Source organism: Hyperolius riggenbachi, chromosome 1, assembly GCF_040937935.1.
Source record: "Hyperolius riggenbachi isolate aHypRig1 chromosome 1, aHypRig1.pri, whole genome shotgun sequence".
Lineage (NCBI taxonomy): Eukaryota > Metazoa > Chordata > Amphibia > Anura > Hyperoliidae > Hyperolius > Hyperolius riggenbachi.
The window spans coordinates 585,693,241-585,837,419 of record NC_090646.1 but is presented as its reverse complement, the minus strand read 5'-3'; positions in this window follow the sequence as shown (position 1 = coordinate 585,837,419).

Here is a 144,179-nt window from a genome sequence, read left to right as displayed (position 1 = left end):
TGATCTGATTTCCAAAATTTTTCTGATCAATTTGTAGATCACTTCTATACAAAATCAATCAGAAAAGTATCAAAAATCATATTGGACCTGTCAGAAATTATCGATTCGACCATCAGTCTGACAAAAATTGCATCGTGTGTACCAGGTATTACATTGCAGGCTCTTTATTTTACACCAATGATTGTCTTTAAGATGTATTTTTTCGATTGTAATGACCTTTAATTTTTGTATATTCACAAAAGGTCACTACACTTTATGTGAGCAGACAGCGTATTTTACTGTTATGCAAACTTCATAATGTTTTTTAAGTAGTTTACGTAATTCACATTGGTGTAGATAACTCAAGTTATGCAAACTATGTAGCATGGGTTACATAGTTTGAGGAACGCGTTGTTTGTGCACATGTTTACCAACATTTGTTGAGTATTAGGGATTGTCAATGAGATGCAGATAGTTGAAAATTTGCATGTAGAATTTGCATATTCTGGCATCAACTTGAAACTATTTGCATCTCATTTACCGATCCTAGTGCGTATAGCCTATACAGGGAGTGCAGAATTATTAGGCAAGTTGTATTTTTGAGGAATAATTTTATTATTGAACAACAACCATGTTCTCAATGAACCCAAAACACTCATTAATATCAAAGCTGAATATTTTTGAAAGTAGTTTTTAGTTTGTTTTTAGTTTTAGCTATTTTAGGGGGATATCTGTGTGTGCAGGTGACTATTACTGTGCATAATTATTAGGCAACTTAACAAAAAACAAATATATACCCATTTCAATTATTTATTTTTACCAGTGAAACCAATATAGCATCTCAACATTCACAAATATACATTTCTGACAATCAAAAACAAAACAAAAACAAATCAGTGACCAATATAGCCACCTTTCTTTGCAAGGACACTCAAAACCCTGCCATCCATGGATTCTGTCAGTGTTTTGATCTGTTCACCATCAACATTGCGTGCAGCAGCAACCACAGCCTCCCAGACACTGTTCAGAGAGGTGTACTGTTTTCCCTCCTTGTAAATCTCACATTTTATGATGGACCACAGGTTCTCAATGGGGTTCAGATCAGGTGAACAAGGAGGCCATGTCATTAGTTTTTCTTCTTTTATACCCTTTCTTGCCAGCCACGCTGTGGAGTACTTGGACGCGTGTGATGGAGCATTGTCCTGCGTGAAAATCATGTTTTTCTTGAAGGATGCAGACTTCTTCCTGTACCATTGCTTGAAGAAGGTGTCTTCCAGAAACTGACAGTAGGACTGGGAGTTGAGCTTGACTCCATCCTCAACCCGAAAAAGCCCCACAAGCTCATCTTTGATGATACCAGCCCAAACCAGTACTCCACCTCCACCTTGCTGGCGTCTGAGTCGGACTGGAGCTCTCTGCCCTTTACCAATCCAGCCACGGGCCCATCCATCTGGCCCATCAAGACTCACTCTCATTTCATCAGTCCATAAAACCTTAGAAAAATCAGTCTTGAGATATTTCTTGGCCCAGTCTTGACGTTTCAGCTTGTGTGTCTTGTTCAGTGGTGGTCGTCTTTCAGCCTTTCTTACCTTGGCCATGTCTCTGAGTATTGCACACCTTGTGCTTTTGGGCACTCCAGTGATGTTGCAGCTCTGAAATATGGCCAAACTGGTGGCAAGTGGCATCTTGGCAGCTGCACGCTTGACTTTTCTCGGTTCATGGGCAGTTATTTTGCGCCTTGGTTTTTCCACACGCTTCTTGCGACCCTGTTGACTATTTTAAATGAAACACTTGATTGTTCGATGATCACGCTTCAGAAGCTTTGCAATTTTAAGAGTGCTGCATCCCTCTGCAAGATATCTCACTATTTTTGAGTTTTCTGAGCCTGTCAAATCCTTCTTTTGACCCATTTTGCCAAAGGAAAGGAAGTTGCCTAATAATTATGCACACCTGATATAGGGTGTTGATGTCATTAGACCACACCCCTTCTCATTACAGAGATGCACATCACCTAATATGCTTAATTGGTAGTAGGCTTTCGAGCCTATACAGCTTGGAGTAAGACAACATGCATAAAGAGGATGATGTGGTCAAAATACTAATGTGCCTAATAATTCTGCACTCCCTGTATGTGTAAAAGGGTGTTTCTGCAGGGGGAGTGGTTAGGGTTAGGCACCACCGGGGGGGGGGTTAAGTGGTTAGGCACCACACAGGGGACGGTTAGGCAACACCGGGGGTGGCGGTCAGGGTTAGGCACCACCGGGGGGTTAGGGTTAGGCATCACACAGGGGGTGGTGGTTAGGGTTAGGCACCACCGGGTGGGGGGGGTTTAGGGTTAGGCACCACCAGGCGGGTGGTTAGATCCACACTAGTCTTATGACCCTGGTGAGATGGGCTCCAAGGCTGTGAAGGGCACCAAGGAGAGGCAAGGGAAGGGGTGTGGACACTGGGGGGACCCATCAAAGTTTTGCTGGGGGGCCCCATGAATTGTAGTTACCCCACTGGCCTGTGTCACATCGTCTTTGTATCGATGTAACAGGTAAATCATGCATGGCTATCTCCATTTGAGTAGTGAACCATGGCTGAAGAGCGCTCGTATAATTCTCAAGTGCAGCCTGCTCTCCAGTAGCCCTTTTGATGTTGTCTGGATGCTCTCAGCATAAGTGTTGTGACAGTTTTGACCTAAATAGGTCAGGTGTTGCTAGAAATGATATCATGTCTGTTACGTTTCATCCACATCAGCATAACTGTAAGTACTGTGTCATTGTGGTCATGTAAAGTGTTTAAAGGATGTGCAACTAAATCTGACTTGGCATGTTCAAAGTAAAAACATCAGCTCTGTTGTCTCATAAACTCTATGACACAACAGAGGCACTTTGAGGAGCAAAGTGAACTGAGAAGAAACAGAACAAATTGTGGAGATCAAGATCAGATCAGTTACATGACACACACTCTCACACTGATGGTCACACAGGCTTACGTACAGGAGTTCCTTTCATGTCCAGGTAGAGATATTAGCCTTTTGTCTAATGGCACGTACTCACGGGCTGCAGAAGTGGCCTGTCGCCAGCACACGTGAGCGTGCTAGCGACAGGCCGGCGACAGCTTCTCTCCAGGTCCCTCCGCGTACACACGCGGAAGAGGGACCAGCGGCGAGATGGAAGCTGTCGCCGACGTTCCTCCTCCCCCCGCCGGAAGCTTCATTCACCTCTATGGAGGTTGCTGTCGCTAGTCCGCGTACTCACGCGGACTAGCGACAGTTGCGGCGGAGGTGCGGCGGCGACTGTTGCCATGCGATTGAAACTTTCAATCGCATGGCGACAAGAGCGGCGGGCGACAGTTCGGGGTGCGCGCGCGTGCGACGGCCCATACTCACGGGCGACCTGTCGCCGCAACACGCGCGCGCCGCGTGTTGAGGCGACAAAAGTCCCTCGTGAGTATGGGCCATTAGGGCTGGTTTCTATGTGAAGCCGTGGCCGTTTCAGATTTGGCCGTGGCTCCCGTTCTGATGCATAGCCACAGCCCCGAATTGCTAAGCCGTGCCATGCATGGCTAATTGGCTATATGACCAGGCTGTGTGCTGCGGAAATCTGCAGCATGTCCTCCAGAATCGCACTGCGGTGAGATCTGGACGGCAAGCCATTGAAAAGACAGGCAGTGTTTCCCAGCCCCTTTTGTATGTGTGAAAACAATGCAGATTTGGCCCGGGTTTTGGGCTCAGTGGAAATTGGCCCTCATACTTTTAATGGTGGCCATACACGGTACAATAAAAACGTTCGATTTTCCCGTTTATTCGATCTAAATGATCGAATTGAATGAAAGTTGAAAATATTTTTTTTTTCGATCAAGAAATTCGAACGATTATCCCGTTTTTTCTGGAAAAATGATCGGACATGCTGGAAAAATCTTTATGTTCGATCTAATGGAATATTTGAACAAAATTATGTGGCCATACATGGTACAATTTTTCAATTAGATAATTTTGTTCGATTATTCCATTAGATCGAACATAAAGATTTTTCCAGCATGTCCGATCATTTTTCCAGAAAAAACGGGATAATCGTTCGAATTTCTTGATCGAAAAAAAAAATATTTTCAACTTTCATTCAATTCGATCATTTAGATCGAATAAACGGGAAAATCGAACGTTTTTATTGTACCGTGTATGGCCAACATTAGGGAGACATAACTTGCCAATATTTCCAGTTGTGATGGTCACTTGTGTGACAGCATGGTGTATGAGTTTGTGGTGCTTCATTGTTGTTATGTCCTATTTTTGTTGAAAGCAATAGTGTGAACGGATGAAGTCCATTTCTCTACACTCTCCTGTCTGTCTGTCAATGTAATATATGCGGCGCCTGGAAAGATTGTGGAGACGAGTCTTTGTGTTCCATTGCTGCACTAAAGACAACCGACAAAGGATACTTCGACAATAAACATCTGTTTTTAGGTTTGGTGTGAACCTAGCCTTAGAAAAAGGTAAGCGCCATCGAGGTGTGAGGGCATCTGACTTATTTTCACTCTTTATCATGAGTATGTAATGCTGGGAATACACGATGCGTTTTTGCGTTCGTTTTTGCCGTCGTTTTCGCTTTCGTTCGATTCTACTCTCGATTCACTGCTCGATTCTCCTCTCGATTCCTTATCTTTTCTTATCAATTACATTCACTTGAATGAGGAGAATCGAAACGAAAGTAGAATCGACCAGATCCAACAGGTTGGAATTTATCTATCGAACCCATCTATCTAAAGTAAAAACTTAACGTGTATTCCCAGCATTAGTTGCAGACCTTATTCTTCCCACACCTTCCTCTGAGACCAGTGAATTTATAAAAGATCTGTTCAAGATTTCAGCACTGAACTGGCATGCCACCAGATGGTTATAAGGACTGGCATAAGCAGGGCAGCTTTTTCATTGGGCTGTCAGCACTTGGAATACCAACCTCTATAGCTCCCAACTGTCCCTCTTTTGGGACCTAATCTCCCCATCCCTCTTTCTACATCATTTTTCCCTCTATCAGGACTGATGTACAGAGCTATGTATTTTTCTACTGAAAAATGTGTTTAATTGACTGTAAGCTTTATTCCCATTCTCATTCACAAGTGAAATTTCAGTTGTCATTGTCTGAACTGTACCAAGCTGAGTTAAGGTGCCCATACACTTACACAATTCCCCGCCGATAGACAGCAGATTCGATCACTGTGATCGAATCTGCTGTGAAATCGTTGCGCAAACGCTGACCGATCGACCGATTTCCGTCCGATTGTCGGCGGGTCGGGAGTGCGTCGATAGCGGCGTTCAAATGTCCGACGACCGACGCTAGCGGCAATACATTACCTGTTCCGCAGGGGCGTGTCTCCGCTGTCCCCGCTGTCCCTTCTCCACACTGGGCTCCGGGTGGCTTCACTTACTTCCTGTTGGAGGAAGTGTAAACAGTAGAGCGCCCTCTACTGTTTAAACTTCCACTGACAGGAAGTAAAGTGTAGCTGAAGCCGGGGAACTCGTGCCGCTGGATCAGGTAATGTATGCAGGCGGCAGCAGCGGCAGCTCTACAGATTGTGAATCGGTTTCATAGTGAAATCGATTCAAAATCTGTTTGCAGTGTAGGCAGCCAATAGATCCCTCTTTAATCAGATTCAATAATGAGGGATATATCTGCTGTTCAATCTGGTGGCAATCGACCAGTGTATGGTTGCCTTTATGTGCTAAAATGTAAGCACAGGAGGTTAACTCCTTCTGTGCTCCCATAAAACCAGGAAGTCGACACTGCAGGATTATTGTAAGAGTTCTGTAAGCTGTAACAAAGACGTGGTTTTCCTTAAATGTTATAATGCTGTTACTTGTTTTTTAGAGAGGAAGTTCTGGTTTTAGGTCCACTTAAATAGGAACTCCAGCGAAAAGAATGTAATAAAAAAAGTGCTTCATTTTTACAATAATTATGTATAAATGATTTAGTCAGTGTTTGCCATTGTAAAATCTTTTAAATCCCTGATTTACATTCTGACATTTATTACATGGTGACATTTTTACTGTTGGCAGGTGATGTAGCTGCTGCATGCTTTTTTGGCAGTTGGAAACAGCTGTAAACAGCTATTTCCCACAATGCAGCAAGGTTCACAGACAGGAAACTGCCAGGAGTATGTACTATGTACTCAGAGTTTCTTGTGGGAGGGGTTTCACCACAATATCAGTCATACAGCGCCCCCTGATGGTCTGTTTGTGAAAAGGAATAGATTTCTCATGTAAAAGGGGGTATCAGCTACTGATTGGGATAAAGTTCAATTCTTGGTCGGAGTTTCTCTTTAAGTTCTCTACTTGTATTAGCCCAATTCACTGCATAAAACGTCAGCCTTTTTATCCCTAGAACCCATTCTGTGGTGTCCTCCCTGAATTTCATTTACTCTAGCAGTTACTCCAGCAGACACAATACTTGTCCCCACATGATTCATATCACGCTACTCAACTCTGCATACTATGGACTTCTGTGAGGAGTTATCCTCCTATACCTGTATGCTCAGCAATCTCTCCAGCATGCACTTCAGTGTTCATTACAATACTCACTAGGCCATACATGGGGGCAAATTCACGAAAAGATAGTAAAATTGGCATGCGCATGCTGCACACATGGCAATTATACTTGTGCTCGTGCCACTGACTAAGCATACGTTATGCAATTAGTGCGACCTGCATTACCTAGGAAACACAACCATTAGTGATATAATAATACGGTAGGCTATTTTTTGCTTGGCGATTATAGAAAGCAAATTTGACACATTTCTGTGACCGAAATTACAATTTAATCTGCTTTTTAATTTAAGACTGCTTTACGTAGACACAGGAACTTTACAAAATAATTCAGCCACTATTATCTGACTGTTGGACATGATCTCTGACAAACATAGGAAACCTATTTTCATTTTTAGCTTCAAGCTGAGCAGTAATGTTACACCTTCATGTGAAATTCTCAACTGTCAGGTAATAAATATGCAATAGTCAAGCATACAACTGACATCCGTGAACAGATTAAGGGAACCATAGATGTCTATCTTATATAGGCGTGTTGACATATAAGAAGACTGTCTAAAATGTGGGGCTGAATTTCTGGAAAGGTCACAAAGGCTGCTGGACACTGAAGAGGAGACTTCAAAGGTTGCTGCTTATGGAAGAGGAGGCCTCAAAGGTTGCTGCTTATGGAAGAGGAGGCTGCAAAGGTTGCTGCTTATGGAAGAGGAGGCTGCAAAGGTTGCTGCTTATGGAAGAGGAGGCTGCAAAGGTTGCTGCATATGGAAGAGGAGGCTGCAAATGGAAAAGGGAGGCTGCAAATGGTGGTCAACACATACTGTAGAAAAGGGCAGCTACTGCCCAAGGGAGTACTATATACTATATAGAGAGGGGCTACTATATATGGATGTTACTTATGGAAGAGGGGCGGGGCCATATATGGAATGGGAGGGAGCTGCCGCATGGAAGGAAGCCACAAGAAAGTTGGCCTAGGGGAAGAAAAAGTACAAATTCTGCTTGCCAATATCTCTTTTCCTCCTCACCTTCTAGATGAGGCATTAGTTGGTTCTTTATTCACTATCTTTCACTGGTTGTTATGGTTGATGACCGGTGATATATCACTTTTTCAATGTTTCTCTTCCACTGATTGATGCAGGTGTTCCCCCTCCTTGGTTATTACCGTATATTATTTTACTGTATGTTTATTTTAATCCTAGATCTATATTGTAATATTACATAACCCGAAACAAGCATTATTGGCAAGCAATTATACAAATCTTTCACTATTTTTAATCTCTTGTGGGCCTGATTCGCCTACTGTCATTGGATGGATGTATTTATCACTATTTAAGACTTCCATTGTCAGCTTTTTACATTTTTTTTTTTTGCATAATTGGTAGAGTGGAACACCACTAAGGATACATTGCTAACCTCCCCCGAAATGTTGTTTATACTGCTAATATATGTCAGTGGATGAACACTGGACAACAGTTTTAAAGACCTTTTATGCCATTAATGTTCTCATCTGAGATAAGCTGGACCAACAGTGTCTGCTGCCATCTCCCCGCTCATGGCCCCTCCCGGTCTATAGACATAGACAGAAACACTAGGCTGAGTTAGGTGTTTATGGTTATATGTCAGTTACCCAACTGTTGACTTTGAGCGTGACTGTAGGTTTGAATGTCTTCTTGTTTGAATGTCTTCTTGTGCCTACTGGGTCCTTTCTAAATAAGTCACACAGAGACCTATTCATATACTTGGATTGTCGCCACACATTAGGTAATTTAAAGAGACACTGAAGCGAAAAAAAAAATGGTGATATGATTTGTATGTGTAGTACAGCTAAGAAATAAAACATTAGGAGCAGAGACATAAGTGTATTATTGTTTTCAGTACAGGAAGAGTTAAGTTTTTATCTATGCAAAGGAGCCATTGAGCTCCACAACTTTCAAAGTCACAGAGAGTCTTCTGAAGCTTATTATCTAAAGTGTCAGTCACTGTATTTTTTGGGGGTTTTATTTTCTGCTGAGGACAGTTCAAAAGTTCACTAGCCTGCTCTGTAAAATCATTTAGAATGCTGAGTAGTGTGTAAACTGCAAATACTAGAGAATGATTCAATGTTATAAAAAAACACTATATAATTGAAAATAAAAAAATGAGAATATTTTCTTTGCTACTAATGTTCTAGTAATTATCCGTACTACACAACCAATTCATTATATCATAATTTCTTTTCGCTTCTGTGTCTCATTAAAGATATTTAGATATGAGAGTCATTCAGTAAGACACCATGGACAATTGACTGTAAAGGTGCCCATACATCAGAAGAGACAGATCTCTCTCTGATCGAAGAATTAGCAGTCGTCTGCCCATACACCACAGATCAATTCCCAATCAGTTTTATGCTGAAATCGATCCCCCAATAGTGGTCCCCCAAAGGTCAATGTACTCCCTCGGGGGTCAATGTACCCACGCGGAGTGCGTGTATGGACGAAGAATGGATCCCGGAGCCAGCGGTGGACAAGCGGCTGACGTTGACAGGTAATGCATAGTGCACTGGACACCGGGCGTGGTATACATTGACCATTATTGGGGTTACAGCATCAGGGGTTTTGTCGCGTTCATCACTCGTCCCTATATCGCTCGCCATTACCGCCACGCAACCGACCAACCACGATGGCCGACATCTTGCAGCATGTCCAACTAATTAATGCGACCAATTTCAGCCTGAAATTGGTTGCATTGTCGATCAGGCAAGCATTTGGTGGTACCGATTTTCATCCGATTTGATTAGTCTACTGATTATAATAATCAAAACGGATGGTTGATCGGCCTTAAAGGATACCCGAAGTGACATGTGACATGTTGAGATAGACATGTGTATGTACAGTGCCTAGCACACAAATAACTATACTGTGTTCCTTTCTTTCTTTCTCTGCCTGGAAGAGTTAAATATCAGGTATGTAAGTGGCTGACTCACTCCTGACTCAGACAGAAAGCGAGTACAGTGTGACCCTCACTGATAAGACATTCCATCTATAAAACACTTACCTAGCAGAAAAAGGCTTCTGAGAGCAGGAAAGAGATAAAAAGGTCAACAGTTCATAGATTTTAGCTCTGGCATACTTCAATGAATGTGTCATTGAGCAAAAACAATAAAACAGTTAAAACTTAAAAAGTATATTTAAACATAAAATAAAACCGCGGAATATCTTAAAAAGTCATTTTTAGGAGAAGGAAGATAGATACAATCGTTTATTTCATTAGTTTATTTTAGCTTCGGGTGTCCTTTAAATTCTGAGTATTGTCTCAGGCAAAATAACTACTAGATACAGTTTTCCTTTCAACCAGCAGACAGCTTTGGCCCAAGCCTGTAAGATTGGAAGGATGGATTTCCCCCAGGATACAGAAGCACGGAATCTGGTTTTGTGTTTGTCTTTCTCCCACTCTACCTTATGTGGTGTTTCCTCTGTGCATCCCACACAACATATGTTTACATCATCACTGTGTGGAAATAATTTGTTATCAGCCATTGACACATTTGGCATTTAGTGCCTCTGAAAAGACTGCGCACAGGACATTCCCAGCGCACAGGAACACTATGTAAAGCATGTCATATAATCAGTAAGCACCTTTTTACAGGCTGCATCTACAGATCTGAATATAGCAGGAGAGTCTTCAGCTTAATTTACCTTACAGTATAACTTGGACACAGCAGGTATAGTAGGACTTTTCCTCTGACTAAAAATTAAAGTGAACCTGTAGTGAGATAACAGGATACTGCTCATCTATCCTGCCCTGTACCCAATTAAACTATACATGTATAGAATATACCTAATTCTGAAATTAAAGCACACATGCACAATAAACAATGATAATTAAATTGCTTCCAACATTTTATATTTACATAAGTGGAATCACGTAAAATAATGACTGAGGGTTATTGGAGGCAAGTACTGTATTTTTGGACTATAAGACGCTCCTGATCATAAGACGCACCTAAGTTTAGTGGACAAATACCAGGGGCAAAAAATACACTAAACCTGTTCTGTCCATGGTGCAGGGGTGTCTTGTGGATGTTCTTCCCCAATTTTTATGTTTCTTCATGTCCTCCTCTGTCCCCCTTGTCTATTCATGTGTCCCCCATGTGTCTACCTCTGTTCTCCTTGTGTCCTCCATGTGTCCACCTCTATCCCTTTTGTGTCCTTCTCTTCCCCCCCTTGTGTCCTCTTTGTGTCCCTGTGTCCTCTATTGTCTTCTGTGTCCCCCTGTATCCCCCTTTGTGTTCACCTTTGTCCCTCTTTGTGTCCCCATGTCCTACTTCATCCCCATTTTGTGTCCTCCATTGTCCTTTGTGTGTCCTCGCTTATCCTCCTTTGTGTCTCCCTGTCTCTTCCTTATGCGAGGTTTATGTGTATAAATGCAACATTTTTACATTGCGGTTTTTCGGGGAGTACAAATGAAGTTCATTTACATGAAAATCCATCTAATTATCTTCAATTTCGCATGTGATTGTTAGAGTGAAACTCAAATTGACTTACATTTGCAAATGCGAATTTTCAAAAAATCAGAAATACAGTGTAATGCTATTGAGATCAGGGCCGGATTTACTATAAGGCACTGTAGGCACATGTCAACAGGCGCCTAATGATGGAAAGGCAGCTTATTCCCCTCCCCTAGTGCCTTCCTCCCTCCTTTCCTATGCAGAGTCCTGAGCAGAGCATAAATGAGAGGTTTCTCACCCTCAACTCTCAGCATTCAACTGATGAGATCTCCTTTCAGTCAAGGGCAACACTAGTTACTTAACCTCCCTGGCGGTAAGCCCGAGCTGAGCTCGGGCTATGCCGCGCAGGGGGAGATCTCAGCCCCTGGTGGGGCGATTTTCATTCTGTAAATTGCTGTGCGCGCAGCCAGCACTTTGCTAGCCGCGCGCACAGCTTGATCGCCGCCGCTCTGCGGCGATCGGCCGCACGCAGCGGCTGAAGAGGGCCCCCCCGCCAGAGCCCTGCGCTGCCCGGATCAATGAGTTCCGGGCAGCGCTATGGGCTGGATCGGGTGTGCCTGACGTCAGGACGTCGGCTGACGTCCATGACGTCATCCCGATCGTCGCCATGGCGACAGGAGAAGCCAAACAGGGGAACGCGTTATATACGCGTTCCCTTGTTTGCTATAGATGCCGGCGACGATCGGACTAGAGGGCCACATGCGTCCTCTAGTGGTGTTTCATGTAGCTACCACTCTGGTAGCTTTACATGAAACAAAAAAAAAATTTAAATAAAAAAGGATTTTTTCAATTAGGAAAAAAAAAATTTACCGCCAGGGAGGTTAATACTGAGGGTATCTTTGGCTACGTAATGCTAAGGGGCAGCTATAGCTACCTACCATGGGTAAGGGAGAAGTGACAGCTGATCCAGCCAGCACACTTGTGGCGAGGTTTGTCGGGGGTGTGTCGGTTCATGGAGGGCCAAGTCTAGGGTGCCAGGACATCTGTGCCTATAGGCTCCTATGATGTAAATACAGGCCTGATTGAGATATACTGTATATAGTATTACATCTATGACAGTAGTACTGTTGTAGCAGTACTAAATACCAGTAAACCTAAAAAGAACTTTCCCAGGCTGTCCTTAAATATCTGTTGGTGTCTGGAATACCGATAGCACAATGTAATTAGCAGAATTTCCAAAAAGAAAAGATATCAGCCTACATTTCTGCATGCTACAAAAGATAATAAAGAATCCACTGAAGCTAGCACTGATATCACGGACAACTTGCAGTGTACTCGGTGTAGACAGGAAAAAAAGAGACTTGATACAAGCCTGCTCCATTTATTGATGACCTTTGGAAAATGCTCCGAGAATGAGGATTTGTGGCTGAAAGATTATTGCATGACATAAAAAGATCTGTTCCGTAGACGGAACACAGGCCCCAATGTGCACTCATCCTACCTCCATTTGCAGGAAGACTAAGTGCCATAAGCTCTATCTAGGTTGAAAGAAAATCTATCTTTTCATAAAAAAGCCTCTCCATGGATTGATTTTCCAGATGTAAGGGTCTAAAGTCTAAAAATTGCCTTAATCAGGAGAGGGGTTACTTGGAAGTTGGAACAAGAGGAAAAAGTGATGAATCTGGCAGAGAGAATGAAATCTTGACTGGAGATAAAGGAAAAGAGGAAATTGAATAAGCATGTGAAAATGATTAAACACACAAAAGAGATAGTGGCGTGCGCATCTGTGCTCATACGACTATCGTGTTACAGCCAGCCTGCAGATTGCTGCACTGCCTCTGGCTCTGCTGGGTCCAGGGAACCTCACGATCCCCTCAGACACTCTGCAGACATTAATAAATGAGGTCCTCAGTCATGTAATCCAGGCCTGATGAAGGGTTGTGTCGTGGGCTGGCGTTCTGGATTATGTACAAAGCCAGGCACCTGTCAGATGCGCAGCCAATCGCTCTCAGATGTGGTGGAGATGTGCAGTTATTGTGCCTGGAGAGCAATACGTTCTCAGCGCTCGTAAACTCGCAGGATGATTATTATGGAATTAGACCAGACGATAGAACGAGCAGACCACTGTGTGAACCAATTAACTGAGTCCAAACTCCATGAGCTCATCCGTCTTCAAAGAACAGGAAGAAGAAAGTCAGCTCAGGTGTTACTCAGCTCTCCACACTTTGTTTTTTAGTTGACTTCATCACAAGCCTGGACTTCAATGGTCTGTCTATATCAAAGGGCACCTTGTGTGTTTAATTATTCAAAGTATTAACTGCAGCTATGACAGTCGCTAGTTCTAAGAGCAGGAAAATTAAAGGGGAGTTTTACCTGTGAAGCATTTTTAAGGGTAACTTTAGTGGATGGAATATGAAAGGCACCATTGCTGTCTTCTGTAAAATGTCATTGGATTGGTCATACAAGGGCATGTTTTTTGTAATATATAGGTTTTTTCTTTTTAAATGTCCTTTCAAAGCTGCCAGCAACAAAAGTTTCACATCTCTTATTATCTGTCTCAGAACTTCCTCTCTGCTCTAAAAGATAAACAACAGCATAACAACCTATCAAAATTCATCAGGGTCTGGAGAACTTCTCATTGTAAACAAAGCCAATGGTCTTATTATTTTATCAGTATGCATTATACTATCAACAAACGGAGGCGACCCCTGATGTGTATGAAGGGCGAAAAGCCACAACCAGGGGAACTTGTGCCTCATTCTGAATTATTTACATTTTAGGTCCCAAACAAAATTTGCAACAAAAACGGGACTTCCAAGTTCTCAATCTGCATATCAAAATTTATTGTCAAATAAAGTGTATGCAGGCATGGTCGAACTAACCGCCGGAACGGGAGCGTGGAGTCTGGTGATACTCACCGTGCATTTGGAGTTTGGCGTCTGGCCGACCAGGGAAGAAACACCTCGTGAGAGTCCCCATGTGTTGCAGTACCAGGGCGGTGTGAGCAGCGGGACGCCGCAGCCACAAGCCCGAGCAGTTGAAGACAGTACAAGGTTATAGAAGAGTAGAGATGGGCTGAACGGTTCGCCGGCGAACGGTTCCAGGCGAACTTTGGTAGTTCGCGTTCGCCTGGACCAGGCGAACTTTTACGGAACTTCGATTCGCCCCATAATGCACTATGAGGGTCAACTTTGACCCTCTGCATCACAGTCAACAGGCACATTGTAGCCATTCAGGCTACACTAAGCCCTGGAGGCCCCCCCCCCCCCCCCTTATATAAGGCAGGCTTGCCGGCCATTAGCCTAACTCGTGTGCCTACTAGGGACAGCTGCTGCAAACTTGTTCTCCTAGGGAAAGATTAGTTAGGCTCTTGGCTTGCTCCTGGCTGATTGTTATTGCTAAAATAGCCCCCCTGACATTATACAGCCCTATCTGTTGCAGCTGGACCTTGGTAATTGTTATTACTGTGCCAGCCAGGCCCTGCCTAACTATCTATACTGGGACACCTACCTATGCCTACCTAACTACTAAGGCACCTACTTACCTATACGGGGACACCTACCTACCTACCTATACTATGGGACCTACCTATGCCTACCTACCTATACTGGGTCTCCTACCTATGCCTAGCTAAACTACTGGGTCTCCTACCTATGTCTAGCTAACTACTGAGGCACCTACCTATGCCTACCTACCTATACTGGGTCTCCTACCTATGCCTAGCTAACTACTGGGACACCTACCTATGCCTACCTACCTATACTGGGTCTCCTACCTATGCCTAGCTAACTACTGGGACACCTACCGATGCCTACCTACCTATACTGGGACTCCTACCTATGCCTAGCTAACTACTGAGGCACCTACCTATGCCTACCTACCTATACTGGGACTCCTACCTATGCCTAGCTAACTACTGGGACACCTACCTATGCCTACCTACCTATACTGGGATTCTTACCTATGCCTAGCTAACTACTTCAACACCTACCTATGCCTACCTACCTATACTGGGACTCCTACCTATGCCTAGCTAACTACTGAGGCACCTACCTATGCCTACCTACCTATACTGGGACACCTACCTATGCCTACCTACCTATACTGGGTCTCATACCTATGCCTAGCTAACTACTGGGACACCTACCTATGCCTACCTACCTATACTGGGACACCTACCTATGCCTACCTACCTATACTGGGTCTCCTACCTATGCCTAGCTAACTACTGGGACACCTACCTATGCCTACCTACCTATACTGGGACTCCTACCAATGCCTAGCTAACTACTGAGGCACCTACCTATTCCTACCTACCTATACTGGGACTCCTACCTACCTATACTGGGACTCCTACCTATGCTTACCTACATACAAGAAGATAATAAGGCCGTTGCTTCATTGTGGTCAGACCAAATTTGATCAGCTGGACAGTCACTGTCAGAGCCGTCTCACCCACCAGGCAGCTATAAATTCCTGCCTAGAGTGGCAGGAGGAGCCAGGAGCGCTGCTGAGAGTTGAGAGAATAAATGCCTCTCAGCCCACTTAGGTTTCAGTTTACACAGCAGCAGCTAACAGCAGCGCCTGACTGGACTCATAACTGGATTCACTGACTGATTAATTCAGTTCCTTCAGCTCAATGATTCAAAGAACCACAGTACTGAGTCAGTGAGAGAAGGCTCGGAGTATAGCATCAGCTTCTGAGTCCTGACTCTTCACTCTGATTCATTCAGTTCCTCTCTCTCTGCTGCTGGTAACTGAGTGGATGTAGAGACTGAGCATAGCAGGATTAGCAGACAGGCATGGACTGCCCCCCAGGCTGCCTTTTATTCAGTGATTTAGGGATGGTCTGGTGTATTCAGGTTTGTTGTTGTACAGCAATGTGAAACACTAGGCTAGCTGATAAAAAAGCAACTAGAGGACAGGCAAGCTGGTAAATATACACAGCATGATGCAGAACTTACCTGGAGGGTCCCTGGGAAAACATCTGTCTTGTCTCTCCCCATTGTTATAATGACTGCATGTGCAGATAAGGTGTTAAACAGGTTGAAAAGTTTTGACAGTCCCTAGACTCCAGGAGGACTCCTTTCTGACTTGTGTGGGAGACTGGCAGGGACAGCAGTCCTATTACCGACAACTAGTCTCTGTGTAATTTGGGACTGCAATACAGATTAGCTCTCTGCTCCATCTCCTGCTATTCTCCTTTAGACTGTAAGCTCGCAAGTGCAGGGCTCTCTCCCCCTTTTGTGTCTTGGAAATCATTATACATTTTATTCATCATGCTATTTTTATCACTGTCATTACCACTTCTGTATTTTGTATTCTGTATGCTGTTATCATTTTTTTTTTTTTTTGTCACTAATTATGTATCTTGTATATTAGTGTACACCATTGTCTCTATTATGTACCCCATGTTTGTTTCTCACTTTGTACAGCGCCACGGAATATGTTGGCGCTTTATAAATCAATAATAATAATAATTCTCAGTCTCACTCCACTCCTCCTCTCTCTGGGCTAGTGCACGACAAAATCGCAATAGCAATCGCTAGCAATTTGCAAATGCGACTTGATAATTTGGGCTGAGGCTGCCATGATAATGGCCCTCAAGTCTGTTTCCCCACAGGCCAAAAGGTCCCAGTCCTCCCCTGGTAGCAGCATAGTGTGTGTGTATATAGTGTGTGTGTATGTGTGTGGTGTGTGGGAGTGCATACCGCAATAAGTATATTTTATGGTGAAACGCTCTGCTGCATTACAACTATTTTGTGGTGAACCCATGCCGCAATAAGTGTAATTTCTGGTGAAACGCAGCTGTATTATGATTTTCGGGGGTCTTGGGGGGTGGGGTTCACCACAGGGGTGGGGGACAATCACTGGCCACAGGATTTCTCGCCTGGAGTGACAAAATGGCTAGAGACGCCCCTGGTCACTGTTGTTCTATCATTGAGTTACCACAGCCCGGCGACCACATGGGCTGGAAAACTGCCACGGCCTGCACTCTGGCCATGTTGCGCATCAGTCCAGCATGGCCGTCACTACGCAAACAGCTGTTTGCGGCGCGTTACACAGTGAGTTTGGTGTGTCAGTGTGAAGCAGTACTCTAATTACACTCCCTGATTGATGTATACACATGCAAGATGTTTTAAAGCACTTTAGGCCTGCAATTTAGCATTCAATGTGATTTCTGCCCTTAAAACGCTGCTTTGCGTCACATCCAGATTTTTCCCTGGGACTTTGGGCATGTATCCCACTCCGCCATGCCCCCTCCAGGTGTTAGACCCCTTGAAACATCTTTTCCATCACTTTTGTGGCCAGCATAATTTTTTCTATCTTTTAGGCTACTTACACACCAAGACGTTGCGTTTTAGGGGACGTTATGGTCGCATAACGTGCCTTTAACGAAACGCATGGTGGTGCGGGAGAGGACGGTAGAGTGAGCCGCGTTAGGCGGCTCTATCCGCATAAGGTCTCCCAGGGTGGCGCTGATTGGCCGGCGGGACCACGTGATGCGGAGCGAGACACTCCGCATCACGTGGTCCCGCCGGCCAATCAGCGGCCGCCAGTGCGGTGCATATTAAGTAGCCATGTGCGCGGCAACTGTAGCGGCATCTCCCCGCCTCCTCTCCGCCCCCCACTGAGCATGTGCAAACAGTCTAACGCGTCTAAAGCCGCTAGAACGCACAGCATGCTGCACTTTCACTACAACGTGCAGTGTTACATGTAACGCAACGTGGGCAGTGTGAACGGTAACAGTAAAAAAGGGCGCAGGAGGCTAGTGGACAAATCGGGCGCCGCCATTCACTCCTATAATAATTATCGTTTACTGGGCGCCGAACAGGAAAAAAGAGCGCCCGAGAATAATAACGTTTTCCAACGGCGCCCGAAGATTTTTCATGTTTTATAACTGCTTGTGATGATTTACGTTTCTTATTTCAATAAAACATTATTTTAAATGTTATCCCTTACTTTTTGTAAAACATTATTATTCACGAAACAAAGCGATCAGTACGTAATGTAAATTGTAATATATTTTATCCCTTACTGTTTTTAAAACATTATTCTACACACAATACAGTGAGCACTAAGGAGGGTCTTAGGTTAAGGCACCAACAGGGGGGTCTTAGGTTTTGGCACCAACAGGGGGGTCTTAGGTTTAGGCACCAACAGGGGGGTCTTAGGTTTAGGCACCAACAGGGGGGTCTTAGGTTTAGGCACCAACAGGGGGGTCTTAGGTTTAGGCACCAACAGGGGGGTCTTAGGTTTAGGCACCAACAGGGGGTCTTAGGCTTAGGCACCAACAGGGGGGTCTTAGGTTTAGGCACTAACAGGGGGGTCTAGGGGTTAGGGGTAGGTACAGGGAGGGTTACTTAGTAATTTTTTTTTAAACGTTATTATACGTTTCACTATTTAAACGAAAGATTAACGTTTTTACTATTGCCGATTTAATGCACATTATTTAATGATTTATAACTTTATAAAACATTAATTTTAAACGAAATACAGTACAATACATTTTTAAACGTTATCCATGCTTATCGTTTAAAACCCCGCGCCCTTTTTTCCCAGCGCCCCTTTTTAACGTACGCAGTGTGAACAGCCCACTTGTGTTACATTGCTGTGCGTTGGGGGAGCGTTACAGGCTGCACTAATGTGCGCCTGTAACGTCCCTGTGTGGAAGCAGCCTCAAAGTTCGCATCCCTATTGAAGTCTATTGCGGTTCGCAAACTTTTCCGCAAACCGAACCTTCCGCGAAGGTTCGCGAACCGAAAATCGGAGGTTCGCGACATCTCTATAGAAGAGGTGGTGAGTGCTGCTATGCAGCGTGGCTTACTTTAAAGGAACATTCCAATATTTATGTTCATAAGCATAAGAAGGAGATGAGAATCAATCAGTTGATGTGAAGTAACCAATAGACTGGACTGTGGAGTTATGATCGGTGGAAGACTATTACTGCAGTACTTCCAGTATATGGTGCATATGAACTGATATTAAGATTGAAGATCCCTATTGCATAACTTTGAAGATATACAAAACTGTTCTTTTTGCCACAGTAGCTATAAGCACTTTACCTGGCCAGATACCATGCTTCATGTATGTTTGGTGTGTATATGTGAGGTGCGCTCCTAGGTCCAGGCAGGGTTTTTTTTAGGGGGGAAGGGAAGGGGGGGTTTTAATGGGATTATGTGTGGAATTTGACAATCAATTTTGATATACAGATTGAGAACTTGGAAGTCCCGTTTTTGTTGCAAGTAGTTACTATTCAAAGTTCTCCTCATGTGAGTTGCTGTCATAAGTTTGAAGACTAGTTCACTAGGATCATTAATTTAACCCAAACAAAATTTATCACCTACATAGTTCAATAGATTGAACAAATCTTTATTCAATGCGATTCCTCCAGCTAACAATAGTAGAATCCTCATTAGGCATGAAATTATAATGTGAACAAAAAATTACATTCCTGGTGAACTAGTTTAAGAAAGTGGCACCAACTCCATGCGGAGGAGAACTTTGAATAATTAACGATTACTTGCAACAAAAGGACCATTCAAGTTCTCAATCTGCATAACAACAATTTATTGGTATCAAAAAATACACGCATACCCATTGACTCCCCACTACCCCGATTTGGGGGAGTGGGGAGTCAATGGGTATGCGTGTATTTTTTGATACCAATAAATTGTTGTTATGCAGATTGAGAACTTGAATGATCCTTTTGTTGCATGAAATTATAATGTATCATTACCAGATTTATGTCATCCCTCATTTTTTATGCTATTTTCCTCTATTATTTTGTCTTGTTTTGACTTCTGCCTTGAACATTATTGCAAACATATTAGCATTGTATGTTATGTTGGAAATTCTAATAAAAATTATTTGAACAAAAAAAAAAATTAACACTGGTGATGAGTCACAGATGTGGGGAAATTAGACAGGCTAAGCTCTCTAAATACATACAGGGTGCATTTTCCTTCTGTCCTGTGCAAGAGTTCAGGTCCATTTTAAACACTCCCTCTAGTCATTCTATAGTGCTGTGACAGCGCTCCTCTTCTTTTCTACAATTTAAACATAGAAAAAACAATCGCACATAGTGCATTACTGTGAATCACAAAGTACAGTTCCCCACACGTGCATAAGTGCTCAATTGTGCATCACTCGTGGTCTCTACAGCCCCTCCACACTAGCAGCTCACCAGATTGACACCACCTCACAGTCCAGGTGGGTCTAGCGCTTAGCCTATAGAGCGGCCAACTCCAATGACACTTCCACGATAGTTTAGTTCACAATTGGATGATCCATATTTAATGACAAGTTCCACATGAAAAACATATAAGAACACACATAGCATAAAACCGTTGGGCTAAAAGTTATGGCCTGCGCAATATCAGCGCACTCACTTGTGTAGGAAGATAACAGGCATTTCAGGCATTGCAGCCTAGCAATAAAGCTTCTCTGCTGGCGGTGTCGGCGTCCCGAACTTCCCCGCTCCTCGTGGCAGCCTGTCTCCTGACCTTCCAGATCCCAGTGACGTCAACGCTCCTGGTCACGCCCGACGCGTTTCGTCCAATGGACTCATCAGGGGCTGACGTCACTAGGGCGCTGACGTCTTTTATACTGAGGGCTAGCTCTATTGTGTAGTCTATGGGTGCCTAGGCAAAAAAAAAAATTAACACTGGTGATGAGTCACAGATGTGGGGAAATTAGACAGGCTAAGCTCTCTAAATACATACAGGGTGCATTTTCCTTCTGTCCTGTGCAAGAGTTCAGGTCCATTTTAAACACTCCCTCTAGTCAGCTGCCCAGTTCACCTATGTTACTTGTTAATGAGTTTGGACAGGAGACGCAAACTAATTGCACAACAGCTTGTAAAAGTACAAAAATGCAGGGTTGCTAACTGCCTGTACAGTATATTTATGTAAAAATCTTTTAAAATTGGGCCATTAAGCCTGTCCATAAAATATTGGCAAGTTTAAATTCCACAGCTGGTACCCTCCTCCCCAATGCAGTGGAAGTGGCATAGCTCAAAGGGTGAGTACTGGGCATGTACAGGTCATTCATTCTGGGTCAAAGGTCCTGACTAACAACTAGTCAGGACCAAAGAATGAGCCATATAGCAGCAGAACGTCGGTAGATGGAGGGGAACTGGGGGACACATAGTGATGCAGCAGGTCATTATAGCAGAGGCGTATCTAGAGGGGTGCAGGAATGGCTTATGCCATGGGCGCCACAGCACCATGGGCGCCAAGCTGCTCCTGTGCTGCACCCCCATGCCTCCACATCACTCACATCTCAAATCAGATTCATTATTATTATCTGGGGAACATGGCTACTTAATTTATATATGTAGGGTGCACTTGGCTTAGTGTTAGAAAACAGGACAAAGGGAATAAGAAGTAACTCGGGAAAAGCAACTTCAGCAATATCTGGAGCCAAAAAACACAGGCAATCATAATGCATGTACGCTAGAAAGGATGCTGTTTGTAGAGGGGAAGGGGACTCTGATGGGGGGAAGGTGGGGGTGTATTTTTTAGTGTTTGCCATAGGCTCTATACTACCCAGGTACGCCACTGCATTATAGACATCCATATGTACCTAATTTGCCATAGTTTGTTTTGGTCTTGGATGTACTTTCACCAATGCCCTGTAAACCTCCGTACACATGCCAGATAAAACGTGGCAGAGGTGGCGATAACGACCATCTCTGCCAATCCAACATGTGTACAGCAGCCATGACCCCTCTCAATCGCTCAGCCAGCGATCCATTCCCACGGATCAGAAACACTGCAGGCTGCACCATCTGCAGGTAGGCATGTCTCCTACTTCATAAGATTTCTACACCGACCCATCCCCTCTCTGATGTGAATCTGGTCAGAGAGGGATTGAATCCCCTATTCACTGCACACAGATTTTCAGTAGATTTCACTATGAAATCTATTGAAAAACTATCGAACTGCAGCGTTGCACTGTTCGATACAGTACAAAGGCTATGGGGCATCAATCTACAGTCGCTTCCGACTGATTGAAATTTATCATCTGTGATCAAATCTGCTGGTAAAAATGGATGCATGTATGGACAGTTTTTGCATGAGGATACCGCAGAACAGCTGCAGCAAGGCTGTACGAAGGCTACAATTGTGTCTGCAGCAAGGCTGTACCAAGGCTACAATTGTGTCTGCAGCAGGGCTGTACCAAAGCTGCAATTGTGTCTACAGCAAGGCTGTATGAAGGCTGCAATTGTGTCTGCAGCAGGGCTGTACCAAGGCTGCAATTATGTCTGCAGCAAGGCTGTACCAAGGCTACAATTGTGTCTGCAGCAAGGCTGTACCAAGGCTGCAATTGTGTCTGCAGCAGGGCTGTACCAAGGCTACAATTGTGTCTGCAGCAGGGCTGTACCAAGGCTACAATTGTGTCTGCAGCAAGGCTGTACCAAGGCTACAATTGTGTCTGCAGCAAGGCTGTACCAAGGCTACAATTGTGTCTGCAGCAAGGCTGTACCAAGGCTACAATTGTGTCTGCAGCAAGGCTGTACCAAGGCTACAATTGTGTCTGCAGCAAGGCTGTACCAAGGCTGCAATTGTGTCTGCAGCAAGGCTGTACCAAGGCTGCAATTGTGTCTGCAGCAAGGCTGTACCAAGGCTTTAATTGTGTCTGCAGCAGGGCTGTACCAAGGCTGCAATTGTGTCTGCAGCAAGGCTGTACGAAGGCTACAATTATGTCTGCAGCAAGGCTGTACCAAGGTTGCAATTGTGTCTGCAGCAAGGCTGTACCAAGGCTACAATTGTGCAGCAAGGCTGCAATTGTGTCTGCAGCAAGGCTGTACCAAGGCTACAATTGTGTCTGCAGCAAGGCTGTACCAGGGCTGCAATTGTGTCTGCAGCAAGGCTGTACCAAAGCAATTGTGTCTGCAGCAAGGCTGTACCAAGGCTACAATTGTGTCTGCAGCAAGGCTGTACCAAGGCTACAATTGTGTCTGCAGCAAGGCTGTACCAAGGCTACAATTGTGTCTGCAGCAAGGCTGTACCAAGGCTGCAATTGTGTCTGCAGCAAGGCTGTACCAAGGCTGCAATTGTGTCTGAAGCAAGGCTGTACCAAGGCTGCAATTGTGTCTGAAGCAAGGCTGTACCAAGGCTGCAATTGTGTCTGCAGCAAGGCTGTACCAAGGCTACAATTGTGTCTGCAGCAAGGCTGTACCAAGGCTACAATTGTGTCTGCAGCAGGGCTGTACCAAGGCTACAATTGTGTCTGCAGCAGGGCTGTACCAAGGCTACAATTGTGTCTGCAGCAAGGCTGTACCAAGGCTACAATTGTGTCTGCAGCAAGGCTGTACCACGGCTACAATTGTGTCTGCAGCAAGGCTGTACCAAGGCTGCAATTGTGTCTGCAGCAAGGCTGTACCAAGGCTGCAATTGTGTCTGCAGCAAGGCTGTACCAAGGCTGCAATTGTGTCTGCAGCAAGGCTGTACCAAGGCTGCAATTGTGTCTGCAGCAAGGCTGTACCAAGGCTACAATTGTGTCTGCAGCAAGGCTGTACCAAGGCTGCAATTGTGTCTGCAGCAAGGCTGTACCAAGGCTGCAATTGTGTCTGCAGCAAGGCGGTACCAAGGCTGCAATTGTGTCTGCAGCAAGGCTGTACCAAGGCTACAATTGTATCTGCAGCAAGGCTGTACCAAGGCTACAATTGTGTCTGCAGCAAGGCTGTACCAAGGCTACAATTGTGTCTGCAGCAAGGCTGTACCAAGGCTGCAATTGTGTCTGCAGCAAGGCTGTACCAAGGCTACAATTGTGTCTGCAGCAAGGCTGTACCAAGGCTGCAATTGTGTCTGCAGCAAGGCTGTACCAAGGCTACAATTGTGTCTGCAGCAAGGCTGTACCAAGGCTGCAATTGTGTCTGCAGCAAGGCTGTACCAAGGCTGCAATTGTGTCTGCAGCAAGGCTGTACCAAGGCTGCAATTGTGTCTGCAGCAAGGCTGTACCAAGGCTGCAATTGTGTCTGCAGCAAGGCTGTACTAAGGCTGCAATTGTGTCTGCAGCAGGGCTGTACCAAGGCTGCAATGGTGTCTGCAGCAAGGCTGTACCAAGGCTGCAATTGTGTCTGCAGCAAGGCTGTACCAAGGCTGCAATTGTGTCTGCAGCAAGGCTGTACCAAGCCGCAATTGTGTCTGCAGCAAGGCTGTACCAAGGCTACAATTGTGTCTGCAGCAAGGCTGTACCAAGGCTGCAATTGTGTCTGCAACAAGGCTGTACCAAGGCTACAATTGTGTCTGCAGCTTGGCTGCAGACTGGTATAGACCTCTGTGCTGGAAGAACTAGAATTCTGGGATATTTGCAATTAAGTTGACCATATCTCCCAACTTTTTGAGATAAGAAAGAGGGACACTTAAGCCACGCCCCTGCCACACCCCTAGGCATGCATACCATTAACTTTCATAAGTTATGGTATTTTAGAATTCAAACCACACTGGCCCTTTCTATCCTGGTTCATTTTACTTCATATTAACATTTGAGAAGAAGAAATTCATCATCTTAAAGGACAGGAATAAGTTTACAGTCAATTAAATACATTAAATACATTTTTCAGTAGAACACATAAATTGTATTGTGGTCTGTGATGTACAGATCTATTACATGGATCTGTACATCAGTCCTGAAAGAAGGACAAGTGAGGAAGAAAGGGGGACAGAGGGATTCTAAATCTAAATCAGACCTAAAGAGGGTATGTCCCTTCAAAAGAGGGACAGATGTGAGCTATGAAGTTACCCAGTCCTATTTTTTTTTCTTGGGGGGCGGGGGGGGGGGGGGGGGGGGGTGGTGGACCATTTGGTAAGTGTCCACATTTTGCTTGTGACTGGTGGTTCCTTCTGTACTTTCAGTGACATCAGGTAAAAGGTCTGTTACTTTGTACTTCTGTCTGAATTGGTGTCACTTCAATGCCTGGACAATAGCAATCCTTCATCACATGAGGAGGTTTATCCAAATGTTGGAAAGAAAACTCAACTGAGAGAGACAGGGAGGCAAAATAAACAAATGGCAGTCTGCTCAACCCAGATTACAGCACTGAGGGACAGATAGATAGTGAGTGATGGGAATTCTGTTCTCTGTAATGCATTGTAAAAAATGCGTCAGCTCTATATGAATGTGTAATAAACAAATAGCTTGAATGTGGAGGCTGCCATTGTGAGTTAATCTTCTGGCTTAAGTAGTTTGTGTGAGGTGTAGATTGAAACAGCAGTGAATCACCTGGAAACACTGTATGGGGTACCTTAGAACTGAAAATAACAACTTCTGCAGACTATGTGGGGTTAAGGACACGCTCAATCAATGTCGCCCAATGGGGATTAGGACTCGATCACTTGGGCAACATTGCAGGGCCAAGGCTGTGCAGATGCGTTGCTGGCTTCACAGCTAGCTGTTTTGTTCTATATGGGGGAAGGGGGGGTTGGAGCATCATGAAAGTGGGCGGGGTGAGTGGGGAAAACAATGTTCTCAGCCGTCCTGCAGCCGAATTGTATGTACTAATGGTGTGTGTGGATGTAAATGCGTGCGTATATATATGTGCATGTATGCATGTGTGTTTATGTATAGGCCTGTATAAATGTGCAGAATGTCTGTGTATTCCCATGTACATTTGTATGAATGGGAGTGTAACTGTGCATGCATGTAAGTGTATGTGTATGTGCCCCTAGACCAATTTTCTTGTTGCTCCCCTTCTATGTGCAGCAGCCCAACCATTCCATGTGTAGCCCATTCTTCCACACCTGAAACATCTTGTACCGTAGCTTCTCTGTCATATGCAGCTTCCTTGGGCAGCAGCTCACTATTTCTCCATTAAGGCTCCACTAAGGAACCTAAACTGAGAAGGATATGGATTTTTCCTTTTCAAATGATGCCAACTCCCTGGCTCTCCTGCTATCCTGTGTCTCTTAGGGCCCTTTTCCACTAGCAGTCGCTAGCGTTCACGCTGAACGCTAGCGATTGCTGAATCGCAAAAGGTAAAAAATGACCGGCGATTTCCCGACGTTTGCGATCGCGATTTTGCTATGCACTGCATAGCAAAATCGCGGCAATAATCGCTCCGCCGCGCGATCGCGATCGGGTAAAAAACGAATCGCGGTAGTGGAAATGACCTACCGCGATTCCTATGTTAAAAGCAAACTGTAGCGATTTGAAAAATCACTAGCGGTTTGCGGTTTTGCGATTCAGCCATCGCAAACGCCGTAGTGGAAAAGGGCCCTTAGTACTTTTAGCAACAGCCCCCCAACAAGCATGCAGATCAGGTGCTCTGACTAAAGTCAGACTGGATTAGCTGATTGCTTGTTTCAGGTGTGTGATTCAGCCACTACTGCAACCAAAGAGATCAGCAGGACTGCCAGGCAACTGGTATTGTTTAAAAGCAAACATCCACATCCCTCTCAGTTTAGGATTCCTTCAGTTTCTCTCAGTTATAACTGTGCACTATGCACTGCTATGAAAAAACATGTACCATACTAACACACACCAACGCATTAAGTTTAGAAGAGCCCTAAGTCAGCTACTTCTTCCATATGCAGTAACACTTATTCCATTTCCAGTCGCCCCTTTCATTTCATCCACCCAAGGCCTGGGCCCTTGGTGCCTTTCAAGTAATCCGGCCCTGTTTAACCCTCTGGGCGATACAATTATATCGCCCAGGAGGCGGCGCAGCACTATTTTTTTTAATTTTTAATTTTTTAAATCATGTAGCGAGCCCAGGGCTCGCTACATGATAGCCGCAGCGCAGCGGCATCCCCCCACGCACTCCGATCGCCTTCGTCGATCAGAGTAAGCAGGAAATCCCGTTCAGAACGGGATTTCCTGCTGGGCTTCCCCGGTCGCCATGGCGACGGTGCGGGATGACGTCACCGACGTCATGGACGTCGGAGGGAGTTCCGATCCACCCCTCAGCGCTGCCTGGCACTGATTGGCCAGGCTGCGCAAGGGGTCGGGGAGGGGGGGGCTGCGCGGCACGGCGGGTAGCGGCGGATCGGCGGCGAGCTAGGCGATCGGAAGTTACACGCAGCTAGCAAAGTGCTAGCTGCGTGTAACAAAAAAAAATTATGCAAATCGGCCCACCAGGGTCTGAGAACTCCTCCTGCGCGACATACCCCGAGCTCAGCTCGGGATTATCGCTCAGGAGGTTAATGTGCTTCTATGCATGATCTGAAACTCATTTGAAAAAAGAATCATTAAAAGTACAAACTGTAAAAAAAAGTAAGTAAGGTGTTAAAACCTTTGCTTGTAAAGCAAATTATTAAGTATAAGTAAATTATTGCTAATATTTGATTATTAGGTGATTATTAGAAAAAAATGAGAACGTAATCAGCATACTATATTTATTTTTTGGTTGCAGTTTAGTTTCATTATCCTCCACCACTTTGGCATAGCACCTCCTCAAACCCCCCCAAAACTAAGCCTCCATTACAATGGGGGTCTACACTCTCCCAGTTTTTATGTAAATGAGTAAATCTGTGCTGTGAAATGATAAGTCTGCTGAGCACAAAAGCCAGCACAATAGTGTTAACTGGATGTGTTAGACAGTTTGCACCCTTCTGCTTCATCATAAAGGCCTCTCGGTTTGGGGTGGTTGTCAGTCTGCGACCGGCTAGTCCTCATCCGTTCTCTGCTAGTGGAATATCTGTCCCAACATGCAAAGCTGTTGTAGCTAAAAAAAGATCAATTAGAAGACCCAAGTCATAACCAGGGAACAGATGTCTGCCTGTTGATCAGCTTTCTAACACTATGCAAAGCAAGCCATAATAACCCGAAGTAGCCTATTCAAATGAAACTGTGTAATCCTCAAGCTGGCGATCACCCGCTTGGCTGCCGAGTGACTGACACTTGGAAAGCTCTCTTGATCTGCCTCCCCCTCTGTGGCATCCTCTCCTTTGTTAAGTGCTGCGTGAGCATAGAAGTTGGCCCTCTTTCAAAAAACTTGACCGAGGAGTAAATATCAAAGACTATTCCCCTTACAGGATTTCTTACAGGATGTTACAGTTAGATTGACTGCAAGCTGTGCACCTGTGGAGCCCTAATGTTTAATTCTCTGTGTATGTCATGTCTGTGCCGAGCTGGTATTCCTCCACTGCACCATCTCTGTAGAAACTGGAAGTTTAGTTTATAAAAATAATCCCTCCTCTTATATAAAGTTGGTCAATGAAATGATCATTTTTTTCTTGGGTTGCATGCAAAGTGTTATTTTTTTCAGTAACATTTCCCTCTTCAAAGAGCATCAGCGTGGAGGCGGGAGGGTGATGGAGGTAGGTTACCACTGTTGGGCCCAGTCCCAGATATAAGGGGAAAAAAGGCAAAAAAGCAGAGGCATCTAGGGGGCGGGCCCCCAGTAACTACAGGTCCCATAGCAATGCTATAGCTGCTATGGTGGTTCCTACGCCACTGATTGGGAGGGATTGGCAGAGAGGGGTGGCATCAGAGGAGGAAAAGGAGAGGTGGATGAGGTGAGCAGTAGCTCAGTAGAGAGACTCCAGTCTGTTTTTTTTTTTTAAATAGGCGGCAGAGTAAGGTGTTACAGTAGTCAAGACAGGAAATGATTAGAGCATGTGGAGGCATTTTAGTTGCCTCGGGTGTAAAGGTCCATACCCACATCGCGATTGGACTTGCAATGTGTTTTGAGCGACGAGCTGTCAAATCTGCAATCTCGCAACTTGGGTACAGGTGCACGAACACGTGATGATAGCGACCGTCACGGCAGATCGGAACTTTAAGATCCCCGACGATTCCCGCGCAAAGTATCGCGACTGCTTGAACTCACATTCGCACCCGCCGTATGATGTTGAGCATACCTGCCGGCCAGAAGAGTACAAAAGATGGATCCGGGGAGCGATCGTCGTCGGGAGGGGGGTGTTGGGGCGGGCGTCTTCCTGCATTGCGAGGTGAGTATGTAGCTTAAAGGGAATCTGAAGTGAAAATAAACTTATGATATAATGATTTGTATGTGCAGTACAGCTAAGAAATGGAACATTAGTAGCACAGATATCTCATATTGCTTCCAGTACAGGAAGTGTTAAGAAACTTCAATTGTTACCTATGCAAAATAGCTTCTCTGAGCTCAGACAGCTCTGTCTTCTGAAGCACTTATCGCAACTGTCTTTCACTGTTTAAAGTTTTACTGCAGGGGAAAGTTCAAAGGGTCATTAGTTCTGCTCTGTTTCATCATTTAAAATGCAGAATGTAGTGTGTAAACTGCAAATATTAGAGAATGATGCAATGTTATAAAAACAACTATATAACTAAAAATAAAAATATGAGACTATTTTCTTTGCTACTAATGTTCTATTATTATTAATACTACACATACAACTCATTATATCATACTTTTTTTGTTTTGCTTCTATGTCACTGTAAGCAAGGGACGAATTCTGGAGATATTTTTTGAGATGGAAGTAGCAGGAGGTTGTTGTGTTAATATGTGGTTAAATGAGCCTCCATATTTCTCTCACTTCAGGTGCCCTTTAATGCTAAATAGTGAAGGTTAACTTGTAGCCGACCGCGTCACGCCGATGGGCGTGGCCACGAGCGCAGTCCCAGAAACGCCTAACGCTGATCAGCGTAAAGTCCTGGGGCTCTGTTTTGCAGGAGATCGCGTGCAGGCTGTGCGCATCTCCTGCTCGGGGGGGGGGGGGGGGGGGGGCGGAGCTCCGCCTTGCCTTCAGTCTCCGAGCGGCAATCGGGAAACTGTTAGACGGCGAAGTCGCCGTCTAAGTACTGATACAGCGCTGTGATCTGAGGCACAGGGGTAATCGGCTATCATAGTCTGAAGCCTATGACAGCTGATCACTGGGATTGGCTGGCGGAGGGAGGGAGGGGGGAGTGCAAGAAAGTAAAAAAACATTTTTTTATTAAAAAAAAAACATCAAATTAACATAAATAAAAAAATAAACAAACATCTGGGGGGCGATCAGACCCCACCAACAGAGAGCTCTGTTGGTGGGGAGAAAAGTGGGGGGAATCACTTGTGTGCTGCTTCGTGTGGCCCTGCAGCTTGGCATTCAGGGCTGGAACCCACTGAAATCCGCAAACGCAAAACGCAACCGCTAGCGTTTTGTCTGAGCGGTTTGCAAGCGGATTCATGCACGTTTTCGGTCGCGTTTTGCAACAGTGTATTTTTTTGTTCAGCGGTTGTGTAGCATTTTGCGTTTCGCGTTTTTATCCTGATTGGTCCTGTGAATTATTTTTAATTTTGTTACAGTGTGCTGAACCGCAAAACGCTAGCAAAACCGCTCAGTTTAGGTTTTGCTGAGCGTTTCTGCTAGCGTTTCAATACTTTACATTGAAGCGCTAATGCTCCCAAAATGCTGCAGGTCCTGCGTTTGCGTTTCTGGGAAACGCAAACGCTCCTGTAGAAGTTGCCCCATCCATTAACATAAGCTGAGCGTTTTGGCAAAACGCTAGCGTATCGCAGCGCTGCCAAAATGCTCAAAAAAACGCTCTTGTGGGTTCCAGCCCTGAAGAGTGAAAATAATGTAATAAAAAAAGTGCTTCATTTTTACAATAATTATGTATAAATTTATTTAGTCATTGTTTGCCCATTGTAAAATCTTTTAAATCCCTGATTTACATTCTGAAATTTATCACATGGTGACATTTTTACTGTTGGCAGGTGATGTAGCTGCTGCATGTTTTTTGGCAGTTGGAAACAGCTGTAAACAGCTATTTCCCAAAATGCAACGAGGTTCACAGACAGGAAACTGCCAAGAGTACATACTCAGAATTTCTTTGTGGGAGGGGTTTCACCACAATATCAGCCATACAGCGCCCCCTGATGGTCTGTTTGTGAAAAGGAATAGATTTCTCATGTAAAAGGGGGTATCAGCTACTGATTGGGATAAAGTTCAATTCTTGGTCGGAGTTTCTCTTTAAAGCTGCAGTGGCCAATTTAATTATCTTTAGGGAGGTTTAACACTGCGGTCCAGAAGTGGTTAAAAGTTAGATACTTACCTATGTAGAGATTATCTACCGTATTCTAATCTAAAACATGAAAATTGAAAAAATTGGTAAACTTAAAGTTATGGGATTATTTTCATGCAGTGCTTCAAGCGAAAAAGACGACAATCATTTTCTTTAAATGCAGGTTTTTATCTAATGCAACCTCGATGTTTGTTTGAAGCATCTTTCCAATTTTATTGTATAGTTCAATACTAAATTATTTTGCTAGTCATGTCATTATCAGAGTCTATGCTTATTTTAGACAACAGTGAAAGCGAACATATAATTGAAGGCCGTGAATGCCAGAAGCAATAATAGCATGGACTACAGGCCATAAATATTAAGGAAAACAGCATAATAGTATCTGTAAGTAATCCACTAAAAGTAGACATTGCAAATCCAAGTGTCACCCTTTTCATGTGGTCCTCACCACAGTCTCCCTGGAAAACTGACGGGAGCCATTTCTGGTCACATGATATCCACATTGTAACGTTACTAAACTTAGCTGTAAATCGCTACATGGGTTATACTAATTATAGGTTCCTTCAAAAGTCAGGATGATTAAGTCTGGCTAGTGGAATGAAATTGCTGATATCATGATTCTGGTGGTTACAATGGCTTTGTATGAGAGACAGTTTTATTGTCATACTGAAATAGCCAAATGATTAAGTTATAAATCAGTATACACTGGAGTAGATTCATAAATATCATCAGAATCAGTCTCTATGTGTATATATAAATATATATATGTCTGTCACGAAAATCTTAAAATTCAAAATATATGTAAGCATGTACAATTAAGAGGTACGTTTCTTCCAGAGTAAAATGAGCCATAAATTACTTTTCTCCTATGTTGCTGTCACTTACAGTAGCAGGGGCAAACCCAGGATTTTCAAGGGGGAGATCCCTGAAAGGTCTCCCTCAGCCACGCACAATACAGTATAATAATATGGTAGGACATCATGCTGGGTATTCATAATGCAATTTCCTGTCCAACTGACAGGATCTGCTGATTATTTCCAACATGTCCGGTCTGCTCCCAATCGACAATGGGATCGATCAGGAACAGTTTGGATACAGATAATAATGAGGACAGCCAACATTGCTAATGAAGGAGAAAGTGAAGCATTCACACAGCAGGGCACAGGGTTGTGATCATATACCTGACTCTGTTAAACTCCCCAGAGCTGCTCCATGCTCTGTACACACGCTGCTGCTCCATGCTCTGTACACATGCTGCTGCTCCATGCTCTGTACACACACGCTGCTCCATGCTCTGTACACACGCTGCTGCTCCATGCTCTGTACACACGCTGCTGCTACATCCAAAGTCAACTGTAGCTGGGAAAGAAAGGGAGCAGTGCTATGAGCTGCAGGATACCTGCAGATATTCTGGTGTCTCAACTTGTGCCTGTCCCCAGACACTGCACCGGCCCTGGTCTGCCACGTTTTGGACCAGCCCATCTCCTCATGGGGAGTTCACATGGATTTCTTTATTTTCAAAATGCACTTAGTGAATGGCAGTTGCTCTGTCCAACTGCCAAAAAAGTGTACGGTGAGCAGGGAGGTTGGCCAGCATCTTTGTATAAATCTTTTTCATAGAGTGTCTTTATACAGTGGTGTGAAAAACTATTTGCCCCCTTCCTGATTTCTTATTCTTTTGCATGTTTGTCACACTTAAATGTTTCTGCTCATCAAAAACCGTTAACTATTAGTCAAAGATAACATAATTGAACACAAAATGCAGTTTTAAATGATGGTTTTTATTATTTAGTGAGAAAAAAAAACTCCAAATCTACATGGCCCTGTGTGAAAAAGTGATTGCCCCCCCTTGTTAACCACTTGCCGACCGCACGCTTATACCGTGCGTCGGCAAAGTGGCAGCTGCAGGACCAGCGACGCAGTACTGCGTCGCCAGCTGCAGGCTGATTAATCAGGAAGCAGCCGCTCGCGCGAGCGGCTGCTTCCTGTCAATTCACGGCGGGGGGCTCCGTGAATAGCCTGCGGGCCGCCGATGTCGGCTCGCAGGCTAAATGTAAACACAAGCGAAAATAATCCGCTTTGTTTACATTGTACGGCGCTGCTGCGCAGCAGCGCCGTAAGGCAGATCGGCGATCCCCGGCCAATCAGCGGCCGGGGATCGCCGCCATGTGACAGGGGACGTCCTGTCACTGGCTGCACAGGACGGATAGCGTCCTGTGCAGCCCCGATCTCCGGGGGGGGAGCAGGTAGGAGGGGGAATTTCGCCGCGGAGGGGGGCTTTGAGGTGCCCCCCCCCGCCAGCCACACGCAGGCAGAAGAGATCGTACCCCCCCAGCACATCATCCCCCTAGTGGGGAAAAAAGGGGGGCAATCTGATCTCTCTACCTGTTACCTGATCTGTGCTGGGGGTTGCAGAGCCCACCCAGCACAGATCACTAAACACAGCGTTGGTCCTTAAGGGGGGGTAAAGAGTGGGTCATCAAGTGGTTAAAAAATAACTTAAGTGTGGTTTATCACACCTGAGTTCAATTTCTGTAGTCACCCCCAGGCCTGATTACTGCCACACCTGTTTCAATCAAGAAATCACTTAAATATGAGCTATCTGACACAGAGAAGTAGACCAAAAGCACCTCAAAAGCTAGACATCATGCCAAGATCCAAAGAAATTCAGGAACAAATGAGAACAAAGTACTGTAATTGAGATCTATCAGTCTGGTAAAGGTTATAAAGCCATTTCTAAAGCTTTGGGACTCCAGCGAACCACAGTGAGAGCCATTATCCACAAATGGCAAAAACATGGAACAGTGATGAACCTTCCCAGGAGTGGCTGGCCGACCAAAATTACCCCAAGAGCGCAGAGAAAACTCATCCGAGAGGCCACAAAAGACCGCAGGACAACATCTAAAGAACTGCAGGCCTCACTTGCCTCATTTAAGGTCATTGTTCACGACTCCAACATAAGAAAGAGACTGGGCAAAAACGGTCTGCATGGCAGATATCCAATAGAGATGGGCCGAACGGTTCGCCGGCGAACGGTTCCACGCGAACTTCGGTGGTTCGCGTTCGCGTCCCGCTGGCGAACCTTTGCGGAAGTTCGGTTCGCCCCATAATGCACCTTGAGGGTCAACTTTGACCCTCTACATCACAGTCAGCAGGCCCAGTGTAGCCAATTAGGCTACACTAGCCCCTGGAGCCCCACCCCCCTTATATAAGGCAGGCAGCGGCGGCCATTACGGTCACTCGTGTGCTGCCTGCGTTAGTGAGAGTAGGGCGAGCTGCTGCAGACTGTCTCTCAGGGAAAGATTAGTTAGGCTTAACTTGTTCCTGGCTGGCTGCATACCTGTTCTGTGAACCCACCACTGCATACCTGTACTGTGAACCCACCACTGCATACCTGTTCAGTGAACCTGCCACTGCATACCTGTTCTGTGAACCCATCACTGCATACCTGTTCAGTGAACCTGCCACTGCATACCTGTGCTGTGAACCCATCACTGCATACCTGTTCAGTGAACCTGCCACTGCATAACTGTGCTGTGAACCCACCACTGCATACCTGTTCTGTGAACCCACCACTGCATACCTGTGCTGTGAACCCACCACTGCATACCTGTTCTGTGAACCCACCACTGCATACCTGTTCTGTGAACCCACCACTGCATACCTGTTCAGTGAACCCACCACTGCATACCTGTTGTGTTCAGTGAACCCGCCACTGCATACCTGTTCTGTTCAGTGGACCCGCCACTGTATACCTGTTTAGTGAACCCGCCACTGTATACCTGTTCTGTTCAGTGAACCCGCCACTGTATACCTGTTCAGTGAACCCGCCACTGCATACCTGTTGTGTTCAGTGAACCCGCCACTGTATACCTGTACTGTTCAGTGAACCCGCCACTGCATACCTGTTGTGTTCAGTGAACCCGCCACTGTATACCTGTTCTGTTCAGTGAACCCGCCACTGTATACCTGTTCAGTGAACCCGCCACTGCATACCTGTTGTGTTCAGTGAACCTGCCACTGCATACCTGTTCTGTGAACCCGCCACTGTATACCTGTTCTGTTCAGTGAACCCGCCACTGTATACCTGTTCAGTGAACCCGCCACTGCATACCTGTTGTGTTCAGTGAACCTGCCACTGCATACCTGTTCTGTGAACCCGCCACTGTATACCTGTTCTGTTCAGTGAACCCCCCACTGTATACCTGTTCAGTGAATCAGCTACATCAGCCAGGCGACCATATGGGCTGTAAAGCCACCAAAACCTGCACTCTCGCCATGGTGCGCACCAGTCCAGCACGGCCATCACTACACAAACAGCTGTTTGCGGTGCGTTACACGGTGAGTTTGGTGTGTCAGTGTGAAGCAGTACCTTAATTACACTACCTGATTGATGTATACACATGCAAGATGTTTTAAAGCACTTTAGGCCTGTCATTTAGCATTCAATGTGATTTCTGCCCTTAAAACGCTGCTTTGCGTCAAATCCAGATTTTTCCCCGGGACTTTTGGCATGTATCCCACTCCGCCATGCCCCCCTCCAGGTGTTAGACCCCTTGAAACATCTTTTCCATCAGTTTTGTGGCCAGCATAATTATTTTTTTTTTCAAAGTTCGCATCCCCATTGAAGTCTATTGCGGTTCGCGAACTTTAACGCGAACCGAACTTTACGCAAAAGTTCGCGAACCCGGTTCGCGAACCTAAAATCGGAGGTTCGGCCCATCTCTAATATCCAAGGCGCAAACCACTTTTAAGCAAAAAGAACATTAAGGCTCGTCTCAATTTTGCTAAAAAAACATCTCAATGATTGGCAAGACTTTTGGGAAAATACCTTGTGGACCGACGAGACAAAAGTTGAACTTTTTGGAAGGTGCGTGTCCCGTTACATCTGGCGTAGAAGTAACACAGCATTTCAGCAAAAGAACATCATACCAACAGTAAAATATGGTGGTGGTAGTGTGATGGTCTGGGGTTGTTTTGCTGCTTCAGGACCTGGAAGGCTTGCTGTGATAGATGGAACCATGAATTCTACTGTCTACCAAAAAATCCTGAAGGAGAATGTCCGGCCATCTGTTCGTCAACTCAAGCTGAAGCGATCTTGGGTGCTGCAGCAGGACAATGACCCAAAACACACCAGCAAATCCACCTCTGAATGGCTGAAGAAAAACAAAATGAAGACTGGAGTGGCCTAGTCAAAGTCCTGACCTGAATCCTATTGAGAGGTTGTGGCATGACCTTAAAAAGGCGGTTCATGCTAGAAAACCCTCAGATAAAGCTGAATTACAACAATTCTGCAAAGATGAGTGGGCCAAAATTCCTCCAGAGCGCTGTAAAAGACTCGTTGCAAGTTATCGCAAATGCTTGATTGCAGTTATTGCTGCTAAGGGTGGCCCAGCCAGTTATTAGGTTCAGGGGGCAATTTCTTTTTCACACAGGGCCATGTAGGTTTTGAGTTATTTTTCTCACTAAATAATAAAAACCATCATTTAAAACTGCATTTTGTGTTCAATTATGTTATCTTTGACTAATAGTTAACGGTTTTTGATGAGCAGAAACATTAAAGTGTGGCAAACATGCAAAAGAATAAGAAATCAGGAAGGGGGCAAATAGTTTTTCACACCACTGTAAAGAATAAAGGCCATGCTGAGAAGCCCCTATGGAGAGATGGACTAACCCAAACCTGTCGGTAATGTCAGATTTCTACTTCTTACTGTAAGTGACAGCAACATAGGAGAGAAGTAATTTATGGCTCATTTTACTCAGGAAGAAACGTACTTCTTGTATGTGTATGTGTTTTAAATTTTAAGATTTTCGTGACAGTTCCTCTTTAAAGTGCCAAATGTGCTGGGCAAATGCAGAGACACAGGCAATAACAAGGTGTGTAACAACACCGTTGTGGCATATAGAGATGCAGGGTCCCCTGCATTTACCCTGCACTTTTGGCACTTTTAATAGTGGCACTTTGAATATATAGTTAAACTTTACCAGCACTAAAGCTGCACTTTAACAATACAGTTTGAGCAGATTTCTATACAATAGCACATGGCGGTACCTGCTAGGCTGCTCTGGTGATGATTATTTTCACGGCTCTGCTTTATTTTTTGTTGCTGTATTTTTTGTTACACTTGTACTGCACAAGGGCGTAACAATAGGGGAAGCAGCCCCTTGCTTGGGGGGGGGGGGGGGGGGGGGCAGGAGGGGTTGCAGCATAAGGGGAGAGCATTGCACATCGGCGGGGAGGGGGGACACCTCGGGCTCTCCTCTCAGTGCTCCCCTCCTGCATCTATCACTGGCAGCGGGGGCAGGCAGGACACATACCTCCATCCACCGCCGGAGGTTCTGATCTCTAAGTGTTTCACGCTACTTCCTGTTTAAACAGGAAGTAGTGTGAAGCCCTTAGAGAACGGAACCTCCGGCGGTGAATGGAGGTATGTGTCCTGCCTGCCCCCGCTGCCAGTGATAGATGCAGGAGGGTAGCGCTTAGGGGAGAGCTCGAGGTGAGGGGGAGGGGGGGGGAATGTCTCCCCAGTGACTAGTTATGGCCTTGCTACTGCATACCTGTTTTATTGTTTCTATTAATTAAAAATGAGCTAATTCACTATAGGGCCCATTTAGCTTTACTGTCCAGTACTTTCCAGGACAGTAAGGCTAAGTAAATTAGGTTTATAGCTAGAGGGGTGGCTAGCATTGTTATACACCATGAGTTTTTATTGGCAGATTTACTGGCCAATCGATTTTCCGATCTTTTTTCCCTTCGATTTTCCGGTCATTTTTCCAATTGCTTTCCATTCACTTCTATGGGAAATTCAAAACTGTCAGAAATTATCTATTGAGCCATCTATCTGCCATAAAAATTCAGGGTGTATTCCCAGCATCAAGGGACACCTGACTGCCCTCAAAGGGACTCCGAGCAGTGCAGTAACTATGGAAAAATGCATACCATTTTGAAGCTCTCTTTCTCCTCTTTCCAACAATATATAAACAGAAATTTTTGCTATTTCTCTATAAATAACGAAAACTAAAAGGCATAGGGCGGCGGTTTATGCATCTTTCCATAGTTACTTGTATTACACAGGACGACACTTTCCCCAGTGTCGGCAGCTCCATTCAGCACAATGCAATGAAATACAAGGAACCCAGGGGGATATAATTACAAACATCATGCTGGTAGGTGTGAGGATATAATTAATTAGTTGTGGGTATGCTTAAAGGCATACCCACAGGCACTGCTCGGAGTCCCTGAAGTGATCAAGCTACTGAATTAGGCCCAGTGCACACCAAAACCGCTAGCAGATCCACAAAACGCTAGCGATTTTTGTAGCGGATTTCAGAGCGATTCTAGGCATGTTTGGAGTCGTTTTCTAAACATGCCTAGCAGTTTTGGGAGCGTTTTTGGGTAGCAGATTACTTATACTGTTACAGTAAAAGCTGTTACTGAATAGCTTCTGTAACAAAAACGCCTGGCAAACCGCTCTGATGTAGCGTTTTTCAGAGCGGTTTGCATTTTCCCTATTCCTTACATTGAGTCAGAAACGCTTCTGCAAACCGCAAACATGCAGCAGGAGGCATGTTTGCGGTTTGCTACAAACCTCAAACCGCCGGTGTGCACCATCCCATTGAAATACATTAGCCAAGCGGTTTTACAGGCGGATGCGGCCAGCGGATTGCATCCAAAACCGCTCGGTGTGCACTGGGCCTTAAAGCTGCTCTGGTCCAACTAGCTTCCGTTCGTGAAGTACTCACTGCTAGCACATTACTGGTGTCATATTCACTAAGCATATAGTGTCTCTGGGCTGTGCAGGGGGTAATAGCAATTATCTCTTTTTTTTTTTACCTCATCCTAATTATTATTACAGATTACTGCCCAGTTTGTGTGGATGTCATAATATACTGTATGTAATCTATCCCTGTGTATTCTACTGTGTCTTTGTTTACCTACACCAATCAACAAACAAATTAGGTTTCACCCCCTATGGACTAAAGGTTGCTATGACAACATTTCCAGTATAATGCAACATAGGCAGAAAGGGTCGCCAAAAAACTAAGTCAACTTAAAAGAACTAATCACCTACCAATAAAATATAACGTTCCCGTCTAATGTTTGGTCTCCTGTACGCTTGACCTGAGCTGAAAGGCAATTTACCACCTCTGAGAGAATAGGTGGATTGGTTGAGTGGAACTTGTAAGTAATATGAGGGTGCAAGCTGTAAGTACCTCAGGTACAATTCTGATCCATTCAAATACTTTGTCAACAAAAGGTGTTTCCTAAATCTACATGTAAAGCTCACCTGACAAAAGCTGAGGTAGGCTCTCCATTGTTCCCCCCTGTTTAATGTAATCAAAGTGCCCTGCAATTCATCCTGCTCTCTTGACAACAGTTTAGCTATGTCAGGGGAAGCAGGCCATAGCTCTGTGTGGGGCTTACAATGGTGCGGAACACTGCAGAGCATTCTGGTAATCAGGGGATAATTGTTGCTGTAAAGTCAAGAGCAGCTGAGTAAAATCCATCCGTCCATTCGGGTCGACGCTGACAGAACATAAGTACCTCTGTTGCCAGGATAACAAATAGGATACTTGCTAAGCATGTGTTATCTCAGGACAGCTGAGGTGTGTTTGGCTTGTGCACAATGCACATTTGTTTATTTATATTATAATTATTCATCTCTGAAAAAATCCCAGAACACCAAGAACTCTTTACTTCAGAGTGAGGTCATGGTAGCCTAAACAGTTGTGGCACTGCACTCCTTCTTCAGCTATTCACCAATGTGCAATTGTCCAATTATAGTGATATATGGGCAGATTTGACCAAGAAAAAAATCTCTCTCTAATGCTGGGCATAGACGGTACATTTATGCGCCGGAATCGAGCCAGCGGCTCGATGCCGGTGCGTCACCGCTCGTCCGCGGGGATTGATTCCCGCTCAACCCGGGAATCGATCCACGCGGTGATCGGACACGTCGGAAATGATCAATCGAGCCATCAGCGGCTCGATTGATAAGAAAATACACCGCCGTGTATGCCCAGCATAATCGAATCTGAGAGGGATCTGTTGGCTACCCATGCACCACTGGCCGATTCCCAATTGATTGAATTTGATTGGGAATGCTGAAATTGATCAGGTATTGGCCTTGTGACACCATGTCTTCCACCTTGCCGGCCCAAAGCTGTCCCCCCTAATGTCAAACGTCCCCCCGTGCACTATACTTTTTACATGTTCATGTCCGCTTCAGGCTCCGTCCATACATGCGCCCCACGTGGTTGCCGGAGTAATGTGGGTGCGTGTGTGACGTCACACATGTGCCCACATGCACACCGGCAACAACGCGGGGCGGGTGTATGGACGGAGGGTGGAGCCAGTGGCAGACATGAACAGGTAAAGTGCACTGAGGGGTCACCCGACATCTTGCAGCTGGTCTGATCGATACATGTTACCAAAATTGGTTGCATCATCGATCGTGCATGTTCTTGGTGGCACTAATTTTTATCAGATTTGATAATAATTATTGAATCTGATGGTCAATCGGCTGCCAAGTCAATAGATGTATGGCCCCCTTAAGGGAGGCCTTGATAAATCAAACCTAAAGATAAAATGTAAATTATGGGCTGAAAGGAACCTGTGCCAATAGTTGAAATATAATGAAAGGACCACTATCGAAAAATTGTAAAATTTAAAATACATGTAAACATACAAATAAGAAGTATGTTTTTTTCCAGAGTAAAATGAGCCATCTCATCATGGGGGATTCTCAGCAAGGCTTTTATTACTTATAAAGACATTCCCTGAAAAGGATCTGTACAATGATGCTGGCCAGCCTCCCTGCTCGCTGCACACTTTTTTTGGCAGTTTGACAGAGCAACTGTCATTCACTAAGTGCTTTTAAAAAAATCCTTAAATCCCCCGATGAAGAGATGGACTGGTCCAAAGCCTGTCGGTTCTGTCAGATTTCTACTACCTACTGTAAGTAACAGCAGCATAGGAGACAAGCAATGTATGGCTCATTTTACTCTGGAAGAAATGTACTTCTTATTTGCATGTGTTTACATGTATTTTACATTTTCCGATTTCCGCGATAGTGGTCCTTTAAAGCAAACATGTGATGTGGAGCTGGCCTAAAAGTCAGATACTTACCCCAGAAGGTGGAAGCCTGTGTATGGTCCAGAGGCTTCCATGCTCCCTGTGAAGCCCACTGTTCTGGCACAGTACACTAATCTCTTTCTGTTCGCACTACTGGCCATGGAGGAGCACATCCTGACTGGGCAATGCACACATAAGGCATGGCTCTTTTTTTCCTCTGCGCATGAGCACTTTGTTCCACTGAGCATGCATGGACTTGACTTGCACATGTTTGGCAGCAACATGGTCACTGTGTATCTTTTAGAGCAGATAGGAGTTCTGAATTCAGATCCACTTTAAAGGAGTTCTCCGGTGTCTTTTAAAAATCTAAAACTGACGCTTACCTGGGGCTTCTATCGGCCCCCTACAGCTGTAATGTCCCACGCTGTCCTCCTCCGACCACTCGTTCCCCGCCGCCGTCACCGGTGTAATTATTCATCTAACTAGACGAATACAACTGCGGCTGTGCGCGTGCTCGCTCCGGCGCGCATCATCTGAAGCTTACTGCGCAGGCACACTACTGTAAAGACACCGGAGAACCCTTTTAAGTCCATACCACACAAGCCACAACTTTACTCTGCATGACCTATTTTAACCACTTCGCTGCCCGGGTACAGTATATCTATGCTCCTTTGGACTTCAGTTCCCCGCCCGGAGCGTAGATATACGCACCTCCCGCCGCTGCCCGCGCTCCCGCTCCCACGTGCGTGCGTTCCCGCACTCGTGCACGACGCCGCCCACTCGTCCGGAGATCAATGAACGGGAAAAACCATTCCCGTTCTTTATCTCTGCCCCCCAGCAATGATCGGCTGCTTCTATGAGAAGCAGCGCGATCATTGTGAAAAAAAAAGCTGTTTCCCAGCCTCCCTGAACTTCCTGCAAGCGTACGTCCTACGCTTGCAGGACGTATTTACAAAAAATTACTGTGGCCATCTTCTGGCCAAAAAGTAAAACTACACCCAAAACATTTTTCATATACAAATAGATTATAAATTAACTCATTAACTGCCACACTCCCCAATTGTTACCATTTTTTTATTTTTGTAATAAAAAAAATTACAATAAAAAAAAAACAAAAAACCATAAATAGTTACCTTAGGGACTGAACTCTTCAAATATTTATATCAAGAGGGTATAACACTGTTACTTTATAAATTATGGACTTGTAATTAGGAAAACTGAAAAAAAATGCACCTTTATTTGCAAATAAAATATTGGCGCCAAACATTGTGATAGGGACATAATTGAAACGGTTTTATAACCGGGACAAATGGGCAAATAAGTTACATGGATTTGAATTACAGGTGCATGCATTATTTAAAAACTATAATGGCAGAAAACTGAAAAATAATGATTTTTTTTCCAAATGTTTTCCAATTTTCCCATTAAAACAGAATTAGAATAAAATAATTCTTGGCATAATGTCCCACCTAAAGAAAGCCTAATTGGTGGCAAAAAAAAAAACAAGATATAGTTCATTTCATTGCGATAAGTAATGATAAAGTTATATGCTAATGAATGTAAGGAGCGCTGAAAGGTGAAAATTGCTCGGATGCTGAAGGCGTAAAACCCCTCAGTTGTGAAGCGGTTAATGATGCCTGCCCTAATATTCTGCATGAATTTGACAATGATTTATCTCCTGCCGGCCCTGACATTTTACCTTATTCTTGACTACGTCTTTCTGCCATCTTCCCTGACCTCTTGCTAGTTTCCAACTCATGCTGACCAAGAACTACCCAGACTTGGACCTACAAGGTACCCGCCAACTACTTCACCAAAAACAAATGCACAGTCCGAGTTAGCTCATTCTTACCTTTATCTGATCAGCGGACAGCCTGTCAGCCAATCAGGTGCAATGGTATACACCCTTTGTCTGCTGTATCAAATCTAGCAGGAATTATATATATTGCAATTCCTGCTAGATTTGATATGGCAGACAAAGGGTGTACTGTATACCATTGCACCTGATTGGCTAAAAGGCTGCCCGCTGATCAGATACACGTAGGAATGTGCTAACTGGGAGTGTGCATTTGTTTTTCGTGTTTTGCAGTCAGCATTCAGTTTAGAGGCAGTGTGGGTGATTCCCCTGGTGGTGAGTGTTCCAGGGCTCACCTGTATCTCCCTCTAGGTATCACATGGTGGTTTAGGGGTCTGTCGTGTGAACCGGTGTTTGTGAACTTTTACTTCAGTCTGACACTTTGTGATTCATCCTGTTCTGCCTGTCTCCTGTGTGGCAGTCCAACAGGAAGCTCTGGTGGGGATCAGTGCTGCCTGTATCCTGTGTGGCAGTCCTACAGGAAGCTCTGGTGGGGATCAGTGCTGCCTGTCTCCTGTGTGGTAGTCCTACAGGAAGCTCTGGTGGGGATCAGTGCTGCCTGTCTCCTGTGTGGCAGTCCTACAGGAAGCTCTGGTGCGGATCAGTGCTGCCTGTCTCCTGTGTGGCAATCCTACAGGAAGCTCTGGTGGGGAATAGTGCTGCCTGTCTCCTGTGTGGCAGTTCTACAGGAAGCTCTGGTGGGGATCAGTGCTGCCTGTCTCCTGTGTGGCAATCCTACAGGAAGCTCTGGTAAGGATCAGTGCTGCCTGTCTCCTGTGTGGCAGTCCTAGAGGAAGCTCTGGTGGGGATCAGTGCTGCCTGTCTCCTGTGTGGCAGTCCTACAAGAAGCTCTGGTGGGGATTAGTGCTGCCTGTCTCCTGTGTGGCAGTCCTACAGGAAGCTCTGGTGCGGATCAGTGCTGCCTGTCTCCTGTGTGGCAGTTCTACAGGAAGCTCTGGTGGGGATTAGTGCTGCCTGTCTCCTGTGTGGCAGTCCTACAGGAAGCTCTGGTGGGGATCAGTGGCCTCCTGGACTCCAACTCCCAAGAACTGGGGCCAGGGTCAGCAGGGAGCTCAATCACAACTGGTTGGGAAGGGATGCTAGGACTTGAAAGATGAACAGTATTTTTTGTCTGGAAAGGAGCTATGCCACAACTAATTTGCTCATTATACGACCTGTAACAGTGCCACATCAGATGCTGGCGCTATATAGGTAAATTAATAATAATAATTAGGGACCATCAGAAGCAGAAGTGATGTCTCAGTCCTGGCCCTATACAGAAAATCTCTGCTGTGTAGAAGGGGTATGAATTGAATGCTTTTGTAGGCCATTGCTGTTTTTTTTCAAATGTAGGGAGGTGTTATAGCATGGAAAAGGAATAACAGTTACGTGTATTTTTGTTTTCATGATGACAGCACCCTTATACTTCTGTTGTAGTTTATCCAAGAATGGAATGTTGTGGATCGCGTCAGGTATCAGTAACTTACAGCAATAACAGCTTTTTTTATTCAGATCTGAATTGCAGTTCAGTTTCAGTTTGTAAGCAGTTATATAAACTACACATATCTCTCCGTATCTCTACATACAATACACAACTCTTTCTCAGTCAAGTATGCTGTGCACTGGCCAAACCCTCAGACAGTGGCGTAGCTAAGAAGCTATGGGCCCAACTGCAAGTTTAGCATTGGGGCCCGCCAAGCATGCTATAGATAACAATTGATACGACACACCGAAACCAATCAAGGGCAACCACAAGGTCAGAAATGCAAGAAAGGGATGGGCTACAGTGCGTTAATGATCGCTACTATTCAAATCATTTATAGAAGTGATTATTACCAGCACAGGACCAATAAAGAGCTAATACTGTGATTGATGATGGGCCCCTGGGGCCCCTCTAGTCCAAGGGCCCCGATATGGTCGATACCTCTGCACCCCCTATTGCTACACCACTGCCCTCTGACAATACTGTTTGTGAACGCAAGGAAACTGTTGCTGATACAGTTAGTACCTCACAGGATTCTCTAACAATGATTCAAACTTTTCTGAACTATATATAGTTTACAACTGAGAAATGTCACCTTTCAAGAATAACTGATCTGAGAGTTTCTTGCACCTCAGCAATGTCACATTTGTATCACTCACTGGAAGAATTTGAAGTATTTAAACTCAATTTATTTCCTTTTTCGATATGTAAATGTATAACATTTATTTTACGCAAGGATGCTTTGTTTTTAAAGCACAGTGGCCCATATGCGATTTGGAGTTTTCTCCTAGGAGATCATTTTTTTAATCCTCTCTTTTAAGTAACTTTTCATCTCTTTGCAATTTAAAATTACTGAAAAGTAGGTGAAAAAAGGTCTACCAAAATTATTCTGAGTATTTTTTTGTTTGCTCATTCTGAAGGCATGTTATTGATAAGGTGTGAAAATATAATTGCAAAACTCATTGCATATGGGCCAGTGTTTTGTGTACTAACTAGACCACTATGGTTTTATGAAAAACTAACTATAACAAGTAACTTGTCTATATATCCTATCTAAAGTTTAGATAGTTTACACAACAAATCTAGCTGCAAACAGCTTTAATAGAATATGATTCTTTCCTCCTGTGATACAATGACAGCAGCCATGTTGTTTGTAAACATTACACAGAGGCAGGCTTATCTGCATCTTGAGCAAAAAAACCTAATCCCCCCTTGTTTAGTTTATAGGGAATTAGAGTATTAAAACAAAAACAAAAGTATTTGGCTTGAGGAATGCCCTATAAACAATAGGAAAGGAGCCCAATTATGCAATGTGTAAAAGTTCATCTCGGATCCACTTTAACCATACATGTTAAGGCTCATACAAATATCCAACAAAAGCGCATGACCAACCTGACGACATGGCCGACTGCATGACAACCTTTTGACACAACCTGTATATCCACATGGCCAAACCAAGTAAAAGACCACATCATTAACATACGATACTCGCAAGTGGAACATCGGGCTGCACGATATGGCTGCATTTAAAACAAGTACAAGTCATTCAAATTACTTGAACACTTGTGGCCAACTACACACTATCAATCCAATAGTCATTTGAGTTGATCCTCCGGATGAATTGGACAAACCACCTGTTATCAGTTGCTCGTCTAGTCACTTGTCATGCATACACACGCCCAACTCTAGTCCAACAGACCAAGTTTGGCTGATAGTTGGGCGGAAAAGTTTTAAGACACAGGCCCATATGCAATTCACTTTTTCACCTGATTTTTCTCCTAGGAGATAATTTTTCATCTTCGATTTAAATTAACTTTCCAGCCCTTTTCAATTTAAAAAGTACCAAAAAGTAGGTCAAAAAGTGCTATCAAATTTATTTTCAGTATGTCCTTGCTTTCTGGTGGCTTAAAAGGCATTTTATTGCCAAGTTTAAGATTATCACCTAGTAGAAAACTCAGGTGAAAAAGTGAATTGCATATGGGTCACAGGTTTAAATGTCAAGTGGAACAGAAGATCCCATGAGATGATGTAGGAAGGCCACAGCCTGTTTCCAGAGTACAACTGGGGGGGGGGGGGGGGGCACTGCCAAATAAGATGAATAAAGGTAGGGGTGGAAAGACCACACTTGGGACACAGATTTGGGGATGAGGGAGGAAATGTAAAAATGCAAGCAGGGGTTACGTAATATTGATGGGTGATATATAACTGAATAAGCCGTTCCCTGACAGAGGGTGATATTTGGGAGATCGACAGGCAATCTTTCCATTCTTCCTCATCAATCAGGACCCCTAATCATAGAGTTAGCTACTATTGGCACAAACAGTGTAGCCAAAAGCATAACCTTTTTGTGCACTTGCAGCCAAACTATCCCAAATGCTACAGTGTAGCTCAGAGGTATCCACACTTTTTCAGCTTGTGAGCTACTTTGAAAAATTAGCAAGTCAAAATGATCTACCTCTGTACAATTTTAGGAGCACACTTGTATATACAGAATGGAAATTTTAGTGGGGTTAGGATCTACCATGAAGTCCTTTGCGATCTACCAGTAGATCACAATCTACCTAATGGGCACCCCTGGACTGTAGCTGAACTCATTAGTGCTCTAAGTGGTCTTGCCCAAACTAATCCCCTGGTCCTCCGTAGCCACAAACTTGCATTGAGGCCTATTGAGGCACCGAGAGTTACTACTGACTCTGTTTTGCCCAAATCACCTGCTTTGTTCAAATGGAATTGGCAGTGGCTCCATCCATCTTCCTATTACTTCTTTGTAATTTGGCCAGTGCACTAGGAATTATACACGATCTGCAGAAATTAAGGCGGCTGCAGCTCAAGGGGCATCTGGACATAAAACAGGAGTTGTTAAATATGATAGAGGAGGCTGCAAATTGAGCGCAACACCTAAAAATGGAAACTGATACCTAAGGGAGCTGTACTTGAGGGAGAGGGTCTGCAGTACATAGATATTTTATATGAAAGAGGGGGCTGCACATGGAATGGGAGGGGCGCTGCTGCACATGGAAGGGGCGCCACAACATACTTGGCCTAGGGATGGAAAAAGTATAACTCCAGCCTTGGCAGCAATGGCTTACTTGTTGTGTGTTGACAATGTTGCCAGGGGATTTATTTAATAACAAGCTTTATTGCCTGTCAATATAGCGAAAATTCCATCTCAATGAATTCATGTCCCCTTTCCGCTGGTCACTCCTTGCAAGTAGTAAACAGGACAAACTCTTTCAAGCGCTGTTGTGTCTTTGTTGGAAGGGCCCTGCCTGTCACTTCTTGACCTCAAGCAACATGATGTGCAGCATCCTCCTTACTTTGTGGCTGAACATCAGACTAGGCTGCGCACCACACAAAAGAAAACACAGATAGCAATCTCCGCATGAAGGCAAAACAGGAAGGAGCGATGGTGGGGGATGTTCCTAGGAAGCAAACAATCTAATTGCAAATTAGATTAGGAAAGCTGGGCTGTTTTTTGTGAAGAAAGGAAAATGAAAGAAAAATAAAATAGGTCTGACTTTTATGTGTAAAAAAAGTTATAATTTTAAATAATAGCCTGGGAGCTTTCTTTCAGGGAATGCTGGCGCTGTAATGTTCTAGGTACAACGGAGTTGTTTACAAGTAAAAAAAAAAACAAGTGCAGAAAGCAAGATTTATTGGCTTGTCTATAATCTGAAGCTTCTGAAAATTGCTTTCTGATAAATGTCTCCACTCGCTCCGTGAGGCTGTTTTTCTTCATTTCTGCTGCTATATTGTTAATACATCTTTAAAGGAAACTTTAACTGAAAAACAAATTGGCCAGTTACTTACCTGGGGCTCCTTCCAGCCCCCTGAAGTCTTCCTGGTCCATCGCCGTCAACCTGCGCTGCTCTGTTCCCCCGCCATCGTCACCCTCTGTACGCAGGATGTACGGCCCTCCTCCAAAAACTACTGTGCATGTGCAGAATACTCCCAGATACGGAAGCGCGTTTGAGGAGATACGCGTACCGCACTGCGCATGTGCTTTAGTTCCGTCAGGTGATCCCTGTGGAATGTTTGGTTACTGAGAGTTCTGAAGCCATTACAAAATATACCGGGTTTGCCAGAATGTTTAGAGGGGAGAGCATTCCATATAACAAATCAGCATAGGCTGGAGGGGGGGGGGGGGGAATTACAGCTGCCCAGAATCCCCCCTTAGACCAGGGCTGGTACAGTGTCTGGGGACAGGGACAAGTTGAGACACCAGAATATCTGCAGGTATCCTGCAACTCACAGCACTGCCCCCTTTCTTTCCCAGCTACAGTTGACTTTGAATGGAGCAGCAGCATGTGTACAGAGCATGGAGCGTCAGCATGTGTACAGAGCATGGAGCAGCAGTGTGTGTACAGAGCATGGAGCAGCAGCATGTGTACAGAGCATGGAGCAGCAGTGTGTGTACAGAGCATGGAGCAGCAGCCTGTGTACAGAGCATGGAGCAGCAGCATGTGTACAGAGCATGGAGCAGCAGTGTGTGATACAGAGCATGGAGCAGCAACATGTGTACAGAGCATGGAGCAGCAGTGTGTGTACAGAGCATGGAGCAGCAGCGTGTGTACAGAGCATGGAAAGGCAGCATATGTACAGAGCATGGAGCGGCAGTGTGTGTACAGAGCATGGAGCAGCAGCTTGGGTACAGAGCATGGAGCAGCAGCATGGGTACAGAGCATGGAGCAGCAGGGTGTGTACAGAGCATGGAGCGGCAGTGTGTGTACAGAGCATGGAGCGGCAGTGTGTGTACAGAGCATGGAGCGGCAGCGTGTGTACAGAGCATGGAGCAGCAGCGTGTGTACAGAGCATGGAGCAGCAGCGTGGGTACAGAGCATGGAGCAGCAGCATGTGTACAGAGCATGGAGCAGCAGCGTGTGTACAGAGCATGGAGCAGCAGCATGTGTACAGAGCATGGAGCAGCAGTGTGTGTACAGAGCATGGAGCATCAGGGTGTGTCTAGAGCATGGGGCAGCAGTGTGTGCACAGAGCATGGAGCAGCAGTGTGTGCACAGAGCATGGAGCAGCAGTGTGTATACAGAGCATGGAGCAGCAGCGTGTATACAGAACATGGAGCAGCAGTGTGTATACAGTGCATGTAGCATCAGTGTGTGCACAGAGCATGGAGCAGCAGTGTGTGTACAGAGCATGGAGCAGCAGCGTGTGTACAGAGCATGGAGCAGCAGTGTGTGTACAGTGCATGGAGCAGCAGCGTGTGTACAGAGCATGGAGCAGCGGCGTGTGTACAGAGCATGGAGCAGCAGCGTGTGTACAGAGCATGGAGCAGCAGCGTGTGTACAGAGCATGGAGCAGCAGTGTGTGTACAGTGCATGGAGCGGCAGCATGTGTACAGAGCATGGAGCAGCAGCGTGTGTACAGAGCATGGAGCAGCAACGTGTGTACAGAGCATGGAGCAGCAGTGTGTGTACAGAGCATGAAGCAGCAGCGTGTGCACAGAGCATGGAGCAGCAGCGTGTGCACAGAGCATGGAGCGGCAGCATGTGTACAGAGCATGGAGCAGCAGTGTGTGTACAGAGCATGGAGCAGCAGAATGGGTACAGAGCATGGAGCAGCAGCATGGGTACAGAACATGGAGCAGCAGGGTATGTACAGAGCATGGAGCGGCAGTGTGTGTACAGAGCATGGAGCAGCAGCATGTGTACAGAGCATGGAGCAGCAGCGTGTACAGAGCATGGAGCAGCAGCATGTGTACAGAGTATGGAGCAGCAGCGTGTGTACAGAGCATGGAGCATCAGGTTGTGTACAGAGCATGGGGCAGCAGTGTGTACAGAGCATGGAGCAGCAGTGTGTGCACAGAGCATGGAGCAGCAGTGTGTGTACAGAGCATGGAGCAGCAGCGTGTGTACAGAGCATGGAGAGCAGTGTGTGTACAGTGCATGTAGCAGCAGTGTGTGTACAAAGCATGGAGCAGCGGTGTGTGTACAGAGCATGGAGCAGCAGCGTGTGTACAGAGCATGGAGCAGCAGCTTGTGTACAGAGCATGGAGCATCAGGGTGTGTACAGAGCATGGGGCAGCAGAGTGTGCACAGAGCATGGAGCAGCGGTGTGTGTACAGAGCATGGAGCAGCAGCGTGTGTACAGAGCATGGAGCAGCAGCGTGTGTACAGAGCATGGAGCAGCAGTGTGTGCACAGGGCATGCAGCAGCGTGTGTACAGAGCTTGGAGCAGCAGTGTGTGCACAGGGCATGCAGCAGCGTGTGTACAGAGCATGGAGCATCAGGATGTGTACAGAGCATGGGGCAGCAGTGTGTGTACAGAGCATGGAGCATCAGGGTGTGTACAGAGCATGGGGCAGCAGTGTGTGTACAGAGCATGGAGCAGCAGCGTGTGTACAGAGCATGGAGCAGCAGCGTGTGTACAGAGCATGGAGCAGCAGTGTGTGCACAGGGCATGCAGCAGCATGTGTACAGAGCATGAAGCAGCAGTGTGTGTACAGAGCATGGAGCAGCAGCGTGTGTACAGAGCATGGAGCATCAGGGTGTGTACAGAGCATGGGGCAGCAGTGTGTGTACAGAGCATGGAGCATCAGGGTGTGTACAGAGCATGGGGCAGCAGTGTGTGTACAGAGCATGGGCCAGTTCTGGGGAACTTAACAGAGTCATGTATGAGCACAGCCCTGTGCCCTGCTGTGTGAAAGCTTCACTTTTCCCTTCATTACCAATGTCAGTTGGCCTCATTATTATCTGTATCCAAACTGCTCCTGATCGATCCCGTTGTTGGTCGGACAGGAAATTGCATTATGTGTGCCCAGCATGATGTCCTACCATATTATTATACTGTATTGTGCGTGGCTGAGGGAGACCTTTCAGGGATCCCCCCCTTTGCCCCTAGGAAGTGTTTCTAAAGCTGAAAACAGAAAAATTACCGGAAAAGCAGGTATCCTGATTAAATCACTGCATTTTGCTATATCTCACTACAGGGCCTCTGAACTCTTGCATAGGATAGAAGGAGAACATAGAGAAATGCACCCTTTATGTATTTAGAGAATTAAGCCTGTCTAATTCCCTCTCACATGTGACTAATCACTACAGTAATTTGATCTCTCAGCTGTGTCAGCTCAGAAATCTTGACAGAGCAGCTAATTTGCAAACACAGGATGTTACCCATATGTCTCCATGAAAGCAGCAAATAGACACACTGCAGATTTTTTTTCTACAGGATTTATATTAGCTGCAACAAAGAAATGTTTTTCTTTAAAGGGATACTTAAGTCTAAAAAAAAATGATTTTTACTCACCTGGGGCATCCCTCAGCCCCCTGAAGTTGTATGGTGCCCTCGCAGCCTCGCTCCGATCCTCCTGTCCCTGCCGGTGGCTACTCCCGGGTTCGGCGACAGGCTGGGAACGCAAGTGATTGTCCGTGTTCCCAGCCGCTATATCACCCTCTATGCTGCTTTAGCGTATATGTATACGCTATAGCAGCATAGAGGGTGATATAGCGGCTGGGAACGCGGAGAATCACTCGCGTTCCCAGCCTGTCGGCGGCTGTCGCCGAACACGGAAGTAGCCGGCGGCGGGGACAGGACGATCGGAGCGGCGCTGCAAGGGCACCATCCAGCTTCAGGGGGCTGAGGGATGCCCCAGGTGAGTAAAAATCATTTTTTTTAGACTTAAGTATCCCTTTAAGGGCCCGTTTCCACTTGTGCGGTGGGAGTCGCAGCGGAAAAAATTTGCATGCGGATGCGAATTTCGCATGCGGTTGTATGCGAATTCGCATATGATTTCACATGGATGACTATGTATGCGAATTTAACCATGGCATTGCCTGTGTGCTTTTCCATTGTTTCTATGCGAAATTGTATGCGAATTCGCATGTAAATTCGCACACCAAAACCGCATGCGAATTTCCTATTAAATACATTGTATGCGAATCGCATAGCGGTATGCGAATTCTGATGGCTCTGCCATGCAGATTTTTTCTGCACAGAAAAATGCTCAGAAATCCTGACAGGTGGAAACAGTCCCATCCACTTGTATTGTCTAAGCGAATCTGCATGCAGGAAACGCATGCAGATTCGCTGTAGTGGAAACGGGCCCTAAAGGTTATTATGCTGTTGCTTATCTTTTAGAGCAGCGTTTCTATCTTTTCTGGTGCGTACATACGCACTACCAAATGCAACGACGGGTCCGCCGGACCCTCCCGCTGGGCGGTCTTTAGCCGGCAGTATGCGCATGTGTATGTGCTGTCGGCGCACTGATAAGGCTGTTTCTGAACGATCCGCTGAGCGTTCGGTGGACCCGTCGTTGCATTTAGTAGTGCGTGTGTATGCACCTTTAGAGAGCTCAGGACCTCTTTGGATAGAAATGATGTAATCTTGGATAGTTGCAGAGACACTTGCTGTACTGATACCAGTGACTGACAGTTTGTCTGTTATCACTCTAATGCTGGTGTAATTAGATACCTACAGCTTAGTTACATGGTGATTGGAAGTTCTGTCATTTCCTTTTAGACTATCCAGAAGACACATCTGTCTTCTTGTGATCAGTATCTTCATAAGACCTTTCAAGGCCAGAGCTGTAGATGAAGATGTAAATGCACATCTAGTTGGAGCATCAGTCATTTATACAACTGATGTCTTAAGGCCCATACTCACGGGGGACGGCCGTCGCCGCAACCGCGTGGCACGCGCATGTTGCGGCGACAGTTCCCCCGTGTGTATGATGCGCGCGCCCCGAACCGCCGCCCGTCGGAGCTGTCGCCAGGCGATTGACATGTTCAATCGCCGGCTACAGTCGTCGCCGCAACCTCGCCGGAACTGTCGCTAGCCCCGCATGTGTATGCGGGCTAGCGACAGCTACCCACACACACCACACGGAGCTTCTGGCGGGGGGGGAGGAAACTCGGCGACAGCTTCCGCCGCATCGCTAATCCCTCTGCTGCCGTGTGGATGCAGAGGGATTTGGCGACGAGCTGTCGCCGAACTGCCGCCGAACTGTCGCGCACACGCTCCCGTGTGCGGCGACAGCTACAATTGTACCCCCGTGTGTACTTAGCTTTATAGAGATGAGCAAAGCTGGCCTCTGTAATCTACTTTGTAGTGCGATTATCATAATACTTTGCATCACTTGCTTCTATACTTTTATACAGTTAGATTTTAAGACTTATGATTAGGGATGCTCATTCGGATTTCGCGGAATTGAAATTTCCAAATTTCCGTTCGGAACTTGGAAATCAGAAAACGGAACCCGGAAATCGGATTTCTGCTGAAAAATGGCATAACTGCAATTCGGTAATTTTAGCCCAATCACAGAACTCGAAATCAATGGACCAATCAGAGAATGCAGAAACAACTCGGAAGTATTTGGCCAATCAGAGAATGAGAAAAAAAAAAAAAAAAAAAAACACTACTCGGAAATCGTATTTCTGTAGAAATACTGCATTACCACAACTCGGTAATTTTAGCTCAATCACAGGACTCAGAAGCATTGGACCAATAGGCTGTGACTATCCAGACAAGTGAACCAAAGTGCCAAAGCAGGCGGATCACCCACAAGGCAAACCTTGGTAGTTGCCTCAGGCCTGGAGAGAGTCTAGGGGCCTGGTGGATGCCAGCCTTCACCAAATCTTACTAAAAAAGCATAAGCGGTGGCAAAAAATGTTATCTTGTACTGAAAGCTCGTGGGCCCATCTGTTCGAATGTTTCGCCATTTTCAGCTTCACCTTTTTCAGCTGCATCATGTTGGCCCATAAAAGAAGATTAGCTTGTGCTCTGCTGATCTTCCAGAAAACTCAACAGAGAGAAGATGATGAGGTAGAAGAGCCTACGGCAAAGCAGCTCATATCACACTCACTTTCATAATACATTCTTTCCCAGTTTGTCATTTTGTGTACAAGTGTGCAAACGAAGGACCGTTCCTAGGTCCAATCGTGTTGTCTGGAGGTCAAATTACGCATTTCATATGAAGGCTCTTTTCATTTACTATCTGCTGATAAGATAACTGTGGACACATACTTGATTGTGAATAATGGTTGGCCGAATGGATCCACAAGGTTATTTGGTCCATAAAGGCTCGTACACACGCCGTACTAAAGGCAACGATGGGTCCGTCGTCACCTCCCGCTGGGCGGGTTTTCAGCAGACAGTACAGCGTGTATACAGTCTGTCGGTGGACTGATAAGGCTGTTTCTGAGCGATCCGCCGGGGGGTTCGATCAGAAACAGCCTTATCAGTCCACCGACAGACTGTACACACGCTGTACTGTCTGGTGAAAACCCGCCCAGCGGGAGGTGACGACGGACCCGTCGTTGCCTTACATCAGACGTGTGTACGAAGCTTTAGACCAACAACTGACTTTTGTCATCATCATTTGACAATCATTGGACACCGTTCAAACCACTGATTGTCTGCTGATCAATTCATTTTTAATGACGATAGTCCAGAGTGTGTACATAGCTCAAGTGCCAGCACATGGATATGGGGAGATTCTCAGCTATTACAGTGTCCATGGTAGAATGGCTATCCATACCTGCCCTTGCTTATATATTATCTTTGTTTACCACTCTTATATGTCTTTTTGGAACTACTTGGGATGATGGCATCACCTAAGTCTTAAAGTAAATGATCTATAGGCTCTCCTGAAATCTCCTGGCCTCCCCTCCATCTCGTTGCTTTAGACTGTGTGTAGCAGCCACCGCCGGGATCATCCTAGGCATGTGCAGTTCTGATTGCTTACATGCATGCGGGAGCATGACACAAGAAGGTCACTTAGAGGACTGCGCATGCGCTGGGATCTGACTGGCCACAGTCGCAGCTATGAATGGAGGCTACAGCGGCAAGATGGAGGGGAGGATGGATACAATTCCTAGCCTGGTAATGTCTGAAGAGCTTATAGATCATCTAGGTAAGTATGTACAGTATATCTTTTAATTTTTCCCCATCAGGTACACTTTAACGTCTTCCGGACCCAGGTAGTTTAAATCTACACCTTGTTTACTTCCTGTTATTCCTGCAAGGCATACATGAATTTCAGGCGCGATGGAAAATCGAGTGCAGGAACAGTGCCAATAGTAGAATCTCGGTAAATTTACCCATGGTCTACTATTAGTGTTAATTTTCGTTCGTAAAAGATTGGTAATTGTTACTGATATTTTACTATAGCTAAACCTAACCTTACACTCACACAGAACCCTCTACTACCTATGCCTAATCCTAACCCACCTGGTGGTACCTAACCCTAAGACCCACATGGTAGTGCCTAACTCTAAGATCCCCCAGGTGGTGCCTATACCCTAAGAACCCCTAGTGGTGCCTAACCCTAAGACCCCCTCCTGGTGGTGCCTAACCCAAAGACCCCCCTGGTGGTGCCTAAATCGTATACCCCCCTGGTGGTGCCTAAAGGTGCGTACACACGCCGGACTGGAGGCAACGACGGGTCCGTCGTTACCTCCCGCTGGGTGGGCGTGCCAACGACAGTCCGGCGTGTGTACGCACTGTCGGCGGACTGATATGGCTGCTTCTGAGCGATCCGCTGGGCGGATCGCTCAGAAGCAGCCGTATCAGTCCGCCGACAGTGCGTACACACGCCGGACTGTCGTTGGCACGCCCACCCAGCGGGAGGTAACGACGGACCCGTCGTTGCCTCCAGTCCGGCGTGTGTACGCACCTTTACCCTAATTCCCCCACCCATCCGGTGGTGCCTAAACCTAAGACCCCCCCTCCCGGTGGTGCCTAACCCCAAGACCCTCCCAGGTGGTGCCTAACCCTAAAATCCCCCGGGTGGTACAAAAAACAATGAGGAAAAAAATGGAAAAAAAACATAATTACCAGGTGCTGCCTGGCGCTCAAATTACCCCTTAGTCGCCGTCTTTGCAACAGAGAAAAAACCCACAAAAACAATAATTATCAGCCGTTGCCTGGGGCCTGAATTTCCCTTTCGGTATTTTCAATTAACTAGCTGACGACCACTCCACGCCAACGGGCGTGGCCGCGGCGGCAGCCCCAGGACCGCCTAACGCCATTGGGGTCAAGTCCTGGGGCTGCAGTTTGCACGAGATCACGCGCAGCTTGCGCGCGCATCTCCTGCTTGGGGAGCTCCGCCCTGCCTTCAGTCTCAAACTGTTAGACTGCAAAACCGCCGTCTTACCTGTAAGTACAGTGCTGCGATCAGCAGCAGCGCTGTACTGGGGACAGCCGTGTGACACGGCTGTCCCCCTGGGGCACTTGGGAGTGATCGACAGCCGATCGCTGTGATAGGCTGGCTGGGGGAGGAAGGGAGGGAGGCTGGCTGGGGGAGGCAACAGAAACGTTTATTTTTTTTAAATAAAAAGAGACTATAAATATTTAAATAAAAAAAAAATAAACAACTGGGGGGCGATCAGACCCCACCAACAGAGAGCTCTGTTGGTGGGGAGAAAAGGGGAGGGGGAATCACTAGTGTGCTGTGTTGTGTGGCCCTGCAGCTTAGCCTCAAAGGGAACCAGAGGGCCCAGAAAAAAAGATTCTATACATACCTGGGGCTTCCTCCAGCCCCATACGCACGGATCGCTCCCACGCCGCCGTCCTCCGCTTCCTGGATCCGCCGGTACCGGGTTCCGTCACTTCTGGCGGACGCGGCCAATTGTCCGCATGAGCAGGGGCTCCCTCCATACCGTTACGCGTGCGGCTGCGCAGTATGCAGCCGCACGCGTAAGGGTATGCCGGGAGCCCCTGTGATGCGGACAATTGGCCGTGTGCTGCCGCCGACTGGCCGAAACTACGGGACCCGGTACCGCTGGATACAGGAAGCGGAGGACGGCGGCGTGGGAGCGATCCTTGCGTATGAGGCTGGAGGAAGCCCCAGGTATGTATAGAATCTTTTTTTCTGGGGCCTCTGGTTCCCTTTAAAGCTGCAGTGGCCCTTTTAGTAAAAAATAGCCTGGTCTTTAGGGGGGTTTAGCACTGCGGTCCTGAAGTGGTTAAAGTCTATGGCGGCACCCGATTTGTCCAAAAGCCGCATGCGCCTGATTTGCCTGATACCTCGTGCAAGGGTGCAGATTTTATCTACTCTTGCCATACGGTCCTGTCGTTCTTGTCTTTTGCATTGCTCTGGCATTGCTTTGACCCGCTCGCTCATCTGTCTATTAGCTTTGTATGCCGATTAGGAGCCAATTTCATTGGCTCCTGAACCTGTGATCACTGTGCACCAATCACAGTGATCAGAAAAAAAGTTTCTGGTCCTAAAGGAAACCTAAGATGAAAAACAAAATATACAAACTTGGGGCCTCCTCCAGTCCCCATCAGGCTGATCACTCCCTCACTGTCCTTCTCCACTAGCTGCCTCGTTTTTTTCCTCCAGTCGTGGCGTACTGCGATTGTGTGGCCTGGCCGCATGCACCCCATTGCGGTCCCGTCGCTGGGAGCTCTGTGCCTGTGCATGCTCCCGGTAACAGGAGCGCACGCGGCCAGAGGAATTACCGGGGCCGCCTAGCGGAGGATCGAGGTGGCCTAGGAAGATTGGCAAGGGAGCAATCAGCCTGAAGGGGGCTGGAGGAAGCCACAGGCATGTATAATGTGTTTTTTTACTCATCTCAGGGTCCAGAGAGACTTCTGGTCCAGTAGAGGTTAAAAAAAGCAATAATATAAGCATATACACACACCAGCCACACACACACCAGCATGTGGTCACCCTCCTTTAATCACCAGACTGGTCAACATGTCAGACAGGAATGTGTTGTGTTGGTTATGGGCTGCTTTCACATGTTTCAAGATGCTTGTGGTCGAGGCATAAATATTCCTTTAAATATTAGCTCAGTTCATGGGAATAGTCAAACATTCAGCTAGCGCACATAAATCTTTATTGACCCCCAAATAACAGCCTTTATTGTGCCTCCTTGTGACAGCAGCAGTGAGTGTGCGCTGCCTGGCTTTGAAGTGACCACCTCTGAGAGAAGGAAGAAAGGCTGCAGTTTAGTCTTCATGTCAGAAAGTCTTATCAGGGGCAATGTGCCAATTACAGGAGGCCACAATGTAGCTGTGTTCCTGTTCTGTGTGGACACCTGTCCATAAAGAGGCCCTGACACAACCGCTAATGGTTTTCTCATGTGTTTCTGAATAGACCCCAGAGAGAAGCCACTTGCTAATTAAACCAACAGCACAGCAGTGCTGGGTTGTAAAGTTTCCCCATATCTCCGCCACTTCTTCATTTTACATTGCTTTTCCTCCGAACTGCAGCCAGTCACAGGCAGATGAAAGTTTCTTACAAGTCACTGGGAAAATATTTACCTAAAAAGAATTTTATTTTACAGTAACCTGAGACAAAGGGAAAAACCTACAGGGAGCACCTGGCTGGTGTTCTGCATTTGATCATAACAAGCTCTGCTGGGCAAAAATGGGAACCAGATGGGTAGGGAGGGGGGGGGGGGGGGGTCATGGATGAAGTCCTCCTCAGTGCTGAAGGCTTAGTAATCAGCATAGTTGTGTACTGAACATAAGGTGCTATAAATTACTAGGTGCACATCCAGCACAAAAATATACTGTATTTATCACACAAAGGTCTCTCAGACCCCAGCAGCTAATCCGAGCAGAATTTATTATTATTATTTAGTATCTATATAGCGCCGACATCTTCCACAGCGCTACATAGCGCATATTGTCTTGTCACCTAATTGTCCCTCACAGGAGCTCACAATCTAATCCATACCATAGTCATATGTCTGTATCATGTAGTGTATGTATTGTAGTCTAGGGCCAATTTAGGAGGAAGCCAATTAACTTATCTGTATGTTTCTGGGATGTCAAAAGAAACCGGAATGCCCGGAGGAAACCCACACAGACACGGGGAGAACATACAAACTCCATGCAAATAGTGCCCTGGCTGGGATTCAAACCAGGGATCCATCGCTGCATGGCGAGCATGCTAACCACTACGCCACCGTGCTGCCCACAATTTAAATGAAATAAAAAGCCGACAGGTGGTTTATACTGTACTGGCCTCATCACTAAAGATAACTGAGTGGGCAGCTATGATTGCCACCAGAGGCAGAGACAGATTTTTGGCAAGGCCACACAGGCCCAGGGCCAGGTGCTGTGCCAGATCGATTATTTCCAACAAGTCCGATCTGAATTTTGATAGATTTTCCGAAGTGAATGGAAAATCGTTCAGAAAATTGATCGAAATTCAGATCAGACTTGTTGGAAATAGAGGATCTGGCAGGTAAATCTTCCAGAAAATTGTACCGTGTGTACCTAGCCTAACATCTTTGCTGCTTTTCTCTGCATAAGAATAAGTAGAGTTTAAGTAAAGTGTCTGCCTGGCAGGACCCTCAATCCTCTCTCCAATGGTCCAGAATTCTCTCCCAGTCTCCTCACTGATTGCTCACAGGCAATAATCACAATTAGAAATGATGCTGAGAGGCATTGCTCTGACTTGCTCCATTTAGAAGTTCTTCATACAGGACAGGCAGGGCAGTTTCTAAGATAAATTGCACCCAGGGCGAAGGTGTAAAAATTGTGCCCCCTCCCCCCACCCGTGTACTCGTGATCCCTTACTCTTTAGGGATAGAGTTGTCGCGAACCTCCGATTTTGGTTCGCGAACCTCGAACTTGAACACACAAAAAAAGTTTGCGAACATGCAAACTTTTTGAACCGCCATAGACTTCAATGGGCAGGCGAACTTTTAAAACTACAAACACTAATTCTGGCCACAAAAGTGAGGGAAAAGATGTTTCAAGGGGTCTAACACCCGTAGGGGGGCATCGCTGAGAGGGATACAAGCCAAAAGTCCCGGGGAAAAATCCAGGTTTGACGCACAGCAGGGTTTAAGGGCAGAAATCACATTGCATGCTAAATTGCAGGCCTAAAGTGCTTTAAAACATCTTGCATGTGTATATGTTACGGCCAGAACCCGAAGTGTGGCCACTTCTAGTTCTGGCCGGCCACTTCGGGTTCTGGCCGGCCAATGCGCGAAGTGGCCGCAGCGCTGCGGCCAATGTGAGAAATGTTTTGTTGACGCCGTCTCGCCGCGGCCAAATTGATGATGCTTAATTGTAATGAAATGTAGCCGGCGGCAATGTCATAGATGAAGCCGCCGGCTTTCGCGCACTGCCTCTCCCCGATCCACCCTCCCTCCTCTCCCCGCCTCCCATTACAATACATAGCAGCCGGGCGGGGACATGCAGCCGGAGAGTCGTTCGTCGCGGCAGGGGAATCCTGCCGTTCCTGCAGAGCGGGGTGCTGGCAGAAGCGATGTCTGCAGCCTCCCCCGCTCTGCTGCCCCTGCTGCGACGAACGACTCTCCGGCTGCATGTCCCCGCCCGGCTGCTACGTATTGTAATGGGAGGCGGCGGCGAGAGGAGGGAGGGGGGGATCGGGGAGAGGCAGTGCGCGAAAGCCGGCGGCTTCATCTATTCTATGACATTGCCGCCGGCTACATTTCATTAAAATTAAGCAAGTTTGTCATCAATTTGGCCGGGCGAGACGGCTGTAAACATTCCATTTCTCACATTGGCCGCAGCGCTGCGGCCACTTCGCATATTGGCCGGCCAGAACCCGAAGTGGCCGGCCAGAACTAGAAGTGGCCACACTTCGGGTTCTGGCCGTAACATATACATCAATCAGGGAGTGTAATTAGAGCACTGCTTCACACTGACAGACCAAACTCACTGTGTAACGCACCGCAAACAGCTGTTTGTGTAGTGATGGCCGTGCTGGACTGGTGCGCACCATGGCGAGAGTGCAGGCAATGGCGGTTTTCAAGCCCATATGGTCGGGCTGAGGTAGCTCAATGACAGAACAATCCAGCTGGTCAAATTTGGTCTGTCCACGATGAAGCAACAACCTTATTGGGTCAAGTGTGCCCCCCAACCCCGACACACTCATTTAGCCAGTCATTGCTTCATTGTGATACGCAAGACCCTTCACCGCGGCAAGGTAACGATAGCGAAGGGAAATTGACACATGTACGTGCCTTTTGCTTTGTTGTTGCAGCCGCAGTGCAGCCAGAAAAATTAGGCAGGCATGTACACGCAGCAGGAAAATTATTATAGCGGCCTCTGCTAGCAGCGACCTTAAACGGAACCTAAACCGAGAAGGAAATAATATCAGTTGCCTGACTCTCCTGCTGATCCTGTGTCTCTAATGCTTTTAGCCACAGCCCCTCAGCAAGCATGCAGATCAGGTACTCTGGCTGAAGTCAGACTGGATTAGCTGCATACTTGTTTCAGGTGTGTGATTCAACCAATACTGACCAGATAGATCAGCTGGACTGCCAAGCAACTGGTGTTGATTAAAAGGAAACATCCATATTCCTCTCAGTTTAGGTTCCCTTTAAAAATTCAGGAATCCACCTGGAGTCCTGGACCCTGTTGGTGGTGGCGGAGAAGGCAGTCAAGCGGCCTGCAGACAGAGATGCTGTGTGGGGACCGACTTAGTCTTGGGGCAGGCAGTCATACTTTGTGCAGGCAGAGATGCTGTGTGTGGGGACTGACTTCATCTGAGGCAGACACACAAAAAAATGTCCACACCGCCGGCGCTGAGCCCTGGGATGATGGCATTTTGGTGATGGCTGCCAACGGAGTGTTAAGTGGGTTGCCAGAATCAGAGCAGGAGGAAGAAGACATATCACACTTCCATGCAGAAGCTGAGGAAGATGAGGTGTTCAGTGTTAAATAGTCAACTACGTCCTGACAATATTGGCGGTTGATGGCATGTGCCTTCTTCTGAACACTGTACTTTGGTCAACGAGGGCCGGACGAAATCACGACAGCACAACCTTGAACAGACCTTCCGGGTGGCCTACCTCTGCTCTGCCTCTTGTTTTGTCCATATTGGGGGGGATGAAGTAAAAGGTATGCACTGACTTGACTAATACGATGTGCGGTTACACAGGTGCAGTGAAAAGGTAACTGCTGGTACAACAATGTGCGGTTACACAGGTGCAGTGAAAAGGTTGCAGTGACTGCTGGTACAACAATGTGCGGTTACACAGGTGCAGTAAAAAGGTTGCAGTGACTGCTGGTACAACAATGTCTGGCTACAAAAGTGCAGTGAAAAGGTGACTGCTGGTACAACAATGTGCAGTTACACAGGTGCAGTGAAAAGGTGGCTGCTGGTACAACAATGTGTGGTTACACAGGAGCAGTGAAAAGGTTGCTGTGACTGCTGGTATAACAATGTGCGGGTTACACAGGTGCAGTGAAAAGGTGACTGCTGGTACAACAATGTGCGGTTACACAGGTGCAGTGAAAACGTTGCAGTAACTGCTGGTACAACAATGTGCAGTTACACAGGTGCAGTGAACATGAACAGGTATGCACGGTTGGACTGGTATTACAAATGTGCAGCTGTCACACACACAGGTGCAGTGAACAGTTATGCAGTGACTGCTGGTATATAACACTGTGTGCTGTCACGCAGGTGCAGTGAACATGAACAGGTATGCACGGTCGGACTGGTATTTAAAATGTGCAGCTGTCACACACACAGGTGCAGTGAACAGTTCAAACACACAGAACATTTATATTGCGCTTTTCTCCTGGCGGACTCAAAGCGCCAGAGCTGCAGCCACTAGGACGCGCTCTATAGGCAGTGGCAGTGTTACGGAGACTTGCCCAAGGTCTCCTACTGAATAGGTGCTGGCTTACTGAACAGGCAGAGCCGAGATTCGAACCCAGGTCTCCTGTGTCAGAGGCAGAGCCCTTATCCATTACACTATCCTGCCACTGCAGGTGCTTTTCAACAACAAATATTATCTAGGAGCAAGCTACAAGAGCCTAACTAAGCTTTCCCTATCTCTGCAGCAGGTTCCTCTCCCTTCTCTCACTACTGCAGCAACACTGAGTTAGATAATGGCCGACACAGCTGACTTATATGGGGGGGGGGGGGGACCAGGAGTGACTGCTGGTATATAACACTGCGTTCTGTCACGCAGGTGCAGACATGCACGGTCGGATTGGTATTATAAATGTGCAGCTCTCACACACAGGTGCAGTGAAAAGGTAGGCACTGCTGAGCCTTGTGCAGTATAACAATTAGCAAGGGCCAGCTGCGACACACAGGGCTGTATAATGCAGGGTTAGTGGCTCACAAAAAAAAAAAAAGACTTAACAAGAGCATTAGCTCTGAAAAGAGCTCTTTTTGTGGTGCTTTTCAACAACAAATATTATCTAGGAGCAAGCTACAAGAGCCTAACTAAGCTTTCCCTATCTCTGCAGCAGGTTCCTCTCCCTTCTCTCACTACTGCAGCAACACCGAGTTAGATAATGGCCGACGCAGCTGACTAATATAAGGGGGGGGGGGGGGGTGATCCAGGAGGGAGTGCAGCCTGATTGGCTGTCATGTGTCTGCTGACTGTGATGTAGAGGGTCATAGTTTAGCCCAATGATGTAGTATAGGGGCGGGTCGAACTCGCCATAAAGTTCGCGTTTGGATGCAAATGCGAACCACTGATTTTCGCGCGAATAAGTTCGCGTCCGAACCGTTCAGGACGACTCTATTTAGGGACAGTCACACAGCCACAGGTCACAAGTAGATCTGCCTAGTAACTAGTGACCATCCGCTTATCCAGGAGGAAGCAGTGTCCAGGAAAACACACAGGCGAAGAGAGCCCGGAAAGTCGACTGCTCCATGGGCGCCGCACACTGACAGCCTGCAGTACTGCTCCAGGGCATCATGTGTCATCCCGCGGTGGTGAGTGACGTGATGATGACTTGACGTCTGATGCAGGCAGCCCAGGAGGAGTCAAGGAAGGTGATCACGCTGGTAATCTTATTCTTCCATTTGGCTGCACCGCGCATCACCAGCTCCATAGTGCTTATGTCCTTCTGCCTGCGCCCCTCTTCTTCTACTTGCCGGTCTGCGCCCAGGGCCCTGCCTGAAATGCCCAAGAAATGGTCCTGAGGACAGGAATCAGGGTAAGACATCACAGGATAGAATATGGTAAAGTGGTTTGTAAACGATGATTCTAGGATGAAATGAGAACAATTTATAATGAAAATAAGCTTTTATCTTGGCCAAATGTGAGGCAGTACCATCTTATTTCAATGATTGGTGTTATGACACATAGGAGGCGCACAGTACAGAACTGATCTAATGTAAACAAGGTGGATTCTCAAGACAAAACAAAGCGTGTTTTCTCTCCCTGCTCTGCAGTTTATATATAATGCACTTTGATTGTTTAAGCAGCAAGTGCTGAGCCCTCCGGAGCCCACAGCTTTGTGGTTCCGCTGTTATCCGGAGAGCAGCTCCATCTGACACATCGAATCAATGCTGCCTCCAGCCAAGAAGGATCGGCAGAGAGGAGATATGAAATTCAATGTGCACTGCTCCGCGCATCCTAATGCTTGTTTGCAATTCTTGACCTTTACTGCAGTGAAAGTCACATGGAGAAATGTTTCGAGGGTCAGTCCACCAGGAGATGATATCTCTGCATTCGGGGGATCTTCACCAGAGGCAGACAGATTCTCAGTGCCAAGCAAAGGGTCATGTTAGATTGGACTTCCTCAGTTCTACAGTAAACAAATGGATCTTTTCCTATGTGTTATTGCCAGCAATGTGCCATTACTACTGCAGTAATAACAATAAAAAAGTAAGATCATAATTCCCCTTCTGCCTCCAGAAAACATGGTATTATATTGTATATAAATAATAATAATAATATGGGCGCACAGCCCAGCTATCGGGGGTACCCACTGATACCTGCAGTGTGCAGGGGGGTTAATGAAAGACTGAAAAGAAAATAGAAAGACCCACCCACCGCAGCACTACTGCTATTATGTTAAACAATGATAAACTCACTATTGAAGAAAAATTAGTTAAAATGTACTAGAGACAAAAAATAAATAAATAAAAGCATTTATACAAACCTGGGGGTAAGTATAAATGCCTCTTATTTTTTTGTGTCTTGAGTACATTTCAACAGTGAGTTGTGGATCTGTCCTCTATTTTATTTTCAGTCTTTCATTTACCCCCCCCCCCCCCCCGCGCACACTGCAGGTATAGGTGCCCTTGATAACTGGGCTGTGCACCCATATACAGTATATATATAGTAGGGGCATCTTAACTTCTATTGTTATCGCTGCAGAAGTGATGGCACATTGTTGGCAATCACTTTTAGGAAAAGATCCCTATGTTTACTCTAGAAACCTCTTTCAGCCCCCTTTAGGCCATTGACTCCCTCACCATTTTCCCAGGGCACTCAGATCTTCAGCAGGCCGGCTCGGTCTCTTCCTCTCTCCTTCTCCCCAGTTGGCCCATACTGCACATACGCGGCCTGGCCGCTCGGGTGCCCCCATCGCTCTCCTGTTGGCTAATCTAGCAATGTATGGACAGATCAACCATGAAACAGATATCTTTCTGACTGAATCTGATCATAGAAAGATCTGTTGCCTTGCCCATGCCTACCAAACACCAATTCCCGATTTTAGCGACAATGCCCCTGCTGCTTGCCCGTCCACCCTCCAAATGTGAAATGACCCACGCCCAGTGTCCTGTCCCACTGGCACCACTCCTGTCCTCATCCAACATCACCCCCAGTGTATGCCGTTATTGTGAACGCCACATGGGTTGTATGTGATGTCATGGACCTGGTGCCACTTAGGGGTGACTACGGAGGAAGACCAGGAGTCACGCCAGTTGGACAGGTAAGAATTTACACTGCTCACTGGTACCAGGGGAGACATTTTACACTTTGGGGGGCAGTGGCTGGGGGTCTATAACACACCGTTACCACGATTGACCGCGTCTGACCGAGATTTATCAGCATGCTTGACCAATACAGTCAAATGATTTCGGCCTGAAATTGATCGAATCACCGATTGGGCATGCTTGTTGTGGCACTGATTTTCATGCTATTCAATAAAATTATCAAAAAGGATGGTCAACATCATTATATATTTCTGGGCATCTTAACTTTTCCACATGCTGCAGCAATTTGTATCCTATGGGGAGGGGAGGAATCAGTGGGCATCCTGCTGTGAGCTGATGTCTGGTACTGCAACATCAATTGCTTTTTGTTTCAAAATGGTAACTTGTTGAAGAGACAACTTCTGATGTGTGATGCCAGACCCGTATGCAGTGAAATTTCACTCAAAAACTATCACAAATGATTGTTTTATACAAGAAAAGGCCAAAACCTGCATAGCTTTATCACTGATGCGAGGGGCCGGGAGACATAGGAGAGTACAGCAAACTTTTGAGGTTTTCTATCGTCTGGTTAAGATATAAATAGTCTGTTTATATGCTGAATCGTTAACATGTCTCCCAGCTATTGATATTTATATCAGCCAGTCATAAATCTATTGCAAAATACACGTTTGGAAAGCCTAAGCAGTTTGATTGAATCTTACACGGGCGAATATAAATTAAACCCTTATTGACACACATTAGCGGCAGCATTAATTGCCACGTTATCTTGCAATGTCTACAGTATAGTTTGTTTTATATGGTGCGGCTACTCTGCAGACTTAAGGACTTTATTACATGAGACAATTCTAGTGTTATATACATACGAAGTTAGGTAAAATCAAATAACAGACCCTTCTGTGTGCGCTCCAGTTCTTTACCACCATCCCTGTAGGGTCAGCGTTAAAATCCATATTTTTTTTTGGGGGGGGGGGGGGGAGGGGCCTGATACACCTTGTGGCAATTCATGCCCACCCTTGGGTGGATTGTTACATTTTTAGTCTTTGGTCCAGTACTGCAATACCATACCTCCCTACTTTTTGAGATCAGAAAGAGGTGCACTTAAGCCACACCCCTACCACACCTCTAACCATACCCCTAGTCACACATGTTAAAAAGATTTCATAAGAAAAATATGTTATATAATTCAAACCACACTGATCCGTTCTATCCTGGTTCATTTTCCTTCATATTAACATTTGAAAACAGGGGTGTAACAATAGACCCTGCAAGGGATGCATCCGCAGGGGGGCCCAGAAGCCACAGGGGGCTCTGTGCTGACAGACTGACAACTAAGGGCAAGGAGAGAAAAAACTCTGCTCTCTGCACAATTGTTCTACTGACTGCATCTGCTCAGCCACTGATAAGGAATCATACAAAGTTTTGCAGACAAACATTTGTATAGTCCCTATTCAGTATGCAGCAGTCTCTTCTGTACAACGCCCAACCTCTCTACCCCTCCCCAAGTGCTGTGTACTGTAGCGATACTGCCAGAGGAGTCTGCAGAGCCCGTTCTGCTCCATCAGAGATGGACAGAGTGAGTTTAATAAGCTGTATGTGTTTTCTGCACGCCATGTGTATGTGTGAAAACATGCCCGTTTTATCACAGAAGCTAATTGGGGGGGGATTTTTGGCTGGTGGGAGAAGGCCCCATCCAAAGTTCTGCAGGGGGGCCCGGTGATTTCTAGTTACGCCCCTGTTTGACAATAAGAAATATATCCATTTAAAAGGTAGGAATACATTTTAGAGACAATTAAACACATTTTTCGGTATGTTTACATAAATCTGTGCATGAGTCCTGACAGAGGGACAGATGGGGGAGATAGAGGGATTTGGTTCCCAAAGAGGGACTGTCCCTCCATAAGATTGACAGTTGGGAGCTATGTACTACTTGTACCCGTCTGTTGGAAACCCTGATCCCAGTTACGTGAACACTGTAACAGATCAACACAAGTGAGTGGAATAGTAAGGTTTATGAACACCATAATATCTTGCAAAAATGCAAGTACTGTATTAAAGTGCTGAAGTAAATGGGGAAGTTTTTGTACCAGGTTGGTATATCCACAAAAGGATGGCTAACTTAAAGTGTACCTGAGATAAATACAGTACAAGGATTTATACTGTAGTTACCTGGGGCTTCGTCCAGCCCCCTGTAAACATTCGGTTTACCGTCCTTTTGTATATACACCCCAGAGACCGTCATACTACCGCTGTTTATCGCGTTGTTATATGCCCCCCATTATGTGTTACATCCTCACCCGTTTGATAATTTCGATGTCTGGGCGGTTCTAGACGCAGCTGAAGGCTGCAAGAAATAATATAAGTTAATAACACATTCCTGATAGGGTGGCTGAGGCCTGGCAGTTAAACATAAGGTGTGCGGTTTCTGTGGTTCGCTTTGGGTTAGCCAATTAGATGTGGTTTATGAGGAAAAAGATCAATTAGATATAAAGCAGCTTGCAAGTTGCCTGTGAGGTCTGAAATGTGTTGACAGCTGCTTTGCTCTGATTTAAAACAACAAAGCCCCCTTTTATATGACCTGGCCTACTTCCTCCATCATTGTTTGGCTGGGCCTCCTGCAGGAGAATCAGAGAAGTACATTGGTGAGCTGGGCTGCCTTCCTTTATTTTGTACAAGATGAGTCAGAGACTTAAGGCACGTGCCCACTACATGGTTTTCCCACCGATTTTTGCGACAACCGGTGATTTTTTTCAAGCGAAGAGCAATCGCTTCTTGGGATCTCGCAATGTGGGTAAAGGCGCACAATCACGCGTACAACGTTTAGCGACACGCAGGGATAATGATTGTCATGGCAGATTGGATCTTTAAAATTGCGAACAACTCCTTGCTCCAGCACTGCTGCCTAATCCTGGACTACCCCCCCCCCTCCGCTGCTTAATTCTGCTACTCCCTGCCGCCACACCCAAGCTGCGATTAGCGGCAAGGAGATTAAATTATGGTGGCCAATAAATTGAGGGCGCTAGACCCCCACTATTTATTGGGGCCCATAATTTAACTTTCTTGCCGCTAATCATGGCTTGTACTATTGCCGCCCACGGCGGTACCATTTTTATAAGCGCTTGTCCTGCATCATTTTTATCTGATCCTCCCGGATAAATGTTTTCTTTTAATCAATGAACCTCCACATAAGGGGGGCAGCGCCTTTAGGCTGTGTTCCCACTTTTTGCCGGACCACGTGCCGCCAGCGGGAGCGGACGATGTAGAGTACACTGTGGTCCGGCTGTAGCCCGGGGCAGATGCGTTACCCCCATAGGCTATATAGGGGAACACATCTGCCTGCCCAGGATTATCGTGGACTGCATTAGTGTGGTCCGCTTACTGCAGTGGATCCGTTGCAGCGTGACAAGTATGAATGGCTCCTATTTATGAAATAAATCGATGATGGGAGAGCGTACTTCTGAACTTTTGCTTCCATTCATCCTCCCAATCATGTGACATGCCTCAGGAGCAAGAGGTATGCATCATAGAGAGTGTGATTGTCAGGAAGACCAGAGGAGACCCGAAGCGGCACTGGAGCAGGTAAATATTAAACTGCCCCTTTGCACTACTCTGAGGAAGGGGGAGGAAGAGCAGGCTCCCGTAGCCCTCACAATCGCTATAATCATGCCACTTAGTTTGAGCCTGTCCAATAAATGTTAAATCTTAAAGGATACTGGAGGTGACATGTGACATGATGAGATAGACATGGGTATGTACAGTGCCGAGCACACAAATAACTAGGCTGTGTTCCTTTTTTTCTTTCTCTGCCTCAAAGAGTTAAATATCAGGTATGTAAGTGGCAGTTCCTGTCTGTGTCGGACTGGGTCAGGCTACATTGTGACCCCCACTGATAAGGAATTCCAACTATAAAACACTTTCCCAGCAGAAAATGGCTTCTGAGAGCAGGAAAGCGATAAAAAGGATCAATAGTTCATAGATTTTAGCTCTGTCATACTTCAAGGAATGTGTCATTGAGCAAAAACAATAAAACAGTAAAACTTAAAAAGTAGATTTAAATATAAATTAAAACTAAAAAAAAGATAATTTCATTAGTTTATTTTCACCTCGGGTGTCCTTCAAGAAACAAGGCCCTAGCCTAGACCATGTTTTAGATTTTGGCTCATTATGTGATTGAGTTTGACACCCCTGCACTACAGGGTCACTTCAAGTGGGTATTTCACCCCTCGGAAACAAGTATCGCTTGTCTGCACATTGCCATACATCTGCTAACAAACAAGAGCTGAATGTTACTTTTCCTCTCCCATAAGCCACACATACTTCCACAAACTGCTGAGTACCTGAAGCTGCGAATTATGAAGGACCTACCACAGCTGCAACCACTGATCCGACTTGATTAGCTTTCCCCTCCGCTGTGTTATTATTCCTTCAAGAATTTCCTAATAGAACCTGGAATTCATTTATCCATTTCTATTAACAGTGACTGATTCAGCACTGTCAATTCATAAATATTTAATCTAGGAAGGAATCTTTCCTCTGGAGGCTGCTGCGGTCACTGTGTTGTGTCACTACATGCATCTGCTGCTGTGTTGTAGATGTACACTGTACATGTGTGACTTGGCCCAGCCTCATGTATCCTGGGCATTAACACCTTCTGAGCATGTTTGCCTGGTTTACCCTTTGTGCTCTAGTTTTCTACCACTAGAAATGCTGGCTGGTTAATCAGCTCCGCCCATAATGACCCCAGAAGGCAGGTCTGTATGACCTGGGGGTGTTAGACTGAAAGCTCATTTGGGGACAGTTTATGTTATGGATTATCTTTGGGCTCTGTAAAGTGCTTCAGAATGTCAAGCTGCATGTAAATGGGCTATTTATTAGCAGTATTATGCATTTAACTGAAGCTATAGCCACATTTTGTTCTTGGTTTTAGATTGAAAGGAAAATGTTAAAACCCTATTAAAGTGAACCGAGCACCATTTTTAGCACCCAGGGCATCTCAATAGCACATTTAATATGCATTGTCACAGTCAGCCACAGCGCTGGGAATTGTGCTATCACCAGATGTTCCAATCCACCTCCAGAGACCTCTCCTACAAACAGGGTGCTAGGATGATGCTTAGCCCCATAAAAAAGGAAAAAGGTACTCTCAGTGGATAGTCAGTTCAGACAAAATTTATTGGATGCAGTAGTATAAAAACAGCAATGTATCACTCACATCTAGAGGGTCCCACACCAGTTAGGACCCTCTCCGGCTAGTTCGCTTCCCACCCAGTGGTACTCAGCGACATAAACGATCATATAGGCATGGCCCGCTCTCGTCCCGACTAGTTTCGGCCTCTCGCCGTCATCAGGGGATACCTGATGACACAATTCCCAGCGCTGTGGCTGACTGTGACATTGTACGTGTGGAGGAGAGAGGGTCCTGCCCTTACCACGGCTGCAGGGGTGTTGAACATCAAGTCTAAAGGAAGAGGATTTCGTGTATCCTTGTGGGGCGCCTCTATATACATTTCAACATTTAATATGCATGCCAACAATGTGGCTCTTTAATTTTTACCTCTTTACCTACCGGCTCCGGTTCTGCAGAACGGACCCATGTGAACGGACGCATAGGCTTTAATTGCTATGCCGTGCGTCCGTTCCGTCCGTTCTGCAGGCGGTGCGGCTCCGGCACGGCGATTCCGGAGGGCCACCGCAAGTGTGAACCGGGCCTAAGAGGTGCCACAGGGCCCACAACCTCACCAACACCTTAATATCTAGTTCTCTGGCTTGCAGTCACTGCTATGTATCCCCTTTTCTTATTTCTTTCTGCTTCAAACACAATTAGGAATGACAGCTGAATGAATTGTGCGCCCCCTCCTACACTGCGCCCTGAGGCTGGAGCCTCCCCAGCCTATGCCTCGGCCTGGCCCTGCCATAACGTAGGAGCAGCATGACAGAAGGCTCTGGGACCAAAAGTTTCCAGGTGGACTCTGGGTATGACTAGATTATTAGAACCTGTGGATCTGAGAATGCGGGGATTGCTACGCAGTTACAACATTTCTTTCATGTATCCAGGGCCCAGATTATGTAGTTATTTAAATGTCAGCAGGCCGATCTTGAATAGGATCCTCTATTTTATAGGTAGCTAGCCAGTGAAGGAAGTGCAGTACTAGTGTTATGTGTCAGTGACGGGGATGGTTAGTTTACAGTCTGGCAGCAGTATTCTGTATCAGCTGTAGTCGGTAGAAGTCCTTTTTTGGAAGGCTGGTGAAGAGAGCATTACAATAGTCCAGTTGGGATGTAATGAAGGCATGAATTAAGGTTGGCAGATCTTCTGGGGGGATGAGGTGTTTGATTTTTGCAATGTTCTTCAGGTGAAAATAGGATGATTTCACCACAGCAGAGATGCGAATTCTGAAGTTTAAATCCCCATCAATTAGAACTCCCAGGCTACGCACATACTCAGAGCTGTGTAGATATGTGCCTCCTATTCCTAGTGGTGAACTGCAAGTTCAAGTGAAGTAGTTTTGCTGTCATGTGCTGCCCTCCGATCAGAAGGACTTCGGTTTTATCTGCATTTAGTCTCAGACAGTTGTCACTCATCCATTGCTGTAGTTCGGCTAAGCCAGAGTTTATAGTTGGAGTTGGGTCTGTCACACTAGGCTTGCACATTAGCAGAGCAAACAAAAATCTTTAATCAGTGGGGGAAGGGGTTGTAGATTAGACACTGTGCTTCAAAGAGTTTACAGAAGTCACAGATGCTATCTTCACACCTTCCCTTGAATAAAACTGGTCAGCTAGAAGGGGGGTGGGGAACATTGCAGCTCCTATAGCTAAACCAGGAAAAAAAATGGTGTTTGGTTCGCTTTAAATTCCGCTTGGCTCAGGGGCGTAACTAGAAATTATTGGGCCCACCTGCAAAACTTTGGATGGGGCCCCCTGCACACTGAATAGGGACTGTCTACAAATCTTTGTCTACAAAATTTGTTATCAGTGGCTGAGCAGATGCAGTCATTAGAGCAATTGTGCAGAGAGCAGAAGGATTTTTTCTCTCCTTGCCCTTAGTTGTCAGTCTCTCAGGATGGGCCCCCCTGTGGCTTCTGGGCCCCCCTGCGGATGCATACCTTGCAGATTCTATTGTTACGCCCCTGGCTTGGCTAATGAACACTAGCTTAGCACTGCACTGCAGTTAGCGCCCATCCCTGCTTTGTGGGCTCCTCCCCCTGCCAAAGGTTTGTCTTTCCTCTCTGCTAGGATTGTGGCATCACAATTTACTGTATTTGCTATGTTCATATTGTAGCCCATAAACTGACACTAAATGGCACAAGTGCATGCACTTAGCAGCGGATTTAGGTCCAGTATCCAGCTACACATAGAACATAGCAGCAGAAAGTTGTGAGTTGCAGGACAGCGCTGAACTAGCCTGCACTAGTTTGACTTTAGTAAAACATAAAAGGGTAATCCAGTTTTGCTGGGAAATATACAGTCACATAAGCAATGGCAAATCATATTTTAACTTCCTGACACTATATATATGTGCAGGGGCGTAACTAGAAATCACGGGGCCCCCCTGCAAAACTTTGAATGGGGCCCCCTCCCACCTTCTCTCCGTGCCCAGACTCCTCAAGCATTACTACAGGACACAGGACTTGGCTGGAGGTAGAACAAGCTGTACAGAAGAACCCTGCTGCACACTGAATGGGAACTGTCTACAAATCTTTGCAAAACTTTGTATGATTCCTTATCAGTGGCTGAGCAGATGCAGTCATTAGAACAACTGAGCAAAAAGCAGAAAGTTTTTTCTCTCCTTGTCCTTAGTTCTCAGTCTATCAGGACAGGGCCCCCTGTGGCTTCTGGGCCCCCCTGTGGCTGCATCGCTTGCAGGGTCTATTGTTACGCCCCTATAAATGTGCATATAATACACAGCTATTCAACACATAATTCCTTTGGCCTTGTTCACAGTGGTGTGATGTAGTGTAACAACTGCTTTGTAACATGGTTTGCCACACTGCAATGCACCACCTATGCAATGTTCACAGTGCGGCAGTAGTGTTGTGGTATAACAGGTTGCGGTCTGGTAAGGCACTGCATGCAGTGTGTTGCCGCTAAACGGGCATGTTAACAGGTAGAGTGAAGCACACTTTTCATTGACTATTTGCTTCACTGTATGCAACGCAACACGGCCGTAACATGCGGTGCTACATTTTCCTTCCATGCGTTCCTGTTATACATGGAATGCAACACTATGTCCCACTGTGAACCTAGCCTAATGGAAGCTAGCAGACTGAGCAGGATTCCAGTCAACTGATCGGTGCAAATGTTGCAAAGGAGTAAAATGGCTCCTGCTATGTGCAGTTACAATAATTACTCATGCATTTTACTAGGGAGGTGGGTTTGGGCAAAGGACAGGTCAGAAAATGTTGAGGGTAGATTTAGATTGCAACAGACTGAACATGCTTTTTACGTTTAATTGCAGTAAATCTCTGTAAAGCATCTGTTCCTAAACCAGAGACTGAAAGCTTGGCAGGACTGTTCACATCTTTAATAAATCAGTTCAGTAATATATAGCAGGTAAAACTTTTGTTATCAAAGAATATGAAAAATCCCCAACAACCTGTACAATTTCAGTATCTGACCAATCATTACTTGACAGTCCGCAGAACAAGTATACCAAATATTATTGGGAGATTCTAGGGAATATTTCTCTGTAAACGATTACACAATGGAATAAGTGAAATAAATCTTTGGAAGCAGAAGAAGTAGAAACAGCAGAAGATATAGCGCACAGGATGAAAGTATTCTAGCTATGCAGGGACTGCATGCTGTATCCACTAGCTATGTAATGGGCAGAGTGCGGAAGGGGCTCCAAGCCAATTCTAATTTTATACACAGCCTAGAATGGTTTACTTTATGAATTCAGCTGCATACCAGAAAGACTTGTTGTGTGCGTAATATCTGTTTATCATACACGAGGGTCTGCTATTAACATTCTATTTCTGTAATTCCAAGTAATTCCAACCGTAATCTCATATTCTAGTAGCGAGACAGCTCATTTCGACACAGCCCTGCGCCGAAGATTTGGGCGCCACCAGAGGCCGTAATGAGAATTACATATGTAACGGCGCTCGCCGCTCAATGATTAAATTGGGTGCCGGTATTGGTTGGAGCTCAAATTAGCAAAGAGGCAAGGCAGATTATGAGCCACACTGTACATTTACTTGGATAACGTGGTCAATTTTTTGTAATGTGCACCTTCAGCAGAGGGAGCAGGGGCGTACCTGGGTAATATAGAGCCTATGGCAAACACTAAAAAATACGCCCCCACCTTCCCCCCATCAGAGTCCCCTTCCCCTCTACAAACAGCATCCTTTCTTGCGTACATGCATTATAATTGCCTGTGTTTTTTGGCTCCAGATATTGCTGAAGTTGCTTTTCCAGAGTTACTTCTTATTCCCTCTGTTCTGTTTTCTAACACTAAGCCAAGTGCACCCTACATATATAAATTAAAGAGACTCTGAAGCGAATTTTTTTTGCTATATTTACCTTTAAATTTGCTTCAGAAGTCTCATCAGTGGCAAACCGCTGCATCCCCATCGAAATACGAGGGCTGCAAACTCCCCAAAGCCCCGGGCAAACATCCACAACCAACTTAGTCATGGATTGTGCTGCCCTGAGAGGCAGAGCTATGAGCTGTAGCTCTGCCTCTTCTGATGTCAATCGCCGCATGGATCGCCGCCTCTCCCCGCCCCTCTCTGTGAAGGACAAGTGAGAAGGACGGAGAGAGGAGGCGATCCTCCGCAATTGACATCAGAAGAGGCAGAGCTGCAGCAGAGAGCTCTGCCCGTTCCAGGAAGCGTCAGCCTTAGTCCTCCCCCAAGGATTTGGGGGGTCTGCAGCCCTCGTTTTTCGGCGGGGATGCGGCGGTTTAGCGCTGGTGAGAGTACTGATGCAAATGACAAGGTAAATTTAGCAAATTTTTTTCGCTTCAGAGTCTCTTTAAGTAGCCATGTTCCCCAGATAAGAAATAACTAATCTGATTTGAGATCTGAGTGATGTGGAGGCATGGGGGTGCAGCACAGGAGCAGCTTGGCGCCCATGGTGCTAAGGCGCCCATGGCATAAGCCATGCCTGCACCCCCCTAGATACGCCTCTGAGAGGGAGCGATCAGCCTCGGCTGGCTTTACCAATCTGACCTGGAACAACCAAATAGATCAGAATCAGAATCAGAATCAGAATTTATTTTGCCAAGTACAACGGTGGATTGTACCCGGAATTGGCTTTGGCGCATACAGGGTCGTTGATGAAAAACAAGAAAAGCACGGTTAAGCATGGTACATACGTAGACGTGGGACAAGCATACATAGCACAACATTACAGTTTGTGCGTACACTTAAGCAGAGCGTCGTATACAGTTAAGCATGGTACATACGTATAAACAATAAAAGCAAAACAAAAACAAAAACAGAGAGCATTACAGCATACACATACAGTTAACGTAATACAAGTGCAAGACATAACTGATAGCAAGAACAGAAAAAAAAGATGGACTGGAGGAGCAGCCTGAGAGCTGATAAGAGCGCTGCCATTTTCGGCACTGGACGCTACACAGCGACACGCTCCCAACTAGACAGGTGCTACCGTTGTCCACGAAAGTCGAGAGGAAGCTTGGGGGGATAGAGAAAGGGAGAGGGGATAGCTAGAGAGAGAAAAGGGAAGAAGAACAATGAAAGTGAGGCCCCTTGGGCAGTGCGGTGTGGCTGGAAAGCGTCCCGTTTGTCTGGCTTGCCGCAGTGATGCGAGATGGAGCTGGTGGGTGCACGGGCCCTGCCATGAGGCTGATGTTTGCAAAGGGCCATGCATAGGGCCATGCAGCCCGGGCCGATTTGGTGGAGCAGGGAAGAGCGTGGTGGGGCAGGGAATGGCAGCAAGTTCAGCTTGCCCAGAGGGAAGAGAGAGCAGCCAGCATGGGGGGCTCACCTGGGCAGTAGAGTCCTTGTGATCTGCCCTGCAGTGTGCTCCATTGGCTCCAAACCCTGGCGACGGTGGAGATCCCGATGATGAGGTAATAGCCATCTTTGTCCGGACCACGTGGGTGGCAGCTGCCGACGGTGCAGGAGCGACGATGGTGTGGGAACTCCTGCGAGCAGCAGCATCGGGAGGAGGGCATCTCCTCAGCGGCAAAGAGCCCCGCAGTGCCTGGTCCCGCGGTCTCCGATGACCTCAGGTTAGCAAGCACGTGGGTGGTGGTCACGTGGGGGACAGCGGCGTTCGGCTCTGATGTTTCCCGGCTGGCAGGCAGCCTGCTGCAGACCGGGACAGTGGTGGAGGAAGCCGACAGTGGTCCCCTTCACATCCCGCGGAATGCGGAGGCCGAGCTGGTGGAGTCAGCGCGCGTCCCTCCTCTCGCCCAGGTCTGCAGTGCCTGCGAGCTGGTGTGCTCTCCTGTAGTCGGTCCCCGCGGCAGAGCAGAGCAGCCCGGGCAGCCGATGGTAGTCTGCCGCACACTCCTGTGGTCCCTGCATCTCACTACGCAGATAGAGGTTGCTGGTGAGAGCGGTGGGGAGGAATTAGGGAAGAAGGAAGAAAAAAGGCTGGAGCCCTGTGGCCGTGGCGTCCGCACCCGGCGCCATCTTAGATAATGTCTCTTAGATGATTGAGGCCCCTATCACACTAGGACATTTTCGATGTGTTGCATTACCCTATTTTACCACAGGGTGACGCTAGAGCAATGAAAGTCTATGGCACATTTCATACCTTCCACGATGCAATGCGCCGGAAGCATCGCATCTGATGCAAAAGCAACAGCACGTTCCCAGGCAACATGTGCAGCAACGTGCGACATCTGGAAGTCATGTAAGTCAATGGCGATGCAGATATTTCACAATTTTTTGCGTTCGCATTGTGGTGCACATGCATGGAAACATATTCATTCAATACACTTCTGTGCCGTTCTTATTTCAGCCACAGGAAGTGAGCGCCAGAGAGCCTCACCTATTGTTTGTGTGAAGTGAGATTTCCGCGCATTGCCTTGGTAAAAAGCCTATTTTTAATATTGTGGTGCGGTGCGATGCGATCATTTGATCACACCGCACCTAAAAACGTTGGTTTATGGCGTGAAACCGGCCTAAAGGAGTTTTGCAAACAGGATCACAAGTCCAGTGGCCATTTATAATGGGCATGAACTCATGCCAGACTTGCCATCTACCCAGGGCCGGTTCTAGACTTTTTGCTGCCTGAGGCAAACTTGTGAGGATGTGCCCCCCACCCCCCTCCTGAATTGGAATGATTGCACCGCACATTATAGCTGAAGTGAGCCCCCCAAAAAGCACCCTCAGTATAGGTAGTTAGCCAGGTATAGATGCCCCCAGTGTTGGTAGCTAGGTACAGTTGCCCCCAGTATAGGTTAGCCAGGTACAGTGGCCCCCAGTATAGGTTAGCCAGGTACAGTGGCCCCCAGTATAGGTTATCCAGGTACAGTTGCCCCCAGTATAGGTTAACCAGGTACAGTTGCCCCCAGTATAGGTTAGCCAGGTACAGTGGCCCCCAGTATTGGTTAGCCAGGTACAGTTGCCCCCAGTATTGGTTAGCCAGGTACAGTTGCCGCAGTATAGGTTAGCCAGGAACAGTTGCCCCCAGTATAGGTTAGCCAGGAACAGTTGCCCCCAGTATAGGTTAGCCAGGTACAGTGGTCCCCAGTATAGGTGATCCAGGTACAGTTGCCCCCAGTATAGTTTAGCCAGGCACAGTTGCCCCCAGTATAGGTTAGCCAGGTACAGTTGCCCCCAGTATAGGTTAGCCAGGTACAGTGGCCCCCAGTATAGGTTAGCCAGGTACAGTTGCCCCCCAGTATAGGTTAGCCAGGAACAGTTGCCCCCGGTATAGGTTAGCCAGGTACAGTTGCCCCTAGTATTGGTTAGCCAGGTACAGTTGCCCCAGTATAGGTTAGCCAGGTACAGTTGCCCCCAGTATAGGTTAGCCAGGTACAGTGGTCCCCAGTATAGGTGAGCCAGGTACAGTTGCCCCCAGTATAGGTTAGCCAGGTACAGTGGCCCCCAGTATAGGTTAGCCAGGTACAGTTGCCCCCAGTATAGGTTAGCCAGGAACAGTGGCCCCCAGTATAGGTTAGCCAGGTACAGTTGCCCCCAGTATAGGTTAGCCAGGTACAGTTGCCCCCAGTATAGGTTAGCCAGGTACAGTGGTCCCCAGTATAGGTGATCCAGGTACAGTTGCCCCCAGTATACTTTAGCCAGGCACAGTTGCCCCCAGTATAGGCTAGCTAGGTACAGTTGTCCCCAGTATAGGTTAGCCAGGTACAGTGGTCCCCAGTATAGGTGAGCCAGGTACAGTTGCCCCCAGTATAGGTTAGCCAGGCACAGTTGCCCCCAGTATAGGTTAGCCAGGCACAGTTGCCCCCAGTATAGGCTAGCTAGGTACAGTTGTCCCCAGTATAGGTTAGCCAGGTACAGTGGTCCCCAGTATAGGTGAGCCAGGTACAGTTGCCCCCAGTATAGGTTAGCCAGGTACAGTGGCCCCCAGTATAGGTTAGCCAGGTACAGTTGCCCACAGTATAGGTTAGCCAGGTACAGTTGCCCCCAGTATAGGTTAGCCAGGTATAGTTGCCCCCAGTATAGGTTAGCCAGGTATAGTTGCCCCCAGTATAGGTTAGCCAGGTACAGTTGCCCCCAGTATAGGTTGGCCAGGCACTCTCTTCACTTCCTGTTTCTGCCTGGTGCTGCCCCCAGACTTCTGCTGCCTGAGGAAGTCGCCTCACTTGGAATCCTGGGCGGACCGGATCTGCATCTATCCACAAAAAATAGTAGAATCTTCACTCAATGTTTTTTAATGCAATTGGAAGAGAAAACAAAAGTAAACATAGCCAGCCATACAGGGGTTAATTTCTCCAAGTCCTTCGCTTCCTTTGTTTTAATCTGCCGGTAATTATTTTATGGCCCCTTATCTGATTGATTAAGATCCAGTCAATTTTAGACAGTTTATTGATCTGAGAGATGATTAAAGGTGGCAGTAAAAGTTTGGCAGCTGCATAACTTTGCAGTGCATTGAGCAATAAAAACGAGCAATGTAGCAGTGTAATCTGCATTCAACCTAAATGTACCGTATATTCCGGCGTATAAGACGACTGGGCGTATAATGCTGGGCATACACGGTCAGTTTATGCGCCGGTATCGAGCCAGCGCGTCACTGCTCGTCCGCGCGTGGATCGATTCCGGTGGGGATCGAGTGGGGAATCTATCCGGTGGGTCATCGGACCTGTCGGATTTTATCAATCGAGCCATCAGCAGCTCGATTGATAAGGAAACAAACTGTCCGTGTATGCCCAGCATAAGACGACCCCCAACTTTTCCAGTTAAAATACAGAGTGTGGGATATACTCGCCGTATAAGACTACCCCTTTTCAAAACTTTGCTCCTCCATCCTCAAAATGGTAAAAAGAACATAGTACTGGGATTACAAGTCATCCAGGGGAGGGAAAAGAGATTGGGCTGTACTTTTGATAGAACTGGGTGTCAGTACTTGTGCCAGGCAGAGATTTAAATGACATACCAGGTACAGCAGTCTTGGTGGAAAGGTCCTCTCTCTGGGTCCCACTATGTCCTACAGCAGCCTTGACGGCCCTCTCGTCTCCTGGGTCCCCCTATTTCCTCCACTGTCCCCCTGCATCATCCATGCCCGTGTCCCGTGTTTGAAAAATCCGTTTCCATTGAAAGCTGCAAACCTGATAGCATCTTGCGAGCAGCCGCTCGCGTGGGTAACAGGGCAGCTTCCTGGTTCCGGGTCACCTGACTGGTGATGCGTGCGTAGTCAGCTTCCTGGTTCCGGGTCACCTGACTGGTGACGCGTGCGTAGTCACCAGTCAGGTGACCCGGAACCAGGAAGCTGCCCTGTTACCCACGTGAGCGTCTGCTCGCAAGATGCTATCAGGTTTGCAGCTTTCAATGGAAACTGATTTTTCAAACACAGGCATGGATGATGCAGGGGGACAGTGGGGGAAATAGGGGGACCCAGGACACGAGGGGACCGCCAAGGCTGCTGGCTGCACCCGGTATGTAATTTAAAGCTCTGCCTGGAACAAATACTGACACCCAGGCGTATAAGACGACCACCCACTTTGCAGAAGATTTTCAGGGGTTAAAAAGTCGTCTTATACGCTGGAATATACGGTAATTCAAATTGAAAAAAATGAAGTGTAGTGAATGGATTAGTCATCTGACTGCCAATGGCAATTTTGATTGGGAAGAATGGAGGACACAATAGCGGCAGCCTAAATTAATTTTTTGGGTTATTTGTCTCTAAAAGAAACTTCTCTATGAACTTCAGTGGCAGTGGCATAGCTAATAGTGCTACTAAAATGGATATTGAGTCTCTGTACAAAGTACAATAGTTGTGGTAAAGCTGACCAGTCAAAATTGGATGTTTATGCACTCTACTCTGTAATGCTGGGAATACACGGCTCGCTTCTGAGCTGATAAGATGGTTAGATAGATAATTTCCAACATGTCCGATTAGCGTTCGATCGTTTTGCCGCTCGATTTCTCATTGAAGTGAATTGAAAAAAGATACGAAAAATGAGCAGAAGATAAGAGAATTGAACAGGCAAAACGATGGGGCGCAGAATCGAACCGCGTATTCCCAGCATAATGTTGGGAATACACCATACGTTTTTTCAGCAGATAGATGGTTTGATAGATAATTTCCATGTCCGATCTTATTGTCTCCAATCTGTACTGAACTCGGCTGCTCATCTCATAAATCTTTTTCTCCTCGTTCTTTCTCCGCTGCCCCTCTCTGTCAAGCTCTTCATTGGCTACCAGTTAACCAGAGGGTCCAAAGGTGTCCCCTCTCCCCCCAAAATTGGTAGCCCTCCAGTATCGGTAGGTAAGTAAAGGTGCACCCCCCAGTATAGGTAGCCACCCCCAGTATAGGTAGCCAAGGTTGCCTCCCATTATAGGTAGCTAAAGGCATCTTCCCATCTCCTGTTAGCCCTGGCAGCATGGGAGGCTGCTGCTGTGGGTGAGGTCCCATAGCTGTTGGGTTTGCCTGGGACAAGCTGCACCCTCTGTTGATATCACATTGTTGTCAATTCATATGCTACAACCTGTTCCAAACTTACTATTGGAAAAGCAATTGTTGTTTTGCCCATTATTACTAGTTCTCCGTGTCCAACAAAGTTTCTTAGCACTATACTGCTGGTATATGTGACAGTGCAGTGGCTGTTTAATATGCTAGTACCTATTCAGCGAGGAGACCTTGGTCAAGACTCCCTAACACTGCTGCTGCCTATAGAGTGTCACCTAGTGGCTGCAGCTCTCATATTCGGGGACCAATTCCCTGAAATTGAGATAATATATATGAGGTAATATATCCCAACTGAATATGTTTATGGGTCTCGCTAACCATGTTTTCTGTTCAAAGCATAACAAAGCTCATATTTTGCTGGCGCTGCCGTCAGCCAGTTTGGCATATGAGCGATATCGCTTCTACGGCCTTATTGAAGACACACAGAATACTAAATACTAAAGTCAGAACTGTAATTTCCCCCAAATGTCTTTATGTTTCTAAAGAAGAACCCTGTATATAGAGTCTCAGACCAAACCATAGTTCTCGGTATCGTCACCATAAAAATCAAATTTCAACAGCAACTGGTCTGAGTGTATTAAGTGATAAAGATACTAATCCTGCATTCAAAACTTTCAAAACTTTTTCTGCTGTTATGATTTGGAGTTATCATATACCTTAGGAGCACTGGCCTTTAGTAGTCTGTGACAAAGAATTGCATGCTGGGGCTTCTTTTTATCTATAATCTATTCCTCCTCTTCCCTTTATTTGCCTGCCAGCTCCTTATCTGAAACCTAATACCCTACTCACTTGTGTTCACAAGCAAGGCTGAGGCGACTCAGCGATTGGAGGAGACAAGAAAAAAAGTAAAGGGCAGAAATGACATCACGAGTTAGCCTTAACTGTGGGCAAAAGACATGGCCCCCACCACTAACAGAATTCTCCTCATTTACTATATAACATTCACTGAAATCAAAACATGGACAGTATAATACATGTGTTATGTAAGTAGATCAAGTATTTATCTACTTATATATGTGTTTTTTCCCCTGGCATGGTATCAGGGGCGTAACTAGAAATCACTGGGCCCCCCTGCGAATATTTGGATGGGGCCCCCCCCATAGGTGCCAAATAATCGTAATGGGGCAGCGTTTCACTGTAAATTAATTGTAAAGTGGGCAGCATTTTACCAGACAATCGTAATGTGGGCCAGAAAATCGTAATGTGGGCAGAGTTCACCAGAAAATCGTAATGTGGGCCTTTAGAAAATCGTAATGTGGGCAGAGTTCACCAGAAAATCGTAATAGGGGCAGAGTTCACCAGAAAATCGTAATGTGGGCACCAGTCACCAGAAAATCGTAACGTGAGCAGCAGTCACCAGAAAATTGTAACGTGGACAGCATTCACCAGACAATCGTAATGTGGGCAGCGTTCACCAGAATATCGTAATGTGGGACAGAAAATCGTAATGTGGGCAGAGTTCACCAGAAAATCGTAATGTGGGCAGCGTTCACCAGAAAATTGTAACATGGACAGCATTCACCAGACAATCGTAACGTGGGCAGTGTTCACCAGAAAATCGTAATGTGGGCCAGAAAATCGTAATGTGGGCAGAGTTCACCAGAAAATCGCAATGTGGGCAGCAGTCACCAGAAAATCGCCATGTGGGCACCAGTCACCAGAAAATCGCAATGTGGGCATCAGTCACCAGAAAATCCTAATGTGGGCAGCAGTCACCAGAATATCGTAATGTGGGCAGCAGTCACCAGAAAATCCTAATGTGGGCAGCAGTCAGTCACCAGAATATCATAATGTGGGCAGCACACACCAGAAAATCCTAATGTGGGCAGCAGTCACCAGAAAATCCTTATGTGGGCAGCAGTCACCAGAAAATCGCAATGTGGGCAGCAGTCACCAGAAAATCGCAATGTGGGCAGCAGTCACCAGAAAATCGCAATGTGGGCAGCAGTCACCAGAAAATCGCAATGTGGGCAGCAGTCACCAGAAAATCCTAATGTGGGCAGCATACACCAGAAAATCGTAATGTGGGCAGCATACACCAGAAAATCGTAATGTGGGCAGCAGACACCTGAAAATCGCAATGTGGGCAGCAGACACCTGAAAATCGTAATGTGGGCAGCAGACACCTGAAAATCGCAATGTGGGCAGCAGACACCTGAAAATCGTAATGTGGGCAGCAGACACCTGAAAATCGTAATGTGGGCAGCAGACACCTGAAAATCGTAATGTGGGCAGCAGACACCTGAAAATCGCAATGTGGGCAGCAGACACCTGAAAATCTTAATGTGGGCAGCAGTGACCAGAAAATCGCAATGTGGGCAGCAGTGACCAGAAAATCGTAATGTGGGCAGCAGACACCTGAAAATCGCAATGTGGGCAGCAGACACCTGAAAATCGCAATGTGGGCAGCAGACACCAGAAAATCGTAATGTGGGCAGCAGACACCAGAAAATCGCAATGTGGGCAGCAGACACCAGAAAATCATAATGTGGGCAGCAGACACCTGAAAATCGTAATGTGGGCAGCAGGCACCTGAAAATCGTAATGTGGGCAGCAGACACCAGAAAATCATAATATGGGCAGCAGACACCTGAAAATCGTAATGTGGGCAGCAGACACCAGAAAATCGCAATGTGGGCAGCAGTGATCAGAAAATCGCAATGAGGGCAGCAGTGACCAGAAAATCGTAATGTGGGCAGCATACACCAGAAAATCCTAATGTGGGCAGCAGTGACCAGAAAATCGTAAAGTGGGCAGCAGACACCAGAAAATCCTAATGTGGGCAGCAGTCACCAGAAAATCGCAATGTAGGCAGCAGACACTAGAAAAAAAATGCACCTGTGAAAAAAAAACAATTCACTTACCTGACAGAAGTCTTCTCCTCTCCCGGCATCTGGCTCGCAGCTCCCCGAGTCCTCCTGCAGCACATCTCCCGCACTGACAGGCAAAGTGCAGGGCTATGGCAAGATGGCTGCCGAAGCCCTGTACTAGAGACACAAATAGTCTCCAGTGTAGGGCTTCTTCGGCGGCCATCTTGCCGTAGCCCTGCTCTGCCTGCCGGAGACTATGCAGGCTGCTGGAGCGGGGCTGCGGGGCTGCGGCCAGTTGAGCACCTTGCTGGGGGGTCCAGAGCAGCGCTCCCCCCACGCACAGTGAGCGGGCCCCAGAGCAGCCCCGGGCCCCCCTGCGGCTGAGGGGGTCGCATCCCCGGTAGGTACGCCGGTGCATGGTATGGCTGATCCTACTGCTTTAAGCTACTAGGGAATTCTCTACTGCAAGAATACGATCCTTGAGATTGCTTTCTACAGAGTCCTCCAGAGAAAAGTGTGATATAAATGTTCCGTGTCTTGTCTATGTGTATTCCTGGAGGCTGTGGATGTCACCAGAGTTGGTTGAGAGCAGATCCCATCTACCACAGCTACACCTATTAGTGGGCTACAGTGGTGCTCAGCAGAGCTCGAATATTCGAGTAGCTCGAATATTCGAGCTCTTTTTCAGCTATTCGAGCTCGGTATTCGAGCTCCGAATAGCTGTAGCTATTCGAATGGGCTATCCGAGTACACTCGAATAGCCCATTCACTATTCGAGCTATTCGAGCAACCCGGCGCTATTCGAGCTCGGTACCGAGCTCGAATAGCGTCATAGCCCAGATTGATGTCCTTAGAGCCAATCAGAGGGCTCCCAGGCCCTCTGACGGCAGCCAATCACAGAGGGGGACCCTGGCCAGCCCCTACCCTATAAATAGCGGCCGCCATGTTCCGTTTCTCCATGCTTGCCTGAGACTTGTACAGAGAGAGAGTTGCTCCTTTGTGCTTTGGCTTAGCAAGTGCTCTATTGTGATCATTTACCTAGCGTTTTTGCTCACCTACACCTGCCATATACACCTATATTGTTGTTAGTTAGATAGACATTGTATTTTAGTTAGTAGCTTGTGTGTTACATTAGAGACAGGCAGCTGCTGCAAGCTTACAGGTTTAGGCCTCAGGGGGGCCTTGCCTCTGTGGGCAGCTGTCCTCTGTTTATTTCTCTCATCTATACCAGTATTTCTGCTGTCCTTTACTAATAGTATTGTAGTTATACTGTACTAGGAGTAGGACACTCACTGACTGTCACTGTTTATAGGCTACTAGCTAGCTCCTGCGTGTGTGCACTCACTCACTGTCTGTGTGTACACACACTCTATTTCCTTCTGATTACTGATAGATTATTGTTAGTTAGTTGTACTTACTTACTACTTACTCTTACTGTACCCGTAGGGACACTCACTGTCACTGTTCATATAGGCTACTAGCTCCTGCGTGTGCGCACTGCACTCACTGTCTGAGTGTACACACACAACACACACTCTATTTCCTTCTGATCGCTGATTGATTATCGTAATTAGTTAGTTCTACTTACTGTTACTACTTACTCTTACTGTACTAGGAGTCTAGGACACTCAGTCACTGTCCATAGGCTACTAGCTCCTGCGTGCGTGCACTCACTGTCTGAGTGTACACACACCCACACTCCATTTCCTTCTGATCGCTGATTGATTATTGTAATTAGTTAGTTCTACTTACTGTTACTACTTACTCTTACTGTACTAGGAGTCTAGGACACTCAGTCACTGTCCATAGGCTACTAGCTCCTGCGTGCGGTCACTCACTGTCTGAGTGTACACACACCACCCACACTCCATTTCCTTCTGATCGCTGATTGATTATTGTAATTAGTTAGTTCTACTTACTGTTACTACTTACTCTTACTGTACTAGGAGTCTAGGACACTCAGTCACTGTCCATAGGCTACTAGCTCCTGCGTGCGGTCACTCACTGTCTGAGTGTACACACACCACCCACACTCCATTTCCTTCTGATCGCTGATTGATTATTGTAATTAGTTAGTTCTACTTACTGTTACTACTTACTCTTACTGTACTAGGAGTCTAGGACACTCAGTCACTGTGTTCATAGGCTACTAGCTCCTGCGTGCGTGCACTCACTGTCTGAGTGTACACACACCCACACTCCATTTCCTTCTGATCGCTGATTGATTATTGTAATTAGTTAGTTCTACTTACTGTTACTACTTACTCTTACTGTACTAGGAGTCTAGGACACTCAGTCACTGTGTTCATAGGCTACTAGCTCCTGCGTGCGTGCACTCACTGTCTGAGTGTACACACACCCACACTCCATTTCCTTCTGATCGCTGATTGATTATTGTAATTAGTTAGTTCTACTTACTGTTACTACTTACTCTTACTGTACTAGGAGTCTAGGACACTCAGTCACTGTGTTCATAGGCTACTAGCTCCTGCGTGCGTGCACTCACTGTCTGAGTGTACACACACCCACACTCCATTTCCTTCTGATCGCTGATTGATTATTGTAATTAGTTAGTTCTACTTACTGTTACTACTTACTCTTACTGTACTAGGAGTCTAGGACACTCAGTCACTGTCCATAGGCTACTAGCTCCTGCGTGCGGTCACTCACTGTCTGAGTGTACACACACCACCCACACTCTATTTCCTTCTGATCGCTGATTGATTATCGTAATTAGTTAGTTGTACTTACTGTTACTACTTACTCTTACTGTACTAGGAGTCTAGGACACTCAGTCACTGTGTTCATAGGCTACTAGCTCCTGCGTGCGGTCACTCACTGTCTGAGTGTACACACACCACCCACACTCCATTTCCTTCTGATCGCTGATTGATTATTGTAATTAGTTAGTTGTACTTACTGTTACTACTTACTCTTACTGTACTAGGAGTCTAGGACACTCAGTCACTGTGTTCATAGGCTACTAGCTCCTGCGTGCGTGCACTCACTGTCTGAGTGTACACACACCCACACTCCATTTCCTTCTGATCGCTGATTGATTATTGTAATTAGTTAGTTCTACTTACTGTTACTACTTACTCTTACTGTACTAGGAGTCTAGGACACTCAGTCACTGTGTTCATAGGCTACTAGCTCCTGCGTGCGTGCACTCACTGTCTGAGTGTACACACACTAAATTTACTTGTGATTACTACTGATTATTGTAACTGCTAGTTGTACTTCCTGACTGTTACTACTTACTTACTGTACTAGGGGACACTCACTCAGTCACCTCACCAACCAACCCACTCCATTAACCACTTGAGGACCCACCCTTTACCCCCCCTTAAGGACCAGCGCTGTTTGTTTGGATCTGTGCTGGGTGGGCTCTGCAGCCCCCAGCACAGATCCGCGGCCACACAGAGCGATCAGATCGCCCCCCTTTTTTCCCCCCTATGGGGATGATGTGCAGGGGGGGTCTGATCGCTCCTACTTGCAGGCATTTTGCGGGGGGGGCACCTCAAAGCCCCCCCCCCCGCGGCGACATTCTCCCCCCTCCCTCTCCTACCTGCTCCCCCGGGAGATCTGGGCTGCACAGGACGCTATCCGTCCTGTGCAGCCAGTGACAGGCTGTCTTCTGTCACATGGCGGCGATCCCCGGCCGCTGATTGGCCGGGGATCGCCGATCTGCCTTACGGCGCTGCTGCGCAGCAGCGCCGTACAAATGTAAACAAAGCGGATTATTTCCGCTTGTGTTTACATTTAGCTTGCGAGCCGCCATCGGCGGCCCGCAGGCTATTCACGGAGCCCCCCGCCGTGATTTGACAGGAAGCAGCCGCTCGCACGAGCGGCTGCTTCCTGATTAATCAGCCTGCAGCTGGCGACGCAGTACTGCGTCGCTGGTCCTGCAGCTGCCACTTTGCCGACGCACGGTATAAGCGTGCGGTCTGCAAGTGGTTAAAGTACCCCACTTTTCACCCGCCCTTTTAAAAAACTTTTGTCTATACGCCCAAAACATTGAAGATGTCTGGAAGTGGCAGCCAGCGCGGTTTGGGCAAGGGGAAGGGCAGCAAGGGAATCAGGAGGAGAGGGAGCAGCATTGTGGCAAGCCGCGGCCGCGGGCGCGCCACCATGCACAGTTCCGCAGCAGCAGCAGCAGCGTCAGTGGCTAACATTCCTCCCATAGCCACTGGCCGTGGACGCCTTGGGCGCCGCCCAGCAGGAGCATCTGCAACTCACGCTGCAGAGACACAGCAGCAGCAGCGTGTAGCACCTGCTCCCATTTTCCTCCAGCCGGGTCGGAAACGTCCCATTGAGGAAAAGGATGCAGACACTGTGGTGCAACTCATGACGGAGGATGAGCAGCCCGCCATCAGCTCTGCATCCGAGGCCTCCACCCTCACCACCACCACCACCACCACCCCTGTTCGCAGCAGCCGCCCAGCAGGGCCTGGGGAGGAGGCCAGTTCACCATCAGTCGCCGACCTGTCACTCAGCAGTCTTTTTACCCCAGGCACCATCAGGGTATTGTCTGCTGTTGTTGGCGATTTTGAGGAGGAGATGCTGATGGGCACTTTGGGGGAGGAGGGATTGGACAGCAAGACTGTGGCGACTGTGGCGACAGTCAAGCGTCCCATCCATGCATCAGGAGAGGAGTTTGGGGGGTCATCATCCCAGCAGGACATGTTTCAGGAGGGGCATGATGATGATGACCCGGTGACAGACAGAGACTGGGTGCCACCACCTCCAGGGGATGTCGTCCTCAGCAGCTCTGAGGAGGAGGAGGAGGATGCGCTTGTGGGCCTTGCAAGGAGGCGCATCATTGCAAGCATTGGCAGCGTCCCACACCCTGCTGGTGTCTCAGGCTCAGCAGCAGCAGCAGCAGCATCAGCCAGTACCACCACCAGCCGCACCCAAGCCCCCCCCCCCAACCACCACAGGGAGACAGGCAGCAGCGCTTCCATGCCGTAGGGGGATGTTTCTGTCACCAATCTGGCGCTTTTTCACCATGCCCACTGTGTACAGCAAGTACGCCACTTGCAACCACTGTCAGCGGAAGTTGAGCAGAGGTGCAGACCCCTTAAAGTTCAGCACCAGCTCGCTCATCAACCACCTTGCGGCTAAACATTTCCACCAGCATGAGGAGTTCCAGAGGCTGAAGGCATCTGGTGCTGGCAGTGGCACCACACCCATCACTGCACAGCCTTCAGCAGCAGCAGCAGCAACAGCAGCCACCCGCCCTCCTGCTCCTCCAGCAGCACCAGCAGGAGTGCGGAAACGCACTGCTCCTCCCCCCTCTGCAACTCCTGCCGCCGACACTGAGGCCTGTTCTGGCAGCCAGTCCTCAGTGGCCTCCTCTGCTGTGTCTGCTGATTCCCGTGTCAGCAAAAGGCCACGCCAGAGCCTTTTGAGCGAGTCCTTCCAGGGGGTGGTTAGGGCTCTGCCTCCCAGCAGCCGTCGCGTGCGGCAGCTGAACGGCTTGCTGGCACGGGCCATGTGCTCCCAACTCCTGCCGTACACGCTCGTGCAGGAGGGGAGCGACATTCGTGCGCTGCTTGCTTGCGCAGCCCCAGACTGGCAGCTCCCCAGCAGACACTTTTTCTCCCGCAAGGCCATTCCTGCACTGCACCGCTTTGTGGAGCGAGGGCTGGAGCACGCGGTTGGTGAAAGGGTCCACGTCACCATGGACTCCTGGAGCAGCCGCTTCGGGACAGGCCGCTACCTGTCCTTCACTGTCCACTGGGTCAGCTTGGTGGAAGGGGGTGAGGATGGGAGAGCAGCAGCGGGCACAGCAGCAGCAGCAACACAGTGGGTGGTGCCACCCCGCAGGCTCAGGGGAACTGCAGCAGGTTCCTCCGATCCTCTGCCATCCTCCGGCACACCTGGCCAAACCCCCCGCCTCAGCAGCAGCGTGAAGGCCCGCCACTGCCAAGCGCTGCTGCACTTGGTCAGCCTTGGGAAGACCAAGCTGACGGCAACCCATGTGTTGGCCAAACTCCAGGAGCAGGAGAGGATTTGGCTGACCCCCAGAGGCCTCAGAGTCGGAGAGGTGGTGGCCGACAATGGGGCCAATCTGGTTGCCGCAATAGACAGGGGAAACCTGACCCACATCCCCTGTCTTGCCCACGTGCTGAACCTGGTGGTGCAGAAGTTCCTGCGCACCTACCAGGGGATGGGCGAACTGCTGGAAACGGCAAGGAATGTTGTGCGTCACTTCCGGCGCTCGGCTGCAGCCTGTGCGAGCCTGGAAGACGTGCAAAAGGAGCTGGATCTGCCACGCCATCGGCTGATCCTTGACGTTCCGACTCGCTGGAACTCCACCCTGGCGATGTTGGAGCGTCTGGTTGAACAGAGGCGCGCTGTCAAACAGTACCTTGCCCTGGCCACTGTTTCCGCAGCTCAGAGAAGGGACAAGACCAGCAACTTCCCGTCCATCGTCCCCGATGATGACTGGAGGCACATGCAGCAGGTGTGCTTAGTGCTGGCTCCCTTCCTGCAGGCCACAAACATGGTGAGCAGGGACCATGCTATGGTCTGCGAGTGGGTGCCCCTGGTTTCTCTGCTGAACAGGGCCCTCGATGCTTTGCTGGAACAGGGAGCGGCAGCCTTGGACCAGCAGGAGCGGCAACCAGCTGCGCAGTCCACCTCTGAGGGGGAGGAGGAGGAGGACTTGGTGGAGGTCCCTGACCTGGCTGCTGATGAGGGGGATCAGCACAGCGCAGCTGAGTTGGTGCGGGGGTGGAGAGAGGATGAGGCGGCAGAGGAGGAGGATGAGGACAGCACTGACGTCGATGTGCCAGCAGACGTGGCCCGCCTCTTCCCAATGGCAGCGCACATGCTGACGTGCCTGCGCAGGGACCCCAGGGTGATCCAGATGAAGCAGAGGGAGGACATCTGGATCAGCATGATGTTGGACCCACGCCTCAAGGGGAAGTTGAGCCAGTTCCTGCCGCCTGCAGGAGGAGACCCAGCGCAACAAATAAGGAGCTTGCAGCAGGCCCTTGTTGAGCGCTTGGAGGAAGCCTTCCCCCAGCCTTCCACCCCCACTGTCCAGCAGCCAGCACAGAGGCAGCAGCAGGTGCCTGCATCCAGCAGCAGCAAGCGCCCCACAGACCTGCTGTCTCTCAGCCACGAGCTCTACAGGACTGTAGAGGCTCCGGCAGCAGTGACTAGAGAGGAGATGCATGCAGCAGCATCCTCCTCCGGTCACAGCCAGCGCCTGACCCGCATGGTGGCTGACTACATGGGGTCGTACAGCGGGCTTGACAGCGATGCCCCTGTTGATCCCATGGAGTATTGGGTCAAGCGCATGGAGATCTGGAGCGAGCTGGCGCAGTACGCCCTGGAAGTGCTGTCCTGCCCCCCTTCCAGCGTGCTGTCCGAGCGCTGCTTCAGTGCAGCTGGTGGCGTGGTCACCGAGAAACGCTCACGTCTGTCTCACAAGTCTGTGGACAGACTGACGTTTCTCAAGATGAACCAGGCGTGGGTGGAAGGCGAGTTCCTGGCCCCTGTTGTCGGCGAGAGGGGGACATGAACTGGCTGCCGGAACCATCGTTAATGTGCCTTACCACCCTTTACCACCTCCTGGCTCCTGCTCACTAAGCCAGCCTGGTTCACTTTGACTATTACGTCGCCTGCAGCCACACATTTTACACCTACAGTGGGCTGCTGTGTACTGCCCTTCTGCTGTCTGTCTGTGTTTCCCACTGCCAGCGTACACAGAATTACCTTCTTCTGCTGCCACTCTGCCACCAGCTATTACGTCAAACAATAGCTATATTGGTTGCAAAACCAAAAACCAAACAAACCATTAAAAAAAAAAAAAAGGTTTAATTTTTCTGAGGTGCCCGGGTTGAAAACTGTGTTGTCCCAGTTGTGTATTGGACACAATGTGGGCTGCACGACCGCTGTCTGGGACCTCCTGTTGTGTTTATTTACAGCCCTGGTATCACCGCTAGGTACCAGGGCTATTATGTCACGCTGCCTACCTGCTGCCACACTCACACTGCTCCTCCATACCTCCTCCTGCTGCTGCTGCTGCTGTCTGTCTGTGTTTCCCACTGCCAGGGTACACAGATGATTTACCTTCTGCTGCCACTCTGCCACCAGCTATTACGTCAAACAATAGCTGCTCGCCTACTCCTCCATTCCTCCTCCTGCTGCTGCTGTCTGTCTGTGTTTCCCACTGCCAGGGTACACAGATGATTTACCTTCTGCTGCCACTCTGCCACCAGCTATTACGTCAAACAATAGCTATATTGGTTGCAAAACCAAAAACCAAACAAACCATTAAAAAAAAAAAAAAAGGTTTAATTTTTCTGAGGTGCCCGGGTTGAAAACTGTGTTGTCCCAGTTGTGTATTGGACACAATGTGGGCTGCACGACCGCTGTCTGGGACCTCCTGTTGTGTTTATTTACAGCCCTGGTATCACCGCTAGGTACCAGGGCTATTATGTCACGGCGAGCTGCCTGCCTCATTGACTGCCTGCTGCCACACACTCATCCTCCTCCTCCTGCTGCTGAATTTACCTCCTGCTGTCTTTGTGTTTCCACTGCCAGGGAGCACATACAATGGCGCTTCCAACATGCGTGCGCCCACCAGCTATTTGTTACGCTCAAAAATAGCTGCATTTCTTTAAAAAAAAAATTGAAAAGAGAAATACGTGAAGAAGAAGAAGACGATATTGAAAAGGAAGGAGAAGATGAAGATGAAGAAGAAGAAGAAGATGAAGAAGAAGATGAAGAAGATGATGAAGAAGATGAAGAAGATGGAGAAGGAGAAGAAGAAGAAGAAGATGAAGAAGAAGAAGAAGAAGAAGAAGATGAAGAAGAAGAAGAAGAAGAAGAAGAAGAAGAAGAAGAAGAAGAAGAAGAAGAAGAAGAAGAAGAAGAAGAAGAAGAAGAAGAAGATGAAGACAATATAGAAGAAGAAGATCGAGAAGAAGAAGAAGAAAGATAAAGAAGAAGAAGAACAAGTATATACAGTAACACTACTGAACAAAATTAAGGACACAACTTCTCTTTCCACATTTTTTTTTAAAGGAACATCCCCACATAATCACTTGCTGTTGTTACTTGGAAAAAAAGAGGTTTCTTGCATCATTCACCCTCAAAACAAGTGTTGGAAGCTATTTAAGGCCAATTCGAATAGTCAGCTCGAATAGTTAGCTCGAATACCGACTCGAATAGTGAGCTCGAAGTCCGAGGTCGAATCGAATAGTAAAAATTATTCGACTCGAATATTCGACTGACCTCGAATAATTTACTATTCGAATTCGACCAAACTCGAATTTTAAAAAGGGGTATTTGAGCATCACTAGAGCTATGTGCTTTAATGCGAGTTTAACATCGGGCACCCTCAAGCACCCTATACATAACAACTGATATAAAGCACCAAAACCTGCCAAAGAAAGTCACAGTGTCAGAGCGGTTTAAACAGGGGTACCATATTCAGAGCACATATAGGGGTTATTATTACCAGCACAGCACCATTGAAGAGCTACTACAGTGGATGACCTGGTAGGTCACTCTGGCCCAGGGGCACCGTAGTAGCTGCAAACTCTGCTTCCCCGATTACTATGCTGCTGCACAGAAGCTTTCCTGTATCTCCATAAAGTCGGAGTCTAGGGCAGGCATGGGCAGACTCGGCCCTCCAGCTGTTACGGAACTACAAGTCCCACAATGCATTTGGCTGGAGGGCCACGTTTGCCCATGCCTGGTCTAGGGTGATCCTAGCCCCACTCTCCGTCATACGACCTTGCAAAAACCTCTGCTGTGGTTTCCTGTTCCATGGCCATCAGCCCCTTCACCACTAAAGGGTCGTACACACATGCAACTAGTCTGTCAATATATCATCCAAACATGGTCTTTTGGACGATAGTTTGGTGTATGTATGTGTGGCAAACGACTAGACGATCAACTGATAACAGGCGGTTTGCCCCATCCAAACAGCAGATCAACTCACACAGCTGTTGGGCTGATATCGTGCAGTTGGGCTGATACTGTGCAGTTGGCCATGTGTGAACACGTCATTTGAACGACTTGTACTTGTTTTGAATGCACCCATATTGTGCAGTCCATCATTACGCTTGTGTGTGCAGTATGAAAATAAGTTGGTCATTTAGTTGGTTTGGCCGTGTGCAAATACAGGTCGTGCTGTCGTCGGGTTGGTCGTGCGCTTTTGTTGGATGTGTGTGTGAGCCTAAAGAAAAGCTATTTGTAGAAGGCGATAATGCTGATTGGTAAGTCAGGCTGCTGGTAAAGCTGCCATACTGTATTTACATTTTGGCGGGCTAAAATTCAAGTCTCCTTCAAATAATTTTATATCAATAGTTTAAACTTTAAAAATATGTAATATGTAATTGTTTTTCTGTTTGCAAATACTTAGTAATTCTCCTGGAATAAGATGATTTATCTGCGGAAAGTCAGGCATTGTATTAATAGCCTTAAGCAATATGTAGTAAACTAAAACGAGGGCCTATTGACAGGTCAGCTTTATCTGTATATCTTGAGTGATGGACATTGAAAAGCAAGTCCAGGTGTTTCTATAGTAAAGGTCAGGGGTCAGTTCCAGGAGAGCAAAGTGAAAGTCATAAATACAGTATAGACTCATCACAGCGGTAGTAGGGAGGAGGAGACATACATGACCTCTGATGCTATCACTCCTATGTCCCTGACAACACAACTTATTTACAATGGTTGTTACAATACAGAGCACCCACTTAAGTCACAGAGAACAGGAACCACCAGAACATTCAATTTTGTGTAGATTGCCAAAGGAAAGGATATGTACCGCCCGGGATTAGTTTGGTTGTGTAAATGCTAGAACTGGAGACAACTGTACTGAAATAAAGTGATTTACACTTGGATTAAAACCCTTGAGTAACGATTGTAGAACTTTCTCCGTGATCAGCGCACAACGCGTGCGCTGATACGGCGGAAATCCTCCACAAGCGTATAATTGCAGGAACCCAGCAAAAGGTGCTACGCACCCGTAGAGGGAAATTCCTGTCGACAGATGGCGCTGAGGAGTGCAGAGGAACCAATCCTCTGTACCTCCACAAATGCCAGACAGGAATTGTACGAAGCGCAGAACGCAATCGCAAGAGAAGTGATTGCGAATGAGAACGAGCAAAGGGACAGGTTGTATGTGTGTGCGCCAATCTAGTCGCCACCCCGCGACAGCGCACACACAACAGCAGATACGAAACAGAAACGCAACCGCAAGAAAGGCGATTGCCAAAAGTGACACAAGGCAGATCAGAACAGAATACGAGGATAGCAAAGGCACAGCAAATCATACAATGAGGAGACACGGAAAATAACAAACGCTAACTGAACGCGAACACCGCACTCATTCGCAACAGTGCACGCGTTCATGCGCGGTCTCCACGTGATAAGCACAATAGAGACAAGCACGCCTAACTAACCATTGACAGACAAACATGTAACAGAGGACGCGAGCGCTTGCTTAACGGTTACCTCACCGAGCCTCCAGCAAGCGTTCGTAGCAGACAAGACAGACACACGAAAACAGGGACAAGCGAGATATAGGATCCACAGCACTAGCAAAAGTGGCTAGCGCGATCCAGGAAGACAAAACAGAAGTATCCACAGTACTAGCGCAGGATGCTAGTGCGATCCAGGTACAGAGTAGCAGAACAGAAGGATCCACAGCACTAGCGCTAGGCGAATGCGATCCAGGCAGACAGAGTAGCAGAACAGAAGGATCCACAGCACCAGCGCAGGATGCTAGTGCGATCCAGGAAGGCAGAACAGAAGGATCCACAGCACTAGCGGAAAGTGGCTAGCGCGATCCAAGGAGACAGAACAGAAGGATCCACAGTGCTAGCGCAAGATGCTAGTGCGATCCAAGTGAGACAGATCAGAAGGGGCTACCAGTAACAACCGCTGTTCTGGTTAGCACCCAAACACACAGAACGATTTCCTGTCGACCACCGCTGGGACAGGACAATCGCAACAGAACAAACAAAACAGATAAGCAATCCTAACTGCACTAGAGAAACCTGCCTAGCGCAGTTTCAGAAATTACTCTAAGCTGATCTTCAAACAAAGAGTAAGGCTGACACTCCTCCAGGAGTGTTTCACAGGAAGGAATCCTTATGACCAGCCAAGCATTGTGGGAAACACATAATACTTATAGTACACGCCTCCAATGAATGTGGCCAGGCAATTTGCATGACAACACATGCAAATTCCTCAGCAAGCACAAGCTGCAAAACTGACAGAAGCTCTCCTTTCCAGAGTCCCGCAGCATGCAAACCTAAACAATGGTCAAAAAGCTGCCTGCCTGCACAGGCAGCTGAGCAAATCATTACAGTACCCCCCCCCCCCCCCCTGCAGGGTCGAATTCCAGACGACCCTCAAAACTGCTATTAGCAAAAGACTCCAACCGAAGACTCATGAAGGTCGGGACAGCCCGACAAGGTCCAATTCCAGAGCCAGTCCACCCGAAACCGACCTCATCGGAAACAGAAGCCACCGAAACATGCCCATCAGCACTACAAGTCTCAGCGTAACACCCATCAGGACTGTGGATACCAGAGAAGAAGCCATCGACACCCTCCAGACAATACCCACCACCTTCCAAGGAGCGTCCGAAAATACCAAATCTGCCACAAAACCTGTTCGAAGTGTCTCTTTCAAAACAAAAGCCGCTGTTGATCGTATTCAGGGTACCAAGCAAAACTTCTTTTGGAATCTCCCAGAACTCCTTGAAGCTCCGCAGAGATTCCAAGATGCCAGAACGCTCACCAGGCTCACATGGAGAGCTACCAAGCACCCCCATGGAACCTATGACAGTTCCAGATTCAGAATTAGCAGGACACCCATCAAGATCAGGACTTTCAGGGACCACTTCTGGGCATGCAAGCAGGCAGGCTAAATCAGAACATGTCTCCACCGAGGAAGCATCTGAGTACGCTGGTAACCGAGGCACACTTGGGCTTTCTGGGTCACAGAGCACACTGGGGTACACCAGCACAGGAGAAACCTCAGGACATGTCGGGGAACTGCCAACCTCAGAGTCCGGCACGACCAGCCCAAAACCAGGACCGGGCAGAAAATCATCACGAGTAGAGGTCACAGGTACTGGTATTTCAAAAGAAGACTCGGTCTCAGGCTTAGAGATCTCAATGACTGTAATGGTATCTGACAGAAATTCATCATTGACTACCCATGACTGAAGCTCCACCAGAGCTGAAAAGGTAGCCAGCAAGGCAGCAATGCCTACGGAAGAGGGCAACACCTCAGAAGGACTTGGGGGGCAGGAGACATCTCCTACAAGTTCTGCACCCTTTGGGAGGAACTCGGAGACCTCCAGAACATCAAACAAGACCTCAGGAACATCATTTTCCAGGTTTTCTAAGAAGGATTCTGAACTATCCATGTTACAGGGCTGAACATTAAATACCTCCTGCAGGCAGGGCAGATGTCCCAGGAATGGTTCCACCATAACCTGAGACTGAACTTCATCATAATTAGCGGGATGTACAGGAATATTTACTGGAACACACACTGACTCCCTAACTTCATTCTCACTGTACCCAGAATTCTGTGTGGCAGTCAAATTAGCTTGTAACTCCAAAACTGCCGAAAAACAGGTGAGTATAGTGGCAATACCTAGACGAGCCTCTAGGGACACTGCAGGGGATTCTAAGCAAGGCCACATTGACTCATCCAGTGTACAGGGTGCAGAATCAGCACTTCCCTCAGAGCAAGAAAGGGGCTCACAAACGTCAGTGTGAAAGGAAAACATGTTTTCATTCATGGTACAGGGCAGGTTCAGAGAAAGCGTCTCTGAACAAGGCAAAGAAGGTTCAGCATCAGATTCGCAAAACCGAAGCGCTGTCTCACTCCTAGATTCGGCTAACAATGTCGAATCCGAGGAATCAAAACGCAAAACCTGCGAATCAAGAATCACTTTAGGTTGTGAAACTGACGCTTCCATAGCGCAAACCTCCGCGAGCTGCGGAGCAGACTGCAAGGCATCTAGGACCGAAACACTGGAGCAACTGTCATCAGGCAACGCGCCCCTACAGGTGTGAACAGGGTGAGACAGAGACTCATTTGCAGAAGAAATAGCGACATCAACAGGATAAACTTTATTAGGCATATTAATTTTACTTTTGACGCTGCATAGTCGAGAAACCTTCCCCATAGCAGGGTCACAGACGGAAGATCTCAAAGATCTGTTTCTAAATGACAAAGAATCCCACACATCCTTGAGGAAACCGGCAGACTCATGCCGATCACAATCTGCAGGAACATCCGAGAAACAGGCATCAGATCGCACAGATTCAGACTGCACACTGTCAGGAGCGAATCCTTCAGGATTCGCACAGGAATCAACCACAGCGGCACACTCATTCATTTCAGATTGCACAAAGTCAAGACTCACATGCTTTACCCCAGAAAGGCAGGAACAATCATCCGACATCGAGGTCTCTTTATTGGAATCAATTGGTTGGTGTGTGTGCAACTCATCCAAAATTGTCTGCCACACATAAATCACCAGATCCACATCATCCTTGTCACATTTATCGGAATCAATCAGAAGGTACATAGAATCGAGACAAGCATTCAAGACATCTTCGCTTTTTGCGATGTAAAAATCGCAAAAGGCTTTCCAAACAAAATCCAATTCCTCCAATAAGGCCCCGACATCCCATGAGGCAAATGGAGGTTCAAACAAGCCAGTATCTAGATAATCTCCATATGGGTGGAGATCAGGAACAAGAACAGATTTTTTAACTGCTGTAATATAGTGTGCGATCCTACCTATAATAGGATCCACATAAGCTTTGGATTGGGGCAAGGAAACCTGAGACTGAGAAGTCTCTCTGAAATCATCACATTTAAGTGCTTTCCCTACTTCAGAGTTTACAGAACTAATTTCTTTATTTGTAGTTGCTATGGGCAACGGATTTTTCCGCTGGGAAGTCTTCCTAGATCTTTTACATTTAGACTTAGCAGCTCTGGATGGCTGCTTTTTGGATGAAAGAGTAGATGGAACAGCTGATTGAGCTGCTGACAACAACTCATTAAGGGGGTATGGTAACTGAGGTAATCTCAGCCAATTGTGAATTAAAATGGCCAAGAATTCCAGGGGTCTTTGACTCAGGGTGGTATGATCTAACACATCATAAGCCCACATTGACATTTCGCCCCCCAACAGAATGTAGACCATTTGGGTGGCCCAGGTAGACACTGGGGTACATTGGAATTCAGGGTTCGCTAAAAGTTTAGTGCACTCAGACAAAAACTCGTCTGCTGATTCAGGTTCAAGATTTTTAAATCTCTTAAAGGTACAAGAGCCATATTCGACAAAATCGTACAAATCGGAAATTCTGTCTACACTGGGGTTTTGGGTTGGGCTGGTCATACTGTAACGATTGTGGAACTTACCTCCACAAATGCCAGACAGGAATTGTACGAAGTGCAGAACGCAATCGCAAGAGAAGCGATTGCGAATGAGAACGAGCAAAGGGACAGGTTGTATGTATGTGCGCCAATCTAGTCGCCACCCCGCGACAGCACACACACGACAGCAGATACGAAACAGAAACGCAACCGCAAGAAAGGCGATTGCCAAAAGTGACACAAGGCAGATCAGAACAGAATACGAGGATAGCAAAGGCACAGCAAATCATACAATGAGGAGACACGGAAAATAACAAACGCTAACTGAACGCGAACACCGCACTCATTCGCAACAGTGCACGCGTTCATGCGCGGTCTCCACGTGATAAGCACAATAGAGACAAGCATGCCTAACTAACCATTGACAGACAAACATGTAACAGAGGACGCGAGCGCTTGCTTAACGGTTACCTCACCGAGCCTCCAGCAAGCGTTCGTAGCAGACAAGACAGACACACGAAAACAGGGACAAGCGAGAGATAGGATTCACAGCACTAGCGAAAGTGGCTAGCGCGATCCAGGAAGACAGAACAGAAGGATCCACAGTACTAGCGCAGGATGCTAGTGCGATCCAGGTACAGAGTAGCAGAACAGAAGGATCCACAGCACTAGCGCTAGGCGAGTGCAATCCAGGCAGACAGAGTAGCAGAACAGAAGGATCCACAGCACCAGCGCAGGATGCTAGTGCGATCCAGGAAGGCAGAACAGAAGGATCCACAGCACTAGCGGAAAGTGGCTAGCGCGATCCAAGGAGACAGAACAGAAGGATCCACAGTGCTAGCGCAAAATGCTAGTGCGATCCAAGTGAGACAGATCAGAAGGGGCTACCAGTAACAACCGCTGTTCTGGTTAGCACCCAAACACACAGAACGATTTCCTGTCGACCACCGCTGGGACAGGACAATCGCAACAGAACAAACAAAACAGATAAGCAATCCTAACTGCACTAGAGAAACCTGCCTAGCGCAGTTTCAGAAATTACTCTAAGCTGATCTTCAAACAAAGAGTAAGGCTGACACTCCTCCAGGAGTGTTTCACAGGAAGGAATCCTTATGACCAGCCAAGCATTGTGGGAAACACATAGTACTTATAGTACACGCCTCCAATGAATGTGGCCAGGCAATTTGCATGACAACGCATGCAAATTCCTCAGCAAGCACAAGCTGCAAAACTGACAGAAGCTCTCCTTTCCAGAGTCCCGCAGCATGCAAACCTAAACAATGGTCAAAAAGCTGCCTGCCTGCACAGGCAGCTGAGCAAATCATTACACCTTGCATGGGCTAGTGGAGCCCAGTAGATGTGAGCAAAGGAAATACAGGAACACTGACCGGTAACAAGATGAAAAGCTCTGGGTACTCTATGCACCCGATTTCTGAGAGAGTAGTTACAAAAAGGACTTTGTAATTACCTGTTTCTACTCTTATGCTGAGTTTTGTCTTCCTGAACATCTCAGTGGCAGGATAAAGACACATTAAAGGCTGTGCATGTATTGCCTAAGGCCCGGTTCACATTAGCGTTTTTTACAGATTGAAACCGGACCGTATACTGTACAAACGGACCGGATGCGAACGGATCCAATGTTAATCTATGGGGCCGTACACATCTCTCCGTTCGTATGGATACGTTGTGTGCATTCAGGTCACGCGGTATATTATGGTAACATTTTCCTTTGTATTATCTACAGGACTGAAGATAATTTTCAGGAGGATGAGGAGGACCTCGACACAGATCGGGAGGTCGTTGGTATTGGGTACAGTGACGAGGATAATTTTGATGACATTGATGATGACCCTGTGCTGGACACGCGGTATATTATGGTAACATTTTCCTTTGTATTATCTACAGGACTGAAGATAATTTTCAGGAGGATGAGGAGGACCTCGACACAGATCGGGAGGTCGTTGGTATTGGGTACAGTGACGAAGATAATTTTGATGACATTGATTATGACCCTGTGCTGGACACGGACTATTTGCCACCACCACCCGCCAGTAGGCAGGTTTCCGTGGACTTCAGGTGGTCCAAAACTGAGTACTTGACCCTCCCTCCTCAGGACCCAGACCCTGATCCTACCCCAACCGATACTGTCAGGGACACTCCACAGGCACCGACACTGTCCACTAGTGCTGCCCAGCCCCGTAGAGTCCAAACCTCAGAGGCAGAAACCCCTCCAGCTCCAAGGAGACGGAGAGCTGCTCCTGTACCCACAAGAAGGGAGACTGAGGCAGAGATGTCGGGTGCAGTGTCAGGCATACTTGGCATCCTCAGAAGCCAAGAATCCATCATTACCAGGCAGATGCAGGATGGAGACAGAAGCAACCTGATAGAGGGCTATCGGCTCCATATCGAGTTGCTTCAAAAAGAGCTAGACGTGCTGCACAGGCGCTACCAGGATGAAGTAAAACTGCTGCATGATGAATATCGTGCACAGCATGATGAATATCGTGCACAGCATGATGAATATCGTGCACAGTTAGACCAAATCCAACAGCAGCACCACAACCAAGTATCGCAAATGCAGCCGCAGATACATCAAATGCATAGCCATAGTGCAGAACTCATGCGACATCAAGGGCACCCAGCCTACCACACCCTCATGTCCCTTCTTCCCTTGGTGGACAAAGTACCAAGTGGCAGTATGCTGTTGTGCCACTACAGCCTTCTAGAGGCTGTCAAATCACACATGGAACCACCGTTTCAGGCCCAACCCCCAGTGTTTAGACCACCTACAACCTGGCAATCCCCTTCCCATACCTACCAATGGTATAGAGGTAGTGCATTTGAGGACCGTAGGTACACCCAGTTAGGAAAGGGTTCTAGCAGTTCAACCTTACCCCGGACACCATCTACACCAAACCTTTTTCTTGGATCAGGGTCAGACCCAAAATTGTAATGTACAATTGACAAAGAAAGTTGTGCTTCTCAAGCCCTTCCCTTGGACGTGGCTTTCAGAACCTGTCCCCTAGGAACCGCAACATGTCATGGCTCGGCCCAAACCGGCTAACAGCCTGGTTCCTTTGGCCTTGGCAGGGCATGTTGCCGTTCCTGTGGGTCAGGTTTAAAAGGTGACGCTCAAGAACTCTGTGCCCACATTCTACCCTCACCCATGGACTATAGTGTCCTTTTTTTGCACTCGTTTTTTTGCACTAGTTGGGCTCTGTGCCCCATTGTACCCGCACCCAGTATGTTTCTGTTGAACTTCAAATTCTAGCACTACTTGGGCTTCCCCTTGGACGTAGCCTTCAGAACCTGTCCCCTAGGAACCGCAACATGTCATGGCTCGGACCAACCTGGCTACCAGCCTGGTTCCTTTGGCCTTAGCATGGCATGTTGCTGTTCCTGTGGGTCAGGTTCAAAAGGCAACACCCAAGGGACTCTGTGCCCACATTCTACCCTCACCCATGGACTATAGTGTCCTTTTTTTTTTTTTTGCACTAGTTGGGCTCTGTGCCCCATTATACCCGCACCCAGTGTGTGTCTGCTGAACTGCAAATTGTAGCACTACTTCTGCCTCCCCTTGGATGGTGGCCTTCAGAATCTGTCCCAGAGGAACCGCAACATGTCGTGGCTCGGCCCAACCCAGCTACCGGCTTGGTTCCTTTGGCCTTGGCATGTAATGTTGCCGTCCCTGTGGGTCAGGTTTAGAAGGCGACGTCCAAGGTAGTGTTGGGCGAACAGTGTTCGCCACTGTTCGGGTTCTGCAGAACATCACCCTGTTCGGGTGATGTTCGGGTTCGGCCGAACACCTGATGGTGTTCGGCCAAACTGTTCGGCCATATGGCCGAACTAAGAGCGCATGGCCGAACGTTACCCGAACGTTCGGCTAGCGCTGTGATTGGCCGAACGGGTCACGTGTAGTGTTGGGCGAACATCTAGATGTTCGGGTTCGGGCCGAACATGGCCGAACTCCGAACATAATGGAAGTCAATGGGGACCCGAACTTTCGTGCTTTGTAAAGCCTCCTTATATGCTACATACCCCAAATTTACAGGGTATGTGCACCTTGGGAGTGGGTACAAGAGGAAAAAAAATTTAGCAAAAAGAGCTTATAGTTTTTAAGAAAATCGATTTTAAACTTTCAAAGGGAAAACTGTCTTTTAAATGCGGGAAATGTCTGTTTTCTTTGCACAGGTAACATGCTTTTTGTCGGCATGCAGTCATAAATGTAATACATATAAGAGGTTCCAGGAGAAGGGACCGGTAACGCTAACCCAGCAGCAGCACACGTGATGGAACAGGAGGAGGGTGGCGCAGGAGGAGAAGGCCACGCTTTGAGACACAACAACCCAGGCCTTGCATGAGGACAAGAAGCGTGCGGATAGCAATTTGCATTTTGTCGCCATGCAGTCATAAATGTAATACAGATGAGAGGTTCAATAAACAGGGACCGGAAACGCTAACCCATCACAGATGTTCATTGTTCATGTTACTTGGTTGGGGTCCGGGAGTGTTGCGTAGTCGTTTCCAATCCAGGATTGATTCATTTTAATGTGAGTCAGACGGTCTGCATTTTCTGTGGAGAGGCGGATACGCCGCCGATCTGTGACGATGCCTCCGGCAGCACTGAAACAGCGTTCCGACATAACGCTGGCTGCCGGGCAAGCCAGCACCTCTATTGCGTACATTGCCAGTTTGTGCCAGGTGTCTAGCTTCGATACCCAATAGTTGAAGGGTGCAGATGGATTGTTCAACACAGCTACGCCATCTGACATGTAGTCCTTGACCATCTTCTCCAGGCGATCGGTGTTGGAGGTGGATCTGCACGCTTGCTGTTCTGTGTGCTGCTGCATGGGTGTCAGAAAATTTTCCCACTCCAAGGACACTGCCGATACCATTCCCTTTTGGGCACTAGCTGCGGCTTGTGTTGTTTGCTGCCCTCCTGGTCGTCCTGGGTTTGCGGAAGTCAGTCTGTCGGCGTACAACTGGCTAGAGGAGGGGGAGGATGTCAATCTCCTCTCTAAAGTCTCCACAAGGGCCTGCTGGTATTCTTCCATTTTGACCTGTCTGGCTCTTTCTTCAAGCAGTTTTGGAACATTGTGTTTGTACCGTGGATCCAGAAGGGTATAAACCCAGTAATTGGTGTTGTCCAGAATGCGCACAATGCGTGGGTCGCGTTCAATGCATTCCTAGGCCGAAGAGGTCATAGCCTAGGGTCACAAAACCTGTTTATTTGGGCAATTTCAATGGTGGCGAGTCTGACGTACATAAATTGCAGCAATGGCCGTTAGCAACGTCTGAATCTCACGAAATGTCTCATAGAGGTAGAAGACATATTGTTAGACTTGGGCTCCAAAGATGGGTTCCCTACACCTCTGCAAACCAGAGTTACAGGGCTCCAAATTTGGTAAAATCCCCCATAGGCTTTCATTGGGCCTCCTATTTACAGTTCCAAAATCTCACATCTTTTCAAAGGGCAATTACTCAGCAGTGGCAAATTTTCTAGCATTGTAGGGACCCTTAGGGGGAACATGACTGGTGAGTTTCGGGCCCCTAGGCCGAAGAGGTCATAGCCTAGGGTCACAAAAACCTGTTTATTTGGGCTATTTCAATGGTAGTGATGGTGACGTACATAAATCGCAGCAATGGCCGTTAGCAAAGTCTGAATCTCACGAAATGTCTCATGCAGGTAGAAGACATATTGTTAGACTTGGATTCCAAAGATGGGGTCCCTACATATCTGCAAACCAGAGTTACAGGGGTCCAAAATTGGTAAAATCCCCCATAGGATTTCATTGCCTCCCTATTTCACTTTCCAAAATCTCACATCTTTTCAAAGGGCAATGGCTCAGCAGTACCAAATTTTCTAGCATTGTAGGGACCCTTAGGGGGAACATGACTGGTGAGTTTCGGGCCCCTAGGCCGAAGAGGTCATAGCCTAGGGTCACAAAAACCTGTTTATTTGGGCTATTTCAATAGTAGTGATGGTGGCGTACATAAATCGCAGCAATGGCCGTTAGCAACGTCTGAATCTCACGAAATGTCTCATGCAGGTAGAAGACATATTGTTAGACTTGGATTCCAAAGATGGGGTCCCTACATCTCTGCAAACCAGAGTTACAGGGGTCCAAAATTGGTAAAATCCCCTATAGGATTTCATTGCCTCCCTATTTCACTTTCCAAAATCTCACATCTTTTCAAAGGGCAATGGCTCAGCAGTACCAAATTTTCTAGCATTGTAGGGACCCTTAGGGGGAACATGACTGGTGAGTTTCGGGCCCCTAGGCCGAAGAGGTCATAGCCTAGGGTCACAAAAACCTGTTTATTTGGGCTATTTCAATGGTAGTGATGGTGACGTACATAAATCGCAGCAATGGCCGTTAGCAACGTCTGAAACTCACGAAATGTCTCATGCAGGTAGAAGACATATTGTTAGACTTGGATTCCAAAGATGGGGTCCCTACATCTCTGCAAACCAGAGTTACAGGGGTCCAAAATTGGTAAAAATCCCCCATAGGATTTCATTGCCTCCCTATTTCACTTTCCAAAATCTCACATCTTTTCAAAGGGCAATGGCTCAGCAGTACCAAATTTTCTAGCATTGTAGGGACCCTTAGGGGGATCATGACTGGTGAGTTTTGCCACTGCTGAGCCATTGCCCTTTGAAATGGTGTGAGATTTTGGAACGGTAAATAGGAGGCCCAATGAAAGCCTATGGGGGATTTTACCAATTTTGGACCCCTGTAACTCTGGTTTGCAGAGATGTAGGGACCCCATCTTTGGAATCCAAGTCTAACAATATGTCTTCTACCTGCATGAGACATTTCGTGAGATTCAGACGTTGCTAACGGCCATGGCTGAGATTTATGTACGCCACCATCACTACCATTGAAATAGCCCAAATAAACAGGTTTTTGTGACCCTAGGCTATGACCTCTTCGGCCTAGGGGCCCGAAACTCACCAGTCATGTTCCCCCTAAGGGTCCCTACAATGCTAGAAAATTTGGTACTGCTGAGCCATTGCCCTTTGAAAAGTTGTGAGATTTTGGAAAGTGAAATAGGGAGGCAATGAAATCCTATGGGGGATTTTACCAATTTTGGACCCCTGTAACTTTGGTTTGCAGAAATGTAGGGACCCCATCTTTGGAATCCAAGTCTAACAATATGTCTTCTACCTGCATGAGACATTTCGTGAGATTCAGACTTTGCTAACGGCCATTGCTGAGATTTATGTACGCCACCATCACTACCATTGAAATAGCCCAAATAAACAGGTTTTTGTGACCCTAGGCTATGACCTTTTCGGCCTAGGGGCCCGAAACTCACCAGTCATGTTCCCCCTAAGGGTCCCTACAATGCTAGAAAATTTGGTACTGCTGAGCCATTGCCCTTTGAAAAGATGTGATATTTTGGAAAGTGAAATAGGGAGGCAATGAAATCCTATGGGGGATTTTACCAATTTTGGACCCCTGTAACTCTGGTTTGCAGAGATGTAGGGACCCCATCTTTGGAATCCAAGTCTAACAATATGTCTTCTACCTGCATGAGACATTTCGTGAGATTCAGACTTTGCTAATGGCCATTGCTGCGATTTATGTACATCACCATCACTACCATTGAAATAGCCCAAATAAACAGGTTTTTGTGACCCTAGGCTATGACCTCTTCGGCCTAGGGGCCCGAAACTCACCAGTCATGTTCCCCCTAAGGGTCCCTACAATGCTAGAAAATTTGCCACTGCTGAGTAATTGCCCTTTGAAAAGATGTGAGATTTTGGAACTGTAAATAGGAGGCCCAATGAAAGCCTATGGGTGATTTTACCAAATTTGGAGCCCTGTAACTCAGGTTTGCAGAGATGTAGGGAACCCATCTTTGGAGCCCAAGTCTAACAATATGTCTTCTACCTGCATGAGACATTTCGTGAGATTCAGACGTTGCTAACGGCCATTGCTGCGATTTATGTACGTCAGACTCGCCACCATTGAAATTGCCCAAATAAACAGGTTTTGTGACCCTAGGCTATGACCTCTTCGGCCTAGGAATGCATTGAACGCGACCCACGCATTGTGCGCATTCTGGACAACACCAATTACTGGGTTTATACCCTTCTGGATCCACGGTACAAACACAATGTTCCAAAACTGCTTGAAGAAAGAGCCAGACAGGTCAAAATGGAAGAATACCAGCAGGCCCTTGTGGAGACTTTAGAGAGGAGATTGACATCCTCCCCCTCCTCTAGCCAGTTGTACGCCGACAGACTGACTTCCGCAAACCCAGGACGACCAGGAGGGCAGCAAACAACACAAGCCGCAGCTAGTGCCCAAAAGGGAATGGTATCAGCAGTGTCCTTGGAGTGGGAAAATTTTCTGACACCCATGCAGCAGCACACAGAACAGCAAGCGTGCAGATCCACCTCCAACACCGATCGCCTGGAGAAGATGGTCAAGGACTACATGTCAGATGGCGTAGCTGTGTTGAACAATCCATCTGCATCCTTCAACTATTGGGTATCGAAGCTAGACACCTGGCACAAACTGGCAATGTACGCAATAGAGGTGCTGGCTTGCCCGGCAGCCAGCGTTATGTCGGAACGCTGTTTCAGTGCTGCCGGAGGCATCGTCACAGATCGGCGGCGTATCCGCCTCTCCACAGAAAATGCAGACCGTCTGACTCAAATTAAAATGAATCAATCCTGGATTGGAAACGACTACGCAACACTCCCGGACCCCAACCAAGTAACATGAACAATGAACATCTGTGATGGGTTAGCGTTTCCGGTCCCTGTTTATTGAACCTCTCATCTGTATTACATTTATGACTGCATGGCGACAAAATGCAAATTGCTATCCGCACGCTTCTTGTCCTCATGCAAGGCCTGGGTTGTTGTGTCTCAAAGCGTGGCCTTCTCCTCCTGCGCCACCCTCCTCCTGTTCCATCACGTGTGCTGCTGCTGGGTTAGCGTTACCGGTCCCTTTTCCTGGAACCTCTTATATGTATTACATTTATGACTGCATGCCGACAAAAAGCATGTTACCTGTGCAAAGAAAACAGACATTTCCCGCATTTAAAAGACAGTTTTCCCTTTGAAACTTTAAAATCGATTTTCTCAAAAACTATAAGCTCTTTTTGCTAATTTTTTTCCCTCTTGTACCCACTCCCAAGGTGCACATACCCTGTAAATTTGGGGTATGTAGCATGTAAGGAGGCTTTACAAAGCACAAAAGTTCGGGTCCCCATTGACTTCCATTATGTTCGGAGTTCGGGTCGAACACCCGAACATCGCGGCCATGTTCGGCCTGTTCGGCCCGAACCCGAACATCTAGATGTTCGCCCAACACTAGTCCAAGGGACTCTGTGCCCATAGTTTATGTTCTGTTTTTTTTTTTTTTTTAAATTCTATCTTCCATGTTGGAAGACTGTTGTGTTCACTTCCATGTTGAAGCTTTGTTATTTATTTTTCAATTGTTGATAGGATTTGTAATAAAACTTTTCATTGTGGTTTAAAAAAAAATGTTGAAGTTGTTGTTACTAACCTTAGAGTGATCATTAGCTGTTCCTCTGGTATGACAGCCTTCCGAAAACGGGTATCCTTCTACCTGAGGTCATTCCTCACCATCTCCAGGAGGGTATCAAACCTGTGACAAGAGGTAGAAAGGATTAGAACTGAAAAGCGTTTGCTGTGGGGCAAGGTGTTGTAGGGAGAGTGGGGTTGGGGTGGGTAGGTATGGATACTTACAGGGATGTGGACATCCGGCAGTAGCTGTAACATTTTTCTGGGTGTTGTCTCAGGTCCTGGTACAGTGTCTTGAACTGTCCTTTCCTCTGCCTTTGAAGGAGTAGAGGGTGCACCCACCATCTCCTGCGAATAGCAGGCCTACGTCCCACATAGTAGTAGGTAAATATCAAAAAAGAGGCTATTTCAAGCCAGAAGTTTATTTATTTATTGTATTTATAAAGCGCCAACATATTACGCAGCGCTGGACAATAAATAGGGAAGTTGTAGAAATACACTGGATCCATTGTCCAAACAGCAATCTCTCGCCTCAACAATGACCACAATGTATTTACTGATCATTCAGAGCTCTGGGGTATATATAGCTTATCTTTGATGCTAATTTTAGAACTTCCCCTTTAAAAACGGAAACTAACACAAAACGTATGCAAAACGGATACAAGCGGAACTGAAACGGACCAGATTTACACCGGTCCGCAACGGATCCGTTCGAACGGACAGCACGAAACGCTAATGTGAACCGGGCCTTACTCCAGTATTGGTAACAGAATTTCTTCCATTGCTGCAAGGATTGGAAGAAACTGTACACACCATGAAAATGTTACAAATCAATCTAATATCTTGATGAACATATTCCTGGAAAAACATTACCCGCAAGGCCTGGTAAACCGCTGCCTACTAGCTCTTACTAGCCCTTACTCCACGTCTGTTCCCAAAAAAGAGAGTCGATAACTACAAATGAGACATACTTCAAATTCCCACTAATCTTACATTACTCAGGCCAACATGAAGATTACCGTACTTTTCAGACCATAAGATGCTCCGGATCATAAGACATACTTAGGTTTAGAGAACAAAAACAATGAAAAAGTACACTAAACCTAGTGCGTCCATGGTGCAGGGGCATCTTGTGAATCCTTTTCCTCCAATTATTATGTTACCCTTGTACCTTTTATGTCCTAATGTCCCCCTGTGTCCGACTCTGTTTTCTTGTGTCTTCCTATGACCACCTTTGTCTCCTTGTGTCCTTTTTTGTCCTTGCTGTGTCCACTTGGGTCCCCCTATGTCCACCTCTGTCCCTTTGTACTTACTGTGTTCCCTTGTGTCCACCTCTGTCCCTATGTGTCCTCCTTTGTACTTGCTGTGTCCACCTTTGTCCCCTTGCATTTTCCTTTGTCCTTGCTGTGTCCTCCTCTGTCCTTCCAGTGTCCCCCTCTGTTATTCCAGTGTCCCCTTTGTCCTTTCTGTCTCCCCTGTGCTCTGTTCTGTAAGTGCTCCCCTCGTGGTCACTCACCCTTGGTCCCAGGAGCTGCAGCATGTGTAATGAAGTATCTTCAGAGGCTGCCTTCAGAGGCTTGGAGTCAATCAGGCATGGCGCACTGCCAATCACGGCCGCTGCTATGCTTTGTTGCTGGAGCCAATGGTCTTGCAGGCAGGACCATGGCTCTGTCATTGGGGCTAATCACGGCATTTGATGAGACTTATAGCTCTGAAGACAGCCTCTGAAGAAGATACTTAAAGAGAATCTGTACTCTAAAATTCTTACAATAAAAAGCATACCATTCTTTTCGTTATGTTCTCCTGGGCCCCTCTGTGCTGTTTCTGCCACTTCCTGCTGCAATCCTGGCTTGGAATCGCCAGTTTTAGGCAGTGTTTACAAGCAAAAGACATGGCTTCTAACCAGCATGTGATAGGCTGAGAGAAGCTGAGTCTGTGACTCATACAGAGCCTGGAGGGGGCTTAGAGATGGTGTGTATAGCTTCTATCCTATCACAAGCAGAGCAGCACATTCCTGCCTGAGTGCCTGAGCCCAACAAAGCCATCAGAGGAAAGAAGATTAGATTATATAACAGAGATAATACAGCCACTGTGCAACTAGGAAAGGCTGCAGTAAGACAGACCACATTAGAGCATGTATAAGAACTTATAGGATAGAAGAAATAAGGCTGCAAATTTTGTTACAGAGTCTCTTTAAACGTGATCAGCTGTCCCTCCCGGACCTGGCGGTACAGCCGTCACCACTGCAGCAGCTGCAGCAATCCCTCTGGTCTGAGAGAGGCAAGCTGCAGGCAGACTACCACTGTACATTTGCACTGTAAGATGCACTGACTTTCTACTCCCCCAATTTTTCTCAGACACTTCATTGAGAACAGTTATAGGAGGGAAATTTGGCCAGTGAGCGTGTGGGGGGAGTGAACTGGATAGTGTGGCTCTCTGCATTTTGCATAGGAGGGCCTGTCTACCATCTGAAGGCACAAAGTTCCAGTGTTGGTAACACTAAAATCAGGTGTATTGGAGATATTGTTTTAGCCTTAGGTTAAAAGACTAGTGGGATAAGAGGGAGCTAAAACAACCCCCCCCCCCCCCCCAAAAAAAAAAAGAAAGAAGAAAGAGAAAGAAGGTTGGAGAGGGGGCTTCAGTACAGAGTTCAGCCAGCGGCATTGTGGGAGTGGGGCTATGCAGTATCTATCCCTCTCTGATGATGCCAATGTGAGCAATCGCTAAATGGCTAAATTGTTGCTGTGTTCCTTTTATCCTGCATCAGGCACGCTTTTCTGTTTTTTTTAAATCTTCAAATAAAAAATAAATATGGATTTTGCCTTTCACACGTAAGCTAAATATGTTTTGCAGATTTAACCGATGTAAACAGCCAAGTAACGCTGCAAAGGCTCGTGCTAAACTATGTGGCCACGTTCCATCGCAACGTACAGTGGAAACTATTACTTGAAAGGCCCGAGGCACCGCGAAGCCGTATAATCGCTCCTAGTGAGGGACTCCAGAGACTGAAGAGGGCTATAATGAAGCAGTCATAATAATAAATTGCTCAGGGGTTTCACCAGTTTAAACAAGCCCCTCAGCAAAATGCTCTGATAAACAGAACACACACGTTTAATACTACAGAATGCTGGAGTTAGAAAATGTTAAACAGGTTCTTCATTCAAATGGAATGTAAGATATAGAAGGAAACAGCAAAGAGAGAGAGCAGAAGGGGGAGAATTCGTATCTGTGGTGTCTACGGTTTCCCTATTGCAGAGCAGCAATGAGGGTCATTATTTCCTAACACTTATCTGCCTTCTGTTCATACAGCCATGTGAATTCGGAATGATGTGTTAATCCACCAATCACATGCCTAGAGAATCTGGTTTACTTTTCCGACCTGTTTGTAGACAGTCCCTGCCGGAGTACAGAGAGAAGAGGAAGCCACAAGTCATTATTAGCTTATGTCAGTGTCTTGTGGGAATATTAACTACCATGGTTTGTTGTTCTTCCCCAATCATGGGATGTGTCACAGCTGGTGAAGCAAATTACATTTGTTTCTTTTAAAGCGCACCTGTACTCAGAACTTCCTCTCTGCTCTAACAGATAAGCAACATTATAACCGTTTTAAAGAAAAAAATGTATTTGCTACAACTTACAGGACACTTGCAATAAATCTGCAGTGTGTCTACTTCCTGCTTCCATGGAAGCAGACAAAGGGTTAACATCCTGTGTTTACACATTAGCTGTGTCTGCCGAGGACTGCAGAATTTCTGTGCTGACAGAGCTGAGAGATCAAATTACACTTGTGATCACTTACAGATGAGGGAGAATTAAACAGGTTCTTCTCTCTAAAACCACACAGGGTGCATTTCTCTGTTTTCCTTGGGTTCTGTACAAGAGTTCAGGTGCACTTTAATGTAACTTTAATTGTATGACCACAAATGCTGTTAGGGTTTGATACTGGATATTTTTTTATGCTGGCCCAAACAACCTGGATTCAGGAAAAAGGTAGTGCAGCCCTCATCTGAATCAGCATGGGGCATTATGGTGGTATAGTGCATAGCACGGTGGCACTGTAGATAGCACTTCTTTCCATGTAGCACAGAATTCAAATCCAAGCACAGACCCTGTGTGTAATTTGTCCTCCCCATTTTTGTGGGTCTCTCCCAGGCACTCTGGTGTACTCCCATATCCTAAAAATTTACTGATAAGCTATTTGGTTCTCTTTCAAAATTGGCCTTAGGGCCGGTTCCCACTTGCATAGAAAACATGCCCACTGGGTACATTTTCTGAGGTGCAGCGAAATGCAAGAAACAGATCCTATGTAAACCAGAGGGTCTGCTTCCACTTGCGTTTAAATACGGACCTGTTTACTGCATTGCAATAAAAGAAATCAAAAGAAAAGTCCTGACCTGCAGCATTTTTATCATAACGGACAGCAAATGCCAGGGCACAGATGCCATGGTCACTGCGTGCAAAATCCAAAAACTCACCTGTTGCATGGATTTGGGTGTGCCACTGCTGACACCTGCCGCTCGGGGAGAAGTCAGCTATCCCCTTGAAGTGGACCAAGTGGTGGTGGACAGCAGTGGTGGTGAACAGCAGCGGGTAAAACAGACAAGTGGCAACGCAAACAAAGTGGACACACAACGGCAGGTAATGTGAATGAAGGTGCGGACGTGCAATGGAGTGCAGCGCATCTTGAACGAATGCACTTTTACCGTGCCATTTTGCATCCAGTTCAATGTGAACTGAGCCATACAGCTTGGAAGGGATGTTAGACAATTGGCCTCAATTCACTAAGTTCATGCTGGAGATAATAAGGCAAGAGAAAACTTACCTCCACATAAGAGAGAGTTATCTTATCTCTTCATTTCTTAAGTTACCTCCTCTGTAGTTAAGTTACCTCCTCTGTAGTTATTTGCACATGCAGTTAATAAACAGCCTGTCTTTAACTCTGGAGTTTTTTTAAGGATTGAAGAGTTAACTTAAAGACAGAAGAGTTAACTTTAGGTTTGCCTGAGGTAAAATGTTTCCTGAATACTACATGCCTTATCACCATGGTAACAACTCTAGAAGAGTTATTAAAGACAGGAGATAAGCTTAGTGAATTGAGGCCAATGACTGTTGTAGGGAATAGTTTGGAACTCCTCTGAGGGGCAGTTACTCACATGTCTACAGTATGTACAATTGCAATTGCTGTAAATCGAATTATTTCATTCCCAACCATCCATGGCGGCCTGGAGGGGGAATAGTATTTAAAATCAATGGGAATTTGTGCAGGAGCAGGATAAGCCATACAGGCTGTATCCTGCGCCCAAGTCTCCTGCGCCGATTCCTCTCGTACGCCTGGCTCTCAGGCTGAGCTTTTGGCTTTAGATGTTTTTGAGTCGCACACCTGCAACAAGGATGCAGTCCATGGATTCAGACACATCTGACTATTCAATCACTAGCCTTTCTGCAAAGCCTGGTCCTATATAATCCAGGATAAGGCTGCAAACATTTGGCACCTAATAATAATCTGAACATTTATATAGCGCTTTTCTCCTGTCAGACTCAAAGCGCTCAAGAGCTGCAGCCACTGGGACGCGCTCAAGAGGCCACCCTGCAGTGTTAGGGAGTCTTGCCTTGAACTCCTTACTGAATAGGTACTTGACCTAGCCAGGATTTGAACCCTGGTCGCCTATGTCAAAGGCAGAGCCCTTAACCAGTACACTATCCAGCCACTACTATAGCAGATAGATTTTAATAATTCACCTTTAAGACACGCCCCTTAAGACACGCCCCACCACCACCACTACACCCCTAGTCAGGCATGCCATAAAGAATTCAGAATAGAATAAGCAAAATATTTTATAATTCAAACCAGAATTGGCCTTTTTATCATCATCACTACTTTTCCTTTATATTCACATTTGAAAATAAGAAATGTATCAATTTGAAAGAAAATATTAAAATTTAGAGTCAATTTAATACATTTTTACATTTTTCAGTAGAAAATACACATATTTAATATGGAGCTTTACATCAGTCTTGAAAGAGGGACAAATAAGGAAGAGAGACAGAGGGACTGGGTTCCCAAAGAGGGCCAGTTCAGAGCTCTGTCTAATCCATGTATACAGAATCAGTTATGCTCTACTGCTTGGAAGAACTTCAGTAAATTAAACTCAAAGGACATGGTTTACTATGCTGCACAGAAAAATGAAACAATCAGCTTCACCATTGCCCGTGCAACGTTATATGTGATCCAGCTCTGCCTCTGCTCCTATATATTGCTGGAAGCCAATTGCACTAAGTAAGGAGCGTCAGATACTTCCAGCAATATATAGGAGCAGAGCTGCAGAGCCGGGACAAGGTCCTCCAGCACCCAAGGCTGAGACACCAAAGTGCGCCCCTCCATCCCTCCCACCTCAGCTGTCACACACTGATTGCTATTAGACTAAGAGGCGCCCCAGGGCTCCCAACACCTTAATCTCTAGTTATCTGGCTTGCAGTCACTGCCATGTATCCCCTTTTCTTATTTCTCTCTGCTTCAAACACAATAGGGGAATGATAGCTGAGTGAATTTTGCGCCCCCTCCTACACTGCGCCCTGAGGCTGGAGCCTCTCTTGCCTCGGTCCGACACTGCAGAGCTGGATTTAATATTTAGTTTACTGTAAGATATAACTAAATCATGCATTATTTTCAATAAATATCTTTATTAAAAAGTACATTTTACAAGAAAACATACACAAACATAGATACACATAGGTGCACATATTAAATATTCAAGTATATCAAGACAAGACAAATAACATTTATATCGCGCTTTTCTCCTGGCGGACTCAAAGCGCCAGAGCTGCAGCCACTAGGGCGCGCTCTATTGGCAGTAGCAGTGTTAGGGAGACTTGCCAAAGGTCTCCTACTGAATTAGTGCTGGCTTACTGAACAGGCAGAGCCGAGATTCGAACCCCGGTCTCCTGCGTCAGAGGCAGAGCCCTTAACCATTACACCATCCAGCCACTTGCCTCTATCAGAAGGTATTGTTGCTGTTGTAATGAGAACATGATGACAAATAACATTTATATTGCGCTTTTCTCCTTGCGGACTCAAAGCGCCAGAGCAGAGCAGCAGCCACTAGGGCGCGCTCTATTGGCAGTAGCAGTGTAAGGGAGACTTGCCAAAGGTCTCCTACTGAATAGGTGCTGGCTTACTGAACAGGCAGAGTCGAGATTTGAACCCTGGTCTCCTGTGAGGTTTGGAGTCACTACGGTTAACATTTTCCTGAAAATAAGATTTGTTGTGACACTTTAGTTTCTGTAGTGGCCCTAACCATTTAGTCACTTCACTGCCTATGCCTGCATTAAGCCTAGATTCAGAGTGGTCAGTTGCATAATGCATGAATTATAATGCGTTCAAATGTGTGTGAACTGCTATGGAGACTGGACATGGACTGACACCTAATCTGAGTGACAAAACCCCCACTAAAAAGAGCCCATGACTTAGGTAGTGAGGGCAGGACGGCGTGGGATGCTACAATGAGAAAAGACTAAGGGCCAGTTCACACTGGGCGCTTTGGAAGTGTTTTGCTGATCACCGGTGATCAGCAAAAAGCAGTTTTTTCACTGTACAGGACATCGATTTAGGAGTGATTGCGTTTTGTGATTTTATAACATTGAATTGCAATAGCTCCAAAATCGCTCAAAAAATGCAGCATTCACCATCAGCAAATTGGTGATCACTGGCGATCGCTACAGTGTGAACACTACCACTGACTTGCATTAGCAGCAGCATTTTGCTGATCGCCAGTGATTAGCAATTCACTGAAAAATCACCCAGTGTGAACTAACCCTTAAAGGGAACCTAAACTGGGAAGGATATGGATATTTCCTTTTAAAATAATACCAGTTGCCTGACTCTACTGCTGATCCTGTGTCTCTAATACTTTCAGCCACTGCCCCTCAACAAGCATGCAGATCAGGTGCTCTTACTGAAGTCAGACTGGATTAGCTGCATACTTGTTTTAGGCGTGTGATTCAACCTCTACTGCAGCCAAAGAGATCAGTAGGACTGCCAGGCAACTGGTATTGTTTAAAAGGAAACATCCATATCCCTTTCAGTTAAGGTTCCCTTTAACCTCCTTGCCGGTTATCCAGAGCTCAGCTCGGGGTAACCTGCGCAGGAGGATTTCTCAGGCCCCGCTGGGCCGATTTGCATAATTTTTTTTGTTACATGCAGCTAGGACTTTGCTAGCTGCTTGTAACATTCGATCGCCGCCGCTACCCGCCCATTCGCCGCTACCCGCCGCCCCAGACCCCTGCGCAGCCTGGCCAATCAGTGCCAGGCAGCGCTGAGGGGTGGATCGGGATTGCCTGTGACGTCCCGACGTCCATGACGTCGGTGACGTCATCCCGCCCCGTCGCCATGGCGACCAGGGAAGCCCTGCAGGAAATCCCGTTCTGAACGGGATTTCCTGCTTACTCTGATCGGCGAAGGTGATCGGAGTGGGTGGGATGATGCCGCCGCTCAGCGGCTATCATGTAGCGAGCCCTGGGCTCACTACATGATTTTAAAAAAAGAAAAAACAAAAAAAGTTCTGCGCTGCCTCCTTGCCGGCGGGAGGTTAAGGAAACTTAGGCATGCCAAAGAACCCACAAAGAAAGGCAGTGCTGGATATCAAGCAGTGATCAGAATGAGCAGGGGCAGTGGCGTAGCTAAGGAGCTGTGGGCCCCGATGCAAGTTTTGCAATGGGGCCCCCCCTAGCACTCTATACATAACAATTGATACGACGCACCAAAACCTGCCAATGGCAACTACAGTGTCAGAGGTGCAAGAAGGGGATGGGGGAACAGTTTGTTAATGATTACCACTAATCAAAGTATCTATTAGAAGTGATTATTATGAGCACAGGACTAATAGAGAGCTAATACTGTAATTGAGGGAGGGCCCTTCGGGCCCCTCTGGCCCAAGGGCCCCGATGCGGCCGCTACCTCTGCACCCCCTATTGCTACGCCCCTGAGCAGGGGGGTAACTATAGAGTAGCAGCCTCTGAAAATAAGTCTTCTGCTTTGAGTCTATATGATTTTTGCTCTTCGCTCTTCTTTGTTCATGTTCATTTAAATATACATCATTGTGTGTTTTCATTGGTTTTATGTGCTGCATCATGCCAGTTTCCGTGTCCATGTAGGCAGAGGTGGGGGACCTTCCTAGGTGTGGTCCAGAGATATATACCTACCGTATGTCCTGTCTAGGACCGCTAGCGCGAAAAAAGTAGCCAGTTAAAGTCTGACAGAACCGACAGATTTTGGGGCAGTACATCTCCTCATGGTGGATTCTCAAGGTTTTCTTTTGTTTTCCACAGCATTTTCTGAACAGCAGTTGCAAAGTCTAACTGACAAAATAGTGTGCAAGTGAGTAGGGAGGCTGGCTGGTATCTTACTACATTGGCAGTTAAACTGCTGTTGAGAAAATGCTGTTGAAAACAAAGAAAACCATGAGAATCCCCCATGAGGAGATTGTCCAGGCCCAAACCTGTCAGCTCTGTCAGATTTTACTGCCTCCTTTATTCACGACCACTGTGGTCTGAAACACATTTGTCAGATTTAAAGATGAACTCCAGTGAAAATGATGTAATAAAAAAAGTGGTTAATTTTTACAATAATTATGTATAAATTATTTAGTCAGTGTTTGCCGTATGTAAAATCTTTCCTCTCCCTGATTTACATTTTGACATTTATCACATGGTGACATTTTTACTGCTGGCAGGTGATGTCACTGGAAGGAGATGCTGCTTGCTTTTTTGGCAGTTGGAAACAGCTGTAAACAGCCATTTCCCACAATGCAATGAGGTTCAGTGACAGGAAACTGTCAGGACCATGGTCCTGACATCACACTGTGGGAGGGGTTTCACCACAATAACAGCCACACAGAGCCCCCTGATGATCCGTTTGAGAAAAGGAATAGATTTCTCATGGGAAAGGGGGGAATCAGCTACTGATTGGGATGAAGTTCAATTCTTGGTCACAGTTTCTCTTAAAGGTGCAGTGTTGTAGAGAAGGAGCAGATTTTTAGTGATTTTAGGTCCACTCTGTGTCTCTGCTGTCAGGTAGGTTGTGTTGTGTTGGAAGATTAGAGAGATTGAAGAGAAATGCTGTTGCTATTGGTGACCTCTGACAACTTGCGATCAAAACTTTATATTTGTACTTTCTATATTTGAATTGCAATTATTACAAAATGTGTGTATGAACCAGGCCTTTAGATAACTTATTAGTCAGTGTTTGCTGTGCCTGTGCCTTACTTGCACCTATCCGGTATTTATTTTGTCAGTCTCCAGCATGGCAACTCTGTGTATACACTGTACTCATTAGGAAATGCTTGCAGTTTGCTAAATAAACAATTGTGGTTGAAATAGAAAAATGGGTCTGGCGATGGATTGTTGAGCCACAGGCTAATGCAGGGCTGCCACCCAGTGAGAACTGTATTAGGAGACAGAATTGGATTACTACAATCCAGCTGCCTTATTACATTTCATGCCTTGTGGCAACAAGGGATCAGTCAAATACAGAGAGAATCTCTCGGGGTCCCTGATCAGTAAAAATGCAATGCAAGTTGTCAGTTATAAAGATAAAAGCACTATTTACAGGAGAATGTTGCGGATAGGACACTTTTCCCAGGTGTAGTGGCCTGCAGGTCTGTGTGTGTGTTTGATTAATGCACGCTCACAGCAGATCAATATGTTTATTTTATGCTTTATTTTACTCATTTATATAGCACTGACATTTTCCTCCGCAGTCCTTTTATAGAGAACAAAGAACTCCTGCCGACAATCTCAGACCTCAAAAGAAGCCTAAAGCGGTGGAAGTTTACTGAATGAAACTTAAAGAGACTCTGTATCAAAACAAAAACTCCCCTGGGGGGTACTTACCTCGGGAGGAGGAAGCCTCAGGGCCCCAATGAGGCTTCTCCCATCCCTGTAGCTGCAGGCAATCCAGCGCTGGCTCCTCCGAATCGTCCCACAATCCTCCCCCCGACAAACATGACAAGGCTTGATATATTTACCTCTCCGGGATCAAACGCAGGCGCAGTAGCGGCTCTTACTTCGTGCTAGGCGGAAATAGCCGAGCCCCATCGTATCCGCTCTACTGCGCAGGCGCAAATGGACTTGCTCCTGCGCAGTAGAGCGGATTGATCGGGTTCGGCTATTTCCGCCTTACCTGAACGAAAAGCCGCTAGTATGCCTGTGCTGGATCGTGGAGAGGTAAATATTTACATCTCTGCACTTCGGGGGCCCTGGGCAGGCTAACGGAGCAACAGAGGAGGACGGGGGAAGCCTCCTTAGGATCCAGAGGCTTCCCCCACCCGAGGTAAGTATCCATCAGAGGGGTATTTTTTTTTTATTACAGGATCCGAGGTGAAAAACTAACTATAACAAGTAACTTGTCTATATATCTTATCTAAAGTTTAGATAGTTTACACAACAAATCTAGCTGCCAACAGCTTTAATAGAATATGATTGATTATTCCTGTGATACAACAGCAGCCATGTTGTTTGTAAACATTACACAGAGGCAAGTTTATTTGCATCTTGAGCAAAAAAACCTAATCCCCCCCCCCTCCTCCTCCCTCCTCCCCTCTGCCTCTGAAATCTCTGGCTAGTAATACCTCCCTCTCCTCTTGCCCAGACTGAGCTCCCATGAGCCCTTGCTACTGTCTGAAAGTGCCTTGGCTCTCTGAAAACATGTGGGCGTGGCTTGTTTAGTTTATAGGGAATTATCGGCTTACATGGAGTGACAGGGTCAGGAGCCAATGAAAGCGGCTCCTGACCGGCGCACAGCGCTCTGCCGTCATAGCGACGGCAGAGAGAGCAGCCTGCGGCGGGGACAGAGCGGCGTGTCCGGCGGGAGCGACGGTAACTTGCGGCGATTTGTCGGGAAGCGGCGGTTTGCTGGACCAGCACCCTCTGGTCCTTAAGGGGGCAGAGGGTGCTGGTCCAGAAAGGGTTAAAACAAAAACAAAAAAGTATTTGGCTTGAGGCATTCCTCAAGCCAAATACTTTTTTGTTTTTGTTTTAACCCTTATGCAATGTGTAAAAGTTCATCTCGGATCCACTGTAATGATTAAAATTGCTTAGGGCCTGAGCCCACTAACGCAGTTGTGTCCACTTCTGTCCGCTTTTCAGCATCTCTAACATTGATGTGTAACTGAAAAGCGGACACAACTGCATCAGTGGGCTCAGGCACTTATATTTTACAATATTTATTTATACATTATTTAGGCCCAGTTCATGATGGCCTAAAAAATGGAAGCTTTAGTGGACCATAATGGAACAGACTAGAGTGGATGCTTATGGAACCAATGACCAATGGATCCGTTCACATTGGTCTGCTTGAACGGCAAGTTTGAGTCAGCTGCGATTGTTCGTGACGGATGCGTCGCATTGACCGCTCGCTAACAGAACGGAGGGTCGCGGATAAAAAACTGGGTCTTTTAAAAACTGATCCATGCCCGTGAGAACCAGGCCTAAGGGCTCTTTCACATCAGACAACGCGAACAGGAGCCGTTCTCCTGCACGCCTTGTCTGCCTGCGGCGTGTCGTCGGGTATCTGCGGTGCGACACAATCAGCGGCGGTAGCTGGTAATTAAACCCGACGGAAAATGCCGGCTCGCGGGTGCGTTGGAGGAAAAACTGCACCCGGGTGCGTCGGAACCGCAACGCATCGAAACGCAGCGTCGAGTGTGAAAGGTAAAATGAAAGTCTATGGACTTTCATCTTACCTTGGTTAACGCAAACGGCTTCCGTTTGCGTTAACGCACAAAGTCTGCCCTAATGTGAAAGAGCCCTTAGGCCTCTTGCACACTGCATGCATTTCTGCTTCAGATTCCGCTTTTTAACCACCCTGGCGTTCTATTGAGATCGCTGGGGTGGCTGCGGGAGGGTTTTTCTTTAATTAAAAAAAAACTATTTCATGCAGCCAACTGAAAGTTGGCTGCATGAAAGCCCACTAGAGGGCGCTCCGGAGGCGTTCTTCCGATCGCCTCCGGCAAGCATAAGTAACAAGGAAGGCTGCAATGAGCCATGGCGACGAGCGGAGTGACGTCATGGACGTCAGCCGACGTCCTGACGTCAGCCGCCTCCGATCCAGCCCTTAGCGCTGGCCGGAACTATTTATTCCGGCTGCGCAGGGCTCGGGTGGCTGGGGGGACCCTCTTTCGCCGCTGCTCGCGGCGGATCGCCGCAGAGCGGCGGCGATCAGGCAGCACACGCGGCTGGCAAAGTGCCGGCTGCGTGTGCTGCTTTTTATTTTATCAAAATCGGCCCAGCAGGGCCTGAGCGGCACCCTCTGGCGGTAATGGACGAGCTGAGCTCGTCCATACCGCTAAGGTGGTTAAACGGTTTTTACATCCGATTCAGATTCAGATTTTTAATCTTTACTGCATGCTGCGTTTTCTGATCCGTTTTTCTGTTGAATGTATTCAGGGAAAATCGAAATTGAAAATCGGAAACGGAATCAGAATCGGAAAACGGATTTGCAGTGTGCAGGGAGCCTAAAGGCTCATACACACTTCAGACTATAGTCTTTGGAAAATGAAATATCACAGACCAATCTTACCACCTTTCATGTAGTATGAGAGCCATACCTTCACAGTCTTTTCTATGGAGCTGAACTCCCCATCAGAAAAAAATCTTTGCAAGATGCTGCACACACAGATGCTGTACAGACACAAAAGATCAGTATCTGCAAAAGATCTGTTCCTGCCAAAAATCCATTCCTGCAAATTGCAATGATAGTCTATGAGATCTGCAGATCATCATACACACATGATTTAACTGACATTCATCTGCAGATCAAGCAATCATCTGCAGATCTGAAAATCCATCCTGGTGGACCTGATCTGCAGATGAATGTCAGTTAAATCATGTGTGTATGATGATCTGCAGATCTCATAGACTATCATTGCTATTTGCAGGAATGGATTTTTGGCAGGAACAGATCTTTTGCAGATACTGATCTTTTGTGTCTGTACAGCATCTGTGTGTGCAGCATCTTGCAAAGATTTTTTCCTGATGTGGAGTTCAGCTCCATAGAAAAGACTGTGAAGGCATGGCTCTCATACTATATGAATGGGGGTAAAATTGGTCTGTGATCTTTCATTTTCCAAAGACTATAGTCTGATGTGTGTATGAGCCTTTAGCCAGTTTTGCCCATTTATAAAATCTTTCTCCCTGATTTACATTTGTACATTTTTCGACACCTTTATTGCAGGCAAGAAGCTTCTCTGCGGAATGTTTATTTGTTGTGTGTTTTGAAATAAGCAGAAACAACCCTTGTTCTCTCAGAATTGTCTAATTCCCCCTCCTCTGTGGCTAATCGTTACAACTGTAATTTGATCTCTCAGCTGTGTCAGCTGATCAGCTGATTTGTAAACACAGGATGTTAAACTGTCTGCTTCCATGTAAGCAGGAAGTAGACACACTGCAGATGTATTGCAGGATTTGTAACAGCTGTAACAAAGAAATGTTTTTCTTTAAAGGTTATAATGCTGTTGCATATCTTTTACTTCAGAGCGGAAGTTCTAAATTCAGATCCGCTTTAATTGAAATACAGTACAGTCTAATTCAGGGATTTACAAATAGACTCCTGTGAAAATCATTTTTGTCGTTTTAAATGTTGCTTCCAGAGAGCAGAGCTGGGACGAGGTCCTCCAGTACCCAAAGCTGAGACACCAAAGTGCGCCCTCCATCCCTCCCACCCCAGCTGTCACACCCTGATTGCTTTTACAATAGAGATACATATAAAAAACCCAGTATTCACTATTCCTGGATGCATGGTTACATCCAGAGTCGACGTTGAATGGGCACTTTAGTCTTTTGACAGATTGCCGTTTGTTTGGTTATTGAGGGTCCACATATGATGTATATGTGTACTATGTACCTCTGAGGAAGCGGCTTATGGCCGTGAAACACGTGTCAGGCAACCGCTCTTTCTTGCAATTTGGAAATCCGAAAATAATTGGCATGTCTGTCCTGTTTGTGGAAGAAAACTATACAGAGAAAAATTAAAAAGACTATTTGTTCATTTAAAACCCCGTGATTACCTTTGATGTTTGTTTACACACTGATTGCTATTAGACTAAGAGGTGCCACAGGGCCCACAACCTCCCCAACACCTTAATATCTAGTTATCTGGCTTGCAGTCACTGCCATGTATCCCCTTCTCTTATCTCTCTCCTTCAAACACGATAGGGGAATGATAGCTTAGTTGTGCACCCCCTCCTACACTGCGCCCTGAGGCTGGAGCCTCTCTTGCCTCTGCCTCGGCCTGGCCCTGCCAGAGAGATAGCACAAGAGACAGCATTTATTAAAATAGCACCTATAATATGAAATCCCTGTTAATGAAAGTGGTAACTACACTGTGAATGTAACATTCCACAACCAGCTAATTCAAAGGGAGTTATTCACTGACAAAGCATAGCTAAAGCTAAGATTCGCCGTTCAGGTCAATGCAGAATTCTCTTCATAGCATTGTTAAGAAGTAACACATATTCTTAGAATGTTCTCCCTTCTTCATCACTTAACAGAGAACAACACCCCACCCCACAGCTCTTACCAAATGATTTACAGGCTGCTGATACTGGGGAACTGGCTAGCCCTGCAAAGCATTGTGGAGCAACTTAACCATTACGTGCTGCCTGAGGTGACTCGTGAAATACGACCCTCATGCATCTTTAAAATGGGAAAATAGGAATATCATTACTGTGATTTACACAACGACATTAAAAAGTCTGTCACTTCTGCTATTATTTGGTCTGCAGACAACGCACAATGTAAACCATTGGCTTAATAAGAAAACGTTGGCTGAAGGTTTATCTCATCCACATATTAAATTCATAACTTCCAATATTGCATATGTGAACATTACTGGAATGAATGCTTTGTCTGTAGCTTTATAGATCTTCTGTTTTGTTTTTATTTAAATTTGATTAGCCTGAGTGAGTGTGGACCTGCACTACTGCTCAAAGCAAGTTAAAGAGGAACTCCAGTTAAAAATAACATCATGAAAAAAAGTGCTTTATTTGGACAATAATTATATATAAATGATTTAGTCAGTGTTTGCCAATTGTAAAATCTTTCCTCTCCTTGATTAACATTCTGAAATGTATCACATGGCGACATTTTTACTCCTGGCAGGTGATGTCAGTGGAAGGAGATGCTGATTGCTTTTTTGACAGTTGGAAACAGCTGTTATTTCCCACAATGCAACAAGGCTCCCACAGTGTGATGTCAGAACCCTGGATGCTCACATGACACTGTGGGAAGCATCTCACCACAATATCAGCCATACAGAGCCCCCTTATGATCCGTTTGAGAATAGGAAATCTATTCTCATAGGAAAGCGGGTATCAGCTACTGATTGGGATGAAGTCCAATACTTGGTTACGGTTTCTCTTTAAGTATCGTGCTCTACTGTGCTACTTTACTTATATTTGGGGGAACAAAGGCTACATGATTACATGGGCCTGGGGGTTTAACCACTTGACCACTACAGGCTGTGTTCCCCTTATGGACCAGAACAATTTTCACATTTCAGCACTCCTCCCCACTCTTTGCCAATAACTTCATCACTACTTCACACACCAAAATGATCTATATCTTGTATTTTCTTGCCACCAAATAGGTGTTTTTGGAGGGGTAATATTTGCTAAGAATTGTTTTATTCTAAATGCATTTTAAAGAGAATCTGTACTCTAAAATTCATACAATAAAAAGCATACCATTCCATTCATTATGTTCTCCTGGCCCCCTCTGTGCTGATTCTGCCACTCCCTGCTGCAATCCTGGCTTGTAATTGCTAGTTTTAGGCAGTGTTTACAAACTAAAGACATGGCTGCTAACCAGAGTTTGATAGACTGAGAGGAGCTCAGTCTGTAACTCACAGAGCCTGCAGTGGGCGTGGAGAGGGTGTGTATAGCTTATATCCTATCACAAACAGAGCAGCACATTCCTGCCTGAGTGCCTGAGCCCGACAAAGCCGTCAAAGGAAAGACGATTAGACTATATAACAGAGATAATACAGCCACTGTGCAACTAGGAAAGGCTGCAGTAAGACAGACTACATTAGAACAGGTATAGGAACTTATAGGATAGAAGAAATAAGGCTAAACATTTTGTTACAGAGTCTCTTTAAGGGGAATAATAAGAAAAAAATGGCAAAAAGTCATTACATAGTTACATATAGTTACATAGTTATTTTGGTTGAAAAAAGACATACGTCCATCGAGTTCAACCAGTACAAAGTACAACACCAGCCTGCTCCCTCACATATCCCTGTTGATCCAGAGGAAGGCGAAAAAACCCTTACAAGGCATGGTCCAATTAGCCCCTAAAGGGAAAAATTCCTTCCCGACTCCAGATGGCAATCAGATAAAATCCCTGGATCAACATCATTAGGCATTACCTAGTAATTGTAGCCATGGATGTCTTTCAACGCAAGGAAAGCATCTAAGCCCCCTTTAAATGCAGGTATAGAGTTTGCCATAACGACTTCCTGTGGCAATGCATTCCACATCTTAATCACTCTTACTGTAAAGAACTCTTACCTAAATAAATGGCTAAAATGTTTTTCCTCCATGCGCAGATCATATCCTCTAGTCCTTTGAGAAGGCCTAGGGACAAAAAGCTCATCCGCCAAGCTATTATATTGCCCTCTGATGTATTTATACATGTTAATTAGATCCCGTATAAGGCGTCTTTTCTCTAGACTAAATAAACCCAGTTTATCTAACCTTTCTTGATAAGTGAGACCTTCCATCCCACGTATCAATTTTGTTGCTCGTCTCTGCACCTGCTCTAAAACTGCAATATCTTTTTTGTAATGTGGTGCCCAGAACTGAATTCCATATTTCAGATGTGGCCTTACTAGAGAGTTAAACAGGGGCAATATTATGCTAGCATCTTGAGTTTTTATTTCCCTTTTAATGCATCCCAAAATTTTGTTAGCTTTAGCTGCAGCTGCTTGGCATTGAGTACGATTATTTAACTTGTTGTCAATGAGTACTCCTAAGTCCTTCTCCAAGTTTGATGTCCCCAACTGTATCCCATTTATTTTGTATGATGCTAGACCATTAGTACGTCCAAAATGCATGACTTTACATTTGACAACATTGAATTTCATCTGCCATGTATGTGCCCATATAGCCATCCTATACAGATCCTGTTGCAATATGACACTATCTTCCTGAGAGTTGATGATTCTGCACAATTTTGTATCATCTGCAAAAATAGCAACATTCCTCACTACTGCATCTACTAGGTCATTAATAAATAAATTGTAGAGCACTGGACCCAGAACAGACCCCTGTGGGGCCTCACTGCTAACAGTCTCCTATTTTGAGTACGTTCCATTGACCACAACTCTTTGTTTTCTGTCCATTAGCCAGTTCCCTCCCTATCCATGAACACAGACTCTTCCCCAGTCCTTGCATCCTCAACTTTTGCACCAGACTTTTGTGGAGAACAGTGTCGAAGGCCTTTGCAAAGTCCAAGTATATCACATCTACAGCATTCCCAATATCCATATTAGCATTTACTACCTCATAAAAGTTGAGCATGTTAGTCAAACAGGACCTGTCTTTAGTAAACCCATGTTGATGCTGAGAAATAAGATTATTTTCTACTATGAAGTGATGTATAGTATCTCTTAGTAACCCCTCAAATAGTTTGCATACAACTGATGTTAAGCTTACAGGTCTGTAATTTCCTGGATCTGATTTTTTGCCCTTCTTAAATAATGGGAAAAACGTGGGCTGTACGCCAATCCACTGGGATCCACTGGGGGCCAGTTGCAAGAGAGTCACAAAAGATAAGATAAAGGGGTTTATCTATAACTGAACTTAATTCCCTTAGGACCTGAGGATGCATGCTATCCGGGCCAGGTGCCTTGTCTATTTTTAATTTATTTAGTCTTGCCTTCACTTCTTTCTGCGTTAAGTATTTAATATTACAGTTAGAAGATTGAGACTCTTCCGCCTCTGTAGTTTGCAACAGTGCTGTTTTTTTTTGTGAAGACAGAAGCAAAGAAAGCATTTAATATCTCTGCCTTACCTTGGTCATCCACCATTGAGTTCCCACCCTCATCCTTTAGGAGTCCTATACAGTCAACATTTCTTTTTTTGGAGTTAATGTACTTGTAAAACTTTTTTGGGTTAGATTTTATATCCTTAGCGATTTGTTTTTCAGCTTCAATCTTTGCCTGCCTAATTTCTTTTTTACAATTTTTATTGCACTCCTTATAATTGCTCAGTGCAGCCTCGGTCCCCTCCTGTTTTAAGACCTTATAGGCATTCTTTTTCCTCTTCATTTTATCTTTAACCTTTCTATTCATCCATAGAGGCCTTTTTTATTCCTAGATATTTTGTTTCCATATGGGATATACATACTACAATATTGATTGAGTATAAGTTTAAAAGCTTGCCATTTCCCTTCAGTGTCTTCCCCTTGTAGTACATTATCCCAGTTCACCAAACTTAGTGCCTGCCTAATTTGATTGAACTTTGTTTTTCTAAAATTCATAGTTTTAGTGGTCCCACTGCCCCGTGGCCTATCAGTCACCAGATCAAACGTTATCATGTTGTGATCACTATTTCCCAAATGTTCTTGAACCTGCACATTTGATACATTATCTGGTCTATTAGAAATGATCAGATCCAGTAACGCATTCCCCCTAGTTGGTTCAGTTACCATTTGAATCAAGTAATTGTCCTGTAGTGCTGCCAGAAATCTGCTGCTTTTACCATTATTTCTCAGTTTTCAGTCATTGTATTTTATTTGGAAATAAAGATTTGTTTCAGTTTTGCAATCGTTTAGACTATATTACTAATTACAAGCCCTTATTTGCAAAAATACACCCTCATGACACCCACATTTAAAAAGTTAAGGTAGCTATTTTTGATTTTTTTTTGGGGGGAGGGGTTAATTAATTTTTATTTAATTTAGTGTATGTCGGGCATCTTTTTACTTTTTGGCCACTAGCTGTCACCCCACTTTATTCCTGTGTACTGTGAACAGTACACAGGAGGTGTTCACAGAAAGGCTACTCAATAACCCTACTTGTAGAGAGGCAGATGCCCACAAAATCTACCTAGTACTGATATGGGGGGTGAGGTGGAGTTATCTATTACGGCTATATGTGTGGGGGAGGAGGGGGGTTCTACCTACCGTCTTTCCCCCGAAAATAAGACACTGTCTTATATTCTTTTTTCCTTCAAAATTTGTCCTAGGTCTTATTTTCGGGGAGGTCTTAAATATATTTCCCTCTTGTGCTTCCTGATTCCCGCACCTCCACTTTACCTTCTGCCGACCCCCTCCTCCACAAAGTCGCATTGCCCACCGACATACCTCTACTGCAGATCAGCGTAGGTAAACGGCGGATTCCCGCACTGCCGCTCGTGGCCCCGTTCTGCCCTTTCTGCCGGCATAACGTTCAAACCGCAGATCAGCGGTAAAGTGTGGTGAAGAAAACTAGTTACACTGTAACAGGCACTTCCGTGTACAGGAAGTAAACAGAGATGTCACTTCCTGTACACGGAAGCGCTGTTACAGTGTAACTAGCTTTTGTCACCACACTTTACCGCTGATCTGCGGTTTGAAAGTTATGCCGGCAGAAAGGGCAGAACGGGGCCACAAGCGGCGGTGCGGGAATCAGCCGTTTACCCACGCTGATCTGCAGTAGAGATAGCGGTATGTCGGTGGGCAGTGTGACTTTCTGGAGGAGCCGGGAGGGGTCGGCAGGAGGTACAGTGGGAGCGGAGTAAGGAGGGGAGGGGGGTAAAGACGGATGGGACCTCCTCAGCCACTAGGGCTTATTTTAAGGGTAGGCCTTATATTTCGAGCAAGCTCGAAATATTTACTAGGTCTTACTTTAGGAGGATGTCCTACTTTCGGGGAAACACGGTAATAACACTGGTAACTGGGTAGACCCTTTCCAAAGGTTTGCTGAGGAAGCCCAGGGATTTCTAGTTATGGTTGTCTATCCTAGCCTGTCAGTGTCATTGGGACCCCTAAACACTGGATTCATTACCATGAGGTCCACCTCTTATGCACGCCACAGCTGATATCACTGGAGTAGTGAGACTGCACTATCCTTATTGTTTGTACAGGTCATGTTGACGAAACACAAAATTACATAATTCAGAAGTCTCTGGACCCCCTTTTTTGTTCGAGAGCAAAGTATGTTAGAATTTAATAATATAGATGTATAACAAATGATTGATGTATCTTGAAGTCCCTTTAACAGGACTGCTATAATCACATAAGTATTACAGAGGCGCTGCCCCTCACCTCATTAACAAAAGCAAATTACACTGTTACTGTTAAGAAGACCAGAGCCCCCTTAGTGATGTATTATGAGCCTTCATTAGTAGTCCTCACTAGTGTTGGGCGAACAGTGTTCGCCACTGTTCGGGTTCTGCAGAACATCACCCTGTTCGGGTGATGTTCGAGTTCGGCCGAACACCTGACGGTGCTCGGCCAAACCGTTCGGCCATATGGCCGAACTAAGAGCGCATGGCCGAACGTTCCCCGAACGTTCGGCTAGCGCTGTGATTGGCCGAACGGGTCACGTGGTTCGGACCCGAACGCGCTCTGATTGGCCGAACGGTCACGTGGTTCGGGTAAATAAATACCCGAACCACGTCATATCTCCGCCATTTGTCTGTGGGTTTAGCTTTGGGTAGGCAGGCAGGGTAGTTCGCGCTCCAGCCACGCTAGCCAGGGTCCCCCCTGTCATTGTGTCACTGCTGGGAACAGTAGTACACCGCTTGCTCAGCCACACTATATAGCATTCTGTTTACTGCCACTCTGTGTACCTCGCTCAGCCACACTATATAGCATTCTGTTTACTGCCACTCTGTGTCTGCTGGGAATAGTAGTACACCGCTTGCTCAGCCACACTATATAGCATTCTGTTTACTGCCACTCTGTGTACCTCGCTCAGCCACACTATATAGCATTCTGTTTACTGCCACTCTGTGTCTGCTGGGAATAGTGGTACACCGCTCGCTCAGCCACACTATATAGCATTCTGTTCACTGTTCTGTGTCTGCTTGGAATAGTGGTACACCGCTCGCTCAGCCACACTATATAGCATTCTGTTTACTGTTCTGTGTCTGCTGGGAATAGTGGTACACCGCTCGCTCAGCCACACTATATAGCATTCTGTTTACTGTTCTGTGTCTGCTGGGAATAGTGGTACACCGCTCGCTCAGCCACACTATATAGCATTCTGTGCACTGTTCTGTGTCTGCTGGGAATAGTGGTACACCGCTCGCTCAGCCACACTATATAGCATTCTGTTCACTGTTCTGTGTCTGCTGGGAATAGTGGTACACCGCTCGCTCAGCCACACTATATAGCATTCTGTTTACTGTTCTGTGTCTGCTGGGAATAGTGGTACACCGCTCGCTCATCCACACTATATAGCATTCTGTTCACTGTTCTGTGTCTGCTGGGAATAGTGGTACACCGCCCGCTCAGCCACACTATATAGCATTCTGTTCACTGTTCTGTGTCTGCTGGGAATAGTGGTACACCGCTCGCTCAGCCACACTATATAGCATTCTGTTCACTGTTCTGTGTCTGCTGGGAACAGTAGTACACCGCTCGCTCAGCCAGAGTATATAGCATTGTGTTTACTGCCACTCTGTGTACACCGCTCAGCCAGACTATATACCATTGTTTACTGACACTCTGTGTACACCGCTCAGCCAGACTATATACCATTGTTTACTGACACTCTGTGTACACCGCTCAGCCAGACTATATACCATTGTTTACTGCCACTCTGATTCTGCTGGGAACAGTAGTACACCGCTCGCTCAGCCAGACTATATAGCATTGTGTTTACTGCCACTCTGTGTACACCGCTCAGCCAGACTATATACCATTGTTTACTGACACTCTGTGTACACCGCTCAGCCAGACTATATACCATTGTTTACTGAAACTCTGTGTACACCGCTCAGCCAGACTATATACCATTGTTTACTGCCACTCTGATTCTGCTGGGAACAGTAGTACACCGCTCGCTCAGCCAGACTATATACCATTGTTTACTGACACTATATAGCAGACTATATAGCATTGTGTGTACACCGCTCAGCCAGACTATATACCATTGTTTACTGACACTCTGTGTACACCGCTCAGCCAGACTATATACCATTGTTTACTGCCACTCTGATTCTGCTGGGAACAGTAGTACACCGCTCGCTCAGCCAGACTATATACCATTGTTTACTGACACTCTGTGTACACCGCTCAGCCAGACTATATACCATTGTTTACTGCCACTCTGATTTTGCTGGGAACAGTAGTACACCGCTCGCTCAGCCAGACTATATACCATTGTTTACTGACACTATATAGCAGACTATATAGCATTGTGTGTACACCGCTCAGCCAGACTATATACCATTGTTTACTGACACTCTGTGTACACCGCTCAGCCAGACTATATACCATTGTTTACTGCCACTCTGATTCTGCTGGGAACAGTAGTACACCGCTCGCTCAGCCAGACTATATACCATTGTTTACTGACACTCTGTGTACACCGCTCAGCCAGACTATATACCATTGTTTACTGCCACTCTGATTCTGCTGGGAACAGTAGTACACCGCTCGCTCAGCCAGACTATATAGCATTGTGTTTACTGCCACTCTGTGTACACCGCTCAGCCACACTATATAGCATTGCGTACTCTGCCAGTCAGTGTGTATATTGCTGGGATCAGTAATACTCCACTCACCGTCAACCACTATATGAGCTCAACATGAGTTCCCCAGAGACCTCCGCTGTGAGCAGCACTCCCAACAACAGCAACAGCCAACGCCCCACGCAAGCTATAACATCCACCCCAGCAGCCAGTGGTCAGCAGCAGCCCTCCCCGGAGGAGAACGTTGTGTCCATCAGTCCGTCGCCAGAGCGATTAATGAGGGCTGCCATTGAGGAGATGATGGGGCCTGATGTGGAGGAGGAGGTCTGGCTCAGGCCAGCATCCCAAGTTAATGTTGAGGACGATGAGGGGTCTGTGTCTGGGGATGTTGGGGTGGCAGAGGTGGTGGGTGGGTCAGACTCAGGAGAAGAGTTGTATGATGAGGATGATGATCGGGACCATCTGTATGTGCCTCAGAGTCCGACCCCGGAAAACATGTTGTATCGTGTGTTTAGGTACTAAAATCTGCGTTCCCTCCCAGTAGTGTTGGGCGAACAGTGTTTGCCACTGTTCGGGTTCTGCAGAACATCACCCTGTTCGGGGTGACTATATAGCAGACTATATAGCATTGTGTTTAATGCCACTCTGTGTACACGGCTCAGCCACACTATATAGCATTGTGTTTACTTCCACTCTGTGTCTGCTGGGAACAGTAGTACACCGCTCACCCGCCACTGTATAGCATTGTGCTCTGTGTCACTGCTGACAATAGTGGTACACCGCTCACCCACCACTGTATAGCATTTCTGTACTGCCACTGTACTGCTGCCAGTCAGCGTGTACTTTAAGGATAAGTGAAATGAGGAAGAAATCCGTTGAAAGAGGGAGGGGCAAGGGAAGAGGTGTTTCCCCTGACGGTTCACGTACAGGCCACAGGGGAGCACCCAAGAAAACCCACTCAATACTGCCCATGTTGTCCAGGACAACAACCCTCACAGATCCAAAAGAACAGGACCAGATAATTACTTGGATGACCTCTCAAGCGTCCAGCAGTGGGTTAAGCAGCACCAGCACATCACGCACGAGGTCCGAGTCCTCAGCCAGTTAAAGTCTGGGCTTTCTTTGAAGACTGCACTGAGGATGTTACCATGGCGATTTGCAAGGTGTGCAAGACCCGCCTGAGCAGGGGGAAAAGTATTAACAACCTCTCCACCACCAGCATGAGCCGCCACATTCTATCCAAACATCCCACTCTGTGGGCAAACGCGGCAGGACAGGGTACCACCAGCAACACTGCCTCCCTTGGGTTCACCAGACTCACCACCAGACCCGCCTCAGCAGCAGCAGTAGCCCAGCCATTGCGTGGTTCACAACATTCACAAACATCAGACGATGCTGACACTGTCACTTTCCGGACTAGTGCTCTTGAGGTCTCCCAGTGTTCATCAAACACAACAACCAACAGCCCTTCGGTGTGCAGCGCTACGGTTGAGTTGTCTGTCTCTGAGATGTTTGAGCACAAGAGGAAATTGCCAGCAAATGACCCCCGGGCCGTGGCAGTAACAGCCAGCCAGCATAGCCAAGCTTCTGGCCTGCGAAATGCTGCCATATCGAGTGGTGGAGACAAACAGCTTCAAGGGCATGATGTCAGTGGCCATCCCACGTTACGTTGTTCCCAGCCGCTACCACTTTGCGCGCTCTGCAGTGCCTGAGTTGCATGAGCACGTGGTCAGCTAAATAACCCGAAGCTTGAAGAATGCCGTTGCCTGCAAGGTTCACCTCACCACTGACACCTGGACGAGTTCGTTCGGCCAGGGTCGATACATCTCCCTTACCGCGCACTGGGTGAACCTTGTGGAGCCTGGCAGCGATTCCTCACCTGCTACGGCGCGGGTGTTGCCCACGCCGCAAACAGCTGGATAACAACAGCAGCACCTACCTCTCTGACTCCTTCTCCTCCAACGCATCTCAAAGCTGTACCTCATCCGGAAATGCTAACCCAGCACCAGCAGCAGTAGGATCGTGGAAGCAGTGCAGCACAGCTGTTGGCATGCGTCAGCAAGCGTTGCTGAAGCTGATCTGCCTTGGGGATAAGCAGCACACAGGGGAGGAAATTTGGAGGGGAATAAAGGAACAGACGGATTTGTGGCTGGCACCGCTGGACCTGAAACCGGGCATGAAGCTAGACACCTGGCACGAACTGGCAATGTACGCAATAGAGGTGCTGGCTTGCCCGGCAGCCAGCGTTATGTCGGAACGCTGTTTCAGTGCTGCCGGAGGCATCATCACAGATCGGCGTATCCGCCTCTCCACAGAAAATGCAGACCGTCTGACTCAAATTAAAATGAATCAATCCTGGATTGGAAACGACTACGCAACACTCCTGGACCCCAACCAAGTAACCTGACCGATGAACATCTGGGATGGTTTAGCGTTTCCGGTCCCTGTTTATTGAACCTCTCATCTGTATTACATTTATGACTGCATGGCGGCAAAAAGCATTGCTGCTATATCCGCACGCTTTTTGTCCTCATGCAAGGCCTGGGTTGTTGTGTCTCACAAAGCGTGGCCTTCTCCTCCTGCGCCTCCTCCTGTTCCATCACGTGTGCTGCTGCTGCTGCTGCTGCTGCTGGGTTACCGTTGCCGGTCCCTGTTTATGGAACCTCTTATCTTTATTACATTTATGACTACATGGCGGTACAAAGCATGCTATCCGCACGCTTTTTGTCCTCATGCAAGGCCTGGGTTGTTGTGTCTCACAAAGCGTGGCCTTCTCCTCCTGCGCCTCCTCCTGTTCCATCACGTGTGCTGCTGCTGCTGCTGCTGCTGCTGGGTTACCGTTGCCGCGTGGTCCCTGTTTATTGAACCTCTTATCTTTATTACATTTATGACTACATGGCGGTACAAAGCATGCTATCCGCACGCTTTTTGTCCTCATGCAAGGCCTGGGTTGTTGTGTCTCACAAAGCGTGGCCTTCTCCTCCTGCGCCTCCTCCTGTTCCATCACGTGTGCTGCTGCTGCTGCTGCTGCTGGGTTAGCGTTGCCGCGTGGTCCCTGTTTATTGAACCTCTTATCTTTATTACATTTATGACTACATGGCGGTACAAAGCATGCTATCCGCACGCTTTTTGTCCTCATGCAAGGCCTGGGTTGTTGTGTCTCACAAAGCGTGGCCTTCTCCTCCTGTGCCTCCTCCTGTTCCATCACGTGTGCTGCTGCTGGGTTAGCGTTGCCGCGTGGTCCCTGTTTATTGAACCACTTATCTTTATTACATTTATGACTGCATGGTGGTACAAAGCATGCTATCCGCACGCTTCTTGTCCTCATGCAAGGCCTGGGTTGTTGTGTCTCAAAGCGTGGCCTTCTCCTCCTGCGCCACCCTCCTCCTGTTCCATCACGTGTGCTGCTGCTGGGTTAGCATTACCGGTCCCTTTTCCTGGAACCTCTTATATGTATTACATTTATGACTGCATGCCGACAAAAAGCATGTTACCTGTGCAAAGAAAACAGACATTTCCCGCATTTAAAAGACAGTTTTCCCTTTGAAACTTTAAAATCGATTTTCTCAAAAACTATAAGCTCTTTTTGCTAAATTTTTTTTCCTCTTGTACCCACTCCCAAGGTGCACATACCCTGTAAATTTGGGGTATGTAGCATGTAAGGAGGCTTTACAAACCACAAAAGTTCGGGTCCCCATTGACTTCCATTATGTTCGGAGTTCGGGTCGAACACCCGAACATCGCGGCCATGTTCGGCCTGTTCGGCCCGAACCCGAACATCTAGATGTTCGCCCAACACTAGTCCTCACTTGAATGGGAGGGAAAGATCATATAGTGATAATTAGCGTCTTGGAATATTTAAGGGGTGGCCCTTTGGAGGTAGTCAAGCCTCCTATTGCTTGCTTCATCATCAAGGTGATTGATAATAATCCTCTTGATGGTTCTTCATCAAGAGGACTCTTTTCATCTGAATCTCCCACCCTGTAGGGCTAGATTTAGCCATTTAAAGGTGCTGATTATCACTAAATGATCCCACCTGGTGGCGGCTTCAGGGCAGGTCGGCTGCAACCATGCCAGATGCAGCATTGTTGAAAATGTTAAAAATGTAATACTGATCCATAATATAAAATACTTGCGTAGCTTACTTTACTTCTCTCTTAAATTACAGTATTGACATAATACTAGCATGTTAAGACCCGTACCCACTACAGATATTTAAATTAAGTTTTACGTCAACTGGCGACTTATTGAACAACGAGCATTTGTTTTCGCCATCTTGCGATGTGGGTACAGACACGCAATTACACAAATTATGTTTAGCAACACGTGTCAACAATGACCATCACCGGCGGATCGAATCTTTATGATCCCCGACGAATTCCGCACAATGTACCGTGATCGCTTGAGCTCTCGTTCATGCCGCTGTGTGCCGTCGCGTGTGCATTGATTGGGGAAAGCGTGTTGTCTTGGAATATCACTGGGATCCATCTTCCTGCCTCGTGAGGTGAGTATTCAGCGTTACTGCTACTGTGTACACAGCGAAATGACTTATCATCACTTGCTCTTTACACTGTACCCAAAGTTAGCTGAAGACCTGAAGTGCTGATGGAGGTGCATGAAATGATAACTTGTGTAGGAACACATTTTATGGACCAAGAAGTGTTTACAAAACCTGCATTTGTGTCAGAATTTGTGGGTTTGCAAGCCCGTCATGACTTTGAACGCTCGCTTAACCACTTCAGCCTTCAGTCGTTTTCACTTTATGCATCCGAGCAATTTTCACCTCCCATTCATTAGCCTATAACTTTATCACTACTTATCACAATGAACTGATCTATATCTTGTTTTTTTTCCTCCACCAATTAGGCTTTCTTTGGGGGGTACATTTTGCTAAGAGCCACTTTACTGTAAATGCATTTTAACAGGAAGAATAAGAAAAAAACGGAAAAAATTCATTATTTCTGTTTTCAGCCATTATAAAATAATACATGCCTCCATAATTAAAACTCATGTATTGTATTTGCCCATATGTCCCGGTTATTACACCGTTAAAATTATGTCCCTATCACAATGTATGGCGACAATATTTTATTTGGAAATAAAGGTGCATTTTTTCCGTTTTGCATCTATCACTATTTACAAGTTTAAAAATAAAAAAAATTTAGAAATATTTCATCTTTACATTGATATTTAAAAAGTTTAGACCCTTAGGTAAATATTTACATGTTTTTTTGGTTTTTTTTGTTGTATTAAACATTTTATTTGGGTATTTTAGGGAGGGTGGGATGTAAGCCATAGTTTTATAGTGTAAATGTGTCTTGAGTTTTATTTTTTTCACTTTTAGTTGTAGTTTTACTTTTTGGCCACAAGATGGTGGCCATGAGTTTGTTTACATGACATCACTCTAAGTGTAACATACGCTTAGAGCGACGTATGGGGGACGTTACAGCCAGAAAAAGCGCAGCTCCCGAGAGAAGCTGTCGCTTTTTCAGCGGGGGAGAGGAATCAGTGATCGGGCACCATAGCCCGATTCACTGATTGCCAGGCTAACGAACCGCGGCCGGGAGCACGCGTGCACGCGCGCGATCGGCCGCAGGAGCGCGCGGACGCGCACATGGCCTCCTGGGTGTAGCTAGTACGTCCAGGAGGCCAAAGTAGTTAAAGAGACACTGAAGCGAAAAAAAAATTATGATATGATTTGTATGTGTAGTACAGCTAAGAAATAAAACATTAGGATCAGAGACAAAAGTCAAATTGTTTACAGTGCAGGAAGAGTTAAGAAGCTCCAGTTGTTATCTCTATGCAAAAAAGCCATTAGGCTCTACGACTTTCAAAGTCGTGGAGAGGGCTGTCTTCTGAAGTTTATTATCTCAACTGTCAGTGAAGAATTTTCTTTTTCTCTGCCAGAGGACAGGTCAATAGTTCACAAGACTGTTCTGAAAAAATCATTTAGAATGCTGAGTAGCGTGTAAACTGCACATATTAGAGAATGATGCAATGTTAGAAAAAACACTATATAACTGAAAATAAAAATATGAGAATATTTTCTTTGCTACTAATCTTCTAGTAATTATCCGTACTACACAACCAAATCATTATATCATATTTTTTTTTTAGTAAGAGGTCATTTTGGTACTTTTTTAGCCCCTTACACACTCCTAGGAGTTCTGGTACACCATGAGCTAGCTGTACAATCTGTACCTTGGGGTGTTTCAAGTCCTACCCCATAGAACCCCATTAATCCATGCCATGCACTGATGAGGACCAACCAAATGTTGGATTCATATGGCTCTGTACAATTAACAAGCTGACACATCAGTGCATTCCAGCAGTTCTGAAAGTGTGTTTAGATTACAGGGATAACAAAGGGACGATTTGCAGACGTGGGCAGCACAATGGTCTTGCAGTGCACTGCTGGGTCCCCGGTTCGAATCCCAGCCCTGGAACTATCTGCACGGAGTTTGTATGATCTCCTCCGGGCACTCTGGTTTCCTCCCACATCCAAAAACACACAGATAAGTTAATTGCCTTCCCCGTAAATTGGCCCTAGACTATGATACATACACTACATGATACATACATAGACATATGATTATGGTAGGGATAGGGATGAGCTTGTGAGCTCCTCTGAGGAACAATTAGTGACAAGACAATATACTCTGTACTGTGCTGTGGAAGATGTCAGCGCTATATGAATACTAAATAACATCATATCATATGCTCACTCAAACCTGAATATTCACAAATACCTCCTGTTTTAAGAAGGCCCACTTTTGTTTTGCATAGCATTTGAATAAGGAGGCTTTTTGGTCCTCTTTAGCCCCGTACACACTCCTAGGAGCTCTGGCTCACCATCTGTCAATCTGTAACTCTATTAGAGGGAATGAGGCAAGTATAAATAGTGCAGAGTTCTTTAAAAATGTGCTTAACACAAAGAAGAAGCTAGGAAGGAAAGCTAATTTAGTCCATGTGAGTAAAGCATTAGTGTTCAGGCCTGTTGGAGCTTCCGTGTGTCACTCTTAGTTTGGTGCATGACTGAATACCTTCCCCTTCACCATGACTAATTCCTGGACCCCTGCTGGCTGCTGTGTGCTGACCTGAGGTGGTCACACACCAGGAGGCGTCCCCAGGAAGTGATGGGAAACAAAGCATGCCTCAGCAGCAGTAAACTCATTTCCCAAGATTGCCTTCTAGAGAGAGAGAGAGAAAAAAAAAAATCACAGCATAGCAGCATGTTATGTTATGCAGTGTATATGATGAGGTAGAGCAAACCAAAGCTGCTCAGTTTTATTGGGACATTTACATTTCAAAAGAAAAAAAACGAAGAAAAAAAGAAAATGAAGTTGGAGTCTATTAGCTGAGCCTCTACTTGTGCGTGTGTATTTTCTCTACCAGCTCCCTGCAGCCGCGCGTAGGAGAGATATCGGTGCAGGAGACTTGGGCGCAGGATACAGCCGGTATATGGCTGATAGTGCTGCTGCACAAGTCCCGGCCGTATTAAATACTATTCCCCCTCCAGGCCGCCATGGATGGTGGGGAATGAAATAATTCGGCTTCCAGCAATTGCGGGAAGCCGAATTATTGTGTTTTAAAAGTAACTTCAGCTCCGTCTTCTGACGGCGCTGAAGTTACTCCCTGTGCGCTGTTATAGCCATAATTCCTATTACAGCCCATGGTGGCGCCGGCTGCGCCCAAATCTCCAGCGCTGTAATCAGCCATTCCATGCCCTTGCAGTCACTCACGAAGCCTCCGGTCCCCCGCCGCCAGCTACTTTCACTTCTTGGACAGGCCTGGCCACGTGTAGCCTAGCCTTCTACGCATTCCTGTCCGCAATAGTGTCCTGCGCAGGGCGCTATTGCGGACGGGAACATGTAGAAGGAGATGCATCGCCAGGCCTGTGCAGGCACGGTAAGCCTGTCGGCCGAAAACGAAAGTAGCTGGCGGCGGGGGACAGGAGGATCCGTGAGTGACTGCGAGGGCACAGAATGGCTGCAGGGAGCTGGTAGCAGCCCCAGGTGAGTAAAACTGATATTTTTTTTTCTAGGCTTTAGGATTACTTTAATGACAAGACTATATACTATATAAAATGTGTCTCTCTCTCCATAAAAGGGTTGGTTCCTGCTTTAGGGGGTCCGGGTGGATTTTTGTAGGGTTGTTGTATGTTTGTTGATGATAGGTTTTGTTTCAGGCCTCTTATCAGTTAGGTAGTCTTTGAGTGACAGCGAGGTAGTCTTTGAGTCACAGTCTTCTGAAGAATTTCACCATGCTGCTGTAGATGGGAGGAATGACAGGTCTTTGAAACTGACGTTTCAGTATTGCTAGCTTGATGTGAGGAACGGCTTTTTATACTTGTGAGTTTCTGCTACTGGTGCATCTAGGTATCTACTCTTTATTCTAAGCCTCTGAAGCTTCTGCTTTTGCTGTTAACTAGGACTTTCTGTACTGTTAACTAGGACTTTCTGTACTCTAAGGTCTGCAAGAGTTCCCATATTCTCGTAGTGTCACTATTCATAGAGATGATCAGAGACTGTATATTCTCCTCTGCAATCCATTGTACGTAATAGAAGTTGTTCTATAACATATGAGCAGGGCCGGGCCGAGGCATAGGCTGGAGAGGCTCCAGCCTCAGGGCGCAGTGTAGGAGGGGGAGCACAATTCATTCAGCTGTCATTCCTAATTGTGTATGAAGCAGAAAGAAATAAGAAAAGGGGATACATAGCAGTGACTGCAAGCCAGATAACTAGATATTAAGGTGTTGGGGAGGTTGTGGCCCTGTGGCCCTCTTAGTCTAACAGCAATCAGTGAGTGACAGCTGGGGTGGGAGGGGTGGAGGGGCGCACTTTGGTGTCTCAGCCTTGGGTGCAGGAGGACCTTGTCCCGGCTCTGCATATGAGGGTCCTTTCTGCAAAGTTGCTCCGAAAACCTGGTGTGCGTGTGTGCGTGTATGTTCGTGTGTGTGCTTGTCTCTCTCTCTCTCTCTCTCTCTCTCTCTCTCTCTCTATATATATATATATGTATATATATATATATATATATATATATATATATATATATATATATAAATACACAGGGCTGGAGCACACAACAAGATATGTATATATATATATATATATATATATATATATATATATATATATATATATACAGAGGGCTGGAGCACACAACAAGAACGCTTAAAGAGGAAGCGACACCCATGCTAACCTAAAAAAAAACAACACATATTTAAGTAGATAAATACTAGTTCAACTTATATATCAGATGTATTGCACTGTCCACGTTATGATTCCTGAGAATTTTATAAAGGAAAAGCAGAAAATCCTGTTCCAGGCAGTGGCCATTTTCCCCAGCTAAAGCTGACATCATATCCTCCCAGACTCTTGTTTTCCCCCCTCCCTTCTCTTGCTCATTGTATATTCATTACCTGCCCTCCTCCCAGAGTCTTCAGACACTCCCACTGAGGTGTATACTAGGAACTGCACTGTCTTATGTCATCATTGTGCGACTCAGTACAGCTGTGTTTACATCACAAAAGCAGGGTGATTTCAGAGCACACTTCAGAGATCGGATTTCAGCTGTCCCTTCAGGAAGTGTGTGTGCTCTACTCCTGGAAACAATGCTAATGAAAGAATGGTAATCTTGATGGCATTTTGAGAACAGAACTAAAAAATCTTATTGAATCTTTGTTCACGCCACACATGGTACAAGCTCAGTGGTATTGTACATTGTTTTCGTGATTAACCCATCAAAGGGGAGACCTCCTCCTCCAAGATTACTGCGCATGTGCAAACAGTCTAACGCGGCTTAGTGTGTGAGTGAGAGTGTGAGAGAGTGTGTGTGAGTGAGAGCGAGAGAGTGTGTCAGTGCTTCTCCCTCCCCTCTGCATAGCACAGCACACACTCCTGCTTCTCCCTCCCCTCTCCATAGCACAGCACGCCCTGCTGTTTCTCCCTCCCCTCTCCATAGCACAGCACGCACTGCTGCTTATCCCTCCCCTCTCCATAGCACAGCACGCGCTGCTGCTTCTCCCTTCCCTCTCCATAGCACAGCACAGGCTGCTGCTTCTCCCTCCTCTCTCCATAGCACAGCACGCGCTGCTGCTTCTCCCTCCCCTCTCCATAGCACAGCACACGCTGCTGCTTCTCCCTCCTCTCTCCATAGCACAGCACAGGCTGCTGCTTCTCCCTCTCCATAGCACAGCACGCACTGCTGCTTCTTCCTCCCCTCTCCATAGCACAGCACGCGCTGCTGCTTCTCCCTCCCCTCTCCATAGCACAGCACCCGCTGCTGCTTCTCCCTCCCCTCTCCATAGCACACGCTGCTGCTTCTCCCTCCCCTCTCCATAGCACAGCACAGGCTGCTGCTTCTCCCTCCCCTCTCCATAGCACAGCACGCGCTGCTGCTTCTCCCTCCCCTCTCCATAGCACAGCACAGGCTGCTGCTTCTCCCTCCTCTCTCCATAGCACAGCACGCGCTGCTGCTTCTCCCTCCCCTCTCCATAGCACAGCACACGCTGCTGCTTCTCCCTCCCCTCTCCATAGCACAGCACAGGCTGCTGCTTCTCCCTCTCCATAGCACAGCACGCACCGCTGCTTCTTCCTCCCCTCTCCATAGCACAGCACGCGCTGCTGCTTCTCCCTCCCCTCTCCATAGCACAGCACCCGCTGCTGCTTCTCCCTCCCCTCTCCATAGCACAGCACCCGCTGCTGCTTCTTCCTCCCCTCTCCATAGCACAGCACCCGCTGATGCTTCTCCCTCCCCTCTCCATAGCACAGCACCCGCTGCTGCTTCTCCCTCCCCTCTCCATAGCACAGCACAGGCTGCTGCTTCTCCCTCCCCTCTCCATAGCACAGCACGCGCTGCTGCTTCTCCCTCCCCTCT